At 40.3% G+C, this 113,036-nt stretch overlaps 6 protein-coding genes and 1 long non-coding RNA gene across 7 annotated transcripts; 2 read left to right on the forward strand and 5 right to left on the reverse strand.

The window, feature by feature from the left end:
• Positions 1-25,098: 25,098 nt before the first annotated feature.
• LOC310728746 lies at positions 25,099-28,920 on the reverse strand. Its single transcript, XR_014534317.1, has 3 exons — positions 28,181-28,920; positions 27,722-28,067; positions 25,099-27,382 (listed from the first exon to the last, which is right to left on the reverse strand). It is a non-coding gene; the product is annotated as an uncharacterized lncRNA (long non-coding RNA).
• Positions 28,921-29,194: 274 nt separating this feature from the next.
• On the reverse strand, positions 29,195-48,619 carry nuak1b (NUAK family, SNF1-like kinase, 1b). The gene is made up of 7 exons (XM_083546337.1): positions 47,312-48,619; positions 40,395-40,515; positions 37,199-37,350; positions 36,024-36,089; positions 35,231-35,350; positions 33,462-33,594; positions 29,195-33,317 (listed from the first exon to the last, which is right to left on the reverse strand). Exons 1-7 carry the CDS (start codon positions 47,558-47,560, stop codon positions 32,269-32,271), a joined length of 1,890 nt encoding a protein of 629 aa, XP_083402463.1. The 5' UTR covers positions 47,561-48,619; the 3' UTR covers positions 29,195-32,268.
• A 4,169-nt stretch (positions 48,620-52,788) lies between these two features.
• On the forward strand, positions 52,789-60,792 carry depdc7b (DEP domain containing 7, paralog b). Its single transcript, XM_083546367.1, has 9 exons — positions 52,789-52,966; positions 53,878-54,301; positions 54,421-54,539; positions 54,715-54,901; positions 55,002-55,273; positions 58,401-58,543; positions 58,631-58,756; positions 59,871-59,946; positions 60,406-60,792. The coding sequence occupies exons 1-9, from the start codon at positions 52,891-52,893 to the stop codon at positions 60,627-60,629; spliced, it is 1,647 nt and encodes a 548-aa protein (XP_083402493.1). The 5' UTR covers positions 52,789-52,890; the 3' UTR covers positions 60,630-60,792.
• A 3,535-nt stretch (positions 60,793-64,327) lies between these two features.
• Positions 64,328-66,804, forward strand: ppib (peptidylprolyl isomerase B (cyclophilin B)). The gene is made up of 5 exons (XM_083546503.1): positions 64,328-64,546; positions 65,677-65,790; positions 65,880-65,973; positions 66,065-66,249; positions 66,417-66,804. Exons 1-5 carry the CDS (start codon positions 64,412-64,414, stop codon positions 66,537-66,539), a joined length of 651 nt encoding a protein of 216 aa, XP_083402629.1. The 5' UTR covers positions 64,328-64,411; the 3' UTR covers positions 66,540-66,804.
• snx22 (sorting nexin 22) lies at positions 66,661-83,607 on the reverse strand. The gene is made up of 6 exons (XM_083546515.1): positions 83,265-83,607; positions 74,272-74,457; positions 74,105-74,190; positions 72,919-72,957; positions 70,251-70,318; positions 66,661-68,141 (listed from the first exon to the last, which is right to left on the reverse strand). Exons 1-6 carry the CDS (start codon positions 83,343-83,345, stop codon positions 67,963-67,965), a joined length of 639 nt encoding a protein of 212 aa, XP_083402641.1. The 5' UTR covers positions 83,346-83,607; the 3' UTR covers positions 66,661-67,962.
• A 2,077-nt stretch (positions 83,608-85,684) lies between these two features.
• snx1a (sorting nexin 1a) lies at positions 85,685-96,491 on the reverse strand. The gene is made up of 15 exons (XM_083546307.1): positions 96,280-96,491; positions 95,001-95,610; positions 94,514-94,650; positions 93,284-93,350; positions 90,998-91,041; positions 90,710-90,851; positions 90,541-90,619; positions 90,359-90,434; positions 89,905-90,018; positions 89,728-89,821; positions 89,314-89,519; positions 88,965-89,108; positions 87,429-87,509; positions 87,250-87,321; positions 85,685-87,148 (listed from the first exon to the last, which is right to left on the reverse strand). The coding sequence occupies exons 1-15, from the start codon at positions 96,433-96,435 to the stop codon at positions 87,098-87,100; spliced, it is 2,073 nt and encodes a 690-aa protein (XP_083402433.1). The 5' UTR covers positions 96,436-96,491; the 3' UTR covers positions 85,685-87,097.
• Positions 96,492-102,847: 6,356 nt separating this feature from the next.
• On the reverse strand, positions 102,848-110,550 carry cpeb1a (cytoplasmic polyadenylation element binding protein 1a). Its single transcript, XM_083546402.1, has 11 exons — positions 110,108-110,550; positions 109,805-110,002; positions 108,934-109,148; positions 107,900-108,149; positions 107,647-107,760; positions 105,975-106,064; positions 105,753-105,889; positions 104,804-105,002; positions 104,620-104,714; positions 104,406-104,486; positions 102,848-104,040 (listed from the first exon to the last, which is right to left on the reverse strand). The coding sequence occupies exons 1-11, from the start codon at positions 110,133-110,135 to the stop codon at positions 103,930-103,932; spliced, it is 1,518 nt and encodes a 505-aa protein (XP_083402528.1). The 5' UTR covers positions 110,136-110,550; the 3' UTR covers positions 102,848-103,929.
• Positions 110,551-113,036: the final 2,486 nt, after the last annotated feature.

Below are 113,036 nucleotides of genomic sequence, written 5' to 3' on the forward strand. Positions count from 1 at the left end.
TCATAGCAGCTTAACACAGATAATGTGGTGATTAAACGTAAATATGTTCTTTGTAAGTATGTTTGTCCCTGATGAGCAACTGTGGCAAGGAAAAACTCCCCGAGATGGCATAAGGAAGAAAACTTGAGAGGAACCAGACTCAAGAGGGAACCCGTCCTCATCTGGGTTGCACCAAATGTCCATTTGAAGCAGATATACAATGCTGCGGGGTACAGTGATGACGATCAGAAGCAAACTGCACTCCCGAGTCAGTGCAGCAGACCACCGACACCAACTACAGTCCAATCCATCCTCAAAGCACCCGTTCTACTCCGGAATTACATGGAACCACCCAAGGTGTTGATGAGAGACCATCCCAAGCTGCACAGAAGTGTGAAGATCCACGGAGGGGAGAGGGGCAGGAACAGTGGTCACTGGAGCCTCAGGAGCATGTTTAACTCGACCGAGAGAGAGAGAGAGAGAGAGAGAGAGAGAGAGAGAGAGAGAGAGAGAGAGAAGAGGGTGATGGGAAGAGAAGGATATGGATTATTAAGTGTCCCTATTGGTGTATGAAAGTTAATGTCACTGTGCAGTTTGGACTCCGGCAAGACTCCGGCAGCATAACTAAAAGGGAGAACCAGAAGGCAACACAGACATGAGGGATCTCTGGGATAAGAGACGACCCACCACACCACCGTCAACAAACCTGAGTGAACGCGTGAATGTGAGGGGACGACAGCATACAAATATCCCAGTTCACCAAACACTCTATATCAATGTTCCCTCCAGATCTGAGCCTTTACCTAAAAAAAGATCTACTGATCAAAGGCTTGACTAAATAAATGGGGTTTATAAGAGAAAGATCTGCCCCCTGCTGTAGTCTTCATTATTTAAGGAACCAACAGATAGCCTGCACCTTTTGATCTAAGTAGGCGTGGTGGATCATACTGGTACAGAAGTTCACTCAGATACTGCGGTGCGAGACAGTTAAGTGCTTTTTACGTCAGTAGTAATATTTTATAATCAGTGTGAGATTTGATTGGGAGCAGTGTAGATGATTGAAACAGGGGTGATGTGGTCATATTTCCTAGATCTAGTGATACACTTCATTCTATAATAAACCAAATATTTGAAATAACTTATTTAATCAATAAATGTGTCCATGTACATAAAAAATAATGTTTATTTCAGTACAAATATACTTTCTACAGTTAAAATCTTTGTGCCATGGGAATAAGTGAACTTATATATATATATATATATATATATATATATATATATATATATATATATATATATATATATATATATATATATATACAGTGGGTACAGAAAGTATTCAGACCCCCTTCAATTTTTCACTCTTTTTTATTTTGCAGCCATTTGCTAAAATCATTTAAGTTCATTTCTTTTCCTCATGAATGTACACACAGCACCCTATATTGACAGAAAAACACAGAATTGTTGACACTGTTGCAGATTTATTAAAAAAGAAAAACTGAAATATCACATGGTCCTAAGTATTCAGACCCTTTGCTCAGTATTTAGTAGAAGCCCCCTTTTGATTTAATACAGCCATGAGTCTTTTTGGGAAGGCTGCAACAAGTTTTTCACACCTGGATTCAGGGATCCTCTGCCATTCCTCCTTGCAGATCCTCTCCAGTTCTGTCAAGTTGGACGGTAAACGTTGGTGGACAGCTATTTTTAGGTCTCTCCAGAGATGCTCAATTGGGTTTAAGTCATTGCTCTGGCTGGGCCATTCAAGAACAGTCACGGAGTTGTTGTGAAGCCACTCCATCGTTATTTTAGCTGTGTGCTTAGGTTCATTGTCTTGTTGGAAGGTAAACCTTCAGCCCAGTCTGAGGTCCAGAGCACTCTGGAGAAGGTTTTCGTCCAGGATATCCCTGTGCTTGGCCGCATTCATCTTTCCCTTGATTGCAACCAGTCGTCCTGTCCCTGCAGCTGAAAAACACCCCCACAGCATGATGCTGCCACCACCATGCTTCATTGTTGAGACTATACTGGACAGGTGATGAGCAGTGCCTGGTTTTCTCAACACATACCGCTTAGAATTAAGGCCAAAAAGTTCTATCTTGGTCTCATCAGACCAGAGAATCTTATTTTTCACCATCTTGGAGAACTCCATGCAGGTTTTCATGTGTCCTGCACTGAGGAGAGGCTTCCGTCGGGCCACTCTGCTATGAAGCCCCACTGGTGAAGGGCTGCAGTGATGGTTGACTTTCTACAACTTTCTCCCATCTCCCGACTGCATCTCTGGAGCTCAGCCACAGTGATCTTTGGGTTCTTCTTTACCTCTCTCACCAAGGCTCAGTTTGGCCGGACGGCCAGCTCTAGGAATGGTTCTGGTCGTCCCAAACATCTTCCATTTGAGGATTATGGAGGCCACTGTGCTCTTAGGAACCTTAAGTGCAGCAAAAAAATTTTTGGAACCTTGGCCAGATCTGTGCCTTGCCACAATTCTGTCACTGAGCTCCTCAGGCAGTTCCTTTGACCTTAATGATTCTCATTTGCTCTGACATGCATTGTGATCTGTAAGGTCTTATATAAACAGGTGTGTGGCTTTCCCAATCAAGTCCAATCAGTATAATAAAAAATTTCTGGACTCAAATGAAGGTGTAGAACCATCTCAAGGATGATCAGAAGAAATGGAAAGCACCTGAGGTAAATATTTGAGTGTCACAGCAAAGGGTCTGAATACTTAGGACCATGTGATATTTCAGTTTTTCTTTTTTAATAAATCTGCAAAAAGGTCAACAATTCTGTGTTTTTCTGTCAGTATGGGGTGCTATGTGTACATTCATGAGGAAAATAAATGAACTTAAATGATTTTAGCAAATGGCTGCAATATAACAAAGAGTGAAAAATTTAAGGGGGTCTGAATACTTTCCGTACCCACTGTATATATATATATAGGCATATATATATATATAGGCATAACTCTGAATAGTCGAAGATTCGGCACTTGATAGGAGGAGCCTGATTTGACAACTACTCTTACAATAGAATCTTAACAAAGGTGTTATGAAACGAGGATCATACCATTTTTTATATATGGGGGTTCTCAATGTCTGATTTCTGAATCCACATTAATTAATATACGGTGCATTATGTTAAAGCTGTAAATAAAAATTTGAAAAATGGTAAAAAGCATGAATAAATCCATGATCGACCCGTGACCGACACAGGAGCGTCTCGTGGGCAGGGATTTAAATAATGAAGAATGTCTGGGAGATTCTGTAAAGGTACATTCTGTTCTAATTAAATGCTGTAAATTTTGTGTTGCTTTTCAGTGCGTCAATGGTGCACCGTACTTTTATTGGCAATTTGGCCGATTTAAATTGATTTGCAGACAAATGCAAATCCCTTTCTGCAGTTCATTTGATATTGTTTAGGTTTATTGATCCACTGATATTTTATCGCACTATGAAGCCATTATGATCTGAGTCCTGCTCTGTTTTTAAAGATATGCATCTTATTTCTAGCTGCTGGGATAGAAATCCATGAAGACTGTGTACAAGTGTCCACAAATTTGGCTACCTACTTAGAGCAAACGTCTTAAATCTGCTGCAAACCAGTGAGGGCAAAACAGTTCCCATGAGCCCCCATTTCACAGAAGACTTGCAGATCTGGAGAATCTATCATCCTGGAGTTCTAAAGGAGGCCTGCAGGTGAGAATAGGTTAACTTACATAGCCATCTCTCCATTTCCTGCTCTCGGGTTGTGGCCTGTGGAAACGCTTGTGAATGACCGTAGCTGATGAGGCACTATGACTATTCTTAAAGGCAGGGCTCAGGTTACAATATGCCACTCCTGACAAATAGGAAACCATTGTCTGGGATGAAAGAAGCTGAGTAGCGTGACAGGAAAAGCATCTCCCTGCCAGTCCCATCTGCTGGTATTTGCTGGCAGGGATCTTTGTGGTTCCTTTGCCCATCAGGGTTCTGGTAAAATCCAATCTGACTGTGTCTGCCTATGCGAATACCAGCAGTGTAGCGTAGACCCAAGACACACATACACATGCCCACACACCCACACACACCCACACCCACTTGCAGGAAATGAACGCTCCTGCGAGCTGTAGCTTGCTGATTCCCGCACTCTTCAAAACGATTGGGTGGGCCTTCCGACATGCTCACATTCCTCTCCCGACCTGATGCCAGTGGACTGATGAATGTGTATGCATGGATGCCACCAAAACTCGTCCGTGTTAATAGATGAAATGAGCATTTAAACAATGTCAGCAGAATAGACGATGACTGCACGACGGGTAGATCATTCATTTACCTTTCTACTTTTATTCTACATACATTTATCTAATTTGGCCAAAATCAACTTACAGATGATAAAGAATAAAGGAGTTGCAGGTTATTAGAAATAGAATATGCTCAGTGGTGTCCTACCTGAATCGATCCACCTCGTAATACCATCATTATGACGCCACGTTTATAGAAACCATCAGTATTATAGTGAAGTCTCATTTCACTGTAGTCGCACCGCTTCTGCTGGAGATGCTGCAGAATTCTCGATATAAACCTCGACAAATGTCCCCCGCTTTTCGGTGCATTTTTTACATTTTTGGTGTATATTAAGTTTTTTTTCTGGGCCGACTTTTTTCCTTACGATGTCCAACTTTTCTTGAAATGTCTTTTTTTTACAGTAAGTGTATCTGGGGCAATTCAATTTCTTCTACTCTTTCTGCCATTGTGGAAGGAAAAAACTATTAAATCAACACAAATATTTTTGAGCTCGTGCAGTTTGACCATCCAATCAAAAGACGTGAAAATGCAGGTGTGTTTGGGGGCTTTGGAGTAAGCAAGATGCAATCTGATTAGTTCAAGCAACAGCTTCAAGTTTACGGTGCCGGATCTACGGCAATTCTCTGACCCCCAGCAAAGTGTGACGGCTGAAATCTAATCGGATGGAAACTCACACCAAAACTCAGATACGCTGCTCCAAGACGCAGTCTGAGAGAAAGACTATGAAATAAAAAGTCTAAAAAGACTATTGGGTTCAATTTATTACATATTAATCTAAAAAGATAGAAAGAACATTGGAAATAACGTTAGTTTGGCTCAAGTGATTCCGGGGATTTTCGTGAATAGTTGAGAATAGTTGGACTGGTTCAAGCTGAAAGGAAAGCTATATTAACTTAACTAGACTTTACACACATAATAAACAAAAAAAACATCTCAAAATGAAAGTCTTTGAGGCAAAAACAGTTCTAAGATTCAGCTTCCAATCCTGTCAGCCTAGAACAGGAATCTGTTGCTTCACTGGATTCCAGCTCCTCCAAACATGACCATTAAAAGAAAAGTTGAAAGAAAGTAGATATTTGAGGGTTGTTTTTTTGTTTTACTCACCAGTCTCTATTGCAAAAGACAGAAGATCAGCGGTTTCTGAAACACTCAAACCAGCCTGTCTGGCACCAGCGACCATGCCATGATCAAAGTCAGTGAGATCGCATTTTTGTGTGTGATTGTTTGTGTGTGTGTGTGTGTGTGTGTGTGTGTGTGTGTGTGTGTGTGTGTGTGTGTGTGTGATGGTAGATTCCAGTAGGATTTGATGGTAGAACAGTATTTAGTATTTTTCCCTTTTTTGTAGAATTTCAGCATTTTAATGTAACTTTAAAAGATGAAATCGGAGCCATTTGATGAGCCCAGTTGTAAAGGTCAACATATTACATTATAGAATACTATGAAGAATTTTGGGGGCAAATTACTTTTCATTTGCGCAGGAAAATGTAAAAAAGGACCATACCAGCATTTTAAATTACCAGAATTATGGACTGCGACCATGTTTTCCATTAGCAACTGCACCTCACTGAATGCTTGTGGACCTGAATCAAGTTCAATTTATTTTTCTATTTCCCTTTTCACAATGGACATTGAATCAAAGCAGCTTTACAGACCTTAAGAATAAAGGTGAATGATGTGTGTTTATCCCGGATGATAAAGCCTGGGGCGACTTTGGCAAGGAAACACTCCCTTAGATGAATGAGGAAGAAACCTTGAGAGGAACCAGATTTAAAGGGGGACCCCATCCTCATTCGGGTGACATTCAATTCAATTCAATTCATTTTTATTTGTATAGCGCTTTTAACAATGAACATTGTCTCAAAGCAGCTTTACACTGATAATGCGGTGATTAAAAATGAATATGTTCTTTATGAGTAAGTTTGTCCCTGATGAGCAAGCCGGTGGCGACTGGCGACTGTGGCAAGGAAAAACTCCCCGAGATGGCATAAGGAAGAAACCTTGAGAGGAAGCAGACTCAAGAGGGAACCCATCCTCATTTGGGATACACCGAATGTCCATTTGTGGCGGGTATACAATGTTGCGGGGTGCAGTGATGATGATCAAAAGCGAAGTGTATTTCTGAGTCAGTGTAGGAGACTGTTGACATCAACTACAGTCCAATCCAGGCAGGCCTGGATGAAGTGGGAAGATCCACGGGGGGGAGAGAGAGAGAGAGAGAGAGAGAGAGAGAGAGAGAGAGAGAGAGAGAGAGAGAGAGAGAGAGAGAAGAGGGTGACAGGAAGAGAAGGATATGGATTATTAAGTGTACCTATTGTTGCATGAGAGTTTAAGTCACTGTGCAGTTTGGACTCCGGCAAGACTCGCTATGGCAGCATAACTAAAAGGGAGAACCAGAAGGCAACACAGACATGAGGGATCTCTGGGATAAGAGACGGCCCACCACACCACCATCAACAAACCTGAGTGAACACGTGAATGTGAGGGGACGACAGCATACAAATATCCCAGTTCACCAAACACTCTATATCAATGTTCCCTCCAGATCTGAGCCTTTACCTGAGAAAAAATCTACTGATTAAAGGCTTGACTGAATAAATATGTTTTCAACCTCGACTTGAACACTGAGACTGTGTCTGAGTCCCGAACACTGGAGACATGAAGAGTGTGATTATAAATCTTTAAAACGATACAAAACACCAGCGTGTGAGAACTAACATGAGCACTGGAATGTGTGATTATGAGTAATGTTCTTTCTACAGTCTTATACAGTCAGTTGATGTTGTGGAACCAGGGGCTACTGAGCAACTCATAAAATAGCTCAACATTTGACATCATCATAAATCCGACACCAGCTCCTCCATGCCAGAGCCTTTGAAAATCCGAAGAGGTCCAATGCCCAAACTCTACATGAAGTGGGATCCAAATGGTGCTGGTACGTCTCTAGATGGTTGGGACCTGGACCTGGCGCAACCTCAGGATGCCTCGGGATGGGGAGAGAAAGAGAAGCAGTAGAGAGAAATTAGCGTAGCTGCTGTTCATGATATTAACAAGCACAAGTTGATAATGTGATGTGATCAGATGTTCTGGAGCAAAAGGTTATGATATGATGTGTGTTATGTGTAGAACTTGCTAAAAATATACGTCTTTAATCTGCACTTAATAGTCAGGAAGACTATTCCACAGTTTAGGAGCTAAATGTAAGAATGTTCTACCACCTTTAGTGGACTATTCTAGGAACTACTAATCCAGAGTTTTAAGATCTGGAACAGCGTGACAGATTGCAGCGTGTTAGAAGACTGGAGAGATACAAGGGAGCCAAACCATTTAGGGTTTTGTAGGTATGTAGCAAGAGTTTGGAGTCTATTTGAAACTTAACAGGCAGCCATTTTCAATTGCTGGAGCTTTTGTGTACTGGTATTTGGGCCGATAAACAAAATCTCTGTCTTATCAGAATTTAATAATAGAAAGTTTTGTGTCATCCAATCTTTGAATTCTTTCACACAGTTAAACTGTTCAATTTAGATTTTTCATCTAGTTTTGATAATATACAGTATACTGTATAGTTGGGAATCATCAGCATAACAACGAAAGCTGAACCCATACTTTCTAATAATATTACCTAAGGGAAGCATGTATATTGCGAAAAACAGGGGTCCTAGAACTGAACCTTGTAGCACCCCATATTTAACTTGGATTAACCTGAATAACTCTCCATTTAAATCTACAAAATGGTAACGATCAGAAAATGGAATCACATTCAGCACTTGTATAGCTTGCAGCCTCGCCCCTATACAACTCTTACTGCTTTGTATTTGTCTTCCATGGTTATTGTTCACGGTCCTCATCTTCCTGCTAAGGTTAAAGTTTCTTTGTTACGCTGTGTATTGTTTCTTTGTTTCGTGTTGTGCATGTTTGCACTTGCACCCACTTTTCCAAGTATTATGTGACACAAGAAATCTGTTTGGTCGGCTGATCCCCATTCAGGTAATCCATAGAATATTAACCTACACGTCACGACTCTGACGTCAGCCGCAGCACCTGGTGGCAAAAAAACATCGAATGTGAGTATAGTGATTTTTAAAAACCAGGATCTGGTTTCTAAAGTATCATGTTGCCCTTCAGATTGACTGTCCTCTGAAAATAACTCAACCATTATTGTCTAAATAGCTGGCAATAAAGGTGAGTACACCCTAAGAGATAACAGCTGTACGTCACTTACCCATGCAAAGCCTCACGTCCTATTCATCATGTTGATGTTTTTGTCTGCTTGACAGAACCACACAATTTTGTGTATCTTGTATTCGAGCAGTTAAAATTTGGTGCTTTGAGTCCAATTCTCTCATACTGACCACTGGATGTTCAACATTGTAGTAAAGAGTCTCTGAGGATTTGAGAATAAGAGGTGTTGCTCTCCACAAAGATGCAGAGGCTGAAAGAAGATCGGTATCACCCTGAAACCGAGTTACAGTACAGTGGTCAGGGTCATACAGAGGTTTTCCAAGAAGGGTTCTACTAGTGAACAGACCTCACAAGAGTCCATCAATGAAGTCAAGTCCTTGTGCTGTGCGTCATGTGCAGAGGAACATCCAGCAGCTTTGTGATGTCATTATGGAGGAGTGGAAGAGGATCCCAGCAACAACCTGTGCAGCTCTGGTGAATTCCTTGTCCACAAGGATTAAGACAGTGCTGGATATTGATGGTGCTCACACACAATATTCACACTTTGGACACAGTTCTGACATGTTCACTGAGGGTGCACTCACTTTAGTTGGCAATTATTTAGACAATAATGTCTGTATGTTGAGTTCTTTTCAGTGTATTGCTACACAAGCTCAGATCTATCTTATCTAACTAAATAACTAAAATGGTTGCTGAAATGTGAGGGGTGTACTTACTTTTGTGAGATACTGTAGCTAAATTATTTAACTAAAATCTACCTAGAAAGTATACTTTAGGTATATTTTGTGTAAAAAAAAAAAAACTATACCTAAAAATGTAGCTTTAAAAAAAGCTAAATAGCTAGGTCACGTTTTTACTGATGGAGGACAACGTTAGCTAACATACATTGTTTAGGGTACGAATTATAGAATCTGGTTCATAATGAAATGAACAAAGTTGTAAAATTGAAGTGATTTCTTCACCACCACATAGCAACATTTAGCGACGGACAGAAAACGCATCCATAGGGATCTTCTAGTGATAAAATGCCTATTACCGCTAATCATTATTAAGAAATGAAAATTTTTTTTAAACAAATTTTTTTTTGTCACATGCTTCATTTTGCTTGGCAACTCAGGTCCTTTTGCAGCAACACCAAAGATGTCTATTAATAGTCAGTCCGATGGACCTGTTTTCTTGATTTCCATCTTATTTTGCATCTGTTCATCATGAGATCCACAGCTTTCAATCAGCCTGGGGTCTGAATACAATTAAAGGCACTGAAATCCTTCTATCCAGGTGTGCACAGAAATAACAGGAGAATAAATCAATTTGTTTTTTATTTGTGGAGCGCTTTTAACAACGTCATTGTCTCAAAGCAGCTTTATGAAGATAAAGAGGTTATAAAGTTAGAATGCAGAAGTTTACTGCCTTTAAGTGTTTTCCTTATAAGTGTAATTTTATCCCTAATGAGTGAGCCAGTGGTGAAACCTTGAGAAGAACCAGACTCAAAAGAGAACCTCATCCTCAGCACTGAATGTCCATTCATTTTAGTTCCATCATTATTTAGTCCTTAAATGCAGAACTGTTCATGCAAACTGTGGTCCTGATCCATTGTAGCAGACAGTCTAAATCCATCCTTAAAGTGCTTGAGTTGCTTATTAACTTTATGGATCTTTAAGATGTTGATGTGGAACCATCTCCAGCTGCACAGAGTGGCCTCCAATTGAAGAGATCTCAATCCAGAGGAAGGGCGTCGGGATGAATTGGGCGGATCAGAAGAGAAGTAAGGGACAGGAACACTTGCCACTGGTACCTCTGGAGTATGTTCAACTCGACAGTGAGAAGGAAAGTAGAGGAACGATAGGGAGAAATAAATAAGGATTTTTACATAAAAGTTATGCTCCCAAGTGCTGCAATAAGTGACACATTATGATCTTGCATTATAAAAGTGACACGCTATGATTCTTCATGACGTCTGATGGCAGGAACAGAGTGAGGAACAGGCCCTTGAACAAAAGAATGGATACACTGGTTTCAGATGAATGTTTTATTAGAAGTATGAAAATCAACCATTTTTGACTAGGCTGTATATACACTGAACATCTGGAAGCTGTGTGTGTGTGTGTGTGTGTGTGTGTGTGTGTGTGTGTGTGTGTGTGTGTGTGTGTGTGTGTGTGTGTGTGTGTGTGTGTGTGGGTGTGTCACAGAAACTGTGACATATTCTAAATACTCACATATCTTCTTTATTTTGACAGTATGTAGAAACAGCAGACGTTTAACAGTAAAGGTGTTTCCACATACTTCATTCTCTCTCCCTCTTTTTTCATTCTCTCTCTCTTTCTCTTTCTCTTTTGCCCTCGTTCTCGCTGCAGGAGTCTCTAATGGGAGCCAGATTGTCTGAACTTAGAGGGAGATGTAATAATTGCCAGCAACTCATTTGGAATCTCATTTGACATTTCATCTACACAGCTGTGTTTGTGATTTTTTTTTCTCCCCTCTTTCACTTGTGAATACTGGTTAAGGAACAATAAATCAAAGCGTCCTTGTCGGGTGGGACCGGCACGTCGGGCCGTGGCTTCATCAAAGGCTTGGAACGAGACCCTGGCATTAATAGTGCCATGGCAGAGACCCGAGTGTTTGAGTTACGATGAACAAAAATGACATGCTTGTGTTAATGCAACGTTGCCTCAGTATGAATGGGATACTGAATGCTAGATGACAGTAAAACATGCGAGAACACAACGATAGAGAGATTACTGGCAGAGCTGCACATGTACGAGGAGGAATTTAAAGCCGCACAAACACATGATGGAGTCCAGAAAAAGGGGGGGAGCAAATTAAAGCAGGGAGAAAGGAAATGAGGGAGAAGCTGATTAACCTGGTTTACCGTCCACAAAAGCCAGAAATGATGAGGAATATACAGAAATTACAACCTGAATCTATCACATGTTCTTTTTGTTCGTTGTTATAGAGACATACGGCAATGTTATACCAATTTCTTGTTGGAAACTGACAGATGTTTTTGCCATCAGAGCTGCTCTGGCAATTTCAGAAACAGTTAAAAACAAAAACAAAAAACAGCCCATAACTAGTCTATTCCGATTCCCTCATTTCTTGCTTGACATTAGACCGTTTGTCCTTTCTCGTTCGTGTTGTTCTTTCCGAGGGCTGCTTTCGCTTGACGTTTGTCTAAGAAAGCGTTTTGCTCCGATGATTCAATATGGAGAAATGTAGCCGATGCTTAATCTCATGTTCGTACCGGAGAAAACCGAAGGAAGCATATACTGTAAACACAAGTATCAAAAGTGGGTTAAAAAAAAATGTGTCTGGAGAGCTTATAGGTCCAAAAACAGTGACACTTTGTACCAGATGCCCATGAGAACATACAGAGCAAAATAAGGCAAGTTGGATAACATTAAAGGTAAATGTAATAATGCTAATGCTTTATAGGTTTCACATTTTCCAGCTTTCCCACCTCTCAGTTTTTCAATAAGAATTTTCAGCATGAGATCTTTGTGTGTTTTATTTTTGAAGATGATGAAGAGTTTTTGAAGGATATACCTATACAGTAACTAACAAACTAACTAAGAGTGTGATTATAGTCTTTAAACACTACAGAACACTGAAGAGTGAGAACTAACATGAGCACTGGAGTGTAAGATTATGAGTGATGTTCTTTCTACAGTCTTCTACAGTCATTTGTGGTTATAAAACTAGGAGCTACTGAGCAACTCATAAAATAGCTCAAAATTTGCAATCATCGAAGATCCAACACCAGCTTCTCCAGATGCCCTTATCCAGAACGACTTACATTTATCTCATACACCTGAACAGTGATGGTGAAGGGCTTTGCTCAAACACCATGCAGAGACAGTTCGGTGGTGTTGGGATTAGAAATCCAGCATTCGTAACCACTGAACTTCCACAAAAATTCACACACCTTTATACTGAAAATTAGCACAATTTCACCAAATCTGTAACTTTTCTTCATAAACTGCTGCTTAAGCTAACCTATAAAATACTGCTAGTGATGTTTTCATGTTACTGGTCAAAGCCGCACATCATTTTCTATGCCATTTCCACTGGTTTTCACTTATTATTAAACTTTCTTGTACTGTTCACTTTGTGTAGGTCTGTGGATTATGAAGGACCTTGGTCTTGAGGGAACATTGTTTTTTGTTTTACTGTGTGCTGTACCAGTTGTATATGATTAAAATGACAACGAAGCCACGTCGCTTGACTTGATTGAAATCTCAGGCGTTATTTAGGCCGTGTGAATATTGTAAACATCCATAATTTCAACGCTTTATAAATTCATTTACTGGACATACTCCAATGTGTAAAAGCAAATGCTAAACGATGCTAATAGCTAATGATTATTTACAGATTATCAACCCCAAAAAAAAAGTCCACATGTGTCTATATCGTGTAGAAAAACACGATTTCTGGCATTTCTACAGACTTTCACGCATCTCAGATTTGATTAGCTCGCCCTCTGAATGAAAACTGACGTGCAGTACGTTACTGATATATTCCACATAACAACACGAGAGCGATTGTCATATGTTCGCTCTTATACCGACTCATACACGGCCAAAGATGAGGTCACCTCCATACTCCGTCGAAGTGTGAAATTGTAGATGGTCAACCATGAAACTTTATTTCGAAAAGTTCTGGACTAAAGTGGAGATGAAAGTAATAGAATGAAGATGTGCACCAGAACATGTAAACAGAGTGGAAGACATTTGTAAGGCTTTTTTATTTGTTGTTGTTTTGTTCAAATCCAAAGTTTTTGTGTGTGTGTGTGTGTGTGTGTGAGATCCTCACGCAAATGAGGATTTTCACAGTAAATGTGCAAATACACGTTGCCTATTTATATACACTGTATTGCACAAAGGAAATAATCACGTTTTTTATTTCAAATATTTATTGAGCGCATTTTCTCCAGGAAGTCTGTCGGTGAAGTCATTGTGTGTGCCATGTGTATATGGTTAGCGTGTCTCTTTGTGTCCTTATTCACTTTCCTCAGGGAAAAAATGCATATACACACACACACACACACACACACACACACACACACACACACACACTGACTGGACGAGTGTAAAACTACACTCTGCAGCAAGCAAATAGAAACCGCAGGAGATGGAACAAGCAAGGATTTGGCCACGGATGAAATGAAAATGACAGAAGGGGAAGTGGAAAAATATGGCAGGTCACATTTATGTTTAGGGAAAGAAACAACAAGGCGGGAGGAACATTAGTCTTGATCATAAGTGGAGAATTCATTTAGCACAATTGACTCTTTCTGCTTTGCTCTCAGACAGATGGACTGTAAGTTGATCATACTCATGATGCGAATGTGTCTGTAGAATGAGCATTTTCAGGCACATTCTCAGCTAAATCCAATAGCATTGTACTTCTTCACCAGAAGGTTGTTAAGGCAATGGTACGATACACAAAACATAACGTGCTTCATCTTGAGCTTCTATAAAAATTCTATGCGGTTCTTAATTAAACTGTAAGCACAAATTTGGAGGCACGTAATAGTACAGGACGTCTTTGGATGCGTAGTATTACATGTTCCCCTCACTTGATCTAGGAGACCCAAACCTGTGCAGAAAACCAGCTCCATGAAGATATGCATTATGTGGGATGGAGTGGAAGATCTCCTGCTTTCGAGCTGCGACCTCAACACTACTGAAAACCGACTGTACCCCAGGCCTCCTCACCTCACCTACATCATACCTGACTTTACTAACATCCTTTTGGCTGAATGAGCATAAATCTCCAGAACCAGACTCCAAAATCTATTAAAACATCTTCCCAGAAGAGTGGAGGTTTTTACAACAGCAAATGGAGACTAAATGTGGAATGGAATATTCAAAAAGCACAATCTTATGCTCACGTATGCACAAAAGTTTGTCTATATACCTCAAATGAAGTTTAATTATATAGATTTGATTAGGCATTACCTCAAGAAAGAATTTACCCCTAGTGATTATTTCACTTTTGATTTATTACAACATGAAAATGTATTTCTGCTCTCAAAAAGATTATTAAATTAATAAAGATGCAATTAAAATGAGACAATTTAATTGAAACCTGCCAATTAGGGACTTTTATTTAATACTCTTAATTGAGATTAATATTTATTTTTCTAACTGATGATGCAAATTGTATGTTAAATCCAGATTTGGGAAGATCTCACTGCTAAAACAGCAGATCGCATCCTGCCGTGATGAATGTTAAGGAACTACCAGTGAAATTTCCAGATGAAGATGAAGTGCAAGGAAAAAAGATGGAGACCATTATTTTAAATCTGCAAAGCTTTGAACCTTCCATAGAGAAATTTATAATCCATAAACAAAACGGGAAAAATATAGCACAAGCACTGCGACAGATTTAAAGGGAGGGCATTTTTTTTTTAGAATTGTGTCCACATGATGAGTTACAACTAAGAAGGAGTTACAGATTTCAATGCTGAAAATAGAAGAACCTGTGCAGACCACAACATTAACATCAGCTCCTCTCGGATCCGGTCTTAAAGGGAAAGTGGCCAGAGGGAAGCCACTACTGAAAAAGTTTTACATAAAGGAATTTGCTATAAGGCTTATTGGATAAAAAATTGATTGTGAGACATTTGTGAGATTCAATATTTTGGGGAAAAAATCTGGTGATCAACTACAGGGTCGATTTCTTTGATCATCATTCTAATAGTCTCTTGAGAAACCACACATCTTCTTCGAATAGCACGTGGATTTAACCATCGATATCTTTGAAGTCGACCCATTGGTCACCATTTCCTCAATGTTTTCCGATTTTTTTTCATTCGTGCCGTTGGTGTGGAGATGATGGAGAGTTACAAATACCTGGGGGTTTACACAGACAAGAAACTAGTGTAGATCAAGAACACTGAGGAACTTTACAGGAAGGGCCGGAGTCGCCTCTATGTTTTGAGGAGGCTGAGGTCCTTCGACATCTGCTAAACAATGCTGAGGATGTTTTATAAGACTGATGTGGCCAGTGATCTCCTGTATGCTGAAAGAGGCAGACACTACAGACTCAACAAACTGATCCGCAAGGCCAGCGATGTTGTTGAGGAGGAGCTGGACTCAGTTCAGCTGGTTCAGTGACAGACTCCTTCAACCACCACAGAGTACCACAGGAGATCATTTCTGCCCACGGCCATCATACCATCTACTGTAACTCCTCCCTCTGAATGTGCCACAACCGCTTCACGAAATATAGATGTTATATAATATAGATCATAAAAATATGGTTAAATTTATAGATTTTCTCGCACACTTGTGTACTGTTGGGCAAAAAAAAAATATGTTTAAGAATCTCACGAATTCCACTTCATGCTGCTACACATTCATTCATTCATTCATTTTCTCCCGCTTATCCGTAATTCGGGTCGCGGGGGCAGCAGTCTAAGCAGGCCCCCGCCTTCGACTGCTGCCCAATCCTCACAGCACCATCCCTTACGGTCCCTCCTGCAGGTGGTGAGCCCACGGGAAGGCGGCCCCACGTCACAGGCCTTGATAATTCCCTCGTAAGGGACCCCCGGAGCATAGAGGGTTAAGGGCCTTGCTCAAGGGCCCAAGAGTGGCAGCCACGTCTGCTACACATTTCATTTCTTATTTAAAATTTTTTCTCTGAGCAACTGCAACCAAACAATTTTCCTACTGGATCAATAAAGCGTTCCCTTAGTTGCTTTAACCAATCAGGTTTCGAGTTGGAGTCTGTCTAGCAGGCATTTAATCACGTCTGCATTTTTACGTCCTTTGATTGGACGGTCAGAGAGCAGAAGGAGAAGAAATTGATTTGGTCGCAGATACGCTCGCAAGGAAATTGTCAAGACGGGCTTTTTAAGAAAAGCTGGACACGGTAAGGAAAGGTCGGCCAAAACAGTCTTCAAAACAGTTGTTAAGCTTTTTCATGAAGCATTTATACTTTTGCGTTTTCTTTCCTGTAGAATTTGCACAAAAACACTCGCCATCATTTCAACTCTCCAGGAAAAGCATAAAGTATGGGGGAAAAAATCTATGAGATGATGCATGCAGGCAGAGCAGCTGTGGCTACAGTGAAAGGAGACTTGTTGAATTGTGTTCATTGGGTTTCGTGTTTTAGTGATGACATTCCTTCTGTATGAGATTCCTGTGTGATGCAGCGCTCTGTTCTACTGCACGTCTCTATAATACTGATGCTTTTCATAGCGTCATAACGATGGTATTAAGAGGTGGATTGATTCAGGCAGGACACCACTGAAGACCGAGGTTTGAAATGCATGGCCTGACAATGGTGTTGTCTTCATAGAGCTTTGTGCACAGGAACAATGTCATGCTGGAACAGTGTTTGAGTCTCATAGCTCCAGAGATTTAAAGCATAAAAAGACATCCAAAACAGTTGTGTGCTTCGAATTTTGTGGAAACGCTTTGAGAAGCAACCACACCACCATCTGAACAAATTCGTGAGCGATCATATCGAGCATATCGAGCTGACTTTACGCATAGCATTACACATAGCCTTCAGTAAAAACTGCTCTGACTTTTCCACTTCTTTATCTGCTGCCGAATGGAGAACGCGTTGATGTCCACCTGCATGTCTTTAATAACCTGTAACGTCTGTTCAACGTGGAACAATGTGAAGAGCGGCTGTGATTTTTTTAGGAAACATCTTTTCTATTTTTTTTTGTTCTAAAAAGAATCAAAGATTCCAAAGTTTGTTTTGGGTCACAAAATACAGCTCAAAGCTATAAAGATCTTTTTCTTTTTTTTTTGGCTTATCTCATCTTTAAGGAGCAGACGATAGATTATAACAATCTGTTTATCATAAACATTTCTGAGCGACTAGGTGTTTATGTTTTCACAGAGAGCACTATAAAAGAGTAAAAAGCCCTTAGTACTTTGTTGAAGGGTCCAAAAGGACGAGGCGAAATGTTACGTCATTTTTCCTGCGGTAAGAGGCTTTAAAAGTGCGAGCCGTGCTGCCGTGACAGTGGGATTGATGTGCATTTATGCATTCGATGTGCAAATGTTGTTGCTTTGGCTATTATCGGTTGAGTGCTAGTTTTATGAATAGAGATCCATTTATTGTGATAAAAGGCATGATTGCTCATCTGAACTCCCCCTAGATGCCTTCTTTAAAGCTCTCTCTCTCTCTCTCTCTCTCTCTCTCTCTCTCTCTCTCTCTCTCTCTCTCTCTCACACACACACACACACACACACACACACACACACACATATAATCTATAAACACACGCATTACTGTTTCTTCCTCGTCTAGGAGTAAAGTGAGTCATTCTTCAGTTATGAGGGAGTGGGCTTCGAATGAATGCGAGCATTATTATGTGAGCGAGTGGGTTTCAGAGTAACTCATAACGTTTTTGTTTAAAAAACGCCATGTAGGTATAATGTACCCTTTGTGTACAATTGTCTTCGAGCAGCCGTATGGACGGATGGAGGAAAAAAGGGTCATACAAGGCCACTCTGAGGTTTACATTCGTGCGGAAAACATATGCTCGAAGAGATCGCTCACAGACACAAATGCCTCGATCCGATTTTAAAAGGACAAACGTTTACCAAGCTGGTAGTCCGGATCTATTAGTTATACTGCAAATGAGGGTGTAATCAACTTTTTTTTTTTTGACTCCGTTTCCAGAATCATTTTCATAACCATATAGTTAATTATATAATAATGATTATTGCCATTAATCCAAGATTCCCTAGTGGTCTAGTCTCAACTCTGCGGCCCGGGTTCGATCCCCGGTCAGGGAACCAACCCCAGCCATTAGGGTTTCACAAGCCTTAGTGCCAGTCCCAAGCCCGGATAAATGGGGAGGGTTGCGTTAGGAAGGGCATCCAGCGTAAAATTGAACATGCGGATGGTCCGCTGTGGCGACCCCTAATGGGAGAAGCTGAAAGAAATATTATTGCCATTAATCCATAGTTTTTTTCTGTTTTTTACTTTGACCGTCCTCTAGGTGGAGTTTGTTTCAAAATGAGTGGTTCAATTAACCAAAGACGCGTTGTTATTGCTGCAGTCAATCGATTGTTAGCTGCACTGGTTTATGCTGTCGCCATGTTCATTTACACCAGTCATCAGTAGCTAATATCAGGAGCTAGCATAGACAAACGAGCAACAATATTTAGTGGAACAACTGCTTTCCATCTGTTTACAGCACGAATCAATTCATGCAGTATGATTGGGAGCAGAACCGCGCTGAACTTTTATATCTAACATGAGGCCAAAATTCATTCACCTTAATGAGATTTGGTTGCAATCCATCCCCCATGTCAGTGCTTTGCATTCGTGCCAAGTACCAAAGTCTTTAGCAGTTCCTTGTTGAGATCTAGGTTCATATTTTTGCTAGGTGAGGCCCGAGACAGGTTGAAGTCAGCCACATGGAATGCAAGGCAGTGTGTTAATCTTCACTGCTTGGCACACTAGGAAGCATATCATTACTGTATGATTGATGCCTGTTTGGAGAGAGGGGAGGCATTCATTACCAGCTTTGGTGTTGACATTACTAAAATGCTTCAACATTAAACCACAAAGTTGCCTGAAACTTGAAGAGCACTGGAAGAGAGAGCAGTGTGGTAATCAGCCTCTCACTCCAATAGTCTGTTAGAGATCTCTACTCAAGTATTCAGAGGTGAAAAATGTGGTTTATTAAGGTCGAGCCAATAAAAAATTTTTCATCTGTTTCCAAAAAAACAGAGCACATATATATATATATATATATATATATATATATATATATATATATATATATTGTATGTGATAGAAGAGTATCTGCAAGAGTGAAAGGGAAAGTTTATAGGACTGTGGTGAGACCTGAGATGTTGTATGGATTAGAGACAGTGGCATTGAATAAAAGACAGGAGGTGGAGCTGGAGGTAGCAGAGCTGAAGATGCTGAGATGTTCATTGGGAGTGATGACGATGGACAGGATTAGAAATGAGTTTATTAGAGGGACAGCACATGTAGGACGTTTTGGAGACAAGGTGAGGGAGGTGAGATTGAGATGGTTTGGACATGTGCAGAGGAGGGACATGGGGTATATCAGTAGGAGAATGCTGAGGATGGAGACACCATGAATCCATGAATCCATGAACCCAACCCACCTTGTGTCAACATTCCAGAGTGGTGAAGGTGGGATAATGGTGTGAGGAATGTTTTCTTTTGGACACTTTGGGCCTGTAAATACCAATCAACCAATAAATCAACCAATCAATCAATCAATCATTAATTTGTATGCCAAAGCCTGTAGAAGTATTGTTACTGACCATACACCTCCCTTTCTGACCACAATTTGCACATCTTCTACTGGCTACAATAAATTATGGAATCCATTCTATGAAAAATCGAGTTGTTTGCGAGGCTGCAAATGGAAGTCTTTTTCCTAATTACTGGAGTAGTATACAATCTTTGCTACCTGTAGGGTGTATTTTACTTGGAAAAGGTGCGTGCCTTTAATTATATTTAGAGTAAAGCTAAAGGGTGTACTATATTTATATCTCCAGGTGAAAGGTATATATTAAATATACTCATAGTTGATGGTACCACCCAAGTACAGTTTCATGGGTGGTTTTATTTAAAGAATTTGACAAAACCTTGTCATTTGAAAGTAATGTGTGAAACAATAGCAGCTGACATGATTGTTTTATAATATTTTTTTTTTATTATTGTTCATTTGTGTAATAATTGTGCAATTTTCTTGTAGCAATCTCTATATTTTGGGACTGAGTTGGCAAAATTTCACAGATTTTTGCTGCTTGAATCAGTTTTAATCCTTTAGATCGTTAAAGACTCGATCGGTCAAACTTCTTCTTCCGACCCTCTCTCTCTCTCTCCCTCTCTCTATCGTTTCAACCTGTCTTGCTCTGCTCCACACTCTCCGTGAGACCCTCTCTTTCATTCTTGCTCTCTGACCCTCCCCCTCCAAACGTTCAGACAGGTCTGAGAGAGTTTGCGTGCGATGGAGAGAGAGGGATAGTCTTTCATCAGGCCTGCACAAGTGAAAGGGGGTGTGAGGGGTGGAGGCAAGCCACTGAGACAAGGATCACTTTTCAAAGAGATATCTTTTCATTTGTTTTTCTTTGACATTTTACCGCTGGTGGAGAACAAAAAAAACTTCTTCCCATTCAGGGAATGAGAGGGGAGTGAGGGGATGTTTTCAGGGGCGTCTCAGCTTTTATTGTGAGAGAATTTTCCTTTTCGGCTTAGACATTATATCTTACACAAAATCAGATGGATTTTACTTTGGATGAGGTGAAGGTTCATCTGATATCACCAAGTAATTGTCTTATTATATACAGTTCATACATTATATACCATTTATTACCATCTGTGTAGCCATTAAGGTGCTGAAAAGCTTTTTATCTCTGTATATTCAGGCTACAAAGTGGGAAAATCATAAGTGCTTCCATGTTCCAGACTGTGAAGAGTGCCATTTATTTATTTACATTTATTTACATTTAGAACTTTAGTTAAATGCAGAAAATAGACCTTTTTTCCCATCTGTACACTGTGATGTTTTTGTGGGCGGAGCTTACTAAGCTAGCTGTTATTGTTTGTTAATTTGTTTTTTATCGATGACTGGTCATAAACTGATTTAATTTAACTATGTAAGATCACTTACTATCCAGGATCGCGAATGTTAAAGTTAACTGTAACCCGCAAAACCCGATTGGCCGACCTGTACACTCTCACTCAATAAATGGACCATCTGACAGGCTTACATCCGACTACACCTGATAGAGAAACTGAGCTTGTATAGTAAGGAGAAATTGAGTGCGTATTAATCATTAGATGCCTATAAATATGTGATGAATGGGCACGTGCAAGAATACAAAGATTTAACTGATGAGATTTGTGAAGAGAGATGACAGAAACTTTCTTTGTGTATAGTTTCTGGTCATTAGCTAGCAGTTCATTTATATGCTAAAATAATTAGAGTTAAATGAGAAATCAATTAACTTCTGATTGGGGCGGAATGCATTAGAAATCTTTAAACACATAATTAAACCATAAGCCATATCCAAAAAAAAGACAATAGTTTCCTCAACCTTACCTGATAGTGTGCGCTGGAAACATAAGCATTTTTGATTATCATTTCTGTCTGTTTTTTTGTTTGGCAGTGGCAGAAGGTGCGCGATAAAATTTCTAATCGGAGCCTGTACTCCATCGATGGCAACCAAGAATGCAAGACGACGTTCGAGTTACTCAGGTAGCTGGACTTATGTAATCGGGATGCCGACACTAAAAGGGTCTATAAATCACGCACTAAAGGTTTGTTCGGTTGGTTTTTTAGTGCTGGCTCACGAGCCTTTTATTTGTGCCCTTTTGTGGTATTTTGAGGTTCATTTTATTTAATTGTCAGTTCTTTTCTAATCATAGAAAAATGTGCATTACTGATACTAAAGGACATATCTTGTAGACCTTACTCCTCAGCACTTCATCTGTTCCATCTTCATGTTGTTTTATATGACAGCAGGGCCACACTGAAACTACTGCCAGAAGTCAAGGCTTGTAAAAACATTTTACTATTGACAAGTTGGACCACCATGAAAACAAGATGGCTCGGATTTTTATCGTACGAGTGAACCGCACCATGACCTAAGATTTCTTTCTCTTTATCTTTGCACCACATGTTTCCTCCATTCTTTCTCTTTTGTCTTTTACCATTCTGGTGCTAACCTGCTAGTGTGGTTGTGGTTGACACGGTGCTGAACCGTTTTTGCTTCTTCTGCAGATAGACTGCAGTGTTACAGAAGCAACAAGATGTTGTATCAAACAGGGAGACACTTCCATTTACCACGATGAATCAACCAGAGCCGGTTTGAAACATCTAAAGACAGCAGCAAAGCTGTGGATTAATATAGCAGAGGCATAAAATGTGTGCAACACCCACAAAGCGGGGGAATGAAAAATGAGTTGAACAAAGGAAATGGGTAATGATTTGGTTCAGTTTGTCCCTAATGAGTGAGATAGTGGCGACTGTGTCAAAGAAAAACTCCCTGAGATTTCATGAGGAAGAAACCTTGAATGGAACCAAAACAAATGAGAACCCATCCTCATCTGGGTGCCACTGAATGTTTATTCAAAACAGTAACATTAAATGCAATTGAATTACAATGCAGCAATTAAATGTATCCTGTGGTCCTGAGCCATTGTAGCAGACTGTTATATTAATTACAGTCCGAATTCATCCTCAAAGTTCTTGTGTTGCTCAGTAACTTCATGGACCTTTAGGCTGTTGATGTGGAACCATCTTCAGCTGCACAGAGTGGTCTCCAATTGAATAGAGCTCAATCCAGAGGTGGGGCATCGAGGTGAATCAGGCAGATTCAAAGAGAAAAAAGTTACAGGAACACTGGTTGTAGGTACCTCAGGAGCATGTCTCACTTGTCCCAGCTGTAATTTGGCTTGGACATGAGGTAAATGTTAAAGCAAGATCTATACAAAACAACTGAGCCAAACTTAAGAAAAGAGATCACAAACTTGCTTGAAATGTGGAGCAGAAATGATGGAAAGACAATCGTAGTATTTTGTCTCTCCAGATGGAATGTCTGAAAGTAGAACAATGTGATTTTTTTTTTCATGAATGTACTACTATTCTTCTTTAGAGACAAACAACAGTCTTACGTGGTTCAAGTTCCAACATGCTCCACACAGACATCTGGATTTACTGCTGGAATTAACAGAATGGAATCCAACTAGGAATGATATCAGAAAAGCTATAAATAGAATTCTGATCGAATATAAGGGATGCCAGGTGGCCAGTGAAAGTCATTTTTGGAAGTATGATGATAGAAATTCTGGAAAATATTTTGTCATCTCGCTGCTGAAGCCGCATTTTTTCAAAAAAGGAAATTCTCGATGAAAAGCTGGAAAATCTGGACTTGAATCTGCGATTTTGTACAGGAAATCTGTCTGCCTTTGTACAGCACATTTCCCGCTTTACAATGGACAAGGCGACGGTCTTTTTTAGCACTTACAAGTCTGGTGAAAAGCTATTTCATTCGTTCTTGTGTATGTCAGCTGGGTCGATGCCCATAAGCCATCCACATGTTTAAGCCATTTCTTTCACTACATTCCTTTGAATAAAATCTCAGATATTCCACTATTAACCCTCTCTTCAGATCAACCCCCAGCTGAAATGTTTGGTTTCTTTTCTTGTAGAGTGACATTTGGCTAAATTTGAAAGAGGCTGAGTGCAGTAGATGGGAAAAGTAAATGGAAAGCAGAAATGGGGAAAAGAGAGAGAGAGAGAGAGAGAGAGAGAGAGAGAGAGAGAGAGAGAGAGAGAGAGAGAGAGAGAGAGAGAGAGCGACAGACACAGACGGCGAGAGGAAGAATGTAGTTCTGCTGGGAGACACATGCAGACCATCATGCTGTATTTAGATTTAGAAAATGGGAGGTGGGGTTCGATGCACAAGCCAAATTGAAGGATGAGCAAAAACCAGCATCACTCAGCTCAGAGACTGGGCTCCGCTCCCACATCTGAGAGCTCTGACCAAAATGGCTTCCTCTCCCTCCTTCTGCTCTGTTCTTTTTTTATTCCCTCTCTGTCTTTTTTTGTCTGGAGTAGGCTAGCATTTTCAGACTCTCAGTGCCAGTGTCTCATACACAATGTCTCAGAAAAACAAGTATCTTTACAGCGAAATGAATCAAATGTGAATAATTGAGCATTTAATCAGACATTAGGTAGCACTGACACATTATAAAACAGTTCTAATACACAATTTGTGCACACTAGCACATGCGCTTCTGCAGAAAAGTGCACATCTGGTGTTCAAGTGGAGATTGCTCTCCCCCAAAATCTCCTCAAATGTTTCAACATGAACGGCGCATAATTGCTTGATGTAAGGAAACGATTTCAAACGCTGAGTTTGATTTCAGTTAAGTTCAGGCAAGAGGTTTTTTTTAACCATCTTTAACCGTCAGTGACATTTAGTGTAATTTGAGATGCTTTTCTGCTAACCACGGTTGAAAAGATTGATTATATGAGCTACTAAATCCCCCCTGTCAGTTCATACCTGACTGACAACTTACCTACAACCTCTCTCATTAGCAAGTCTTCCTTCCCACATAACTAATGTTTCCTAGTGTGCGAAACTTTCAGTAATACAGGAATTTCCTGAGTGGCGATGCTTCAACTTATGAATCAACTTATCTCCATAGCAACCCTGTCCTCTACATCTGCTTCTTCCTCTTTTCCTCCTTCCTGGCCTCCCTCACCTTGTCTCCAAAACGTCCTACATGCGGTGTCCCACTAATAAACTCATTTCTAATCCTGTCTATCGTCGTCACTCCTAATGAACATCTCAACATCTTCAGCTCTGCTACCTCCAGCTCCACCTCCTGCCTTTACTCAATGCCACTGTCTCTAAACCATACAACATCTCAGGTCTCACCACAGTCCTATAAACTTTCCCTTTCACTCTCACAGATACTCTTCTATCACAAATCACTCCTGCTATCACTCTTCTCCACCCACTCCACCCTGCCTGCACTCTTTTCTTCACTTCTCTAACGCACTCTCCAGTACTTTGCACTGTTGACCTCAGGTACCTGAACTCCTCCACTTTCTCCACCTCTTCTCCCTGCAACCACACCCCTCCACTGCCCCCCCCTCTCATTCACACACATGTACTCTGTCTTACTGCTACTGACTTTCATTCCCCTTCTCTCCAGCGTGTACCTCCACCTCTCCAGTCTCTTCTCAACCTGCTCCATACTCTCACCACAAATCACAATAACAGCCACAAACATCATAGTCCAGGGAGACTCCTGTCTGACCTCGTCCGTCAACCTGTCCATCACCACTGCAAACAAGAAAGGGCTCAGAGCCGATCCTTGATGCAGTCCGGACCTCCAACTTGAATCAGTCTGTCGTTCCTACTGCACACTTCACTGCTGTCACACTGTCCTCATACATGTCCTGCACCACCCTCACATACTTTTCTTCTCTTTACCAATCATAGTACCAACATTTAAAGTGCCCACCCAAACCTCCACTCTCCTCCACTTCTCCTTTCCCTGCTCTCTGTCTCTCCTTCTCCTCCTTTGGCCAACAGTAGCCCAATTTTCACTGGTACCGGTGGCTAACAACCTCATTCTCACCAGCGGCCGACAGAGTTTAGGTGTCAGGTACACTATAAAGTTTATACATTACAGTAGTGTAAATTGTTCTGTTTTGATAAATAATAATAATAATAATTATTAACAAATTACAGTACACAACCCCAAAATGATCACCATACATTAAGACTCCTGGCTAAGCAATGTCTTCACTTACCATATATTCAAGTTAAGATGCTGTCATTGTAACGCATCTTCATTACACAATGGGGACTATTTCTATTCCAATCAGCCCCCTCGCCATAATGATACTTGAATTGTATTTTATTTTTTATGCTTGATATGAACATTAACTGAACATTTTGACCTGTTCTGTTGCACTGCTGCCACGTGATTTGGTGAGGTGTTTGGGTTTGGTTAATAAAGTGGACATATTGTATACAAGGATTTAGCTTTTTCCCATTCAGGCCAAAGCATGAAGTTATAGTAAAGAACAAGAGAGGAAAATGTGTTCACTAACTGTGCTATATGGGAGCTGGATGTTCCAATCTGGTCTCTTATCGCCTTCGCTATAGAGTGAATTTATTCCTTTTACTGACCGAGGAGACGCAGACTGCAGGTTAATCTTCCTCAAGGGCGATGCTCCAGCCAAGAGTCTTTTGGTCTCAACATACCATGACAAACAGCTAAAGCAATGCAGACTGCTGTCTTCGAAACTTAAAACATGTCTAATGAACTGCTGGAATTCATGAGGAGAGGAAGGAGACACACATATTCACAAGAGCAGCCCTATCAGAGCTGGCCAAAACATACAGATGATGAGAGAGATGGGGAAAGTAGGTTAACCACAAGCGCTCCAAAGCCCCGAGCAACTGCGATGGTTTCATGTGGAGGTTCTTTTGACAATTGCTCTTTCAGAGGGTCAACTTGTGTGCATGGTAGTGCTTTCTTTGAAATGAACCATACGTGATCTTCATTTAACAACTATTTAACGTATACAACTTTTTTCCATGGAAAGCGAAATGTTCTTGAAGAAAAGCGTTAAAAACGTATCTCTCCTTCCTTTGCAATATTTATATCAACAGTTGTGTATTTCTTTCTCTCAGACATAATAAATATGCTTACGTTCCAGACACATTTCTTCAGGGCTGATATATGATCCATTGAGTCGTTATTATCTCCCTTATTTGGAATCTGCTTCAATGCCACTATGCGGTAAAACGTTTATAGGAAAGCGATCTCAACATCAGTGTTATGGGTAAAGGTCTATTCTGATTTGAAACTGTTCTCCAGCAAAATAAACCAGTCGAAAGAATAAATACCTACATGGGTATTGAGTATTGTAGTTTACTGTAACCCCACATGTTGTATGTATCTGGTGTCATGGACTGCAGGAGGTCTGGCTGTGTTTGACTTTCACTCCAAAAATTTCTTTGAAGCTGTTCAGTTCATCCAGGAAAAGAATGAGATTACCTCTGATTATTTTCTTTAACATGGGCCACACACACTCACACACACACACACACACACACACACACACACACACAAAGAATGGCTTCCTCAAACACACACATATAAACATTATCATGCAGTCAATACACAATTACTAACGTAATCAACGCAACTGAATACACAGACCGCTGCGAACGACTGAGCAGCCGACATACAGTATGTTCACCTCTTCTTCTCTTTTCTCTTCCCAGGCTAAGTTTCTCTCTATTTCTTTCTCTCTTTCTTTCTCTTTCTTCCTTACTCCCTCATGGGCCTCTATAGCGGTTTTGAGAAGCAGCCAGACATTCCTGACAGAATTGCTGCCCAGACATCCAGCAGCAGCCAGTCAGCAACAAATTCCAGAATAGCAGGGTGGATGGCTAAAAATAGAGACCAGGAGGAAGAGAGAAAAAGCAGTACAAAATCAAATAGGAAGAAAAGAAAGCAAGAAAAAAAAACAGTCAGTACGCAAGAACGCCAAAACCAAGGAGGAGACGTGATTCCAGTCCCTCGCCATATACAATGTTATGGTAGACCAGCATAAAACATGAAGCGCAGCTGGATTTTAGATGCATAAACTTTTTTTTTGAGTGGTTTGGCTCACACTAAAACATTCATCAAGCTTTTGTAGTTATTCACACACACACATATTCTATTATTCTATTATTTTTGTTCCCTTGTCATATCTGGTTGAGGGTGGAATTGAGGGAATGTCGCACCATGACAGCTCGTTCACCCTCATAAGCTCCTGGGGTCTTTCTCCGCTTTCATGGCCTTGACCCACTGGCCTTTATGTGTGATCTCCTGAAATACGAGGCTCCTTTTGATGTCTTGCTCTAAGGTAAGTGATGTGTCCACTGATGTACTGAGAATATATATTTCTGAATAAAAATATACAAAGAGGAGAATGTGGAGGCAGATGAGGAGATGGAGGTGGAGAGCGAGCGATCTGTGAACACTTCATGTTTAATGTGGGGTTTTACCACAGCAACATACTCCTAAAGAGTTATGGGTTCAGCTGCTGCCTCTCTCTCTCTCTCTCTCGCCAGAGAGCTCTGCAGGACGCTTGGTTTGTGAAAGGAAGAAATGGGTTCAAGTTTAGGTCAATTCTTTTGTCAAATGAGAAGGTCAGGATCAAAGAATTTGAGCTTTTTAGCAAAGTCTCTTTAAAAACCTACCTGCTACCTTTGTGTGATCTGGCTACATTTTGAAAAGGTTGGAGAAGTTGGAAGTTCTCCTCCTTTCTCCCTTGTTAGCGCATATTAATTCCCTCCTCGTGATTCACTTCCAGAAGAAGGGAACGCCTGAGAGAACCGAAACTCCTTATCACCCGGCCACAAGGTTGTTACAGACTGCCAGACTGAATCAGAAAGTGCTTTAGTCATGAGCAATCGGACTCCGTATCTGCTCGTACGGTTACAGCGCTGGGAAATGTGGTCCTGAAGGGTTCGATTTCCCTGCAATTTAATGTTATGTTTCATATTCGCAAAGGCCCGGCCAGTTCCAGATCAGTTTCATTAACACAGGGCTGCTCGAGACAGCTTTATAGGCACTATAAATTTGACCTTACATCAGGCAGACTAAATGTAGCCTCTCAGTCCAGAGTAAGAAGGTCATTATGCTGTTTAGGGAGCAGCTTTGCTAACACAGAGACCTCAGCCAGGCCTGCTGGACTCTTTGGCACGGAGACTCTACACTCGCCCTGCACGAGCCAGAAGTGTTCTCCTGCTCCTCTGCACCGGCCTCTGGAGACTCGCAGACGGAGCTGGCCGACCACTTTCTCCTCCTCCCGCTGCTGGAAACGTGGATTGAATTAAAGTCAGCCAAGGCCGCCATCTCCCTCTTCTGCTGACTCCTCCTTGCACTAGTGGCCTGATTCTTTTCCCTTCTTTTCTACATGGCACTTAAAGACCCACTTTTCTGTGGCTTTTTTGCTCCATGGAAAGCAAAATGCTCTTTAAAGAAAAAAAGCTTTAGAGTTTATAGCAGTTTCTCACACAGAAAACAGCTTTATTGTATTTTAAGTCAGACATCACTGCTAGCTGTTTTTTTTTTTAAAGTAAAAAGGTTTCAAAATCTACTTGACATATATGAAATATTCAAATCAGTCATTTCTCCTCCAGTTATAATGAATGTCGCACAAGACGACAGAACGCAACGCTACGTCAGTAAGAAAGACTTCACACGCAACACAAGTTACATGATCCATTTATTAACCGAGTTGATTTTACAGCGGCATGGTTTTATCCCGATGGACGATGACCACTTTAACTTTCACAGAAGAAAAAAAATACAGGCCGTTATCAGCTCGCTCTCCAAACCAACATGAAAAAAACCCAGCATGAAACCACTGCATTCCACACCCTTTCACTCCCTCTCGCTCTCCTTTCCCTCCCCGTCCTTCCAGGTCAGCGCGTCTTCGTATATAAACACCCACACAGACTTAGGCAAGGCGTAAAGTGGCGTTACATCAACCCGAAATGGATTCACTACCAAAATAAATAGAGTATAAAAACACGATTGCTATAATTACTTTTATAAAAAAAAAAAAAAAAATTAAAGTTATCATAAAAGATAGCAAAGGCACGTAAACAACAACAACAACAAAAAAAAAAAAACCCACCTTGGCAGTCCAGGTATTTAAAATCAATAAAATGAAACATTTAAATGATTATTGTGGCTTTAGCCAACAACAGTAAAGGATTGTAACAAAAATAATACTTAAATAACATAATAATAATAATAATTATAATAATTATAATAATACCATCTTCTTGTTGTCAATAACAATATCCAGTCAAGTTTTCCTATAAGTAGACTTTCTGCTAACTAACAGATATGCACCAGTAAATTCCAGTTTGGCAGAAAACATGTTTGCGGCTCATCGAATAATGCATAGCTTTCCATCTTTCCTTCTTTATTTTTTTGGTATGACTCTGTGACAGAGATGGATTATGTACGTAAGCAACGCGGTGGCACTTTGGCAGGATTTCTGGTGTCGTGCATGTCCAGAATTTTCAGCAGATTAATCCGTATAAGACCTCTCCACACTCCAGATTGTTCAAATGAAAGCGTTTTGGAAAATTCGTGAAAACTAACACTACTGCGGATTGAATGTGCTGCTGAAAGGTGCTTTTTTATTGAACGTATGGATTAATGCCAATAATTTAAAGGGAGGAGATGGGCTCAGGTTGGCCCTAGTCAAATCACTGATTGCCGCATCCAAGTTTCTGCCTTTAAAACAAAATAAAAAATAATAAAGATTCAATATTTTGGAGAATCAAAAACTGAAATGTAATTAAACAAAATACTAACATAGTATAATTCCTTCACTGTGAATCCAGTTGACAATACAATGCAATTTAAAAAAATGCAATACGATACGATACACAAAGGGGGGGGGTCTAATTTCTCTCAGTACCCAGGACCTCTGTTGCACACAAGGCCTTCAGATGTCCTACAGATGTTGGCTAGTTTGTTTTTTAGAGGGGAAACAGCATTTGATATGTGGACTTCCTGCAGTCGTTTGGGTATTTATCATTTTCAGCGGTCTGGTTGCAACTCGATGATGCGGGAGGTTTATTGGAGCTGCGAAAACTCGGAAACGCTCTGCTGAACGCTGACATCCACGTACATTTTTTCCATTTAATTATTCGGATCTCGTTGCACAATGAGTGCACACTTAACCCCTATCCATTCACTTTCTTCGCTGCTACTTATCTCGTCATGCTACTTTAACACTTGCAATCGTCCTTCCAGTTACATTTCCAGTAAATCAATCGATCATGAAACCCACTTCCTGGAAACGACTTAACGTATTTCATCCACCTACTGTACCACTATGAACACTTTCATTTAACTCTCTCACCGAATGTCCACTCTCACCTACCTCACCTCGTTTAAATAAATATTAAACCTTTTCCTCCTGACACTCAGGAGAAGTTTCAGTAAAAACACGCCACTGCAAGACGTTTGTAGGACACTGATCCCGAAAGCTGAATCATTGTTTGGAAATACAGATTTACCACATCATGCTGAATGACACAAAGTGAACTGTATGAGTCAGTCAGTAAATGAAGCATAACTGTACTATATATAAGAATTAAAAAAATATCAGCGACTTTGGCTTTCCAGGGAAAAAACATCCAAACCGCCACTTTCTGCATACTGCAATTTGGAAAATAACGCAAAAAACGCAGAATGGAACCCAACACGCCAATTTCTGTGAAGACATCTTCAGGCACACGAGCTCTTCATTTGAGAACACAGCCAAAGACAGGACAGCAGAGTTAACAGAAACAAGGTCATTACATGAAGGCTTTTCAGAGAGAACACAGGAGGCCTCCGACATCATTAATTAAAGCCTGAAAACAGTCTTGTCTGATTGCTTACGCTAATAGCGAGGTATTCTGTTAGCCGGGTTAACATGAAAAGCCTTTGTTTAGGAAAAGGTCCTGGGTCACTCAATATTCGACACGTTAACAAGTTCGCACATCCGGTGATGGCGCCACCTGGCATCTCTCTCCACCTTAAGGAAATGACATACATAATTTCACATGAATGAAAAAGGCACTTTTTTAGATATTCTCATATATATGTGACTGGATATAAGACCTGTCATATATGATTGCCTTACGTAGGCAGGGATTATTTTTTCTTTCTAAGAACTAATCAAAAAACATAGCCATTATATATGTCAGTTCCATCTGAGTTTCGGGAGAGACGAAGTTCTTCCAGTACAGTCAGACCACACCGGTTTTGTATCGTTAAATCTACGCAAAAAAAATTTATATTAATAAATAAACGACACTGACAGTTCATTTTGAGCAAGACCCTGGTTTTCTTTTTCTTTTTTCATAGGAAGTAAAGATCACAACATGTGCTCTGTGTGAGTTAAGGTGCTTTTGTAAACATAGCTCGGCTCTTTGTTTTGATTCAGAGCCCTCCCCCCTCCTGCTGTAGGGTGTCTATGTGTGATTTTTTAACTCACTTTTTGCTCAACGTGTAAACATTTGAACTCATCACTGATTTTCAGGAGGGTCGAGGGCACTAGAGGACTAACAATCGATTTTCCCTACTTCACAAACCTCAAGTCTGTGTGTTTGGCAGAGTATAACCTCCTCAATTCAATCCATGCAAGCCTCTCAGTCAGATTATCCCAGCACTGCAACTGGTCGTCAGAGATACACAAAACAAACACCTCCGCATAAATTCTCTCAGCCCTCTCTCTAGATCGCCCTCTTCCCGTCTTCTTCTCTCTCTCTCTCTATACCAGGTTGCTGCTGATGTCCAGGGCTTGCTGGTATACCTGTGTTACATCATCTAGGTCTCCCAGCAAGGAGAAGCTGCTGTTGTCCCCAGGTGAGCTGTGAGCCCCTCGACCAAACTTCCCTCCATGCAGAGCTGGAGCTGCCTGTAACCCTTTAAAGTTGACCAGCTGGAGTATATTTTCGGCCGATGCACAGCCTCGAATGTTGGGCCTCGGGCCAATTTGGGGCCACTCTGCCCCACTGAAGGAGCTGTTGGTCAGGACGCTGCAGTCTTCCCCCACGATGCTGGATGGCCGACTCTGGCTACGCCATAAACCTGCATCACCAGATGGAGTCTCTCCGAGGGCAGCCACAGATGGTGTGGCACTATAGGTGGAGTACTTTCCATTGCGCTTCAGGATGCCCTTCCTCCCCACTGCGCGCTTGGGTGGTGAGCTCGCACCAAGGGGTGTGATACTGCTGCCGCTTAGCAGGTCAGAGGACTCGCTACGCTCTGGTGAAGAGTAGTACCCTGATTCCCGTTGTTGCTTGTTTTTCAGGATGCCCTTCTTTGGGAGAACAGGTGCCATTTTGGCCAGCAGTCCTCCCGTGAATGTAGGCTCTTCTTCCTCTTGGTCACCTGGAGACCCCTCCTCATTTTCTGCACCCTCAAGGGCAGGCAGTAGCTCTATGTCCGCTGGGCTGGGTGACTGCTGCTCTTCGGAAGGCCGAGTCTTAAGTATTCCCTTTGGTCGCTTAAGACCCAGGTTGTCATCCTCGTCACAGTGGGGCATCCTTCCATCATTCTCCTTTTTGCTCTTTTTAGGTCGTTGACGGATGAGTGAAAGTGGTTCGGGACGGGGTCCCTTGGCTACTCGTGGCTCAGTGCGGCTCTGCCAATCGATAAGGCGAGCCAGCATGGGGGAACCCATGTCACGTTGGCTCTCGCAGTCACACACACTATTCTTCCAACCCCAATTCACCCACCAGTGATTGGCAATGTCCTCCACTGTAGCCCGCCGCTCAGGATTTACCATCAGCATCCAGCGGATCAGACCACGAGCATCTGGGGGGGAAAAAAACATTGAATCAGGGACAATTTAGAACAAGAATTAAAGGTCTCTAAGAAGCTACAACAATCCTGGAATCTCTTTAAAAAAGCTCTTGGATGTGACCTTAATCAAAAAGTCACTTAACGGATAACCTGTACCTGATGACTGGGTCGGTTCTTTGTATTCACCGTTGCTTATTTGGCGGATGAGGTTCTTGTGGTTTCCCCCATCAAACGGCATCGTACCGTAGACCAGGGTGTAGAGCAGCACTCCCAGCGCCCAGCTATCCACCTGGAAGGGAGGGATAACACTGGTATCTGCTACCGAAGAACAATAAGTCCTAAGAGCCTAAAGAAATCCACATTCCACACTGCTTAAGGCGAGGCACTCACAAGAGTCCTATAAACCCTAGACATGCACACATGATTAGGAATGTCAACTTGTTGCCATAGCAACTAAAAGGACTCCGCTGAGTATCACATCAGTCACTGTATTCAAGCATTTTGTCATTTCTTAAACAGGGAACAGTAATTCACCAATCAGCCATGTTTTTCTAAACCTCCTGTGTTGTAACGCATGTTCGTCGAGAAAACATTCTATGTAAGCGTTACAGTAACATTACTGGAAGCAGGAAAGGCCTAAAAAAAAAAGTAAAGGAACCTGAGGTAGCCCTGAATGCTCTTGAGAAGCTTGTCCACTCGCTGATAGGCATTGTTAAAATAAATAAATTCATTTAAAAAAAAACTCTAAACAGCTGGCTATGAACTGCATGGGTGTCAGGCCACAGGAAATCAGATAGCAAATCCTGATGATTGGACTTCCTCACAAATTATTTAGCTCAAGGCCTTCCTGTCACGACTCTGCAGAGATTCAAATGATAGCAGAGTGACACGGCCATTGTGTGTGCTATTGCTATTTATTCCCCTTACTGCCTGTAATTTGTGGCTTTTCCCATAAGGGTTCCATGATTTTTTGATTGCGATCAAAATCGTAAGAAAATTGCGGCAAATTATAGCAAATTAAAATTCTCTGTTTTTTTTTTGTTTTGTTTAGTTTTTTTATGGGGGGGGGGGGCTAAAAATATGAGCTGCACTTGCTAAAGATTGTTTAACTGCTTAATTTTGGAAACGCCTAACAAATACTTTTTAAATGAGGTGGAAAGCATTGAACTAAAAAAAGAGTGGGGAGAAAATAAAGAGAAATGGAGAGAGAGAGAGAGAGAGCGAGAGAGAGAGAGAGAGAGAGAGAGAGAGAGAGAGAGAGAGAGAGAGAGAGAGAGAGAGAAAAAAATGCCACTTCCCTCCTCCCCTGTGGAACTCATTTGAGTGCTTTGGTGAGGACGTATCCAAGCAATAAAAATCATCTTTGAAAAACTCCATAGACTTGCGAGCAATTCCAAGTTGAGTGCCTTTTTTTTCAGGCCAGTGTTTGTTTTTTTCGAGATGAACAAAATGCACGCTGATCCTGGATAAACTCTCTGAGATTACGCCAAAGTGTTCGTTGCAGAAGCAGCCGGAAAGGTTATCAGTGTGCGCTGTGGAATCGACGCCACTGGATGATCCCTGAATCAGGGTCAAAGTGTTTTACACTCAAATAAACAAATGTTTTTTACTTTTAAAATGAGCTTCAGGTACGTTTTAGAAGGTCTTACATGAGCCATGAAAGTGTTTCAATGCCAGTCCTGGAATTTAAATTGACGATCTTCAAAAGGTTAGACTATAAACCACTGGGCCACCACTGCCAGAATAATTCAGGAAAGATGTTACAAATGCTCTTTCCAGTGATTTACAACTAACATGAGCTGCAAACTTTGGGATTCCTCTTTCATTGAGATCCAGAAGTTGTGGGTTTGTTTTACACAGCACAAAGATGTGAACCCTAAAGCCGCTATTATAAGATGCGTAGTGCATTTTTGATTTTGTCTTACCTCGGGGCCACGATAAGGCCTTCCGTTGACGATCTCTGGGGATGCGTACAGTGGGCTTCCACAAAACGTCTGTAAGAGCTTGTCCTTATGGTACAGATTGGACAAGCCAAAGTCGGCAATCTATTCAGATACAAATTCAGGATAAATGCGTTATTGGTGGTGCTAGAGCATCTTGTGCATATCAGTAATATACACCGGTCAGGCAGAACATTATGATCAAACTGCTAAATATTGTGATGGTCTTCGAGCATCAACAGCATGAACTTCTTCAGCAGTGTGAGCTACAGGAGCTCGTCTGTTGGATCGGACCACACGGACCAGCCTTCGCTCCTCATGTGCATCAATGGTCCTCGTCCCCCACGACCCTTTCGCCGGTTCACCACTGTTCCTTCCTTGGAGCACTTTTGATAGATTCTGACCACTGCAGACCAGGAACATCCCACAAAAACTGCCGTTTTGGAGACGATCTGACCCAGACGTCTAGACGTCACAATTTATCAAACTCGTTTAAATCCTTACGCTCGTCCATTTTTCCTGCCTCCAACATCAACTTTGAGGACAAAATTCTCACTTGCTGCCTAATAAATAAATACACCTACTAACAGGTGCCATGATGAAGAGATCATCATTGTTGTTTACTTCACCACTCAGAATGTTATGATGTCATGATGTTATGCCTGATCAGTGTATGCAGGACAGCCTGGTGTAAGTGTTTAATGGCTTCATATTTTGCATAATAGCAAATTCTTTAGTATTAGAAAAGTTAAAGAAGTTGATTTCGATCATCTCTTACCTTTATATTACAGTTCTCATCCAGGAGCACATTTTCCAGCTTCAGGTCCCTATGCACCACACCATTCTGCAAAAAAAACAATGTTTTATTCATTTTTACTAAATCTTCTTCCCAAGCAATCTTATAAAGGCCACCTAACGTATAAGGGTACTGCGACGGCAACATATTAGAACAGTCAAGATTGCACCTAGCAACATCATGAAGGATTGGTTGATGCGCTAGTGATGAAAGAATGTCCCTAAATAAATACGACATCCTCCTCGGACAACACTGCACCATTAGATCTACTGAGGTCATAGGCAACATTTTGAAATGTGCCGACTAACAGCTGCGCCATAAACACTCGCCTGTAATTACGGACTACAGAGAGTTATGTTCTCACACCAGCTCCGAATCGAAACCCGACTGTGTCATTAGTATTTCCTTTAAAGCAGCAACTAGCATGTGGGAAGTGCTGCCTGGAGCACAGACGTTCATGATTAGGGACACAAGTTCATCACAGCAGAGAGTTCCTTACTAATGCAGCTATGCACTTGTACACTTCCATTTTGGCTCGGAACACATGTTCGGCAAGCTTTTGAGATGGAGCAGATGGGACAACATGTAAAGCATGCCACTTCCTGTGCCATCTGTGCCAAGCATACATGACAGTGCACATGTCCTGCCGCCCGGGGTGATGACTCCCACCCGGGTCACTGCAGGTCATCTACGGGCTTTCCCAGAAAGGGGAAATTAAATGATTCCCTTCTCGCATGCACTGCATGCATGTTTACAGCCTGCAGCAATGTGTCTTTTGGGATCTGGCTCTAAATGGAACACAGCAGGGGATTCAGACCATGGAGGGAAGCAATGAAAGACTGGACAGAAAGACAAAGGGGGACGATTTCCGAGCCTAGTTCCAGACCGTATGTGTGGCCCACTCAATTATCTCTCGCTGTAGGCAACCCAATCAATCTGACACACTAGCTTATTCCTTTAAACCAACCTGAATTTGTGGTTTGGGATGCAAGCTGTTAGCAATCATTCTGTCCTTCAACGATTGCTTGCGATAATAAAGACGCCCAAAGACAACATGCGCGCAAAAGCCTTCGCATTTATGTTTCGGGGCTCTGTTTACAAGTTATGACAGAGAAATCGGGGGAAAAGTGAAGAGGAAAAAAAGGTGTATACGGTACCTTATGGCAGTAGTGCACTGCAGACACGATCTGCCTGAAGAAGTGGCGCGTCTCTCTTTCGGAAAGTCGCCGGCGCTCACTGATGTAGTCGTACAACTCCCCCTTACTGGCGTACTCCATTACGATCACAATCTTGTCCTTATTCTCAAATACTGCAAGGTAATTTAAAACAGACCGTGAGGTCACTTGGTAAAAACAAATCTGGAAAAAAAAGCAATATGGCCGTCGGCATGAATAAAAAGGATATCTATTATCTCCTGTGTATTTCCTCAAATGCACAGCATGTCATGTAATAAGGATGCGGTGCATAATATTTTGGCACATAGACACAGGAAGACATAGACACAGGAAGACATAGACACAGAGTCAACCATCTCCGAATGGTGTCCTGTGGTCATAAATAAAAAAAAGCTTTTTCCTGAGAGGTTCTGTTGAATCAGGAACCAAATGAAAACGCACCTCTTGGACAGTTTTTAAATATGGGCGGGGGATTGAGAAAGTAAATATTTTTGACTGGGCAAGCTGCAGAGTTCATAGGGTCACGACTTCGACTGCTAATGAGCGCGGGCGCTCGGCTGTGGTGTAACAACAACATGCACAATAAACTATAATGAAACACTGCACCACATTTCCAGGAGGAGAAAGTCGAAAAGTCAATGCCTCAAAATTCCCAATTCTCCCTTTAAACTGCACCCCACCCTGAGATGGGGCCAGGCAAGTCATCAGGAGAGAAGCATCAGCTCATTCTGCCTGGCTTTTCTGTGGCCTTCAGCTGCAAGCAGCAAGGTGGAGCACCAGGGCCTTCTGGGAATTGTGTAACAGGAAAACAAGGGAGAAAAGGAAGAGAATGCTGAGAGGGCAGGAGCAAAAACAGTGCCACTGTTCCACTACTATAAATCATGCACTTATCACACTGTTGCGGAAAGTGGCAGGCAGCTGATAGGCCCAGACGACTGTTTGTACATTGATGGGGGGGGCATTATGCCAAGCAAAAACACAGATGCTATAAAATAGCTCACTAGATGCATTTAATCGCTCATGAACCACTTTTTGTGGAACTAAACGAGTTTCATGGGATTATATATGAGATGTTTTTATTTAAACACTGTAAAATGGCAAAAAAGACGTCACAGTACATACTAAATACATATAATATAATTTATAAGTATTATATAATGATAAATGATTTTATTTGCCTAACAAATCTTTTAAATATGTATGAGGAAAGGGGGCGAATGCTATCTCGGCCTGACATGGGCATGTTTTATGTTATGGGTGTGGGTGCGTTGTTATAATTACACCACAGAAGTGCAGGGATAATGAAACGTGCAATGAACTGTCTATCACGTTTTCACACACTTTAGTCCTACAGGGACCAAAACCATGATTAAATCAATTTGGGGGTGTCTCTAACGTCCATTCAAAATGCTCTGCTGTTCGTCCTTGAGTCTGGCATGTGCTCTAATCGTTTTTTATAGCTCCATTGGGAGAAAGCCTTTTTTTTTTTTTTTTTTTGCCAGTTGACGACGGCTTTTATCAGGTCACGATTGTGTTCCTTGGCTGCGACCTCTCGCCCCATTATTCCCATTTCACTCTCATACTACAGGAAATAATTAGGCAGATTGCATAACCTTGGGCAATGACTTGTCACCAGACTCCACTCTCCCCTCTATCACTTTGCTTTTTTGTTCGGTAGCTCTGCTAACAAACGTTGTAATTACTGTGTATTGTTCATGAGCCATTTACTCTACTTAGACTCCATAACGCAATTACACACACAATTCAGATCGGTGTATATTATTGACCAGCCCAAGTAGCACCGGCCTCGAGATTAGATAAAACGCTGCATCAGCTTTTCTCTGAACGTTTCATACAGACTGGAATTGTAGTGAGAAAATGAGCCTTTTGACTGGGGATAAATTGTTATGGTTTGATAAGGTTTATCCTTATAAATATATTTATATATATATATATATATATATATATATATATATATATATATATATATATATATATATATATATTCACATCTGAATGAGCTTGCATCACATTAGTGCTTGACAATGGTGTTGCTAAATATACATTTCTCCACTGTCTATACATTCTGGTGCTATTTCTGTAAGAGGCCAGGCTAGTGCAGTAAACTAAATTTAACAAGATACACCAAAAACCAAACACGCAGCATATATATATATATATATATATATATATATATATATATATATATATATATATATATCAGAACCGTTGATGTGGTAATGGCAGACAAAACACACATAGACACTAGCTGTCTGACTCCGGAGGCTTATTTGGATGGGTGTTTTCTCCTAATCATCATCTCAGACACTCTGAGACAGTCCAACCACAACACGGGCCGAGACATAACACTGTGCCGAGGAGAATATCACTCCTAATCAGGCGCTCGCCGCTTAATAAAAACACAGTATCTGTGTTTATTATTTGTAGACTGTGTGAAGAAAAGATTGAAACAGTTAGCATATGTGTGTGTACCAAGCCTGGCATGGCCCAGATACAACTGTGGTAAAAAAAATACAACAATGAACAAATATTCCAGAAATCAGGTATATGGAATTCAGACTATGAATCATGCTTTACTCATGTAGAATAACCTGAGGGCTATTGTTCAGATTTTCTCAGCTGTCTATGACCCACTCAATGCGCCATATGGGTTAAGAATGTACATAGAAACGCACTAAAAAGAAACAAAACTGTCCAACCTTTAATAGGTCATTTATAAGAGGTAGTGAGGAGGTTATTAGTAATTCAATGATACAACGGTTAATTCGTAGCCAAGTCATAGATGCAGCAGTGCACGAGATTGAGTCACCCAGAGATCCCTCTCCTTCCCAGAGAGTCTGCTTTCCAGCTGCTCACACAGAAACGCCAGCAGATGTCTGGCCACAAGATCAAGAGGACTGAAGAAGACCCCTTATATGCGTGGAAAGTTGCCCACACCCCAGTCCACTCCATTGTGCACACACACAATCAGCTCACAAACATTCTTCCAAACGCACATACGGACAAACACATGATTAATAAAAGATCTAACAGTGATCGTCAGCGATCTTCACTGTGTAACTTTCTTACTTGGTGCAGGATGAGTCCACACACATATGTACAGATACATGAAAGCCATTTAAACGCTAAGCCAAATTAAAGCGAGGAAAAGACAAACCTTCATATATAGAAATGATGTGAGGGTGGCGTAGGGACGACATGATCTCTATCTCCCGACGGATGTGTACCATGTCCTGCTCGTCCTTGATTTTGTCCTTCTTAATCGACTTAATAGCAACCTGGAACGAAAAAAAAAGGGAATAACAATGTTTAGTCATCACATAATTCACATCTCAGTCGTCAAGATTGTCATCATTGTTATCTACACATCATTGTCATCTTCTATATTTCCACAATTGTCACACAACAGCTACAGATCAGGGTTGGGTACGGTTGGTTAATGCTTCCTCCAGGACACACTGCATCACAAGGCAGATGGAAACACACTCAGAGGAAAGTGCTATCCACCCTCTTCTACATACACGAGTGCACAGGCAATGGCAGTTGGCTAGTAAAGAGTAAGGGGAGTGGCAGCTTAGTGCTTAAGGCATTGGACGCAAAGGCGCAAATAGGTGTGGCATCATCGGGATTCGACAGGGTGCCACGCAGGAATACACAGTATATGACAGACACCAATTTTCGTACGAAATCTTACACAATAAGACATTGAGACTTGCCAAAAAGGTGCCTCATTGACTTAAAGTTGAGAAACACCACACCGTGAAGGAGCAATTGGTGAGTATTTAATTATTTTTCCCAAGGCTACTCCCTAATGTTTTGCTTCAATGCATTAGTGTTTGATATAAAGGAATGTCAAAGACGTATTTCTTTTATTTTTATTTTAAATAACAGCAGTCTACCAACAAGGGACTACATGTGAAACCTTAACAAACGAGCAGACAATCAGACCACCCTCTCTGACCTTAAATGAACTTTAGAATGTAAGGATTGGGCCTGATCCAACAAGCGTGGCCTTAAAATGGGGCCCTGTTCTTCAAACCCAGCCATTTCGTTCAGTGTGTCATTTTCAAGCCTCCTTGGAGAAAATGAAGGCTTGCAGGTTGGAAAAGAGCACAGGCCGCAGTGCAGTAATGGAGGCCCTCGCTGTGTCTTTGCTCTGCTCGTGTGGGCGGTAAGGATTGGGCAATGCTTTCTCACTGAGACTTAAGACCAAAGACAGCTTTCCCTCTAATAGTTGGATCGGGTTGCACTGCAGGGAACAGATCCACGTGCGCCGAAGAATAGGGAGCATATACAGGCTCCTTAGCATTTGCATGTTTCCACATGGTGAACAAGAGATTTTCCCGTGTTGCGGTTTAAATCCTTAAAACGAACATAGATAAGGCAACGTAATGGTTATAGTATGTGAAATGCCGTTGACCCGTGGAGGGAGTAAGTCTCAATTTCTGCATCGTTGTGTAATGAGCTCATATGCTACAGCCCTGCTCTAATCATCGTGACATCATTCTTGGTCAAATAAAATGTGAGGATTCCCCAGAGCAGGTTCGTATGTTAAAGAAACACATAACGTTACTGGTTGTGTTAAAAAGAAGAGGGTTCTTGAATGCATCTCATATGCTGCTGTGTCTCAACGCTACATTTGCTCCATCACCTGTTCATGTCGGAGTGAGTTCTAGTCATCCTGGTCATCTGTATTCACTGCTCTGCCTTCTCCTTTAAAGTCAAATCTCTGCTGCACTTGTTTTCACCACCCAGAATAGAATTTTGGAACAATGCAGATGGGAGATACTGCGCTGACAGGAGTGATATGCAACGGAAAAGAAAATGCCGGCAAAGGATTTGCTGGCTAACACTTTCACACCCATGTGCTGCATGACATTTATAGAGCTGACGCCACACCGTGATCTGCAATTAAAGTGTTTATTACGGAGAATGAACACCCAATGCGGATTGTGCACCCGATACGTTGTTTTGAAATTGACTCGTCTCTTGCTTTTAGAAAATGGATGTTACTTTGCAAAATACACAAACACAATCTGACAGTTGGAAGTGGCTGAATGGACATACGACGATTGAATCCAAGAACTTTGGAAACAACTGAACAGTTGCACATCCATATTTATAAAATACTGTATATCTCCCAGCAAACCTACAAGATCACTTGGAGTTCAACCTCGAAACAAACATGAAGACTCAGCAATGCTTTTACTGCATACAATACATAATGATATAGTGTAGATCTTTCCCATCCATCTTCAGTAAAAGGTCTTCTGATGAATCTTTAGTCTAATGATAGGACATGAAGTTGGACAACTGTACTCTTTGCCAAAGGAGGAGCCCAGTCCACCAAAGCCCTGCTTTTTACACAGCAACAAAAACCACATGCTAGCCAGAGCTTAAGGTAAATTATGCAGCACGGCCCAACAAGGAAACCCAACTAGAATGGCTCAAAACTTGATTACGTGGAGCAAAATGGTCAAATATATACATAAATACGGCCAGTACTGCCAGTGCTCAGTTGAAATCCTTGGGTTCTTATTTGTAAACCACCACAAACTGTTTTCCATTATCTCATAAAGTTTATCTAGAGCTCAGGTATGTGCCTCCTGCCAGCCCCACAATAATAGTGCAGGAATGTAAAGACTCCAGAGAGGCCCAGCGTGGACAACGTTCTGACTTCAGAGCTCAACCTTTCAAAATATTAACTTTTTTTTTTTTTTTACTCTAAAAGAGCTGTAGTCTTTACTCCAACAATCTTATGTCAAAAAACATCTGGATCTCATCCACTGGAAACAACCCTAACACCTGTTAGTAACTAGCGGATCTAAAAGGCCGCCTCGTACTTTTATGTATTTGACTAGCTGACATTAAAAAATTTGTATTACTTCTATTTGGAAATCGTTTCCAAACCGAGAGATGAAGCTATTTAACTTGCGCATTTTTTGGATGGCTGCTCGTATCAAAAAAAAAAACCCCTGCCTAATTCCAGCTCTTTATACAGTTGATAATGCTGATATCATATTACCTACAAAAAAAGAAAGTTCCAAGACGTGCCCAAACCTGTTATGGCTAAAACTCATATAAAAAATTATAATTTCGATGTCTGTGGCAATCCACTTTAAAATCTAAATAAAACATCAAGGCTTTGAGACCAGGAATCAAACCAGATCGGTTCTTTGCTATTTATAGGATCCGTGTCGACGTCTGCGCTGAGAAAGTTGTGTTCTCTTCATTAAAAATCAGAACAGGCAAAAGGGAAAAGAAAAAAAAAACTCATGCTCAGACAATGTGCTAGCATACTAACATACTATCACTGATTCTCATAGCTGGAAGTTTCGTCACAAGTAATAACCTAAAATTTTTGTAGTATAATAATTGAATGAATGTATGAGGCTGCTGTGGAGGGTAAAAACCCGGGAACCAAGAGGATGGATGTGCATTAGTGTGATCAGTGTGTATGGTTTGCTGCAATAGCTTGGGGCTACAATTGTCCATTTTTTTATTCAAATTTTCAAAGTTTCTTGTTTGTATCGTTTCGAGATTTTTTATTTTTTTTGCCAATGTTGCCACTGGTTTTAAATATATAGGGACAAATTTATGTTAAAATGTCTATTTAATTCTGTAAAGCTGCTCGGGACAATTGTATATGATTAAAATCACAATACAAATAATACTGCATTGAATTGAGGATGGATTTGGATGTCAAGAGTCTACTATAATGGCTCAGGACTGCAATTTGCATGTACAGTTCTTCACACCTCAACAACGATGGAGCTGTAATGAATGGATATTCAGAGTCACCTAGATGACTTTAGAGTTTGGTTTCTCTTAATGCTTCTCACGTAGTTTGATATAATGACACACCCGTAATGTTTAAATGTCTGATCACACCTAGAGGAAAAGATTCGAGGGAAGATGCTGTTCCTAAATCAGTATTAATGGGAATCCGGGGTCTTTTCCTGCTTAAGCCCTTCCATAAGATATTAATTTTCCATGGCATCCTCATTTCCTGAGTGAGAAGGCCTTTCACTGGTCACTATCTGTCTTTAGTCATGCTGTCATCGTAACCTTTTTCCAGTCTTTTAAAGGGCACTCACAAGCACATGGGCATACACACGCACACGCACACGCACACACACACACACACACACACACACACACACACACACACACACACACACACACTCCTAATCAGAGCTCACAGTCCCAACATAATATAGGGCAGGCTTTATAGATTACACTCATACACTCTCACAACTGTGTGTCAATTTCTCTGAAACGTTGGAAAGGTGCATATCACATACATGTATGCAAATCACACAAGTGCACACACACACACACACACACACACACGCGCACGGCGTTACACACATTTTCCAGAATAATTTTTCTGACTCACTGATAGTGATAGTTTTAAAAGAACACAAAGGAACACAGTAGAAAATTTATAGCCAACTACAAATGTTGTCAACAAGCCTACTGGCATCTCACAGCAGTGACGTGATCGTCTCCAGCCCAAGATTTGCTTTTGATGAAGTGAAGGTTGTATAGGGATTTTTGAAAAAATACATATTCTCAAGGTTAAAAACACAAGAGAAGAGGGGAGTGCAAGCTGTTGGCGAGTCCTACAGTGAATCCACGGTGACACTGAGTTGGAACTCTGAAACCCTGAACTTCCTTGTCTTAGAGCAGTAGGATGGCCGTTGCTGATAACAGGTTATAGCTCTTGAAGGAAACCTCTGTTCCTTGGAGAGATAACACAGGAATGTAAGACTTGATCTGTTAAACAAATAACTCTCGGTCTCGGTAACACCGTGCAGGCTGACACATATACACACAGGAACAATAAACGTCTGTTTTTGGTGTGGATTCTTCAGAATAAAGATAAAAAAACAACACGACACTCTCGGCTTAGCTAAAAATGAAAATGAAAGAAAGTGGTACGGAAATTGTTTTTGAATTTGTCATAACCTTTTTTCCCCTTTTTATTCTGTAATTGAACTCTTGCCTACAGGATGAGGAAAGTGAGGAGAAGGTTGTGTTTGTATATACCTCTCTCCAAAGCTCGGCTTTATTTTTAGCTTTATTACCCAACAGTCATTCACCAGACACAAGCTTGGTCCTGGCACTCGGCCTGACAAGCCCCTCGCCTTGCGTTCTGTGGGTGTTTGGTTTGGTGGATGGGGTGAAAGTCAAAAAAAGGAACGGAGTCAACAAGTGATACGTTCACGACAGAGTAAAGAACTCCCACGAGACATGCTATTGCTACAGAGTCATGACATGCCATATCACAGATTTGCGCTGGCAGGAAGTCTTTCACAGTCTCTTAACATTAGACTCTTATTGATAAACAATAACAAATTCAGTGGAATTACTTGGTTATAGTTTGTCCCATTACTGTTACCTCCCACCTAGCAACACGCTGTTAGTAATCTCAGTACATCTCCCTTGATTCACTATAACCGTGAGCTTGACTTGTGTCCAATATAAAGTAATAAAGTAATGCGTCAACGTTCAAACACTGAGGGCAAGAAATCATAAAATGACAGAAATATACCCTGTGGGTTCTCATTATTCGTTCCCACTAGCGATCGGATTAACGCAGATGCATATATATTAAAATACATTATGCTTAACACACGAAACAGAAACGTTGACGTCTGTAGAAATGAACTCTCTCAGTGCTGAAGTCTTCTCTCGGTGCTGAAAGAACCTTTACAGTTGGCCTTGTAGGAATACAATACAATGAAGGTATGTATATATCCTACATCCTAGACTAGAATAGACACGCGGTGATCACGTACCGTTACGACCGAGAAACAGCAGGCCGAGCACGTGCCCTTGTTATAGGTTGTGCATGCGCTCTGATCACAGCTCACGATTCCCTGGAGGAAGGAAAAAACGCTGGATTTCGTTTTACCAGCTGTTCTCGTTAAATTAATTGGAGTGCTCCATTTTTTTCCCTGCCAACTTTCACTGCGTTTGGCTATTACGCTGAAAACTGCTAATAGCCTGCATATTGAAAACAGTCTCTTTCGGTCAAGTCCCTTAGGCACCAGTGACCAGTGCTTTTGTCTCGTCTTGATTAATCCTGATGCCCGACCTCTGGATGGAGTTGTCTGTAACTAGTGCAACTATGGATCCACTGAATCCAAGTTACTAAACAATTGAGAAACTATTAGGATATAGTGACCAGTGTTCTTGTCCGTTCTTCTCTTCATATCTGCCTGGTTCATCCTGACGTCCTACCTCTGAATGAAGTCCTTCTCAATTGTAGGTTCTACACCTACAGCCTAAAGATCCATGAAGCCCCTGAGCAGAACTTTGAGGATTGTTTCAGACTGCAGTTAACATCAACAGTCTACTACAATGGTTCTGGACCACAGGTTGCATAAATAGTTCAACGTTTACGCACCTATCACTGCACACCTCAACAATTGGACTGCGATAAATGGACATTCGGTGCCACCAGGATGGGTTCTCTGTTTTATAGTCTGGTTACTCTTAAGGTTTCTTCCTCATAACATCTCAGGGATTTTCCCTTGCCTCACCACTGGTTTGCTCATCAGGGCTAAACAATGATAAGAAACTACCTTTTAAGCAATAAACTTGCATTACCGTTTAGTCTGTGCAAAGCTGCTTTGAGAAAATGTCCATTGTAATTGATGTAATTAATGTCAACAGTCTACTACAATGCCTCAGGAATGCAATTTGCATGAACAGTTCTGGATCTGGTGCCACCCAGATGAGGACGGGTTCCCTTTAGAGTTTAGATCCTCTCAACCTGAAAAACGAATAGGGACGAACATAGAAATTCATATTCCATAAACGATTTATCGCTGCTGTGGGATGATGTTCATTGTTAAAAGCGCTTAAATAATAACATTTTATTATGGCCTGAGATCTAGTGCACAGGTGAGCATGGCCTGCAGGTTTTATGGAAACGGGTAAAGCAAACATCAGCCCAGATTGGTGATTTCATGGTGTAACTCACCTGCTTCGGAACATCAGTGTGCCCAGGTTTACTAAACAGAACAGAGAAATCAAAGGTAAAGAATAAACAAAAACACTCACCACCCTGCCTGAATGCCTCTCGATGGCCTTCTTGACTTTGCCGTACGTGCCTCTGCCCAGCGTCTCCAGCAGCTCGTAGCGGTGTTTCAGGTTGTGTTTGTGGTGGTGTTTCTTCACTCCCGAGCTGCGCTGGTTCTCCCCGGGAGACTGCGGGGATGCGGCGAGCGGCTCCTCAGCTCCCGGTTTTCCCGGTGAGTCCTGGAGCGCCTCGATCTCCGGCCGGCCGACATCCATGTCCACGGAGGACATCGACTCTTCTCTGCTTGACTTGTTGTCTATTCTACCTACCCAGCGACCTTCTGAGTATCAGTATCAGGCCTAATTACTCTCAGATATAACTCAATAAATAAATAAATAAACAAACCCTTAATCCACGACGAAACGTCCGCTGTATATCGTCTATTACGGCGTTATAAGCCTAAAATAATGCTGATCTCAGTGATTACGAGGATCTCCAGTGATCCCTTATGTTAATAATGTATAATGAACAGTTATTACACCTACAGTCTATTCTACCTGTCCTATAATAACCTACAGTATATCTCAAATCTAGAATAAAAAAGAAAATGATTAAAAAATAAAGAAAGCACGTGTAAATCTCACGTGCATAAAACCAGGAATTATATTATGAACACTATTATAAGTCTATGAATTAATTATAGGACGCTTATAGTCCATTATAGCCGGCTGTGTCCTGCTGGCGTGTCCGTCTTATTTCTAGTTCACGTGCACATCCCAAAGTATGTATGCAATCCTATTTTATTTTTATTTATCTTATCCTACAAAAGCGTCTTTTTGCGTTCCCGGTATCTGAGCATGGCCTAAACCCCCCACCTCCCGGTGTTTCTTTGTTTACCGGAGACGCCGCATATCCCTGCGATCGCTATTGCTCGAATTCACCAAAAAAAGCAATGGAAAAAAAAAATTCGCCCCCCAAAACACCTGACTGCTTGCCGTGAGCGCAGCGCCGAGTTCGGCGTTCAACGTGCGGCGGAGCCTCATTGTGTCGCGCGCGCGGTCGGTGTCGGCGTCGGCGGCTCGCGCGCGTCGGCGTCGCTCGTCGTCTGGCTTGCGGCTTCGGCGCGTGCGGCGCTCCGTGACCACGTCGAGGTGAGACGCGCGCGGCTGCTTGCGCTTTCGAACAGCTGCGCCCTCTTCAACATGGCCATGATGTATCTCCCTCTCTCTCTCTCTCTCTCTCTCTCTCTCTCTCCTCCGTCTCTCTGAGTCTGTCTGTTCTCTCCTCCTGCCTCACTCGCAGGAAAAGGAAAGAAAAAAAACGCAAGGACCCGGAGAGGAGGAGTCATTTGCGCATACTCCTCTGCGTTTTTTGGGGAATTTGGGTCTTTTCCACACCTCTCTCGTGCCACAAAGACATGAATTCATCTTAAAACGCATGGAATTAAAGCTGTGAGAAACTGCATGATTATTTTTTTTGCTCACAACCACAAGTGACAGATATAAAGATCTAAACCTCAGTGTGGTCCTTCTTATAAAAATCTTCTGGTTAAAGGGTTTATTTTGTTGATTTATTTTGCAGCAATTTGCACATCAGTGGATCACCTACACCAGGGGTCTTCACCGTATTTAAGGTCAAGGACCCCATATGTGATATGGAGCAGAGACCTTCTGATCCAAAATGAGTCAAACACAGCAACTGATATTAACAGAAACCAATCCTATGATGTTATATTATGTTAAGACAATATTATGTTGTTGTTGTTGTTGTTCATGCATTATCTTTCAAAAAGATTTCTGCATCATAACAAACATATTTTGCAATAAAAAAAAAATTTGTTCACATTTTACTTTTAATATTTACATAAATCTCAGATTACATATTAATTAAACTTAAAGTACAAATTATTATTTTTTTTTTTCATGAACATTTAATTTTTTGATGTTTTTACCCATTTTCTTGTGTTTCAACATTATTAGTGGCCCGCTGCGGACCCCCAGTTGAAGACTTATGGCCTGCAGTGTGTGTGTGTGTGTGTGTGTGTGTGTGTGTGTGTGTGTGTGTGTGTGTGTGTGTGTGTGTGTGCTGAGCTTCTGAAGAACCTTCTGTTGGAGAATTGTTCCTACAGTGGTTCAGGGTTTTTCAATTTACACCCATGTGTTTATTGAGCGTTTCATAAAGGAAAAAAAAAAACAGCCTTCCATTAGACTTCAGAGTGGTGCTTTAGGGGTCTGTGTTTATTTGGCCACAAGAGCATTAGTGAGATCAGATACTGATCCTGGATGAGGAGCTCAATGGTGCATTCGGTGTTCCAGTTCATTCCAAAAGTGTTTAGGGGGGTTCAAAACATCACATTTTACAGGAACTTTGTTGCATCACTTTGATGACAGCGTGATTGTCAGGTGTCCACAAATATTTGGTCGTATAATGTAGAATATATTTTAAATCAAAGTCTTTTTTTTTTAACAATAAACATATACATGCATGTTGCACTATTTTTTTTTTCTTTTTCTCTTTCTCCTCTTTCCCTGTTTTGTAGAAGTTCTACCACCAATAAGGTTCTAAATGGAAAAAAAGCAAAAAACACTGCTAAACTGTTCTAAATAAAACCTGCAACAATCTATGCCACTGTAAATGTGTAAAATGCTGAAAACATGGCATTTAGACAAGTGAGCTGACAAAGTGCGTACGGGCTTATCGTTTTGCATCTGTTAACACACACTTCTGCATCCTGTTCTTTGATCAATCGTTCATCAGAAGTGGACTTAGCTGTGAAAACTCAAAGGCAGATTTCGAGCTGAATGCCGGTCTTTGGAGTTTTGATTGGCTCCACACAAGCTTGCATTCCGATACGGCCACAGAGAAGCTTGTTCCAGATTCTAACACACACACACACACACACACACACACACACACACACACACACACACACACACACAAATCACAAATGCACTCAGACATGCTAAAAATCTACCCAAGCTAAGTTTGTCACTCCAGATCACATTTGTTTTCCTCTGTTTGATTTAGATACACTGCATGTCCCAGTTGATTGGACAGGAGGAAGTTTAAATCTGTTTGATCTCAGAAGTTTCAGGAATCTGGGACATGTGGTGCTTTGGTCTGCAGTGGGTCAGTGGAGCTCAGCTGAAATAGTAACTCTGTGTTTGTGTGTGTGTGTGTGTGTGTGTGTGTGTCCAAGATTTGCATCACAGTCAAGACATCCAAGGAGTGCACACACACTAAAGGACATTCAGCAGTGTAATTTAGTCATAAAACCAAATCCTCAGCTATTTGCATAACCAAAATTAGAAACAGCAACCCCCCCCCCCCCCCCCCTCCCTTAAGCCTTTTGGAAAACTATCATTAAAAACAGTACACTTGGTTCTAGGGATGATTTCCAAAAAAAAAACAATCTGAAGTCACGTCACGTGATGCTGTTATGATTATTGTTGTACAAGTGTCTCACAAGAATGCAGTAACAAAATAATGTGTCCTACACTGCACGTGCATTCTTCTGCCCACCGCAAATAAACAGCCCGTCACGAAACGTGTAACCGGGAGTAGTTTCATGGATGTAAAAAAAAAAAAAACTTTATATCTATTTATTTTTTTTTATGTCATGAACCTAAAAAAAAAGTGATCCATTCATATTCAGCCTTCTTTCCGAATATCTGAAGCGCTCGTTTTCTACTGGGCCTCGAACAAAGGTTTCTTTTGAAGATATTTTATTCATGTATTTGATCCCCTGCAGACATTTGGCACAGGCATGCTGACTGCAATCATTTCGAGATTGTTAACAGCGTTTGCACACAAAGAGAGCCAGTGAAAGTGAACCCTTCCAAACCCGCAGGAGAGAGAGAGAGAGAGAGAGAGAGAGAGAGAGAGAGAGAGAGAGAGAGCTCAACTAGAATTAGTCCAAAAGATGCAAGATAGGAGGAAGGATTAAGCTGCCTGATGACTCAGATCTCTATTTATATCTCAACAAACAGCACTCTCCTTCCTCTTTATGCCCATCCAGGTGTGCTGTTCTTTGCTGTATTGATTGCTGATGTCATCATCTAATATCATTCTTCTAGATATCAGTTTTTATGTTTCGTGACTATGTGTCCATCTATTCATTATTTCACATTTCATTATGGTTGGATTAGTGGAAATGAAATCAAACAAAAAAAAACAAATCTGACCCTCATACATATGCATGTTGTTAACCATAGTGACAGACAGAGAGAGAGAGAGAGAGAGAGAGAGAGAGAGAGAGAGAGAGAGAGAGAGAGAGAGAGGTGTTTTTCCCTAAAGGACCTGTAAAATGCAAGGTCACTGTTTTGTGGTTTACCATCTACGTAGACACACACACACACACACACACACACACACACACACACACACACACACACACACACACAAACACACACACAAACCACACAGAGCCGTGGCTTCCAATGGCGGTCTATTTACGTGCGTTACGTGCAATGTTGCAGACACTAAGTTTGCAGGCACATCGTATATTTTGAATGTGGACAAGAGAGGTCCACCTGCTTCAGAGATGGAAAATCGAGTCTTCTGCCAGCAGTGGAGAGAGATGAGAATAGTGCAGCTGAAAGGTTGTACACTGGAGAATATAGACAGAGTGGAGAAATAGGGGGAATAAACAGGCAGGCTGTTTGTATTAATAGAGGATTATGAAGGCGACCATATCAACGTTGTTCCTCATTTATATATTATTTTCATATAGATGTGTTATTTCCAGGAGCGAAATGTAGGCAAACCTCAAAATGAGCTAAATTATTTACCGAAAAAAGTTATGTTGTGTGTCACACTGAGAAAAGAAATAGTGGAAAAACATGTGCCGATGGGCTGTTTTGAAAAAAATCAATCTGCCTCGTTGCAATTATAACATTTGGCAGACAACCTTCTACAGAGTGACTTTCATTGATCTCATCTATACAGCTGCCCCTTCCTCCTTCCTCATGGTTGCACTGAGTTGCAGTGGACATCATCACCTCTAGGGGTCTTGGGATTAAAATCGAGCCTGGATTACTGTTTGTGTGGAGTTTTTAAATCCACATGGGTTTCCTCTGGGTTCACTGGTGTCCTCCTAAACTCAGATAAAGCAAGATACAGTATGAGAATCAAAACATGGTGGCCAACCTGTGTTGATGCTGTACATAGAAAACTGGCCAAATAAAGACACCCAGAATAAAGAACTCTTAGGTGATTTTTGCACACCAAACGTAGTGTTCCTAATGGGTTCTCTTGATTTCAGAACCCTTAGTATAATAAGGAAACTATAAGTGGATTTTGGATGCTGAAGGGAAGCTTCATTTTTTATTTCAATGAATGTACTTTGCTGCCACCTTTCGTTTAATAGATGTAACAGCTCTTTGGCTACATCTCAAATCACTGTTATCACACTCACTACTATAGTGAGTCAAGAATGCAAATTAGGGTGGAGCCTAAAGGATTTAATGGCTGATTGTTGGTTGACGCTGATTGGCTGAGACGAGTCGTGCAGCTGTGAGCCAATAGTGAGCAAATTTTACTAATTGATGGTGAAACGCGCGAGCTCGAAGTTTTGATAAGGAGCTTGTCTGGTCGGTTTGTTGCACAGAAAGTGAACAATATGGCGAGTGTCAGAGAGCGAGCTGCTGCTTTAAACCTAGCAGGGAAAATGTACAGCCCAATGCACCATCCTGCTGGTAAAAAAAAAAATATATATATATATATATATATATATAATAATCATAATTTTATTGATTGCTTTTAATTGCATGTGCCATTAAGTTGCTTGTACAAGGTGTAGTGACCTCTGGTGTGTATTTATTCTATTTATATCTGTGTTTGGGTTTATACATCTGTTTAAACGTGTTGAAACACCTGCTAGTTTGATTCATTAAGACATTTTTTTTTTTCCCCAATTTTGAGTTTTGTTCATTAGAAGTTTGTGTGTCTTTGGTCTGTGTATGAAGGGAGGTGAGTGTGTAAGGGCTTCAGCATTGATAGGGAAACGGTTTGTTTGTTCAATTGGTTAAGGTGTTGGACTTCGGACCAGAAGGTTGAGAGTTCAAATCCCAGCCACATCAAGCTGCCACTCCTGGGCTCCTAAACAAGGCCCTTAAACCCATAGCTGTTCATTTGTATAAATGAGATGTAAGATGCTCTGGATAAGGGCTCCTGCTGTAAATGTTAGTTTGAATAGATTTATAAGAGTTATAAGGTTATCTTTAATCGTTTAGATATGAAGTGGGAAAGTGTTTGGATAAAAGGAAAAAGGAAAGTTATACCACTGAGCTGCACTAAACCCTCAGTGTATTGGACTTCTAAATGGAAGGTCATGGGTTCAAATCCCACCACCACGCTGCCACTGCTGGGTCATTGAGCAAGGTCCTTAAACCCCAATTTGCTCAGCTGAATAACTAAGATCCAAATGCCATTAATGTAAACGAGATCCCTTTTCTTTCACCATGTCTGTAAAGCATTGTTTATATTCCTCTATTTCAATCAGTTTATTTTATTAATGAGCTCATTCTTCTTCTTTGTTGCACCACACTTACTGTCTAAACTCTAGTTGTGAAGGTCACTGCAGGTTGTCTAATTTGTCGTTCTGTAGATCAGCAGACGCTCATTTCTTCGTGCCAAACCAGCTTCATCTGGAGCAGGCTAATCTCACACCTCCAGTCAGAGGTAAAGGTGAAGCGGCGACGCCATTTCCTGAAATCTCATGACAACTGCTTTGTGGGATCCGATGCCGTTTCTGTGATCCAAGCCTACGTTAAGCAGAGCAAGGTTTTGGGGGATGCCGAAGTGCCCAGGGCCAAAGCGGTTCGTGTGTGTCAGGCTCTGCTGGACTGCAAGGTGTTTGAAGCAGTAGCAAGTAAAACGTTTGGGAAGGAGAGCAAGCTGTCGGAGTTTCAGGACAGTGTCGGCAGCCTGTACCGGTTTCTGAACACCCCTGTGACCCCTGTGCTGAGCAGTGCAGAAAATACACTTACCTCCCCCAGCAATGAGAGGGACCCAGAGAACCGCCTACACGGGTGATGTAACCTCTCTACACTGTCTATGCAAGCCTAGAGATGTATGTAGTATGTAAATATTACTATTAGGTCACAATTAACTGATATGATTAACTGATTTGCTTTGGATGACCTTGCAGTGATGACACACTGTTCTGTCACAGTACTCCAGTGAAACCAGGCCACATTATGAACATCTTGCTGGAGGAGATTGACCTTAGCCTGAGTCTTCTCCAAGCTGAAAGTTTACCGCCATCAGGTAGCGATTTGACGTCAGGACAGTGGCATGGGTTTTGCTGCACTGATTAATTCTTCCATTGTGTAATTTTCCAAATAAATTTAAGTCCTTTTAAAATATAGATTTATCCATTCGAGACTTCTGATGAGTCAAATGGGTTTATTTGTGAAACCCCTCTCGTTATGTCTCCCCCCAGTGGTCAGTAAGGTGTGGCAAGAGCAGACAGTTCAACGTTTGCTGCAGCTGATTGAGCTCCCTCTGCTGGACGGGGTGTTGGATTGTGGACAGTGTCCCCTATCGGCTGCCAACAATAATGAACCTGACGTTCTTTACACAAGTAACTACCTGGACAGAGAAATACTAAAGGCTTTTAAGGAGTCGCAGTGAGTTTAACAGTCTTTTGCTAAAGAAAATTAAATGGAAGTCATTTATAGTTTGTTGGAAACGCAGTGTGATGACTGCATTCTCCCTGCACTCCTGCAGAAAAGATGAGTGGCTCTTGGCAGCATTAGAGCTGATGGCCTTTCTGCCAGACCAGCAGGTGGTGGAGGTAAGCAGAGAGCTCCCCAGCCTCTCACAGGATGATGAAGAGGATGGTGGAAATGAAGAACATGCACTGTGGAGATCCACAGGCATCCAGCAATGCAAAGATCTACTGTTTGACATTTTGGCTAAACATTATGGACAGGCCAGTTTCCAGCCTCTTCTCCCTAGTGGACTTAATGACGTCTACACACAAATTACTGAACTTTTGGGTAAGTTATGAATAAGTTTTAAACAATGATAAGATATAAATTACTCGTTAGTTGTATTGCAGCAATTCAATTATCTGTGAAAGGATAGCATGCAAAAACAACCGTGTATAATGTAACGTATGTTGCAGTTAGAGACCAATTTAAAGTAATTTCTTACATGTACAGGACTTAATTCTTGTTTATGTAAAAAAAATTTTTTTATATATTAGGGGTGTAATTGTACACAAATTTCACGGTTCGGTAAGAAGCTCGGTTTTTAAGTGACGGTTTGGTAGAATTTCGCCACAGTTGGGGAAAAAAACGCAAAACATAAAATTGATTGTTTTTTATTCACCTCGTTTATTAACAACATTTGTGATCAACGGTTTGCAATTTTTAAACAATTTAAAATAAAATGGCTGCTCAGAAATTATTTTTATACATCTTATATATATCTTGATTCAATTAAGTTTATATCTATTTTGCTAGACAGTCACTGCGTTTTTACGACAGTGTAGCAATACGGATATGTACTCAGTTAAATCAATATAATAAAAGGTTGCATTCATTTGATTTATTCTATTTTATTTTTAAACATTTTATTTTTGACGAGTGCCAGGCGGAGACTAAACAAAAATGCCACTAAATATGTTGGTGAGACTAAGATTTGAAGACATTCTGCACATAAATCAAGGATCAATGGTTTGGTACCAACAAATGTACAGTTTATCCCCATTATATACAGAACTGTGCAACGGTTTTAGGCAGGTGTGGAAAAAAAATGCTGTAAAGTTGGGGGGTGTGTGTGTGTGTGTGTATATATGTATGTGTATATATGTATGTGTATATATATATATAGATATATATATAGATATAGATATATAGATATATATATATAGATATATATGTATGTATGTGTGTGTATATGTATGTATGTGTGTGTATATGTATGTATGTGTGTGTATATGTATGTATGTGTGTGTATATGTATGTATGTGTGTGTATATGTATGTATGTGTGTGTATATGTATGTATGTGTGTGTATATGTATGTATGTGTGTGTATATGTATGTATGTGTGTGTATATATATATATATAAAATGTGTATGTGTGTGTATATGTATGTATGTGTGTATATGTATGTATGTGTGTGTATATATATATATAATTACTACACACACACAGTGAGGAAAATAAGTATTTGAACACCCTGCTATTTTGCAAGTTCTCCCACTTAGAAATCATGGAGGGGTCTGAAATTGTCATCGTAGGTGCATGTCCACTGTGAGAGACATAATCTAAAAAAAAAAAATCCAGAAATCACAATATATGATTTTTAAACTATTTATTTGTATGATACAGCTGCAAATAAGTATTTGAACACCTGTCTATCAGCTAGAATTCTGACCCTCAAAGACCTGTTAGTCTGCCTTTAAAATGTCCACCTCCACTACATTTATTATCCTAAATTAGATGCACCTGTTTGAGGTCGTTAGCTGCATAAAGACACCTGTCCACCCCATACAATCAGTAAGAATCCAACTACTAACATGGCCAAGACCAAAGAGCTGTCCAAAGACACTAGAGACAAAATTGTACACCTCCACAAGGCTGGAAAGGGCTACGGGGAAATTGCCAAGCAGCTTGGTGAAAAAAGGTCCACTGTTGGAGCAATCATTAGAAAATGGAAGAAGCTAAACATGACTGTCAATCTCCCTCGGACTGGAGCTCCATGCAAGATCTCACCTCGTGGGGTCTCAATGATCCTTAGGAAGGTGAGAAATCAGCCCAGAACTACACGGGAGGAGCTGGTCAATGACCTGAAAAGAGCTGGGACCACCGTTTCCAAGGTTACTGCTGGTAATACACTAAGACGTCATTTGAAATCATGCATGGCACGGAAGGTTCCCCTGCTTAAACCAGCACATGTCCAGGCACGTCTTAAGTTTGCCAATGACCATTTGGATGATCCAGAGGAGTCATGGGAGAAAGTCATGTGGTCAGATGAGACCAAAATAGAACTTTTGGGTCAGAATTCCACTAAACGTGTTTGGAGGAAGAAGAATGATGAGTACCATCCCAAGAACACCATCCCTACTGTGAAGCATGGGGGTGGTAGCATCATGCTTTGGGGGTGTTTTTCTGCACATGGGACAGGGCGAATGCACTGTATTAAGGAGAGGATGACCGGGGCAATGTATTGCGAGATTTTGGGGAACAACCTCCTTCCCTCAGTTAGAGCATTGAAGATGGGTCGAGGCTGGGTCTTCCAACATGACAATGACCCGAAGCACACAGCCAGGATAACCAAGGAGTGGCTCTGTAAGAAGCATATCATGGTTCTGGCATGGCCTAGCCAGTCTCCAGACCTAAACCCAATAGAGAATCTTTGGAGGGAGCTCAAACTCCGTGTTTCTCAGCGACAGGCCAGAAACCTGACTGATCTAGAGAAGATCTGTGTGGAGGAGTGGGCCAAAATCCCTCCTGCAGTGTGTGCAAACCTGGTGAAAAACTACAGGAAACGTTTGACCTCTGTAATTACAAACAAAGGCTCCTGTACCAAATATTAACATTGACTTTCTCAGGTGTTCAAATACTTATTTGCAGCTGTATCATACAAATATAGTTTTTAAAAAAATCATATGTGATTTCTGGATTTTTTTTTTAGATGATGTCTCTCACAGTGGACATGCACCTACGATGACAATTTCAGACCCCTCCATGATTTCTAAGTGGGAGAACTTGCAAAATAGCAGGGTGTTCAAATACTTATTTTCCTCACACACACACATGGACTTTGCACCTGGTTAATTTTACACCCGAGTCTGATCCTTTAAAATCCCAGACTTTGTGCAAGTGTGAGAATCAATGCTGGTTTGAAGCCAAAGAGTGGTCACCAAATACTGGTTTAATTTTAGAATTTTGTTCCTGAGTTCTCTCATTTTGCATTGTGTAAATTGATGTTAAAAACATTTGAAAGCATTCTTGACAGCTTTTTTGCAAACCTGCCTAAATCTTTTGCATGTACTGTACAGATGCAGTGGATTAAGAAGTCAATGTTGGTGTATTTAATTGTTCTAATATTGTACTAGTATGCAGATGCACATTTATTTTAAATAACCATGTTTCATCTCTGGTTTGTTGGAAGTGAACGGAAAGTTTGATGTGGCTCTGGAAGTGTTACAGCTGTGTCTGAAGTTGCTTCCTGCAGCTAATAGAGAGGAGCTGTACAGGCTGCTGAGCTTCATGTCACTGGCTGCAGATCCACAACACATCCGGCTTCATAAGGAGGTGGAACAAAAGGAGCTCATTGTTGCATTTTGATACGTTTTGGTGAAATTTAAGGTTTAACACGGTCATTGTGATTTTGTTTTTCAGATCGAGAATCGGGTTCACGTGAAGAAAACGTTTTGTAGATCAATAATACAAAGCAGGAGCCTCTCGAAGGGCAAAGTGGACCTGCTGTTGCTCTTCATGCTGGATAACCATGAGGACATCTTCAAGGTATTAAAGACAGGGTTTTTAATCACTAAGTTCCCTGTTACAAATCCATCCTTTATCTGGTCTTCACGGTGTCCTAACAAACACGGTGTCAATCACTGACTTGTTTTAATATATTTTTGTCCATGAATGTATTAAATTATTCCTGATAGTTTATTCTTATTACATAACTTTTCTTTCAGTTACACTGATTCTAAGAGTGTGTGTTTGTTAGAGTTTCACTCGGGTGCAGATAACGATTATTTTGTTAATCAGATGATTTTATTTTCCTATTAATCTGATTTTTTTTTTTTTATTTGTTAAAAATTAGATATTTTGCTTTTTATAATGATATAAAACCTCAATTTGAAATATAAAGACTTATGGTTGCTTGTTGCATTGGGGATTTTCTCCTTTGAACAAAATCACTCATTCTTAGTTTTTATCCTATAAAATACAAATAAAATAAAAAAACACCATTTGAGTATGCAAGGTGAAGCAATTTGTGTAAGTCAACAGTTGTATTGTTTTTAATGATTAATTGCAGTTGGCAAGTTGACAATCATGCTTAAAATAATCATGTAAAATGTAATTTATTTGGTGTATAAAAGAAAAATCCACAACAGTGACTAAAAATGATCATTTTGTTGATCTGTTATTTGCTGTTTTTAGATTTAGTGTTTGTTCTCTGTTTTAATTATTATTTTTCTTTATTGTTAATTACACCGTGTTTTATTTTCACGCTCGTGCATCACTGTGGTTTTTCCATCCGCTTTGCATAACTTGTAGGTTTTTCCTGCTGCTGGTTGACCCCGGACTCTGCGCCAGTTTGCAAGCGGCTGTGTTATCTTGCTGTCATGCTAACCTGTAACTCTAGAAGCCCAACTAATTGATAATAGCATTCGTTGGCAAAAAAATAGTAGCGATTTTATCGATTAGTTGTTGCAGCCCTGGTTTCAATCCAATCAGAGCTCAGCCGTCACTTATAAGCAATTAAAGGTACAATTGGTATTTTTTTTGGGGGGGGATGAAGAATAGCACACTCCTAAATGGGGTCTTGAGAATTGATGCCTAATGAACTGCTAAGTGAAGCCGATGCGTTCAGTTGACTTGATATCTGAACTGAAAATCTTATTAGATCCCAGGTTCTTTGCACAGGCTGGTCAGTGACAAGCTGGACGACATTGTGAAAAAGAAGGACCCCACCACACAGGGTATGTCTTTCAAATCATCAGCTATTTCAAATGTATTTTAAAAAAGCAATATTTTTGTTATTTAGGAATTGCTTGGATTTACAATCTTGAGTTTAATGAAACATGCTGAAGTTAGTGTGATTTTCAAATAATGGGGAAGTGGTAATCAATGGTTAAGGCTCTGGGTTCAAGCCCACGTATTGCCAAACTGCCACTCTTGGGCCCTTGAGCAAGGCCCTTGACACGCTGTGCTCAAGGGTGCTCTCTATCGCGGTTGACCCTGCACTTTGACCCCATTTTTCCAAACAATTTCACTGCGCTGTTACGTACACGTGACGAGTAAATGCATATTCTATTCTATAATGATTGATAAAAAATTTTACAACACACAAGGATTTAATGTCTGCATCATATTTGTATCTATACTAACTGTCAATCACTTTTTTTTTTTTGAAAATAAATCATATTTCTTGTCCTTAGGCTCTGCATTCTGTCAACAAATTTCAAGCACCCTGTACAGCGACACTGTAAAAAGCCTGACGAATACGGAGTTGTTTGTTCTACTCAGGAATATCGATGAAAATACAGCGTACTCCATGAAGGTGAAGAGGAGACTGCTGGCCCAGTTCCATAAAGGCCATCCTGATATTTTCGCCCAGTATTTCGGGTCTAGACTGAGCACAATCAGCTTGTCTGAAGTGTAATCATTTGTCCTTTTCTTTGTTGTGAAAAAGTAAATGTTTTAACTTATGCACAAATGATGTTAACATTAATAAAACCTTATGAAAACTCATTAAAAAATAATGTTGCCCCAATTTAACGGAGTTATTCATGTGATATGTTTCAATAAAAAGTTTTTTCTTTTAACTCTTCAGCATAGGTGATTTTGACACTGGTTGCTTTTTGCGCCTCCTACTGGTGGGTCTTTATAACTGTTTAAAAGTGGAGGAATTTTTGCCTACTTTTATTTGCAGAATTAGTTTAATTCGTTTTTTTTTTTTTTTTTTTTTTAAAAAAAAATTCAGTTGGATGTTGAAATCGACATTTATATCAGAGCCTTTTCGAAAACGTTTAAGGATGTGCCATAGCATTTCAGTCCGATTTATGTCTGGACTTAAACTAAACCACTCCAAAACCTTTATTTTGTGTGTTGTTTTTTGTGAGCTTGAGGTCCCAGACGTTCTCCTTCAGGATTTTCTGATAGAGTACAGAATTCATGGTTCCATCAATTATAATTGTATAATAATTCTAAAGGTTAATTTGGTAGTCTGAAGAGTGTTGATGAGACTTAAAAATATATATATTTATGCAAAGAGAAACACTGGTTGAATGGCACTACATATTTCTACTTATCAGATTCTCCGCTTGGTATTTAATCATGTGGCAGCAAAACAATGTTTTAAATCATACAAATCCACGTCAAGAGCTTCACTGAATTTTCACATCTAACCTCACAGTAAGGGAAAGATGTGATCTCTGGGACTTTATCTATAATGAATGTTGTTTATGCAACTTAGTCTGGTTTATATGTTTCAGAACCTGCTGCTGATCTGGGATTTTTGTCCCAAAAATAAATGTCCAATGAATGAATAGTCATGTTGATCAGAAGGTCAGGTGCTAGCAAGGACATACAACAGTGAGTCAAATAATCATTATGGTGACTAGAAAAGCACCAGAACATCAAACCTTAATGTGGATGAGCTTCAATATTAAAAAGAACAGATCAGGTTCCAGTCATCAGCCCAGAACATAAATCTGAATCCATCATTGGCACAGAATGTAATGGTTGCATTTAATTGCATATCACTGCACGCCTCGACTATGATGAAACTATAATGAATAAACATTCAGTGCCACCCAGATGAGGATGGGTTTCCTTTTGAATCTGGTTCCTCTCGAGGTAAAGGTCAAGATGTTCCTGTCCACAGTCTCTGGTTAGCTCATTAGGGACTTCTACATTATTGTATAACTGCTTTATCTCTCTAAAGCTGCTTTGAGACAATGTTCATTGTTAAAAGTGCTCTAAAAATAAAAAGGAGCTGAACTGAATGCTATGTGAAGGACATTGTAAAACTACAGCATACAACTCTATGCAATATTTTTGGGAAGAACCACATGGGAATATGGTCAGATGTTGACAGATGTTGTGTACGTGGTGAATTGCAGATGTTCAGGTTTAATTGCTGAAGGTAATCCATCATACACCTTTCATTCTAAGGTTACAAACCCTTATCAAAAATATTTACAACAGCACACATGAAGATGATGTGTGCTTCCCATGTACACACACACTCCATTAAAACTGTGTTCTTGTATTATATCAGAATAATGGATTTATATCAGAACACTGGGTAAATCTTTTTGTTTTGTCCTGTGATATTTGACTGTCTGTCTGTTTCTTGGTTTAGTTGATGTAGTGATCTGCTGTAGAATATTCTCTCGCCTCCTGCTTGCACTTGGAAAAGGGAATGTTTTTAGCATTAGCGACGCTTCAGCAGGCTAGAAAGACTTCACTCAGACGCTGCGCATGCGCTCAGTACGCGTTTCACGTTGATTGGCTGATAACAGTCCTGACCAATCAGCTTTCAGTGCGTCGCAATGCGGAAGCGCTTTAAACTTCACAATCTTCTTCTTCTTCTTCTTCTTCTTTCGGCTTCTCCCATTAGGAGTCGCCACAGCGGATCGTCTGTCTCCATTCCCCCCTGTCCTCTACATCTGCCTCTTTTAAACCATCTATCTGTATGTCTTCCCTCACCACATTCATAAACCTCCTCCTTGGTCTTCCTCTTTTCCTCCTACCTGGTGGCTCCATCCTCAGCATTCTCCTACTGATATACCCCATGTCCCTCCTCTGCACATGTCCAAACCATCTCAATCTCACCTCCATCACCTTGTCACCAAAACGTCCTACATGTGCTGTCCCTCTAATGAACTCATTTCTAATCCTGTCCATCGTCGTCACTCCCAACGAACATCTCCACATCTTCAGCTCTGCTACCTTCAGCTCCACCTCCTGTCTTTTACTCAATGCCACTGTCTCTAATCCATACAACATCTCAGGTCTCACCACAGTCCTATAAACTTTCCCTTTCACTCTCACAGATACTCTTCTATCACAAATCACAATGGACTAGTGAATATATCGCTGGTTCCGCTTAAGGGACTTTTTTTCTTTCTTTCTTTTTTACAACAATTTATTAAAAATACGTTAATTCCTGTAAAAAAATAAAAATTCAAAAATTGAAACAGCTCTAGAACAGTCATATCTAGAATATTTGTCTTATGTGTATTATTTTCACAATCCTTTAGCAGCCTGCCAATGGATTTGCATGCTGTCAGGCTTTTGCAGGTTTATAGCTAATAATAATAATAATAATAATAATAATAATAATAATAATAATAATAATAATAATAATAATAATAATTAGAGGAAGAAGAAGAAAAAACTATAGAACATTAAAGTCCAGATATTGTGCTCAGATGTTGTGTATCATTACTATCTAGTAAAACATTATATAGAATACAATATATTAAATATATATTTAATATTTTTTATATAAAAGTAGAGGCACACACGTGGACAAATAGGTTTTGTCCTGGCAGTAATTAATGATCATTTGCATTATATTTCTCCATCGTATTTGGATCTCAGGACAATCTCATGTATAAATTGTATTATCACAATAAAACACACCTTACTTCCACACTGCTCTCAGTGCATGTGCGTTGTAATTGTTAACAATCTATAATTAATCATATAATCTGGATTTGTACTGGAACTACTGATAATCACCTGCCATTGTGCTTCTTATTAACATGCTTGTATAGTTTATATTCTGATTGTAGACAGGGGTAAAATCATAATAATGATTAAAATGTGTAAAAAAAGAAATTAACACGTCTTTTCCCAGAAATATATATTTAAAAAAATATTAGTCTTTATCTGGTATGTGGCCTGATCAAGGGCCTGAGCTCAAAAATGAAAGCAGGATGGATAGATCAGGGAGAGATCTACAGGATTTATTCCATTCTTGCTAATTTTCTCATCAATATTTTGTTAAAAATCGTAATATATATCTTTTTAATTTTGGGTCGATTCTTTTTTTTGTTGTTTTTTGTTTTTAAACCCAGGTGTGCAAACCACTACAGAAAGATGTTTCTGTGTATATCTGGGATATAATATAATGCTAATAAATTCAGCCTCCTTCATGAGAAACCTGAAGAATTCATAGATGTAAGAAGCTAAAGTCTGCAGGCAATAAAAAGAGCCTGTGTGTTGGGGATTCTGAATGATTGACATCTATTACAACCAGTGATTATACAGAACGCACACCAGGAGCCAATCACGGTGAAGGGGGCGGGTCTTTCTGGGCTGAAAAAAATGAATTTGACTGGTTATGACCCCGCCCCGGAAATACAGTCTCCACCCTCCTGGTGTCCAGCTGCAACATTTTATCCCACACACACGTACATTTTCTGGTCTTTCATGGTTCGGGCTTGTGAGAGGAAGATGAAGTTCTTGGTAGCGATCACGATTATTGTCGCCTCGGTGTTTTTCCTGCTGCTTCCCAACGGATCTCAGGCTGATGAGAAGAAGAAAGGGCCCAAAGTCACGGCCAAGGTAAAAAAAACAAACAACCCGTTCTGCTCGTGCACTCTGTTCGGTGATGCAATCTGTAGTGAAAAACCTTTATTTATTATTAAATCAATCAGAGTGAAGCTCATCATTCTTTGCGCGTGCTGGGCATCGGCTCGAGATGTTTGGTTTGAGGTGTGTGTGCGCGAGCATGAACATTTAGTAAATATATTTGATACTAAATGCTTAGGTGATGAGTGTAAACATGCACCAGGCGTGTCCAGGTTTTTTTGTGTGTGTGTGTGTGTGTGTGTGTGTATGGGAATTCTGTGTAATGGCGCGTGTAGGCCACGTCCGCGTTAAACTGGCTGATATGCGCAGTGCGCTTGCGCACGAGACGGCGTTCCTGATTCCCCCCCGCCCCCCAGTGGAAACTGCACCAGAGTTTCCGCGCGCCCCCGCGTCTTGCGCAATGATTTTAATAGCGGAAATGTATAATTTGTAAATATTAATGCATCTTTGCAAATGTAACTTTTGCTGCTCTGCTTCTTTGAAAGAAAAAAAAATAAAACTCCACATCCCACAGTCACGCGCGTCAGTGAGCTCATTTGCATGTCGGATTTCTTTCTTTCTTTCTTCCCACCTGCTTTGATTCGCCATTGTGTAAACACACAAGCAGAAATCTCTGGATGACTCCACATTTTGCATGTAATATAACCACAATAAATCACCTCAGTGTTCTGGGAAGACTTTTCACTCTACTGATGCTTGATAAAAAGGTCTGGGGTTCAGCCACTGGTTCATTCACTAGAGATAAAGTTTTATAAGGACGCTTCTAATAAGCATGAAACTTCCTACATTTCAACTTTATAACCCGTTGATCTCTCTAAAGCTGATTTTGGACAATGTTCATTGTTAAAATCGCTCTACAAATAAAACTTAGTTTTCAGTTCTTCATGGTTCTGTTGAAGAGAAATAATAAACAATGTATAAAGAGATTTACAACAATTGCAAGCTTCTAACTTTGTGAAAAGAGTTTTGAAGAACCACATCTGGATGTGATGTTCAGGAGACTATAAACCATATAGTTGATGTCTTGAACAATTCCAGCATGGTGTTCTGAAGTGATTAAAATTCATGACGTTCTTGTACCCCTATCCATAACCCCCTCTCAGGTGTACTTTGATATTCGGGTTGGAGATGAGGACATAGGGCGCGTTGTCATCGGACTCTTCGGAAAAACCGTCCCGAAGACCACCGAGAACTTCATTGCTCTGGCTACAGGAGAGGTGCGAGCTCCGATTCTACAAATTCACCTACGCGTTACGGTAATCCATCGAATAACCGTGAGTTACAGAGTTCTCTTGTGCCTCAACAGAAAGGATTCGGTTACAAGGGCAGCAAGTTCCACCGTGTGATAAAGGATTTCATGATCCAGGGAGGAGACTTCACCAGAGGAGATGGAACTGGAGGTGTGATCAGTTTTGTTTTTTAATAGTGCTCTAGTTTAAGTGTCAGATTTAAACTGATCATCTAAGTGGTTGTGTTCTGCTGCTCTGACAGGAAAGAGTATCTATGGTGATCGCTTCCCCGATGAGAACTTCAAGCTGAAGCACTATGGCCCAGGATGGCTGAGCATGGCCAATGCGGGCAAAGACACTAACGGCTCTCAGTTCTTCATTACCACCGTGCAGACCCCATGGCTCGATGGGAAACACGTCGTCTTTGGCAAGATCTTGGAGGGAATGGTGAGTTTCTTCATTTATTGTAATATCTCTCTGTAATGGTCTTCTGTGCTTCACCATGGTCCTGGAGAACACATTAGAATTCTGTATACAAGATATATGCCAAAAAAAAAATGACTTGTAGGACCAGGCTTTAGCTGCTTACTGAATCTTTGTACTTTTTCCCTCAGGATGTGGTGAGAAAGATCGAGAGCACGAAAACAGACGGCAGAGATAAACCTCTCAAAGACGTCACCATCCACGAATGTGGCAAAATCGAGGTGGAAAAACCTTTCGCTGTGCCAAAGGAGTAAAAGAACCCTAATGGATGAAACAGGACTGTGGGGTTCTGGGGTTTTAGCAGGTTTTGCTCTACCACTAATTTTAGTGGTGTGTGCATTTGTATGTACGTGTGTGTGTGTTTTGGCACTTCAACCCAACCGGACTCACACTTTTACATCTGTAGCGGTCCACCTTGGGTCCATTCTGAACAGGCATTCCATGTGGTCTCACACACAGACCCAATCGACACCTGCTTTTTGTAAACAAATCTTCAATAAAGGATCCAGGTTTTGTTAAGATGCTTTGTGTACTTCACTTTGATATTCATACCATAAATACATTTCTTTCAGGAAATATGTACAACACAACCCATATGGGTTTAATGATAAGTGGATTAGTTTATAGATTAGCAGAGAATACACTTAAAATTAGCGCGCGTAATAAAAATAAAACTTTTACAAATCTTTTTTATAAGAGAACATTGCGCTTACACAGTGTGGAGTTGCGACGGAAATCATAAATCTTCGATAGGTTTGATTTCCGTCGCAACTCCACGCTGTGTAAGCGCAATGTTCTCTTATAAAAAAGATTAAGTTTTGTTTTTTTACAATGGAAACATACCAGGCTTTTTACAGGCTTGAAGATCTTTTGCATGTCCGGTGTATGCAAATACACTAATCCGGCCCGATCCGATTTAAAATCACATGAATAGAAGTTCTACAGCATAAATATCTCATATCTGAGGTTGGGTCAGGGTTCACGTTTTACTTTTTGTCCCTCTTTAAAATAAAGAAGAATTCCATTAAAATCACTTAAATGTTAATCATGACGTAAGGTTTTTGTGTTGTGGTTGTACAGTGGGTGGCGCTGCAGCCTCACAACTCACTGTTTTATACTGAATTGGGCTCATGTTCTTGCTGGTTTCCTCTGCGTTCTCCAGTTTCTTCCTGGCAGGATGGTCTAACTTACAAGTGTGAAAGCTGTGTGTACACAGTATATTTCTGCCTCACTCTTGGGATATGATCCCCTGTGACCCTGAAGGAAACTGGGGTCAGAGAGCAGGTTGAGCCATGAGACAGGACCCATGGAGCAGAAAGGTTTATTAGCTCAAGGGCCCAGCAGTAGTAACTTGGCCCCTGACCTTCAAGTCAGTAAGTCAGAACCATTGAGTTACCACTTCCTTCATTTAACCACAGAGTCTTCAATACCAGGATGGAGATCCACTGTGACCCTGACCAGGATAAACCACATACTGAACGTGCATTAGTGAGAGATACCAGAGCTCCAGAACACATCGCTTTCCAATCCCTGCATTATTAAAATTAGGCAACAACCAGATCAAAGCTGATGGTTTTTTATATGATCAATTAAAAGCACCAGTCCTTCTGAAGCCAGGTAGCAAAAGCTGGAAGTCTGTGCCTGGTCAGTGCTGGAACACAGAAGCTCTTCCATGTCTCATGTTGTCTCTGCTTCTGGTAATAAGCTCAGACTGCTTCTGTCTATGACGATGGAGGGGACTGAAGGAAATCGAGGTGGATGCCTAATGCTGGGCTTGGAATGTGTCCTGAAGCCCACCTTATTGTCTTTGGGGAAGAAGCCCTGCAAGACACCAGCAACAACCACGTTCGGCAGGTCTGCAAGAAGAGAAACAAAAATGTATTTAAATTCAAGTTTTTATTAACCTGTTCATTTCAATTCAGATCATTTTCATTGAACATTGTCTATGTGGTGATAAAGAATGAATAAGATGTTCTTTATAAATGAAAGTTTGTCCCTGATAAGTAAACCAGTGGCGACTGCGGTGAAGGATAAACTCCCCGAGATGGCACAAGAAAGAAACCTTGAGAGGAACCAGACTCAAGAGGGAACCTCATCCTCATCTGGGTGGCACCGAATGTCCATTTATTACAGATGTTGAGGTGTAAAGTGATGATCAGATGCAAACTGTTGTTCCGAGTCAATGTAGCAGACTGATATTAACTACAGTCCAAATCCATCCTCAAAGCTCCTGTGGTACTCCGTAATCTCACGGATCTCCTGGGTGTTGATGAGAAACCTCACCAGCTGCACAGAATCGCCTATTTATCTATCCTCAGTGGTACGGTAATTAATTCGAGCTTACTGAAGTAAAGCAGTTATGATGCTTGTTATGAAAACTGGACATTATTCAGCAAAAGGTAGTAGACGTAGTCGCAGACTTATAATGTAGACGCATACTGATGACCCCATTGTAACTTGAAAATGGCCAAGCCCATCCAAGAGTCTTAAAGACTGGTGATCAGTATGTGGTACTTAGTCATTTGGTAATAATTCACCAAGAACATAATTAATCAGAACAGAGCAATTTACTATAAAGTATAAACTATACAGTATAAATTATAAATCATTAAATAGGAACAAATTGCAGGTAGGAACTAAAGTTGTGGGGGAATTTTGAGGGGATAAATCTTTTTTTTATTGGAATTAAATTTCAATCATTGGTCAAGAAAAAAAAAAAAAACCTGTTTATGGAAAAGTACATTAACGTCTCTGGTCTTCGTGTTCACTAACCTAAAATCATGACAATAATTAAAATGATTCATGTTCATGAAACCTTAAACACTAAAATCTAATGTCCAGGTGTGAAACAAATCTTCCAACACTATACACTTTATGGACTAAAGTTTTTGGACTCCTGACCATAGGACTGGTATGTGCTTCCGATTTGCTGTTAGAACAATCTCCAGTCTTCTGGAAAGATGATTTTGGAATGTGCTTGAGGGAATTTGTGCTCCTTCAGCCACAAGGACACTTAAAGTCAGATTTTGATGTAGAGTGAGGAGGGCCTGGGGTGCAGTCAGGGTTCCAAATCATCCCAATAAGGTTAAGGTCAGATCTCTATAGCGGGCCACTTTCAGCCCATGAAAAGCAGATCTTCATGGAGGTTTGAGGTTTCAGTCTCCAAGTTTAAGCGAAGGGAAAATTTCATGCTACAGCACCAAAAGCCGTCAAATACAATTGTGTACCTACAGGTTTGTGGTACCAGTGTGAGGAGGAATCACATATGGCTGGAAACGTCAGGTGTCACCGTACTTATGTCCATATAGTGTATCTTCTAGGAGGTTTGATGTGGAAGACTAGGGTTAGTGTTAAGTGTCTGATCAAATGCAGTCCATGTTCATAAATGGAATATTTGATTCGTTCTTTTTTAAATTTCCTGATCAACGATTTGTAGTTTCATGTAGTGTTCAAATCTCATGTAAAGTCACACTTATTGACGTCTCATTCACAATCAAATCATCAATGCCTATTTTCGTGTGATGCAACGATCATGAGTCAGAGTTCAGAAGTAAATTTCTGCGCAGGTCTGTACTTGTTTATACTCAACGGTAAGAAACAAAGGCTGAGTACTCGCTTCATGGATTCTTTAAAAAACTAGCAAAAAAATGCCATGTGATGCCGTGATTTAGGCAACGTTTTCTCTCTAAAACATACTGTTGCATCTGTTACCTAGGTTACAGAACTCAGTTTGACTTGCACTGCATACAGTTTATGCTGAAGCCCCTCAGGCGCTCTGTTTCACTACAGCAGGCGAATATAAACTAAGCATGTCCAGACACCTAAAGCATTTCACTAATGTACAGGTGGAAGGAGTCATAAATAAATAATGGCCAAGGAAAAAGCTATGCATCAGGCAACACTGTCTCTTACACAACATGTAAAATCTCTAAAAGTGATTTATATAAATGCACCGTATGCATTACCTGACTTGGAAGCGAAGAGATAGGGATCACACGTGAAACCCACCACCCTCTGATGCAGAAGCTCACAGCTAAAAGAGAAGAATTACACCAATGAGGCAACTTTTATACTTATATTGAGATCATTGAACCATTTAGCGAACTTAAGGAATATAAAAGGAAATGTTTCAATTAGATTTACACTGTTTAATGCTCAATAGTTACTGTGTTTTTATTAAGATCATGAAATGTATTAATTAGGGTTAGTCTTCTTGAAATCTAAATCTAATTTACACACACTCACAAAAGTAAGTGCACCCCTCACATTTCAGCAACCGTTGTAGTACACCTTCTTAAGGGACTATAGAAATATAACTTGGATATATTTTAGAGGAGTCAGTGTGCAGTTTGTATACAGTACAGATTTACTGTCCTCTGAAAATAACATACAGCCATTATTGTTGTAATAACTGGTAACAAAAAAATGAGTGCACCCTCAGTGCTCACAGCTGTACTTGGTGTAACTGTGCAAAGCCTCAAGTCCTCTTCATCATGTTTATTTTTTTGTCTGCTTGACAGAACCAGACAAATGTGTGTATCTTGTATTAGAGCAGTTAAAATTTGGTGCTTTGAATCCAATTCTCTCATACTGACCACTGGATATTCTACATGGACCTCATGGTAAAAAGCCTCTGAAGATTTGAGAGTTAGAATCGTTGCTCTCCACAAAGACGCCTCTGCTGTAAGAAGATCAGTATCTCCCTGAAACTGAGTTACAGTACAGTGTTCAGGGTCATACAGAGGTTTTCCAAGACGGGTTCCACTCAGAACAGACCTCACAAGGGTCCATCAAAGAAGTCGAGTCCTCATGATGTGCGTCAGGTGCAGAAGCTTCTTCAAAAAACAGACTCCTGAGTGCTGCAGCATTGCTTTAGAGGCTGCAGAAAAGGAAGATCTGCTTGTCAGTGTTCAGCCCGTATGCCACACAGCAACAAGTTGTAGGCCGTCGCCCCAGAAGGAGCCTCTTCTGAAGCTGCTCACAAGAAAACTTCCAAATAGTTTGCTGAAGACGACCTTTTCAAGAGCATGAACTACTGGAACCATGTCCTGTGTTCTGATGAGACTAAGATAAACTTTTTTGGCTCAGAAGGTATCCAGCATGTGTGATGACGCCCTGGTGAGGAGAACCAAGAAAATTGTCTTCCCTACAGTCAAGCATGGTGGTGACCGCATCATGGTCTGGGGCTGCATGAATGCTGACATCCAGCAGCTCCGTGATGTCATTATGGAGGAGTGGAAGAGGATCCCAGCAACAACCTGTGCAGCTCTGGTCAATTCCATGCCCAGGAAGATTAAAGCAGTGCTGGATATCAATGTGCTCACACACAATATTTACACTTTGGACACTGTTTTGACATGTTCACTGAGGGTGCACTCACTTTAGTTGGTTATTTAGACAATAATGGCTGTATGTTGAGTTATTTTCAGAGGACAGTAAATCTGTACTGATACACAAACTGCACACTGAATCCTCTAAAATATATTTTCATATATATATGAAACTATATATATATATATATATATATATATAGTTTCATTTCTATTGTATTGTCCTTTGAGAACATATAATAAAATAGTTACATACTCACACACACAAAGTATATACATAAAATATATATACAAAGAATATACATATACATAGAATGAAGATTAACATGGCAGAGGTAGAGCTGCATCTTCCTGGCAACAGAACAGGAAAATGACATCTGGTTTTATTTAATCTGGTTTCTTATATATATATATATATACATACAGTACAGACCAAAAGTTTGGACACACCTTCTCATTCAAAGAGTTTTCTTTATTTTCATGACTATGAAAATTGTAGAGTCACACTGAAGGCATCAGGGGCTATTTGACCAAGAAGGAGAGTGATGGGGTGCTGCACCAGATGACCTGGCCTCCACAGTCACCGGACCTGAACCCAATCGAGATGGTTTAGGGGTGAGCTGGACCGCAGAGTGAAGGCAAAAGGGCCAACAAGTGCCAAGCATCTCTCGGGGAACTCCTTCAAGACTGTTGGAAGACCATTTCAGGTGACTACCTCTTGAAGCTCATCAAGAGAATGTCAAGAGTGTGCAAAGCAGTAATCAAAGCAAAAGGTGGCTACTTTGAAGAACCTACAATATGACATTTTTCAGTTGTTTTACACTTTTTTGTTATGTACTGTATATAATTCCATATATAATTCCACATGTGTTTATTCATAGTTTTGATGCCTTCAGTGTGAATCTACAATTTTCATAGTCATGAAAATAAAGAAAACTCTTTGAATGAGAAGGTGTGTCCAAACTTTTGGTCTGTACTGTATGTATATATATATATTTGCACTGTTTGTTAAAGAGCCATGGATTAGACATCAGAAGAAACTTAAGTAATGATTTGCTGTCTGTCTGAACCAAAGAAATAAAAGTGAACCATCAGAATCATTTTGATTTGAACTTATGACCTTCTGATTAGAATCCAGCAGACCCTTAGCCAATGAGCTTATCTTCAACCGTGTCACAACTGAGAGTGGAAAGCGGAGTTTTCTTACAATGGTTTTCAATATTAGGATGGACTCCACTGAAGATGCTGATGATTGAATTCAGGATCTCATACCATAAAATAATGTCGTTTGGAAGACTCTTACCTTTTCCCCTTCTCTCTTGTGTCCTTCTGCTGTTCTTCACTAAAATAACACAAATCATAAAGAATTGTATTACACTCAAACTCAATGTTAGTAATATTACTCCTCATCACTGAAGACAGAGCGGTTAGAGCTCAGCTGTGCGGCAGGGACATTCCAGCATGATGGATATTTGGACTAATTTTTGCTGTCAATCGTCTCATCGAAGAGACAAGTCAAGTCAAGTCAAGTTTATTTGTATAGCGCTTTTCACAACAGACATTGTCTCAAAGCAGCTTTACAGAAAACAACAGTGAAGGTGAATGGTGTGCGTTTGAGCAGCCGTGGCGACAGTGGCAAGGAAAAACTCCCTTAGATGATATGAGGAAGAAACCTTGAGAGGAACCAGACTCAAAGGGGAACCCATCCTCATATGGGTGACATCAAGAGTTTGGTCATAAATCTTTCAACAATACAGAACAATTAAGAGTTAAAGAATCAGTCTGCTTATGTGTTATCAGAGTGTGTTATGTGTTACAAGCCCCTCTAAATGAGCCCTCAAGTCTCCTTACTTTATCATTGTCTAACATATTTTCTCATATCTCTTATTTTCGAATCATTTCTCATGTTTTTCTCATAATGTCTCCTTTTATATTTATAGTCATTTTTATCTAATGGACACATTTCGGCCGATCAGATTTATAATTCACTGTATTCTGTGTACGTCCCACACACACACACACACACACACATATATAGAACTGTTCGTTAAATACATTGAAATATACATGTCTTCTTCTTCTACTTCTTTCGGTTTCTCCAGTTAGGGGGCGCCCCAGCGGATCCTCCGTCTCCATTCCCCCCTGTCCTCTACATCTGCCTCTTTTAAACCATCTATCTGTATGTCTTCCCTCACCACATCCATAAACCTCCTCCTTGGTCTTCCTCTTTTCCTCCTTCCTGGTGGCTCCATCCTCAGCATTCTCCTACTGATATACCCCATGTCCCTCCTCTGCACATGTCCAAACCATCTCAATCTCACCTCCCTCACCTTGTCTCCAAAACGTCCTACATGTGTGGTCCCTCTAATGAATGAGTAAACATTCTAATTGTCTGGGTTTTGGGGGTCATCATGAAGCTGAAACGTGCATGGAATTGCCACACAGTTACTCACAGCCTAAAAATGTTCCTATGCTGGTGAAGTACATACCTTTCGTAGATCGGCATGTGGAAGTGTTTCACCTTCAAGAAATCCAGCAGCTCCTGAGGAACCACGTCGTTCCTATACAGGATCACCTGCATGAAGAAATGATGAAACTATAACTAATTTGTGAAGGCGGTATACAGAGGAGATGATTGTGTGACCTCTCGCTGTACCTGTATGTAGTCCTCCAGCTCTTGCCGTCTCTGCTCCAGAGGTTTAGAGCGCAGCTGGGTCCTCTTGCTGGGGAATTCAGGCAGCTGCAGGATCTTCTTGAGCTTCCGGTGCAACATCTGGAACTCGCTCTGCCGCCGCAGAACAAAGTGCTTCCTTCCGTTGAACAAGATCTCCACCCTGAAGAGCTGTACAACGGAAAAACTGATTACTGAGACACAAGCGGACGAGAAATAAACATAAATACTGTTCTGTCTGAGAGGTGTGAAAACAGTGCCCTCTAGTGAACTGATTGTGTTATGGCAATATAGATATCTACACACTGCCGGCTGCATGGTAAATAGTACAAGTCATCTCTGTTTAATGTTCTGATGAATCCTCAGGTAGTTCTTCCATTCTCCTGATCTCCTATTGAGGTCATATGAATGCTATGATGATACGGCAGCTCGTCATTGTATCTCAGTCAGACAGTACGCGGCGCTCCGACACATCTTTCACTATTGTATATGAGAGAAAGAGAAAGAGGTAAATGTGCGTGTTTCTGGGCCACACCAGGGTTCTGTTTCAGGGCCATTACAAGAAGTGTGAGCTATTCTAGTAACACGGGCAAAAAAGGAGAAGCCACAGTCGCACCAAACAAAAGTAAAAGTGTTCTGGATCATTTTCTAAAGGGTGCATTAATAATGAGCACTGGAAAAAAGGAGAATACATGAAGCTAATAGAAAAAAAACACACTTGAAATTCTAAAACAGAGGCCGTGACTGGCCAGTTTTATCATCTGTGACCCAGTTTGCATCGCACATACACACTCACAGTCATTAGCGCCAGACTGCAGTCATCTAGAATCCAAATAAAGGTGTGCTTTTGGGACTCATGAAAAGTCGGCTGTTACACCGATGTGGGTGGAACCAGATCTAAAGCTTGTGGGATAAATGTAGGATGTCGAATCTGAACATGGGGACAATGAGCACAATGAGTACAGTACATGCTTAACACAGAAAGGTGATTGGATGTGGTTACTGTGTTTATTCTTCAGTACATTATAGAGTCGAGAAAATGACGTTTTAGTATTTCTACAGCATGTTGTACCAAAGCGGTTTTACAGAAACGCAGCTAAACAGCCTAAAGATCCATGAAGTTACTCAGCAACTCTAAAACAATAAGATGGATTTGGACTATTATAACTATTATAACGATTATTATAACAGTCTACCACAAGGGTTCAGGACCACAGTTTTGCATGTAATCGCTGAACAGTCCAACCGCAACACGGACAGAACTGTAATGAATGGACATTTCTTGCCACAGTCACCACTGGTTCACTCATTACAGATAAAAATGAATTTTGGAACTGAAAATAATCCCGTACACACCTATAACTGAAAATCTGTGAATCTCTATAAAGTCCAGTGAATGGGGAACTGTAATAACAGAAAGAAACGCTTTTATGACCAGTTTCACACCAGAGTTTATGCTGAAAAAAAGACAAAGAATCAGTAAATCAGTTTATGCTTTCCAGACAAAGAATCAGTAAAAAGAATCTAAATTAGCTAATTGTTTTCTCCTCTTTTTAAGGAGAAAATAAAATGAATACTTTAAAAATGACAGCATCAGACTTTTATTCGACACACGACTACGGAATGAGTTGTAGAAATGTTTTTTTTCCTCCACAGTCTCATTTCACTCGAGTCATTACATTTGTTTTAAATTTCCATTTCCTGTCAATGTGAACGGAGCGAATAGAATCGTATCCATCGTCATTAAATAAATATTCAGCGCACATCAGTTGAATATATTCCGTGAGAGGAAGAATGGCCTCTTTTTTCACAATGAAGATCAGTAACAAAAAGTCCGAGCCGAACCCTAAACATCCTCAATAACACCACAACGTATAGCACTGATTGTGTTTTTTCCTTGTAATTAAGGCTCGTGGCACAAACAAATTCAGTACGACATGCAGTGAAATGTTTTGTACGACTGTCCAGCGTTCGAGCAGGAAAAAAGGAATAGAATATAAAAATAAGTAGATAAATAAAAAGTATGTAGAAAATATATGTATATTCATGAATCCAGACGAGGATTGATGCGTAAAGTCAGACACTTTAATCAGACCAGGTCAGGATGCAGCTTCTTAAAAAATATATATATATAGACAAGTTGTTTGTTCCCTTTTTGGATGTAATGCTTCCCAAACTCTCACCCCAGACTCTCTAGCACTCGCTCACTTTATCTCACATCCCATCTCTTGACACCACCCTGGGGAGGTCCATTTTAAAGCAGTAATACGATGACTCACATTCTGATGCCTTGCGGTGCTTTTGTTCGAATAAAATTAATACAATTAGACAACTTTAACATGCTGCGATTTCTTTGGTTTGTTTCGCTCTCAGTCGTCATCACAGGCTAAATTCTGATTTGCGTCGCTCATCTTAAACGAACGATTGGTATAACGGTTTATAAATGATAAAGAAAACGTGTTGTTCCCTTCCGTCGAATGGTCACTGCTTTATGACTATGGATTCTGGAGATGGCGAATCCGCTCTATTGTTCAGGCCTTCGTCAGTTAGACCTGATCGTTAAATAATAATAGTAACATGACTAAAAAGTCGATTTAGGAGCCGGAAATCGAACTCGGCGACCGCAGGTCTGTGTCATTATCAGAGAAGCGTTTTTTTTGGTTACTGAGGATTTCACGTCCTTGACGTTTCCCATTTTCCCTGACAATAACGAAACTAGCAGTGCTCACTTCCACTTCATATCTGTTCTCATTTTGACCAAAAAGGTTTCACTTCTCATCTGCCTCACCTCTGAGGGAAGACAGGTCTTTGGCTTGGACGGGAATGTAAGAGAAGCCTAATCGAGCATGCTTTTACAAGCCAAAATGAAACCTTCGTGAGTGATGCAACATCGCGTCCTAAGGGCCAGAGGGGCAATGCACACAAAAAATACAAAAAAATCCTCAGCAAGTAAGAAATGGCAGCTCTCAGTGAGATTTCCACAGTAAAGTACACCGATTTTCCTAAGTCCAGTGTAAACGATACACACGATGTATCCTGTTGACTTTATTACTTAAGTGAGTTAATGTGACAGGAGTGTCTGAGTAACTCAGTGTGTTCTGGAGACTCAGCAAGAATGTAAGAAACACATGACTCTCGTCAAGGCTGAAGTTGCCCTTTCAGGTTGTAGAAACGTGGCCTTGTTTCAACACTAGATCTCTGTGCAATCACAATACAAGCGACACCACAAATATGCCTGGTGGAACATTGGTGAAGCTCAATTTCCAGAGTGTTTATATTAAGGATCACCACCTCGGGATATCTCGCTGTGTGCACCGATTGTCTCGTCTGTTTTTGCCATATAAAAATCCAATTCTAGCAACGGTCCAACTAAAAGATTATTAGATTGGAGTTAATCATTCATGATATTAAAGGTCTGAGGAGCTAGATTCTATAACTTATTCACATATTTCCTTGTGTGTAGCTTCTTCGGGTGTTTGTGGACCAGGAATAGCTGAAGAAAATGTAGCAATATTTCGTGTAATATCAGTTACCTGGTATCATTTATTATTAATAAAAGTTGTATAAAACATTATAACCAATGCAACCTTGTTTATTACCTGTGGCAGAATAACTAAGAGCGATTTGCCAGAAATGAGGATCTGTATTTAACACCGAATGATGATACACTTTTAATCCATTTAATGGCATGTTGAGGAACGTCTGTAATCAAGTTAGCTCCTGTTTTGACTTATGTTGTAACTGCTAGAAAACTCCATCGAAAGTCTGTTTTTTTTTTTTACAAAAAAACAAAAACAAAAGCAGCAGACACTGAAGATTCCTTCCATAAATGCTCTTCCAAAAAAAAATCAGAAATAGCATGTTAATATAAACCTGTGATCTGCATTCAAACTAAACCACAGTCAGAGCTGCGGTTACAGGAAATGAATCAAAAACTTCTGACCAATCAGATTAGAGAAATCAATGCGGTAGAACTATGCTGTAAAAATAAAACCAATATTGAGTGGAATTTGTTTTGTATAAAATGCTATTTTATTGATGTGACATTTATATCATGATTTATATAACTGACCTGTGCTAGACTTAAATACGCTGAATCAGTAACAAAAAAAGACGCAGAAATAAAATAAAAGTAGACGAGGCGTCTTTTTTTTCCCTGAATGGTTTGAGACGCAGTGCTCCCACTGTTTCTGCTTATAAAAACCTGATTTAGTTTAGCAGGGTAAGGATTGTAACAGAGGCTAGCTAAAGTTACCGCGAAGCTCATCGATCATATTATCAAAGTGAACAAATAAACATAAGTAAGAAGGAAAAACAACTTTCCTTTTGTTGTCCTTTGGTCCAAGGATTTTATTAACACATTAGCAGGCGGTCAGGGACAGTAAAGCCTTCTCTGCTGGTCTAAACACTATCAGAAACACTGACCTACATTTACAACCTAAATTCTAATATTTGTTCCATGAAATTGTATTAATTTATTCACATCAGTTTATTCTCTTCATGTTGTAGAGTTTCTCTCGGCTGCACTGCTTCAGTACGTGTATGTGGATGTTAGATTTTTTGTCCAATCAGATTTCAGCCTCTATGTGCTGTCATGTGAATCTAATCTCCCCAGAGCCTTCAGAGTCAGTACTGCTGGCCTTTTACCATCGAGAATATTACCAACAGCTCTGTTTCTTTAACCAATCAGATTTCAGATTCTCCTCACAGGGCAGATCACTGGACCAGAATAGTGTCAGCATTTCTCCATCCTCTGATTGGTTGGTTCGACTGGTAAAACACGTGTGTAGCTCTGCACACGTTAATACATCCGAGTTAGATTTTTTTACACCTACAGAGGAAGAGAAATGTATTTGGTCTCGGACATACTTAAAAATCCATTGTGAAGAAAAGCGAGACATGGTGAGGAGGTCAGTAAACCCTGAAGCTAGCTAGCGTGTCTCAGCCCGGGAAAGGGTTTGTTCTCCACTTCCAGACCAGTGAATACGAGCGGTACCACTTGATTACAGCCTCTGGGGGGCGCTGCACATTATGAGTCTGCATCTCTGGAGAGTAGGTTGGATTTTATTAACATTTTAAAGTTTTTGTCATGTTATTAGACAAATATTGATTGTGAACTGCTCCAGATGTTGTAGGTGCACAGTTGTGGTTGTAGTGTAGAGGTTTGGAGTGTAACTGGGTTTGTTGTTTTAGTAAAATGTTTTTCTGTAACGCTGTTATTTTGCTATTTCTGGAGTTACGGTGCAGATTGGATTTACAGTGAACACTATCCACGTAGAACAATTATTCCAATGGAGGTTTCTCACATCGACACTAATTGTAACGTGCATGTGTGTGAGAGCGAAAGAAAGAAAGAGAAATTAATCTCAGAAATGTGCTACAAGTCTCAAAAGTAAAAAGCAGTGACATTTTTCAGGTCTGTTTCTGCCACACGTTACAGCCAACAATCTAATCCTAAAGCATATATGATTGCTGTAACGCATTTCTTACATGATTTCTTTCTAGAAGTTTCACAAAATAACATGCAGGTAGGTTGACTGGGTGTGTAAAACCTCAATAAATCTAATGTCTTTGGCTTTTCACTAACACGTGTCTTGGTGGTGAGGACTTGTGCATTTTTAAACCCAAATTCAATGTGTGTACTGTTAAAATCACACACTCGAAGACTTTTACTCAAGTCATATTGGAATTGGAATACTTTTACTCAAGTATGATTTTCAGCTACTCAATGGGCGATTATCTAAAGTGACAATGAGAACGGAAATTTTTTCGTGTTTAAATACGAATAAAAAGCTGTGTAATGGAAATACAATAAAATACCAAAGATTATTATTCAATATGTTGAACACGAACACTGACTAGATCATGTTTTATTTTTATTAGATATCCATCCAATAAAGATCCAAGTGTCCACTTTAAAATCTAATCAAATCATAAATCTATTATGGAGGAATTGTGAGAACCTCGAGAAAGCCTTACTACTGCGACAAACCTAATGGACTTGATATAGCTTGGTCTCAGATGTTCTTAAACCCTGGGGAGAAAGCCTTGAGGGTACACACTAGCCTGCAGTGTGTTTTGGGTCAAAAGGTCTGCCAGCAAAAGAGCTCCATTCAGCCTTTGGTTTTTCCTTCTCTCCTTTTGCGTCTTACAGACACACACTCACACACTCACTGTCTCTCTCACACACACACACACACACACACACACACACACACTCACTGTCTCTCTCACACACACACACACACACACACACACACACACACACACACACACACACACACACACACACACACACACACACACACACACACACACAGAGCAGCCATTGTCATAGACGGCACGGTCGCATGCTTCAGCTGGGACCGAGTCCTAGGGTACAGGACCCTCATGTCCACTTACAGTACTCACAACATACCAACTCAGAGAAGTCAACAACCAAACACCCGGCCTGAGATGTGTGGCCTTCTCAAATTCACATTAAAATCTAGAAATCTTCTCCAGGCTCCATCACAACGTTCTTTCCCATAAAAGAGCCGAATTACAGAATTCATTCCAAGACGTTTACAGGACGCACGGTACATGTCCAGCTTGCAGTTGGACGTTCCTTTGTGTCATCACACTTCTGAGCGTGTGCAGGTGATGGATGACTTCTGGTGAACGGCATTTGAGCTTTGAGTGACACCGACACCAGAGCGGAGATTCAGCTGGCTGTAACAGGATTCTACTTTTAGACTCGGAGATCAACATCAACATCGGTATTACTGTGTCAGATGACACACGTTACAGCATGTCTGACTTCACATGCCAAAAAAAAAAAAAAAACGGGGGTTCTAAAAGCTTTGTTTTTTTTGGAACAGCAATTAAAAGTGAAGTTTCTTCATACGAGAATCGTACCATCGGTATGACCTCATGTCCTGGATGGTGTGATTGGACATGTACTGGAGATGTAGGGAAATCCTTTATGTTGTTCTGGTGAGGGTAAAGGAAACAGGACAGACAGGTGGTGGGGTGGGAATTCAAACACATGGTGGTGGAAAAGAAAAAGTAGAAAAAAAAAATTTGGGATTTGGATTTAAGATGAATTAATTATTCTATCAGTATCGGATTTTAAGTTAGAATACAGGATATCTGGTGTAATGATGGGTTTTAGATATTGATATCTGGCGTAATGAAAGGTTTGTGAGATATTGTGAGATATTGATATCTGGTGTAATGAAAGATTTGTGAGATATTGTGATATTGTGAAATATTGATATCTGGTGTAATGAAAGGTTTGTGAGATATTGTGAGATATTGAGATATTGTGAGATATTGATATCTGTTGTAATGAAAGGTTTGTGAGATATTGTGAGATATTGATATCTGGTGTAATGAAAGATTTGTGAGATATTGTGAGATATTGAGATATTGTGAGATATTGATATCTGGTGTAATGAAAGGTTTGTGAGATATTGTGAGATATTGATATCTGGCGTAATGAAAGGTTTGTGAGATATTGTGAGATATTGATATCTGGCGTAATGAAAGGTTTGTGAGATATTGTGAGATATTGATATCTGGTGTAATGAAAGGTTTGTGAGATATTGTGAGATATTGATATCTGGTGTAATGAAAGGTTTGTGAGATATTGTGAGATATTGATATCTGGTGTAATGAAAGATTTGTGAGATATTGTGAGATATTGAGATATTGTGAGATATTGATATCTGGTGTAATGAAAGGTTTGTGAGATATTGTGAGATATTGATATCTGGCGTAATGAAAGGTTTGTGAGATTTGTGAGATATTGATATCTGGCGTATTGAAAGGTTTGTGAGATATTGTGATATATTGATATCTGGCGTAATAAAAGGTTTGTGAGATATTGTGAGATATTGATATCTGGTGTAATGAAAGGTTTGTGAGATATTGATATCTGGTGTAATGAAAGATTTGTGAGATATTGTGAGATATTGAGATATTGTGAGATATTGATATCTGGTGTAATTAAAGGTTTGTGAGATATTGTGAGATAATATCTGGCGTAATGAAAGGTTTGTGAGATATTGTGAGATATTGATATCTGGTGTAATGAAAGGTTTGTGAGATATTGTGAGATATTGAGATATTGTGAGATATTGATATCTGGTGTAATGAAAGGTTTGTGAGATATTGTGAGATATTGATATCTGGTGTAATGAAAGTTTTGTGAGATATTGTGAGATATTGATATCTGGGTAATGAAAGGTTTGTGAGATATTGTGAGATATTGATATCTGGTGTAATGAAAGGTTTGTGAGATATTGTAAGATATTGATATCTGGTGTAATGAAAGATTTGTGAGATATTAAGAGATATTGATATCTGGCGTAATGAAAGGTTTGTGAGATATTGTGAGATATTGATATCTGGCGTAATGAAAGGTTTGTGAGATATTGTGAGATATTGATATTTGGTGTAATGAAAGGTTTGTGAGATATTGTGAGATATTGATATCTGGCGTAATGAAAGGTTTGTGAGATATTGTGAGATATTGATATTTGGTGTAATTAAAGGTTTGTGAGATATTGTGAGATATTGATATCTGGTGTAATGAAAGGTTTGTGAGATATTGTGAGATATTGATATTTGGTGTAATGAAAGGTTTGTGAGATATTGATATTTGGTGTAATTAAAGGTTTGTGAGATATTGATATCTGGTGTAATGAAAGGTTTGTGAGACATTGATATCTGGTGTAGGTTTAAGATATATATTGATGTCTGATGTCATTTTATGATATGTTGATGGTATAATAAGGAGAAAGCATTTGAGGTTCGAATGATCATTGTTTAAACATCTCAGCCAGTTTGCAGGACCCGTGTGGAGCAGATGTTTTTTGTGTATTCATGATCACACTGATGGAGATCTTGTATTTTTTATTTGACTCGAAAGTTAAAATTTAAATATATATTTTTTGGGGGTATATGTTAGTGAGAATTCAGTTTTCGGTACCTACTTTCCGTGATTTCCCAGTTTCATCCACTTCCCGGTGGAGAGATGGGATCGACACCTCAATCATCGCGCTCAGATCCAACATCACCGTCCGCCGGCGCGCGCGCACTGCAGGAAAACCGGCGTCTACCAAACCCCAGCGGTGTGTTTTAAGCCCAGGAGCCTTCCACCATCTCCACCATCTCCACCATATCCTCGGGCGCGTGGGAGAACTTCCTCAGTGGTCCAGTGAAAATAAAAGTAAGGGCTGAAAAACCTCCCAACGCGGGTGGAAGTCACAGCGCTCTCAGATCCGCGAGTCTGATACACGTCCTGAAGTCACAGCGTTCACGAGAAGCAGCTCCGCCTACAAACAAACAAACCCCCGCTCTGATTGGTGCTTTCCTCACGGACCCCACCCAGAACAATATACAAAACCACGCCCTCGTTGTGGGGTCAGAAGGACTACCAGTTTAATACACAGTTTTCAGTTTGATCTGAAATAAATGTGCTCAATTTACCTTTTATTATATGTTATTATTAATCGTGATATTCATCTATGTGAAGACACTGATCATGTTAATAATTTCTCATAATAATTATCAAAAATTATTTAACAATGTAGGAAACAGCTATTTTTAGAAAGGGCCCGTGGGCACCATGTTGGTGATCCCTGCTCTAGAACGTGTGTTGATCTGGAGCAACTCAGAGCCGCATCGTGTCAAAGTTTACCAGTGTGATCAGGAGAACCGCTGGGCTCGGACCATATCACTGGATGCTGAAGCAGCAAATTCATTCATTATAAAAACAAACAAACAAAAAAAAAACAATGCATGGCCAGACATTTTGTGGAAGCTCGATCATTAAGCGCACACGTTTCTTCCCTAAAACTGCTGCCACAAAGTTGGAAGTACACAATTATTGTATTATTATATTATTCATTTCCCATCACTGGAGAGACAAAAAAATTGCTCGAGCATGAAAACGGTGTGAATGATGGAGTGGAAAAACTCTGTATGCTACTCAGAGTCTTGACCCTCAACCCCTCCACAGACTCCTCAACCCCTTCACAGACTCCTCAACCCCTCCAGAGACTCCTCAACCCCTCCAGAGAATCCTCAACCCCTCTAGAGACTCCTCAACCCCTCCACAGAGTCCTCAACCCCTCCACAGACTCCTGATCTCAACTCCTCGAGACTCCTCAACCCCTCCACAGAGTCCTCAACCCCTCCACAGACTCCTGACCTCAACCCCTCTAGAGACTCCTTAACCCCTCCACAGAGTCCTCAACCCCTCCACAGACTCCTGACCTCAACCCCTCAGGTGTCAACACCTGATTTTATGAATAATCTGGTCACTGAATGAATCTTATGCACCTGAAACCTGTCTGTATACTTTTGACTTCGAAATGCAAATACAATGCATTTACAAAGCCTTGAGTGTGACGTCACTAAACACAACCACAGCCAATGTTTTGGAGCTTCTGCTTTCCAGCTTCTGACTGTAAGAGAAACCACGGGTCTCCTTCAGGTCTCGCTGTTCATGACGTGCATCCTCTGTCCTTTCTTTACTCACCATCACGCTTCACCTGACATGCAGTAACTCTCACGCACAGGTTTCTGCTGACTTCAGCTGCTGTCTGTGAAGGGAAGAAAAAAATTTGATTCATAATACAATCACTTCTGTTAAAATGTATGTCTGGTGAAATTCTTTTCCACAGCTTCATAAAGTGTCTGTAGGCCAATCAGACTGTCAGCAAAAGCTATTATTAGAAGAAAGGAATATAAAATGTATTTTGACCAGCAAACACGTGCAGACAGGGAAAAAAAGGAAGTGCTGAAGTTAAAGGAGAAAACTTTAGTGACCTCTGTAACTTTGATCAGACCACACGTCTGATTGTTTTTTTTTTTTACTTTGGGAAAGTCTTCAGAGCAGAGAACTACCTCTCTCTCTCACTGCATGTTTTGGTCTCAATAAAAAAGAAATAATTGAACAGAGGTGTGAACTTTTACCACAAATTAACCTGCATTATAAAATGACCCAATTTTTGGAATAAACGACGTATATAAGACTTTGAGACACACCTGCGTTCGGTTGTGGTTTTATTCCTCATATCTTATCAGACTTCAAGTTTTTCAATTTGAGGCGTTGGTTTCAGAGATGAAGGCCCTGAATGCATATTATAGAAGTGTGTATTTGATATTCAAATAAAAAAACAGACCGTACTAACAGGTATTACTGTAAAAAACACTTTAATGCAATGTGGGAAAGTTTTGCCCTAGAAACTGTAAAGTATTTGAGTTGTCTGAAGTGGAACTGTGACTTCACACTGCTCAAGCCTTTTTTAGGGAACAGGAATTTTTCTACATGAGCAGACCAGAAAAGCCTTTCTGTCCACCTGAAACAATTCTGTGAACACAGATTTAAAAATCACGACAACCTAGATATTCTTTAAAACTATCTTTATTGTGTTTCTCAACAGAAGGTATGCATAAGCAATATCTACTGGCTTGATTAAAAGATTAAAAAAATACACACTAACAAATAAACCTTTACAAACATTTATGGCAGTTGAAAAGGACTAAGGTGTCAGACGAGCAAGCGTGAGCCTTAAGACTCTTAACTCTCAGGATCCGGCCTGCGTGTCCAACATTACACCCTGGAGAAGGGGGGGAAAGGAAAAAACAATCCCAATTCTCTTGATTATTTATTATAGGCTGGAATGATATGCAGATAATTATCAAATACAATGTCTATTTGATAAGGGGGGGGGGGGCACAAAAAAATAACTCATGATAAGTGCATAATGGATTAAAGTATACAGATGAAAATTAAGGCTTCTATATATCTCTCTCTTCAATTAAACAACATATGTTTCGTAACACTGCCTTAAATGCTGCTTCATTCATTGTACAGATAAGTGTGTCTCGGGTGTAAAAACATGTTGCATGAAACAGACACCGTTTTTAGAAAAACACGCTTAAAGAACAACGCACAGGTAACCTTTTTTCTGTGACAGTAACATTTTTGGCAGCATAAGTGCTTAACCAGTCTGTGCTGACGTAAACAATTTAATAATGCAATTTCTCAGGGTTTCTTTAAAAGACAAAACGTATGACCTCTGTATAACCGAAGTGTGGCCAAAGTGCGGAATGTCGCCGGTATGAAAAGAGAAAAAGCCGTCAGATATCGACGCTGGATTTCAGCTTCTAGTACGGCGCTTTATTGGGGGGTGGGTCGGGGGGGTGTCTAGAACCTCCAAAGTAGATGAATAAGTGTATACCACAGTGACACATCCTCCACAGAATGTCCTAAAAATGTCCGAACTCTAAACAAGCTCACCTCAATTTTTTCAGGGAAAGAGAAAGGCGACAGGAACCCAAAATTGAGAGGGCGAAAAGCCTGAACATTTGGGGAAAGTGGGCACGCTACTGTAAACCATTAGCACTGTAAATGTGCTAAATCTCAGCATCCAACACGGCCTTATAGTCCCAGTTTGTTTTTTTTTGACACTATCCATATATGTATTTTTCGTTAACAAAAGACTAATGCACCAGGCAGCTCCTGTCCCATCACCCTGCATACACACACCCTAAATCTAGTTGTCAAAAAGAAAAATTTGGCGGTTAAATGGCACAAAAAAAAGTTAAATCAAAGAGTATAAGCGTCTGGTGATTATTGTTAAGTAAAAAAAAAAAAAAAAAAAAAAAAAAAAACACAACAAAAAAACGATTGTTTCTCTCTTTCCCTTTGCATTACGTCTCTTGGTTTTATAGGCAAGAGGTAAAGTGTATAGAACAGGCAAACTCTGAAGCAGGCCTGTGTACGCGTGTGTGTGTGTGTTTGTGTACGCTGCCATCATGCAATTGCTTTTGCCTCAGGCAAGAAAGCCTCCCAGTACTTGATCAGCTACAAGAGAAAACCAGAGAAACATATAATGAGTGTATATTCATACAATCTAAATAAATAATATAAACAAGTATATACTCAAAAAAAAGTCTTGCGTTTACCTGTTGCTGAGAATTCAACAGCATCTCCAGATATCTGACGATCTGTTTCTTGAAGTCCCGAGCCTTCTCTTTCTGGTGAAGGTAAAATCAATAAATAAAAATCAATTCTAGCTACCACAAACACACATCCTACAAACACTTCACAATTCAAAGAACAAAAGCGTATAGGTCATGCCCACCTCAAACCTGACGACTTCCTTTCGTACGGTGGTGGAGACTCTCTCAAAGTCCCTCTCATACTGACTGACCTTCGACTCCCACTGCAACACATCAGTGACATCAGCTCTTTACAGGGAACAACTACATTTACACCATCTGGTCCAGGGTTTCACAGAGTCAAATTTATGACTTAACATCTTTTTAAGACCATTAAGAATACAATGTAAGACCGATATCACATCAAACACACACACACACACACACACACACACACACACACACACACACACACACACACACACGTTGTGGTACAATTCTCGAGAGATTTGCACCAATAACAGAAAGCTGGTTGGCTGTTGCATGTTGGTCTCATTTGTAGTCTCATTAGTAATACAGCTATTTTTATTTGGACCAGCAAAAGAAAGAACTACAACACCACAAAAAATAAAAAAATAAATAAAACATACTAAAGTGCTACGGGAGCATTTCAATGAGCATTAGAAATAGCACTAGATTTAGCACTTAGAACATTAGACCTGTTTAAACATATTTAAGACCTAGAACAGCTAATTTAAGACATTTTGAAGCCTTTCATTTAGATTAGACTTTTTAAGACCCCTGGTTTCATTGGAGTCTGAAAAAGTATATATACACCAGAATATAATGCAAGGCAGGCGTCTGATTGCCGTATTTTCAGGACTATAAGCCGCTACTTTCCCCCCCCCACACTTTGAACTCCGCAGCTTAAACAATGAAGCAGCTAATTTATGGATTTTTCCTGGGTTTTTCCCGGTTTCACAAACTTCAAGATAAAAAAAAACTGAGCCCCATAACATCAGACCAATGAAATTGCCAAACGGGTTCAGGTGAACCAATGAAACTCTTTATATTAAATCAGATGCGCTCCCACTGAATCGGGCCGCACCACATCATAAATATGGATGAGGTCCCTCTGACGTTTGACCTGCCGCTCACTCGGACTGTCTACAGGAAATGCGAATCATTCGTCACGCTAAAAACAACCGGGCATGAAAAAAAAAACACACTTCACCTGTGTTCTGAGCTGCACGGCATCGGGAGAAAAGATTCACCGATGGTGATTTTTAAACGCACAACGATGCCAGAAGATAAACTCTCGAGAGAAATAGTTGTGAAAGGAAGGAGGAAGACAGTGAACAATGACTTTCTTGGTAGGCTACTGTTTAGATACAAGCCGTGTAACAGACACTGTCTTTCATTAAAGCCTGTGTAAAGTTCATTAGTTTCAGTGTAGACATGCGGCTTATAGACAGGTGCGGTGTATTTATGTGTAAATTCAGTGAGTGCGGCTTTTATTTGGGTGCGCTTAATAGTCCAGAAATTACAGTACAAATAAATCTATCAGAAACATCTTTTCAATAAGGAATACTGTGAAAAGATACATAACATTTGTACAAAATTATGGACAGGACCAAACCTCAGTCTTGAGCTGTATCTCAAACCTCCAGCTATAACCGTATATAAAGAAATCTCATTACAATGTCATGCATCGGTTTTCACGTCACATCTAAGGTTACCTCGGTGATCTCGTCCTTGGCTTGCTGAAGTTTGTCTGGTTTGTTGGCCCACAGCAGCTTGGCCTCAGTCTCTCGCTTCTTCTGCAGCATGCTCTCAGCGTCCTGCCAGCGCTGCCATGCCTTCATCCGCTGGTCAAAGCAAGCCTGGACATGTAGACAGACAGACAGACAGACAATTACAGGGTAAGTACTTTAAAGCATTCAGCTGCAGTTGATAATTTTTTAAATTGCCAGCCAGGCAATTTTTTATAATGTGTCAGTGCTGAAACTACATTCGAGCACAAGGTTAAACTCCTGTGCTTCAATGTGACCCAGTGTTTATCCAAATGTTGACATATAACCCACACACCCTGACTGCTCCAAGTAAGCGGATGTAGTCTGCGAGATGTTCGGCAAAGATGAAGAAATCATTAGAAGCCTGGTCCTGATGAAGCTGCTCGACGCGGTCCTCCACTTCGGCCAGCTGGGACAGGGCTCGGGAGAGCGCCGTGTTATCCTCTGAACTACCCAACATCGCTACACTCTTCGCAAACACGGCGGTGTTCATAGACAACTCTGCAAACGAACATCTCAATCATCATCCTGCTCACTTACACAAGTACTGTACAAAAAGAACATGTACTGCAAATGGATGATAAAAGAAACATCGACTACAAACATTTCTGCCAACACTAATTTCATTTTTTAATCACAGAAAACGTCTCTTTTACTTGCTGAATCCTCTGTAGTATGTACCTAACAGCGAAAACACATGTGTACGCACCTTTCCTGTGATTAACAAGTGACTCCACGACGGCGTGCAGCTTCCTCAGTTGCTGGTCCTCGTTCTCCACCTCATGCAGCTTCTCTTCAAACCACTGACACACAATCGAAGAACCAAGAGTTCAGAAACTGCGGTAGTAACTCGAGTCATCGCTCTGCCAGCAGCCGAGATACTCACAACGTCTGACTCGTTCATTTTGATGGTCATCTTGCTCACAGCGTCAGTGGCCTTGTTGATCATCTTGAGAAATCCAGCTCCACTCAGCGCTTGGGTGCTAACCGCCCTGGGTAACTAACAGTGTAGAGAACACACACAAACACACAAACAACTGTTACAGCCAGACAGAAAACCCGGACTTTATTTTGATAACTATATTTTATAGATAAAGGTTTCTATACACCCGACCGGTTAGTTCTTCCTCAAACTCTAAATGGAACAAAGAAACCCAAACCTGCCCCAGTACACAAAAGTGAGCCTCATTACAACAGTGTGTGTGAAAGCTTGAGTGGAAAAACTTGATTGTCCTCAACCTTACTAACGGATGAACTGAAACACCACAAAGGTGACATTTAGGAGTCCAGAGCTTTTTGGAAGTATACTGTAGTGTATGTTCAAAAGAGAGTTCGCTTACCTCCTCTTTCTCTAAAAACTCTCTCACGTCTGGGTCTTGCAGCAGAGCTGGATGAGACACAAGCCTCTGGACGTACCTAAACAAAAACATGATGGGTGGAACCATTTAAGCATTAATAAGACTGTCAGAAGTGGCCATTCACTAAAGATAAACGTCTATCAAATAAAATCGAGGAGAAAAACCTTTCTAGAGCAGCTCTTCTTCTTTCAACAAATTCAGCTGATGACTGGTCTTCTTTCCCCACCTTCACTTTGGTCATTCCTTAAAAAAACAAACAAAAAAAAGCAGTTGGTCAAACAAAACAAAATAAGAAGAAACCTAAAAAATATCATCATATAAATTCTAAAATACCCAGAATGCTCTTCTCTGGTGGTGGAGGAACAATGTGCCCGTTCTGTGCATGTTTTTCTGAGAGTTTCTCGTAGAGGCCCAGAAAATCACTGAAGCGCCTGCGCACTGTGAACTGTTTACTGCGGAACATGGGCAGTGTCGTCTGTGTGTAAGGTGAGAGAGAGAAATGTGTGTTAGAATCACGCTGTCCCACACACACACACACACACAGACAACATTAGTGACATAAATGAAAAGACTTAACACATTTCCTAATGAAGACAAGGTTTCATTCATAAAAGAAAATACCTGAGTGGAGACTCTGTAGGCCATGTAGGCATTCATACCATCACCTGCAGGAAGAATGTATGTGAGGAAGTGCAGCTGATGAACCAACATATCATATAAAAGGTTCCCTACCACGGTGTCGGACGACAGAGTGGGCGAATGGGTCACAAGAACATTCTGGGGAAAATGTCTGGAAATATGACACTAATATTTGTGTGGCAGGTCTCGAGCACAATTCGCGCTTTCGGCAATTAAAACGGTCATTTTGAAGAAAAAAAAAAGCTAAAGTTCCACTTTGTGTCCTGATGATTTACGTCATTTAAAACACCATAATTATTTAAAAAAAATGTACAAGAATATTTTGTCTTCATGTTGAGTTTGATTTCACTAATAATAAACAAATTTGCATAAAGCATCCATATTTGTCCATTATTAAACATTATTACAAGCTATAGAAGAATTTAATTAAGGTACCGAGAACCGTTATGAAAAATGTGTAAATATTTAAATAAATTGACAGCCTTTATACACACACACACACACACACACACACACACACACACACACACACACACACACACACACACACACACACACACACAACCAGTCAAAAAAAAAGATCACACTATTTTGTTGGTCCGCCTTTAGCTTTTTAGCTTTGATTTCAGCACATATTCGCCATGGCATCATTGATTATGGGAGTCAGACCACTGCACAAAGTCCTTTCCACCACATCCCAAAGATTCTCAAAGGGGTCTAGACTCTGTGGTGGCCAATCAATCTGATCTCATTCATAGGGCACATAACGTTGCTGAACGCAGACCAGCCCCAGATCACAGCACTGCCCTCACAGGCATGTACGGTAGGCACTAGGCATGATGTGTGCATCAGTTCCTCCACCGCTCTTCTAACCCTGTTGCACCCATCACACTGGAACAAATCTGGACTCATCAGAACGCATGACCTTCTTCCATTGCGCCAGAGTCCAATCTTTTTGCTAGGGAGCATGAAGATTGGACTCTGGAGCATGGAAGAAGCTACACAGCTGTTTAGTCCCAATCCCCCGAGAAGCCTTCACATTGTTCCCTTCACACAGTCATGGGTTCTACTGCTGTTTTTGCACCATATATTTAAGTGATCGCTGATCACGATCATTCAAGATTATTTTCTGTACACTTTTCTTCCTCGAAGATGATGGTTCCCCACGATCCTTCCAGTTTTTAATAATGCATTGGACATTTCTTAACCCAATTTTAGTAGTTTTAATCTCCTTAGATTAACAATTTTTTTTTTACGACCACAGGATGTTGCCAGCTGAAACGATCATCCCTGCAGCAATTATCCAATTATCTTACCCATTTGCTTAGTCAAATCCAGGTGATGACACTTGTTTTTTGGATGGACAGTGGTCTTTCGAAACTCACAGGCGTTGCATTCTAAAACCTCCCACGACTTCTGAAAATCTGTGAATTTTGGATGCACCCCCACAGCCCCTATGGTACCTTAGTGAATTCATCTAGACAGCATCACTTTAATACAATAATGTTATCAAATATTTATGACTTTTTTTTTTTGTTGTAAAAACAGTTTAAAATGTTATTCCTAACGTTCCTGAACATTCAGTCCTGCTGCGGATTTTAATCCTTAACTCGCTGTTACTTGGAGCACTGACCCCAAACATACATCCAGCATACAGAGAAGAACAAGAAGTCCTAAAAGAAATAGTTTTGGCGCCACCAGAGACCTGATCTCAGCGTTATCGAGCTGGTCAGGAATTACATGAAGAGACGGAAAGATGTGAGGCACCCTGAATCCACAGAAGATCTGTGGTTACTTCAAGACGTCCAAACTGCCAACTTACTTCGAAAAAATAATGCTGTTTTGCAGGCAAAGAGTGGTCCAATACAAGATTCCTATGAATTAAACTATTCTTACGTTACAGAATTTTCACACTTTTTTCCTGTGTGTGTGTGTGTGTGTGTGTGTGTGTGTTCAACAAAAAATCAACAAAAAAACAGCTACAGTGAAGGTAAAATTTAAGGAGACTGTTTGCATATCTCCAGCGATGGCGTACTGGGGAAGGGCAGAGGAAACAGCAGCTAGGTGGCATCCAGCAAAAAGGAGAAGTGAAATATTGGGCAGTGTTTGTTGAGCATTGTCTCACAGGTCACCTACATCAAACAGTTTAACTGTTAATAATTCAACTGTTAATCCACTTCACACAGCAGAACGCGGTAGCGCACGTGTTCTCCCCAAAATTACTTCCTACGAGGTCGGACCATGACGAACTGTACGGGACGGACTTACCCACTTTCTCTGGGTTTGTAACTGAAATGTTCAAATCAAAGTTGTCCTTCTCTTCTTCCTCCTCCGGCTGGAGTGTGTGTGTGCATGAGACAGAATAAAAGAGAGAAAGATACACACAGTCAGAAGGTTTGAAAATTCTCTCAATTGACCATCTAACAAGCTTTCGTTACCGCCATCTCTCTGCACGTTACTCTGCTGCACTACTCACACAGCATCTACTTTCTTACCTGATTGACTTGTTATATTCATTATATAAGTCATTGCATTCGGAGATCTGATTTTTAGGTCAAGCATGGCAGGGTCACATAGTGGAGCATTCACCTGGCCAAGTGTACTAGTTAGGCAATTTATTGTATAAAATCATGGAAATACACTTGAGACACACGTATATATCGTATTTATATATACACATGTATAAATAAGCTGAAGAATGTTTTAACACTAGTAAGGCGAACACCTATTTAATCTGTGTGAAATGTACAAACTGGTGAATAAATGTATTTGTAACATTCATCCTGTGTTCAAAGAAACTATTATAATGACCATCGCTTTCAATTCAATTAAATAGTTTTACGGTGACAAAATGATGGCGGTGAATAGGGGTGTGTGATATATATCACGTGCGATAACAACGTCGTTTTAACAATATGTTAGAACATATTATTGATTATGTCCCCCGTTTTTCAGTAACCAATCAAAACGCTGCATAGATCGTTCATGAATTCGCTGCGTGTTGTGATTTTTGCTGTTCTTACTTGAATGCTGCAGTTTCGAAGAATAAATATATTGTTTCGATAAATCAGTATCCTATTGATGTTGTATAAAGGAGAAAGTACAAGATGAGAAATTTACAAACACTTTTTTAATTATGCAAAATATCGTCTGATTATTGCTAAAAATCCCCCAAAAAATCAAGATATCCGTTTTTGTTCAATAATCGCACACCCCCTAGTGGTGAACTTGAAAAAATAATTGTCATTAGTTTATTAATACAGTAATCCACCGTTTATCACAAACAGACACCACCCCAAAAATGATATTTTATGTATACAGTACTGTATTAACATTTTACTTCATTTTATAATTAATAATCTTTTTCTGAATAAATTTCACTATTTCAACATTATAAAAATAATTGTATTTATTAAAATAAAATGTAATTGGGGGTGGGGGGGGGGGGGTGATTACTCTACGCTCCTTGAGAGAGGTGTGTGTGGTGCAGGATTTTACCTGCTCCAGTGTTTTCAGCTGGGGTTTGGAGACACTCGCTGAAGCAGAGAGAGAGGAAGCTGGTGCTGAGGCCTTTGGTGTCTCTTTCCTCCTGCGGTCATTACGAGGACTGTCCAGAGACAGCTCCACTGTGGCCTCTGGGAAGTGGGGAGGGAGGGAAGGAAGGAGCGAGGGACAGAGAGAGAGCGAGAGAGAAAGGAGAATTGCAGATTGCACATGACACACACGAGTTTGCAGGAAGAGTGCAGAAGTTCTAGGTCACTTCCAGGCCACATCACAATCAAGTGAATTTTAGCGCTTGTGAAAGAAACGCCTCATCAGCAAAGAGCGAAGGTTCTAAACTCAAAGACGCACTGCTGAAACAGCTTCTCTTTATCGTGTTTTTATAAGAAGGGATATGAAAGTGATAAACAAAACTCCAAGCTCAAGGTTGACCCCGTTTACGAAATCCAGCGTTTCAAACAAAGTCAAAACGAAGACAGGGTACCTGTAAACAGATCATCCTCGTCCGAGTGCAGGCCGTTGCTTCTGGAGCTGGTCTCCATGCTGGGTTTTGCGGTGGCAGGAGCAGGTGGGACTCTGGCGCTCTCGTGGGCATCGTCAGACGGCTGGGTACGGCCCTTACCGCTTTCCTTTACCGGAGGTTTCTTCACCGCAGCACTCCTCTTCTCCTCGAACAAATCCTCCCCATCCTCTTCATCATCATCATCATCTCCGAACAGGTCAGCGCTGGGTGCTTTCTTAACCCCTGCGCCACCACTTACAGTTTTAGTTGTACCGTCTTTTATCGGCTCTTCGAAAATGTCCTCGGACCTTTTCACGTCTTTTTGAGGTGCGACGAACGCCTCGCTCTTGCTGCTGCTCTTCGGAGGCGTCGCGCTGAAGTTTGATGAAGTTTTTTTATCAGGTTGACCTCCAGACTCGGCCAAAGGATCTGCAAACGCGTTGACCTCGGCGGCTTTAGTGTCGCCTGCACGCTTCTCAGGAGCACTGTTCAGGTCGTTCAGAGGATCTCCCACAGCTTCACTGAGGACGTCTTTGGGAGGCTCGTCGCCGCTCACGTGAACAAGGGGTTCCACGGGGTTCTGCGAGAGCACCTGCAGAAACAAGGGGGGGGAAAAAAAAATTACTGTTACACCAAAGAGCACTTGGGCACGTTCTTTCTAAAGGCTTCGGCTCACGAGCATGACACCCTGTACAAAGTACACTACGCCCGTGATATTGACTCACAGCCTACACAAGAACATCTGCCAGGTGTTGATCACAGCAGCACTTCCTTGAGTGGATTTGCATGAGCTTCACAGCAGAGCTCTCATTTGCTTAAAGCAGTTTAGCGTGTCCCAAACCTCTGACTAGATCCTTCACTCAGAAACAGCCTGAAGTGATGGAGACAGAAGACAGGACATGTCTGTCCAAGACACACATCAGGCAGGTCAAAGTTTGTGCAGCAGGAAAATGGAGTTCACTCTCCTCGAAACTTCATGTTGTTATGGCGTGTGAGATGAAGTTTCTCCCAAACCCAGCTTTTCTCTCAGCCTTCTTACGTGTAGGGTGAAGATTAAATAATCACCCTGAATGCCTGCTAGGCGCTAACTGACAACCATTTCGGCTAGTCAGAGACGCTGAACAGTGAAAGTGAAGTGGAAACGCCTGAAGTTTACAGCCCCACAGGGAGCTAGCATTAGCTTAGCCGCTTAGCCGAGACCCAGGTTTCGGTGTTGATCCACGGAGAGCTCGTACAACACCGTGTGAACGGCGTTACTCACCACGCGACCTGTGAAAATGTCCGCTCCTTCATCGCTGTCCTCGTCCTCGCCGAGGTCAGGCTCCTGGTCCTGCTCCTCTAATTCAGGGAAAGGAGGCGGACTGCGCTCCGAGCCAGCCGCCATCTTCACTCTCAGCCGAACAGCGGGGAAAAGCATGAAACTTTCAGCAAAAGAAATTGTAAGATGCGCACACCGCACATTAGCGCCCTCTACCGACGTCTGTGCTGAACTGCACACTGCACATCAGCGTCCTCTACCGACGCCTGTACTGAACTGCACATCTGCGCCCTCTACCGACGCCTGTACTGAACAGCACACTGCACATAAGTGCCCTCTACTGACACCTGTACCGAACTGCATCCTGCACGTCAGCTCTCTCTCTCTACAAACGTCTGTAGTAAACAACACACTGCACATTAGCGCATTTTACTGACTGAACAGCGCTCTGCATATTATTAGCGCCATCTACTGACACATGTACTGAACAACACACTGCACATTAGCGCATTTTACTGACTGAACAGCGCTCTGCATATTATTAGCGCCATCTACTGACACATGTACTGAACAACACACTGCACGTTAGCGCCCTCTACTGAAATACACACTGCATTTAAAGCAGAATAGAGACCTTTATCGAGACCTTTAGGGTCCTTAAATGTCTTGATATCCCATCCTGCTTTATTTATTACTGTGTGTGATGAGACTGAATACATGCTTTGCCATCTTTGTTAACCCAAATTTTGTTCATGGGCTCATACTGTTTCCTTATTCTTAGGGTTTGGTGTGTATGGCCTACTGGTTGAGGTGTATGCAAGGCCAGTGTTACTGTCTTATTGGAGATGGTGCGTGTCCTTTCTGCTGTTTACAAATTGCTGGAGAATTTTTTTTTTTATTTATGACATATATTTTATTTCCTTACTTAGAACAACTGTCTCAACTATTATTGATATTACTTTATATCATTAAAATAAATCATCTCGTTTTGACACTGAAACATTTGAACTGCCTGCTCTCATACCTGGCTTTACAAAAGTAAGAGAGCTTGGAGTTAAAGTACTTCGACCAATAGATAATAGATTTTTTATTAGCAGTTAAAATTCACATGTGCCACATTTCTGTGTACAAAATTTCCATTCTAGATTGTGTGCATACTTCATGTTTGTATATATGTTTGACAGTCACTTTCACATTTACATTCTAAATTACACCACTTTTCATGCAAAGCCACTTTCTGTATACAGCATTTATTGAATTTATTCTAGTTTATTTAAAAACTGTGTACGTATTTCGTGTCTGTGTATATGTTTGCACCTGACACCAAGACAAATTCCTGGTACTGTAATGTGTTCATTGCTGAATCCTTTGCTGTACCTGGCACTTTTTCTGATTCTGATTATTAGATATTGAAACTACAACAAAATTCATTTGTATAAGTTTTTTATTGTTAAACATTTTCCCCCAAATCATCAAGTGCTTTGAGCAGCTAATCATTAGAACAGTCTTCCCACCACACTGAAACCATTTCTGTACACCTACTTCCTAAACTGAAGAACTCAATACCTGAGGATTTCAGAATTAGAATTGTTGTAAGAAGATCAGTATCACCCTGAAACTGAGTAACAGTACAGTGGTCAGGGTCATACAGAGGTTTTCTAAGACGGGTTCCACTCGGAACAGACCTCACAAGGGTCGATCAAAGAAGTCGAGTCCTCGTGCTGTGCGTCAGAAACTGCTTCGAAAAACAGAAGCTTGAATTACTGGAAAGATGTCCTGTGTTCTAATGAGACTAAAATAAACTTGTCTGGTTCAGATGGTGTCCAGCATTTGTGGTGACGCCCTGGTGAGGAGAACCAAGAAAATTGTGTCTTGCCTACAGTCAAGCATGGTGGTGGCAGCATCATGGTCTGGGGCTGCATGAGTGCTGCTGGCACTGGGGAGCTGCGGTTCATTGAGGAAAACATGAATTTCAACATCTACTGTGATATTCTGAAGCAGAACATGATGCTCTTTTTACATCAAAATCATTATATCTCAGTCTTAGTTTTAAATATTTTGCAGAGATACATTTCCGTGTAAATATTTTATTTGTCCTTGTTCGCGATACGAAAGCCTGAGTAATCTCAAGCTGGTCTGAAAACTGCTCCACTCTGCAGTGCACCTGTGATTACAGGGGATTTACATTTTCCCCTAAAACTGTTCCAACTGCTGGCTTTTAATTATACAAATGAACAAGTTGTTACAAGGCAGTTCCTGCTATTTTTTGATTAAAAAGTTGAACCAAATGATGTCTCTGTTCTTGGTTGGGAACATTTTTATGACAGCCAAAGTGGTTCTGGATTCCTTGCATGGCGGTTGAAGACCATTCAGAGAAAGACTAAACTTCAGTACAAAAAAGCTCAAATGCAGAATGCAGGAGCAGGTGGTCCAACAAAGGACACGGAGCTGAGTCCATCAGTTGGATAAAGAACGTTGTAAAGAGTCCCATATCCTTAATGAACCACAACACTGACCGAGAAATATTGCAAAACTACACATATCCTTTACTCAAATAGAAGTGCAGATACTCATGTTTAAAAGTCTCTGGTAAAAGTTGAAGTTCTGACTGCACTTTTTTACTCAAGTGAAAGTAAAGAAGTTTGGGCTCTGACATGTTCTTCAGTAAAAAGTAGTCATTATTACTATCTGTTTAAGTGTCAGGCTGGTAACTGAACCGCATAGCATATTAATATATTAATATAAAATAATTAAACATTTTGTTACCTAATGAATGTATCCAGGCTGAACATCCACCATATAGAACACAAGCAAAGAAAAGAAAAGATGATCAGGAACGTCTCTGTTCTCAGTCATGTTTACATCACTGACTGCCTCTGTCTCATCCACGTTACCACCAGACTTCTTACTGCCTTTTGATACACCAGTAATATGTTGAAAACGTCGCGCAATGACAAGAAATCGGTTGATGGTCTGAAAATGGTGCAATGAGAAGAAAAAATGTCGATCACGTCAGCATATAGATTAAAACTAAAGTAACGAGTCTGGTTCAAAAATGTAAGAAATGGAAAGTACAGATATTTGTGTAAAAAAAAGTGAGGAGTGAAAGTAAAAAATAGTCGGAAAAATAAATAGTAAAGTACAGATACCAAGAAAAATCGACTTAAGCCGAATCACAAAGCGTCTTCTCAGCATTTCCAAGGCTGCTGGACGTGAAAGGGCTGGTAAGTTTTGGAATACTATTCTTTAACTACAGTTCATATCTGAAAAGTGAGCATTAGAATGTCAGGAATATTTACTCATTTTTCTTCCGCATATAGGTCAAGATTCTAGCCTCCTCTTTGTTTCAGAAACAGCTGCCAAACTTCTGGGGAAGTGGCCTACGTTCTATAAGGAAAAGATGGTCAGAGAAGCAGTGGAGCCTTACTACCTTACTACCTCAGTGCTCCAGAGTTTTTTTAAATCTGCCAGGAATCTGTACAATGATTAATCTTCTGAGGGTCATTGAGGTATTCACGTTACAGTCAAATGAATAGATGATTATTTGTTTTTCAAAAATTAACAGAGTGGGACAGTGATATGGCACCTTTTCTGCTGCTCCTGCATTTTCTACCACCTAAGCCTTCTAAAAAGAAAAAACTGAAGATCAGTGCAGCTCATGAACCATCTAATTGTGTTTCACAAGGTGTGTGATACAGTTTGTGATTAAGTGAATAGCACAAGCTCGATTTATTTAATGCACAAACTAAAAAGATTATTATGATGTAAATCTTTGTGTATTTTTTACCCCACAGTCAAACAACAGCTTAGAAAAACACTCTTAGCAAAACAGCCATACCTCCTCTGGAACGCACAAGTCAGCATTACATTGTGATTGATGAAATGCTCATCCCATGCTGGGCAACCACGTCGTTGGCAGCTTTAGAATTCAAAGTGCACTTCGTTTTTGGTATGATACTGTACCAGATAGCTGCATTGTGTAGACTGCGATGAACAGTTATGAGCTTCCTTACGTTTCAGGAGGTTTTAGGAGGTTTTATTTACAGTGTCATTGTGCAGTGTTCTGAGTGCCTTGTCTCTTGTCAAATTTGAAGTGAAGCCATGTTAAAGAAAAAAGCGTAGCATTAATGCCAGTTGACTATGTAAATACTCCACACTGATTAAGATGTTAATTTTGTAATTGGCGCAGTGTTGAACAGTTAATTCATGAGTGTCACTGATTGGTGTTTTGATCATCCATTGCGTTGTTAATATTTCGATTTTTTTTATCGATAATCAATGCAGGATTTGATGATTGAACCATTTGAAATCAGACATAGATCTGTCAAGATCACAACCTCTCAACCCTGACATTTCTGGCAGAGACGAACATCTAAGATCGGAAAATGCTTTTTAATTGTTCCCGATTGAAAAGTCCACTTTCAAAGTTATTATTTTATGTGTAAACTGTATCGATTAAATTGATTAATTAAACATTTACATTTGAAAAAGTCTCAAATCCTCAAATGAATCTGTTCTGAGAGACTAAAAGTTCTTTCTCCAAGGTGTGGCATCAATAGCTATTGATCAAAATGATAATCAACATTGTAAGTGGTAATGTATACAATTTAATAATATTTTTTTGATTGGATAATTTTCTTAATTTGAAATCAAGTGTCTATTTTTAATTTTCTCGATATTTGCATGGTGTCTTATTCAGTACAATAAATACACAACAATCAATGACTCACAGTTGAAGTACAATAATAACTCATATTACAGTTGCACATGTCACTTTGATATGTTAAGGGTGTGATATTTTAAACAGTAATTTAACAGTCAGTTGAAGTTAAAGTTAAAATTATTATGCTGGAACCAGGAAAAGTTGGCAATTGTAAGAATATGAGGGACTCTGACAAGAGCCAAATTGTGATAGATAGATGGCTTGTTTTAAGTATCTCCAAAACAGCAGGTCTTGAAAGGTTTATCCTCCTTATGTAGTAGTTAGTACCTACCACAATTGGTCCAAGGAAGGACAACTGGTAAACCAGCAACAAGGTCATGAGAAAACCAGGGCATTCCATTGATGCATGTTGGGAGTGAAGCCTGTTATTTGATATGACTAAAAGAGCAACTGTAGCACAAATTTAAAGATAATTTTGGCTTTTAGCCATAACACAGCTTGCTGCATATAAAGCTGCATAGCTAAAGAGTGAAAATACTGACTCCTGTACACCACCAGAAGCTTCAACAATGAGCATGTGACCATCAGAACTAACCATCTCTTATCCACAAAAACAAATGTAACCAGGGTCACTATGCAAGTTTACAGAGGCTGTGAGCAATGAAGTTGCAGACAAAGTTGTACTGGAGACCTTGGGTCTTGGCAGTCATGTGGATGTTTTGACACGTATCACCACTGTTGCAGACCAAGGACTTCCCTTCATGGCAGCAGTATTCTGTAATGGCAATAGATTCTTTCAGCATGATAATGCTCCATGAAAATCCACACCAAAGATTGTCCCAAAATTATTTGAGGAACATACCAAAGTGTTCAAGGTGTTGACTTGGCCTCCATATGCCTCAGATCTGAATCCGATCAGGCATCTTTGAGATTTGCTTGACAAACAAGTTTGAAGGCCAAACCTAACAACTTAAACAGTCATGGACAAAAGTTTTGATGGCAATTAATTGCAATTCATCTGATCACTCTTCCTAACATTCGGAACTATATGCAAAATTAATATTTGTGTCATTCTCAAAACATTTGGCCATGGCTGTACAAAGCATAAAGGATCTGCTGCTAACATCTGGTGCCAAATTCCACAGTACACCTTTAGAAGTGTTCAGATCTGAATTGGTGAAACCTGTTTTGGTGACACTGGGAGAACATGTTTGTGAGAAGAAACTAATACAAGCATACAGTTGAGTTAATGGTCATTAAAAGTAGCTTTTCTGTAGTCAGGGCTGGTTTAGGTAAAGTATTTATATGGTACAATCTATGGCCGCTTTTTTGGCGACCTAGGTGGGATTCCAATAGTCACCCTGCTCCCATGTCTTCGCCCTCCCATCACAATGCTCCACTCCCACAGAATACAAATCATTTGTAACTTTTCATTAAAAAGGTTAAACACATTAAAACACATTTAATAATAATTAAGAAGTTGCCTGAATTCAATTTAAAAATATATACTCTATATATGTATATATATATAGTAAAACAGTTAAGTAATTTAAATGGGTGAGGGCGATGATGGGGCTGGGGGGGCTCACTGGCACAACTGCCTAGTTTACCTATGCCTAGAAACAGTGGTGGTACAATTAATTAATCAGTGAGTTATTTAACTAACTGATTTGTATGGTGTGGGAGTGGAGCATTGTGATGGGAGGGCGAAGCCATGGGGGGGTGACTATTGGAATCCCACCTAGGTCACCAAAAAAGCAATAACGGCCATAGACTGTACCATATAAATACTTTACCAACAGAAGGCTTTTTATGGAGAAAAAAAATCAACAGCTCCAAAATGCAAAAACTTATTAAAGTTTTTAACATATTGAAAGAGTTATTTAAATAAATGGAACAGACTTCAACAACACTTTACCATCTTTTATTGTGCCCAACTGGAACAACCACCAAGTTATTTAACCATGGCAACAATCGCAGACCAATGAGGTAGAGATTTTTAAACTCTAAAAAAAGCAGCTGGATCAGGCAAAAGCTCAGCATAACAAAACTCATTAAAAAAACAAGAAAGAGAGAGAAAGTGAGAGAAAAAGAGATTAATACTTTCTTTGGCACAGAGCCGTAAATCCTAAATAAAACCGGGAGTTAATTTAAATTGATGTAGAATGGTTTACAATCAGTAGGCCTTGAACCAGAGTTAATTCACGTTACTAGGAACAGGAACAGAAACAGGATCAGTAAAGAACAATGTTTAAACAACTCTCCAGTTCAACAGTTCTCCAAAAGTAGAATAAAACAGCGGATTTCCCCCAGTCCCAAAGTGCAAATGAATACAGTGCAACGATTTGATTAAAAACTATGTACAGTCCACAATCTAACAGTTTCTAACAAGAAATGACAGTGAGATATAGGCTGTTTAATGCTGCTGCACATTAACATTTTTGAATGGATCAGAAAAAATGTTAAGTCCCTTCTCCACGTTAGAAATAATCCACACGGCTATGACATCTTAATTCAGTAGACTACATCATAATCCAGTAAAATTGAGTTTGTAAATTAAAAGTAAATTAAAAGTAAACCCATCAGTAATAATTCTAATAACATGCTGATAAACTGGCAACATAAATGCTATTCAACTCACATGATAATAAATATTTCAAAACTTTCAACGCAAAGTTGTGGAAAGAATTTTAAAAATCAAGGAGGCATTTTTCTATTCGCCACCTGCAGAATTCTGGGATTATATCCATAGTATTGATTATCCAGGTAATAGTAAAAATGGACCACCATCCCTCGGCACGGCGCCCTACATAGTGCCTTAGTGAACGAGTAAACTGCGAAAAAGTGAGAAAGCAGTGCATGAACGTTCTACGGTCATTCTCTTGCTCAGCCCGGCAAGTCGAAAGAAGATGGCACAGTTAAACCTCTGTGGGTCGGGTGAGCCCACACTCCTCTGGGTGAGCAGCAGAGTTACAGTTTGCATTGGTTGTTTAGCTCAGGTTAAGGCTCTTCTGGTTGCGCATCAGAGGCCGGTGACTGCTCAGCATGTCTGTTGAGTGATGCCAGTGCCAACAGGAGCGGCAGTAGTACTGAAAGCAAGTCTGAGACAGAGACATCAAAACATTACCTTCAGTAAAAGTTAATTTTCATTACAGATATTTAATGCTGAGCATTAGCGTATAATGTGTTGTATGTTCGGTGTGAAGTGTAATCTATTTTAAAAGATTATGCTTTGACTGACTAACTATTAATTCGATTTTCATTGGATAAGAGAAGCCTGTGGTGTCCTGGTACTGCTAGGGCTTGAAGCTCAGCAGCTACAAGCATTAAACTACAAGCAAAGATAACACGTCAATGGCCATATACTGTATATATGCATTGTACCTCCTTATATCATTCTACTGAAGGCATAGACTACAAAGCAGTGCTTAGAATTTTTTATCCAGAACAGTGTTTAATCTCTCACCTGATCTCTACAGAAGAATGGGCCTGGTTGGCAATTACATATTTGGCACATAGAGTCATCAAGGTATGGATCAATCTGGATCTAAAAAAAAAAGTGAAAAGCAGGAAGAGGTAGATACACTTGAGAATGAAAATTATTCCTCATACAATTCAGAAACCCGAATGCAATGCGTAGAGTGCATAATATCTCCTTCTTTAAATAATTCCAATCCTACCTTCTTGGTGAATTTAGTGGTCTTGATTTCCACAAAAGCAGCAGTCAATGCTTTTAGGTAGCTTTTTTGATTCCTAAATGTCACACGCCCAGACCCTGCAACAAGCCGAATATCACAAACTGAACTGTTGTGAGGTGGTGGTGTGCAAACGGGACATTGAACAGTCAAGTATGTCAAGGCTGACCTATTGGATATTTGTGCTTGTCCGTGTCGAGCCCAGCGTACACAACTTCCCCGAACAGTTCCTTAATAATGTGAGCCAAAGCTTCGGCCGTTAGCATGCCGTGCAGAGCCCCAACAAACACTGTTCTCCTGGGGAAGAACTGCAGCGAGGGTGAGCACACAAAACTGCTGTCTGTGATCACCCATGGGATCACCTGCACCTATGTGTACATAAGAAAGAGTTTTTCTTTCTTCCTCCGCAAAACAACAGAGATGAAAGAAGTCTCAGATGGCACATTGTTACAACCAGAGACGTACAGATACTTTGTTAGTGTACTTAACTATTTCTTTTTTTTAGAAATGTAATTTTACGAATCATGGTAGTTCCAGGTTTTGGCAAACGAGGTAAATAAGCTAGAATTTACAATATGACAAAAAGTACAATAAATCATGATATAAGACCTTGCTATGATATGTATAACTGTAGCTTTAAATCATGATTATTTTTTGTTTTTGATGTTTAACCTTTCTATGATATGATACGTTGCATTTCTAAGAAACTACCAGCAAGACGGCGATGTTGCGTTCGAAAGGAAAACATTCGAAATAAGTTGGATGACATTTTTGTTTAGTCTGATATATTTTTTATTCGAAATAAAAATATATAATTTGTAAATACAAACAAAAAACTATGGAATTTCACATGAAATCTGCTTTCAGATTGTCCCCTTTTTAGTTAATAAAACCTTCAAATGTTATGACACCCAAATGTGAGAATATCGATATTGCATCAACATACTTCCTATGGTAACCATCTGTATGTAGACCATAACATTTTGAATTACATCATCAGGCTTCTAGTTGATGATATTTGCACGAAGGGAAAGTTCTTGGATATTTGCTTACAAGCTTTAAAACACCTGGAGACAAAAATCACGAAAAAGTATTCTGTGCCTGCATGTTTTACTCACCACCTTACAGCGTATCTTCTTGCTAGAAATCTTATAGTAGTACTCCAGGTAATTTGTATGATGCAGGTGACGCTGGCTGCAAGCTTGGAGCAAAGCCTTCACTGATTTCTCCGAATCAAATACTAGGTACACATAACCTACACACGATGAATAATAAAGTAAAACATTGAGCAAGAATATAGATGGAAATCATCACAACTGCATTTCTACAAGGCTGCTTACCTTGAGGTGGACATTGAGAGTGTCTCCCATCCTTATCAGGCCACTCCACCTTTAAAGATCCGAACACACTAAAGGTGTTGAAAAGACTACCTGAACAGACAGAGGCATGCAGTTATGTGGTTTTTATTTACTCATAAATTCAGGGTGTCTGCTGTGAAAAATTAACAGCCTTTAAGATCTTTCATAAATGCAACTTCAAATATATATTGAAAAGCATCTATTCTGGTGAGGTGACACCAAATGTATTTTTTTATAAAAAAAAAAAAAAAAACATACCTTAAATGCAGATTTCGACATTATTGCAGCAACACATTCAAGTGCACACGAAATTCACCAATTGGTTAAGGGTTAAGGTATTGGACTTTGGGGCAGAAGCTCGTGAGTTCAAATCCCAGCCACACGAAGCTGCCACTCCTGGGCCCCTAAGAAAGGTCCTTAACCCTATAGCTGCTCAGTTGTATCTTCTTCTTCTTCTTTCGGCTACTCCCATTCGGGGTCACCACAGCAGATCATCCGTCTCCATACTACTCTTCCAAATGCCTCGTTCAAACCAACTACCTGCATGTCTTCCCTCACCACATCCATAAACCTCCTCCTTGATTTAATTTTTTTCCTCCATCCTGGTGGCTCCTACTGATATACCCCATGTCCCTCCTCTGCACATGTCCAAACCATCTCAATCTCACCTCCCTCACCTTGTCTACAAAACGTCCTACATGCGCTGTCCCTCTAATAAACTCGTTTCTAATCCTGTTCATCGTCGTCACTCCCAACGAAAACCTCAACATCTTTAGCTCTGCTACCTCCAGCTCCACCTCCTGTCTTTTACTAAATGCCACTGTCTCTAATCCATACAACATCTCAGGTCTCACCACAGTCCTATACACTTTGCCTTTCACTCTCACAGATACTCTTTTATCACAAATCACTCCTGCTATCACTCTTCTCCACCCACTCCACCCTGCCTGCACTCTTTTCTTCACTTCTTTAACACACTCTTTCATTACTTTGCACTGTTGACCCCAGGTACCTGAACTTCTCCACCTATTCCAACTCTTCTCCCTGCAATCGTTCCACTGTTCTCCCTCTCATTCACACACATGTACTCTGTCTTACTCCTACTGACTTTCATTTCCCTTCTCTCCAGTGTGCCTCCACCTCTCCAGGCTCTTCTCAACCTGCTCCCTACTCTCACCACAATTCACAATATTATCCACAATATACATCGTAGTCCACAGAGACTCCTGCTTGACCTTGTCCGTCAACCTGTCCATCACCACTGCAAACAGGAAAGGTCTCAGAGCTGATCCTTGATGCAGTCCAACCTCCACCTTGAACCATTCTGTTTTTCCTACTGCACATTTTACTGCTGTCATGAATGTAATAAACAACTGCGCTTTTTTTTCTCTCCCAAAAACAGTTTTGGACGGTTACATCACCAACAAGCGCATTAATATAAACATGTGAAATGCCTTATACCCGAAACTGTCAAAGGTTTTGTTTACAGAATGCTAGTCAACAAATTCTGACCATTCAGAATTCAGAACTCAACAGCCTAGATTTTATAGTTCACAACTCACACACATATTTCATCTGGGGAATTTATGAATTAAGAAATACATTTTCTGTATGTGGATCAGATCATGTGTGTGTGTTTGTGTATGTATATTACCCTCTGTGACGTCCCAGGGCACTCCTCCCAGGAACACTTTACAGGAGTAGATAGGGTTTTTGTAGATGCGTGCAGGCAGCTGTCCAGCCCAGGTACAAGTTGCTTCATTTGTTGCTATGAAATTAGGATTTTCCACGAAATTTTCAATAAAGGTTTTACTGCATCAATCAAATTGCAACAAGTAATACAGTTTCACCAAATACTGATTGTGCTTGAGACTGGTGTTGATGTTAGCATGCTGGCTACACACTACCTGCAGCTTGTCTATGCAGCTGAGCCTTTGTCTCAATGCTGAATGAATGTACTCGTGCACTCTGTCTGCTCCAGCTGGGCCAGGGGGCCGTCCTGGTCCAGCATTTAGCCAGTGACTCTTCAAGTACAGTCGGTAGGGTGGGAGCGAGAGAAGAAATGAAGTCTTCTTGCTGCCCTCTGCTCGGCAACAGAGCCTCTTTCTGAGTGTCAAACAGCTGGAATTTCATAGGAGGAGAGATCCGTACACTGGTCTAAGAAAAGAAGGAATAATTTGATGATATTTTGATAGCAGCAATACTGCAAACTAAATGCATTACTCCATCAATGTTGTATTAAATCTTTTAATCTTTCTGTTCATCCTGTGATCTTATTACAGTACATTTAACAGATAGACAATCTCGAGGAAGCGTTGATTTCCTCAAGTATATCTTGTCATCAAAGAACGTGAAAACGATATAATGGCAAACAATCAACGAATTATTAGCATAACTTGTTTACCCTTTCAGATCCACTCAGATGTCATGCATTATCAGTAGATAGATGGTCATAACTCATTATCAGATTAATATCCTATCAGGTACTACTTCAATTTTCAAAATGCCGAACCTATATAAACACATTTATTATCAAATAGTGGAATAACACTTGGCATGCTATCTTTTACTATACAGAGTGATTACAAGTTGAGTTTTTTGGTACTCATCAATATGAGTAATTGGCAAAACCATTGGTTTTTCTTCCCCAACAATCCACAAAATAGAGGTCCAGGATTGTTCATTGTTATAGCTAACAAACTCTTTTACTCAAGCAACTCAACAGTAAAACTAACCAGAGGGTTTGTTCCACCAGCAAGAAGTTTGAAACATGGACATTAAAAAAGGCATGAGCTTGAGTCTTCAAATTGATTCCATTGATCACTAATTACAATTCAAGGCTCACAGGTTCACTAAGAGGTATAACTAGCTCCCATGATTGTAGATTGTAGATCAGATATAAACAAACTAAGCATCAATTCCCAATTTTTCATTTACTCACCTTAAGATTACTGACCAGGTGGTCAGATCCAGACGAGAAGCCGCTGGTCTCAGAGTCGACAGGACTGCTAGATCCGGAGTTTAGCAAAGAAAGAGACTCTGTCATGCGGGTTAGGCTGGGAAAACACTCCAACACATCACCTCCACCCAAAGAGCTCTGGCAACCCTGCAGTGTGTCCAGAGCACTGCTGAGAGGACTAGGCCACAATCCCAGCACTGTATATGCACAAATACACAACATAGAGAGAACATTTGATAGAAATAAAGAAATGCAGCAAAATATTTATTAGATTTCATGATGAAATTACTAATTACATTTTGGTTTTCACGTGCAATAACAAGTATTATTTGACAAAGTGCGCTGTCCTGGAGTGACACGGGCCTGAATGACACAGCAGAATTGAGCGGCTTTGTGCGCTGCATTAGCTTCTGTGTCATCTGCTCTATATAAAAGAACTGGGGCAGAGCAAATATGAGGCACACAAAAGACTTTAAATCTCGTGTATACTCTAGAAACGTTACATTGCAACCCTGACGAAAAAAAGGTTTAAATATGAGTAAATAGGACACGGCGCATTCTCATAAGAATAATAAGTGTAGTTTAAGTGAGGTGGACAAATGCTGGCAGCTCAACAGGGAAGCTAGTGTTTGAGGTCGAGGTGGTGTGTTTCAGATGATTAGTCGTTCACAAGTTTAAAGACCTTCCAGAATAATCATTATAGTAAATATTCATCACACACAAGCGCATATATGAAACCCTCAAGACAAATTCGTTACTAAGGACAGAAAAATGTTTTAATGTGGTCAAAGAAAAACTATTTGAGAAAATCGAGTAATATTGTATACAATGCCATGCTGACTGTGTTACTCACTGTTTTTTGGAGAGCAGGGCCTGGATGGATGTTCAGGCTCAGTGCTGTTCCAGGGCTGTTCCCAGCAGGGCAGTCTGAGAGACTGCAGGCCCAGACTGAGCTCAGCGACACTTAGCAGGCCCAAAGGAGACTCCTGATTCTCCTGACTGCAGAACGGCATCCTGCTGGCCACAGCGGAACATTCTGCTTCTGGCACTTCTATACAAATAAGACAGTTTCTGAGCAACCCCCTTTAACAAGACACCTTTAACACATGCACAAACCAACAAACATATAATTACAATCTGAATCTCAGACGCCAACCTGCTGTGCTGCCCGTTGAGGCATCCATGAGCCTGGTGTGTGCATCACTGACACGTTAAACATGTGACTGTAACGGTTTACTCTCTCACTGATAAAGACATTCCATGCTCTGCCACGTCACACTTTTACATCACACGAAAACACAACGCCGTGTCTACATACTTACAAACACCTAATCAAGATCTGTGTGGTGTCAAACTCTCCGCTGCACTGCTCGTGGTACTCTGGTCACACGGATCGCTCGCTCTCTCTATCGCTTTCTCCCTCCCTCTTCCTCTGCTGAGTCAGGCCTGAAGCTGGAGACAGGCCAGATGATGGAGGGAGGGGTGTGAGAGAGAGAGAGAGAGAGAGAGAGAGAGAGTTCCTATCATCACTGTGATTCAGCTGGTTTCAATGAACAGTTTTGTTTTTTTCCTACTGTGTGAGCGACACACCAGACTTTCATTCGGCCAGCGCACACACATACGCACACAGGCCTAATTATGATAATTCCACCTTAATATCCATGTCGGGGGGCTAAAAAGAGCTGCAAAGAAATAATCTCCATGAGGTGCATACAGTGATGTTGTATTTAGTGCACTGGAAAAAATCTTATAATAAAATTTACAGTATATAGCATTATTTATATATTATATACTATTAACCACAATATAAGATGACCTTTTGTTTTTACTCTTGAAATATTTATTTAATAAATATCTTAGATTGTGTAGCTGATTTTGGACTTTTCTCTTATAAAAAAAAGCAGCCAATAGAAATTGGCCAATAATTTTAAGTTTGAAATAATGTTTAAGATTGATCAATCTTATAGCTGTTTAATTCTAATATTCTAACAGAAAACACAAGAAACTATGACTATATTCAAATCTAACTGATTACACATAATCACTCCTCATATTAGTTAAATTGATGTCTTTAAAATATTTTTTTACATATAAGTAAAGAATTTAGAGTTTTATATATGGGACAAAGCCTAGTGGAAGAGAATTTCATTCTCAAAGCTGTGTCTTTAGTATTTTGTTTTTATGCCACAGCAGCAAAAATGACACGGAATTGGGACTGGATGCATATGTACTCACCGACGAGGTGTGTGTGTGTGTGTGTGTGTGTGTGTGTGTGTGTGTGTGTGTGTGTGTGTGTGTGTGTGTGAAGTGAACTCTAACGTGATTCAGCAACATCTTAAAACAAGGACTCCTGCTGACTCAGGCACTCAGGCAATAGATGGAGCCACTTACATAAGCAATAGGTGGAGGGAGCACATTGGAAACCTTGGAAAAGCTTAGAACAGGAAAGACGGATGTATGCACAATGGCAGTGCTGAGAAAACAGGTTTTCTGACTGTGTGCTTAGTCATTAGGAAACATGGGCAGCACAGGCAGAAAACCCACATATACATACATACATACATACATACATACATACATACATACATACATACATACATACATACATACATACATACATACATACATACATACATACATACATACATACATACATACATACATGAATTAAACCAATGCATGACCTTGGGCTTCATTAAATATATAAAACATTATGCTACATTTTAATTAACAAACCCAGAAACATTTAAACATCTCTATTTATCTTCATCACAGTGATATTAAATACACTGCCATTTACTTTAACATGGTTGGTTTGTTTTTAGTTATAGTAAATAAAGTTTACATTTTTAAGATTCTTATCCAGTTTGAAATTGAGAGGTGTGTAATTGCAAACTGCAGCCCATTTGGTAGAATTTACCATCCTACTCTGTCCATTAATAGATGATTGATGAGTAAATAATATGGGCAACTGGTGTGAATTTAGTGTGGAGTGTGCTCCTGTGGATAGACACTGACACTAAAGAGTTAAAAAGGTCTTAAATGGTTAAATGGGTGGAGTGAAATAAAACATGAATTTGCATTTATTTAAAAAAAAAATCTAATTTCTCCAGCAACATACTTTTAACTTTTTGGGGAATTTCTGGTGCCCTGACTCCCAGTTCTTTACTGTTTACTTTGATATTTTTAGTAGGTTTATTTTATTTTATTTATTTATTTATTTTTAACTGCTATAAAATTGTATACAAATAAAGAACAAACTGTACTTTTCTGAAACAAAAACATATGTTGTCTACAGCAGTTTCCTCATTTTTTTAAGTTATTGTATATCTTCTTCTTCTTGCGGCTGCTCCCATTAGGGGTCGCCACAGCGGATCATCCGTCTCCATACCACCCTGTCCTCTATATCTGCCTCTTTTACACCAACTACCTGCATGTCTTCCCTCACCACATCCATGAACCTCCTCCTTGGCCTTCCTCTTTTCCTCCTACCTGGTGGCTCCATCTTCAGCATTTTTCTACCAATATAATTCATGTCCCTTCTCTGCACATGTCCAAACCATCTCAATCTCGCCTCCCTCACCTTGGCACCAAAACATCCTACATGTGCTGTCCCTCTAATAAACTCATTTCTAATCTTGTCCATCTTCGTCACTCCCAACGAAAACCTCAACATCTGCAGCTCTGCTACCTCCAGCTCCACCTCCTGTCTTTTACTCAATGCCACTGTCTCTAATCCATACAACATCGCAGGTCTCACCACAGTCCTATAAACTTTTCCTTTCATTCTTGCAGATACTCTTCTATCACAAATCACTCCTGTCACTCTTCTCCACCCACTCCACCCTGCCTGCACTCTTTTCTTTACTTCCCTAACACACTCTCCATTACTTTGCACTGTTGACCCCAGGTACCTGAACTCCTCCACCTTCTTCACCTCTTCTCCCTGCAACCGCATCACTCCACTGCCCTCCCTCTCATTCACACACATGTACTCTGTCTTACTCCTACTGACTTTCATTCCCCTTCTCTCCAGCGCATATCTCCACCTCTCCAGGCTCTTCTCAACCTGCTCTCTACTCTCA

This window comes from Silurus aristotelis (genome assembly GCF_946808225.1).
Source record: "Silurus aristotelis genome assembly, chromosome: 7".
NCBI lineage: Eukaryota > Metazoa > Chordata > Actinopteri > Siluriformes > Siluridae > Silurus > Silurus aristotelis.

Excerpts from the sequence above, each read along its gene's own strand:
- nuak1b (XM_083546337.1), bottom strand. The coding sequence starts at position 47,560 with ATGTCCTCCGTGGACATGGATGTCGGCCGGCCGGAGATCGAGGCGCTC. Across the intron at positions 35,351-36,023 it reads ATGAGAACTGTAATATAAAG|ATTGCCGACTTTGGCTTGTC; the intron begins GTAAGAGATGAT and ends GTATCTGAATAG. Across the intron at positions 33,318-33,461 it reads AGAACCGACCCAGTCATCAG|ATGCTCGTGGTCTGATCCGC; the intron begins GTACAGGTTATC and ends TTTCCCCCCCAG.
- depdc7b (XM_083546367.1), top strand. The coding sequence starts at position 52,891 with ATGGCGAGTGTCAGAGAGCGAGCTGCTGCTTTAAACCTAGCAGGGAAA. Across the intron at positions 54,540-54,714 it reads TGAAAGTTTACCGCCATCAG|TGGTCAGTAAGGTGTGGCAA; the intron begins GTAGCGATTTGA and ends GTCTCCCCCCAG. Across the intron at positions 54,902-55,001 it reads AAGGCTTTTAAGGAGTCGCA|AAAAGATGAGTGGCTCTTGG; the intron begins GTGAGTTTAACA and ends GCACTCCTGCAG.
- ppib (XM_083546503.1), top strand. The coding sequence starts at position 64,412 with ATGGTTCGGGCTTGTGAGAGGAAGATGAAGTTCTTGGTAGCGATCACG. Across the intron at positions 64,547-65,676 it reads GGCCCAAAGTCACGGCCAAG|GTGTACTTTGATATTCGGGT; the intron begins GTAAAAAAAACA and ends ACCCCCTCTCAG. Across the intron at positions 65,791-65,879 it reads TTGCTCTGGCTACAGGAGAG|AAAGGATTCGGTTACAAGGG; the intron begins GTGCGAGCTCCG and ends GTGCCTCAACAG.
- snx22 (XM_083546515.1), bottom strand. The coding sequence starts at position 83,345 with ATGTTGGATCTGAGCGCGATGATTGAGGTGTCGATCCCATCTCTCCAC. Across the intron at positions 72,958-74,104 it reads CACATGCCGATCTACGAAAG|TGAAGAACAGCAGAAGGACA; the intron begins GTATGTACTTCA and ends GTGTTATTTTAG. Across the intron at positions 68,142-70,250 it reads TCTCTTCGCTTCCAAGTCAG|ACCTGCCGAACGTGGTTGTT; the intron begins GTAATGCATACG and ends CTCTTCTTGCAG.
- snx1a (XM_083546307.1), bottom strand. The coding sequence starts at position 96,435 with ATGCTTTTCCCCGCTGTTCGGCTGAGAGTGAAGATGGCGGCTGGCTCG. Across the intron at positions 90,435-90,540 it reads AGAAGAGCTGCTCTAGAAAG|GTACGTCCAGAGGCTTGTGT; the intron begins GTTTTTCTCCTC and ends GTTTTTGTTTAG. Across the intron at positions 89,109-89,313 it reads GCTTACTTGGAGCAGTCAGG|GCTTGCTTTGACCAGCGGAT; the intron begins GTGTGTGGGTTA and ends CTACATGTCCAG.
- cpeb1a (XM_083546402.1), bottom strand. The coding sequence starts at position 110,135 with ATGGATGCCTCAACGGGCAGCACAGCAG. Across the intron at positions 108,150-108,933 it reads ACCTGGTCAGTAATCTTAAG|ACCAGTGTACGGATCTCTCC; the intron begins GTGAGTAAATGA and ends TTCTTTTCTTAG. Across the intron at positions 104,715-104,803 it reads CAAGCACAAATATCCAATAG|GGTCTGGGCGTGTGACATTT; the intron begins GTCAGCCTTGAC and ends GGCTTGTTGCAG.